We start from the raw sequence: 143,871 nt of genomic DNA, 5'->3' as shown, positions 1-143,871 counted from the left end.
AATATTCTACTTTAGGGAGGCACCACTGAACCTTATCCTTTGAGATCTTATGCCCTCTTTTGTGCAATTCCAAAAGGAAGTGTTTGTTATCTTCCTGACATGCTTCCACATCTGCTGAAGCCAAGAGTAGATCATCTACATATTTGATTAATTTGCTGTTTTTAAATTTTATATTATCTCTATCTTGGCTCAAAATTTGCCCAAATAAGCTCGGGCTGTCTACAAAACCTTGTGGCAGATGACTCCAGGAGTTCTTACAGCCCTGCTAGGTGAAAGCAAAGATATGCCTGGTGTTCTCATGTATGGGTACGGAAAAGAAGACTGAGCACAAGTCTACTACTGTAAACTGTGATTTTTAAAAGTCTCCATCTTGGTCTAGCACCCAAAAATTGTGCACACCCACACTACACGGGCATGTGCTAGTCAATGACAAATCAGAAATAACTAACTGCCCACCTGGGCTGTCCTAAGCCAAGGTTGAGCCACCATTGGCACTTGTGAGGCACAGGAAGTGACAGAGAAAGCAGCCTCTGGAATTCGCTCACTTCCTGTGGACAGGGCTAGAGGCCAGTTGGTGTTAGGAGCTTGAACAGGGAGGAGGCCCGCAGACAGCTTCCCTTCAAATCAGTCAGGTGAGCCAAGGACTGATTCCTTCCACCTTGGCCTTTGGGCCTAAACTCCCTCTGCCTTGGTCAGAGGTTGAGTAACCCCCTTTCCCTTTTCTCCTCTCTCCTTCTCTCCCTCTCCTTTTCCCTACTCCCATTGTGATTAAACCTCCATAAACTCCATTCTGACTTGAGTGTTTCATTTTAGGAATTTCATAAGTAAATTCCTTGGCAGCCATTGTTCAATATTATAACAATCTTAAAAGGTGAAATTTTCACCACAACAAAAGTATGTAGCTGTGATAGGAATAGAAGAAATAATAGTATTGATGTTGGAAACGATGAAATGTCTCTTTATAATGTGATTGTTCACAGCCCTCAAATCCTGTACGAATCTATAGAGGTGTTTGCCATTGGGCCCTCTTTTTGGTTTTTTAATGGGCAAGATGGGCATGTTGTATTCAGATTTACAAGGGATTATTATTCCCTATGCAATTAATGAGTTTATTACTGGGGTAATTCCCTCAATTGCCTCTTTTGAAAGGGGATACTGAGGAATGGAAGGAGGTGGGCTCGATTTAGTTTTTATCTGCATAGGAATAGCTGACTTAAATAAGCCTACATCAGTAGAAGATGCGGCCCAAAGAGACTCCGGTATATCTTCAGGTATTGCAAAGGTGGGATGCTCTTTTTCCTCCTCATTCTCTGAGAGAATTACAGGGAGTAAATTTAAAGATTCCTCAGGTACTTCCAATGATAAGGAACCATCTGGGGAGCAAGTTATTGTGGCTCTGAGTTTGCATAGAAGGTCCCTCCCCAGCAAATTTAGAGGAGAGTCAGGCATCAAAAGGAAGGAATGTTGTACCTCTAGGGGTCCTACAGTCAGCATTCTAAGGGAAAGTTTTTTAACCCTTTGGGATATTCCTGACACTCCCATTACATTCTCTGAGCCAACAGAACAACAATGTAAACCACGTGTTCTCTTTAATACAGACCTGTGTGACAAGGAAATCACTTTTAAAAGACTGATATATATTAATTTAAGGTCGCCAAGGAATTCAGCTATGTAATTCCTAAATGAAAACTCAAGTCAGCCATCAACCTTTTATGGAGTTTTAATTACAAACAGGAGGAAGAAAGGAATTAGAGATAGAGAGATAGAGGTAGAGAGAAAGGGGAGAGAAGGGAATAGGGCTTAAATACCCCTTCTGTTTAGGCTGGGCCAAAAGGCCCAAGCCCTTAGATAGCTGGGGCAAAGAAAGGAGATCAGTCCCTATTACTCACGTGACCAAAATGGAGAAACAGTCTCAGAGCCCCCACCTTCAGCTTCCTTCAGAGCAAGCTTCTCAGAGCACACTGCAACCACTCTGACAAACTCCTAAAACACCACCCTGAGTCTTCAGACCCCTCTCTCTTTAAGGAAACCATCCAAGTTGCCTCCCCTCAGTTCTCACATCTACCAATCACTGTCCATCAATTTCCCTGTGCCAATGGAGGCTCTAGCTTAACCCCGGACCGCCCAGAGGTCTCTGGCTTTGCACATGTCTGTTGAAGGTCATATTTTCAAATAATTAAATCTTTGATCCTTTGCTACAGCCATTCCTAAATCCTGTTAACCTGAGTAGGGTAGAGATTGGAATAATTAAATTTTGATCTATGCTGCAGCCCTTCCTCAATCCTGTTAGGACTGAGTAGGGTGGAGATTGATTCCAAGTATCTCCATTGTATCAATTCTAAAATCAATCATGACTCAAAGAAATTCCTGTTCTATGCTTAAGCATAGGTCAAAGTCCTTTCCATTGTTCAGCAAAAGGTTTCTGTCCTAAAGTAATCTTAAGAAGGGAGGAGGGGGAAACTCTCATGCCAAAGGGGTTCACATTCCAATAGCCAAGACCCACTATCAATAGGGAATTTTTCAAGTATGAAATTTCCCAATGGTGAAATTTCCAACATTTATAAGTCTAAGAAATTTTGAGGTTTACATCTGGTAGCTCTAGTGTCTAAAAGACAATTATAATAGGTGTTACCCACCTTTAAAGTAACATGGGGTTCGTTAGTTTGGGGGGGTAGTGGACAGGGACAATGGGAAGTAGGACATCAGGGTCTGGAAAATCAAAGGTTGTATCCTCTGATTTTTGTGCCCCAGCAACCCCCCAAACACCTTCATTGTGGTTGGGAAGTTCCTTGGGCACCCCCCTGAAAGGCACCCCCCTGAGGGGCATTAGCACCTCAACTATTTTTTGGACGAGCACCACTTAAGTTATATTGTTGTGGAGTCATTTGGTTTGAGTTATCATTTCCCCAATATCTATTTCTATAGTTATCTGTCCTAAAGTTGTGATTTCCATTATCATTATTAGAGGTATCTCTATAATTATCACTTCTGTAGTTGTTATTAAACTGAAGATTCCTTCTGAGTGCCTTGAGTAAAGTTCTACACTCTGCCATTCCATGGCCCTTCTCACGAAATTGGAAAGTAACAAATCAATAATTAGATTCCTGGAGAGGGGCAAGTGCCATTGGTTGAGTATCATGCCCTCTTTCCAGTTTTTCAATCTTATCTTTTAAAAATGTCAATTGTTTCTCTATTTGTTCTATGATATCATTCTCTTCCTCCTTTTCTTTGTTTCTCTTTGAAACATATAAAGTTGTTTTCTGCAATTCTTCAAGGTCCATCTCTGGCCATCTTGGGCAATGTGTTCTAAAATAATCTCTAATCACTTTGCAAGAGTTAGTGACAAAGTTATTTCTAATTGTTCTTAAGCTATTTTCTTTAGATAGGTCAAAATCCAGGTATCTACCCCTAAACTCGATTATTCTGTGCATGAATCTGGAGGGTGTCTCTTCATCACTTTACTAAATCTTTTCAAATTCTGTCCACTTATCTGTGCTGTCTGCATATTCCCTCATTGCTATTAGGATGGCCTCTTTACAATGGTATAGTTGTAAAAGATCCTCAGAGTCATTATAGTCCCATTCGGGATCCTGAGATGGCCAATGTGCTGCATTGCACCCCTGGGTTTTATTGACATGAGCAATTATTTTATTTTTCTCACATTCAGTTAAAAAATCCTGTAGCAAGTTTTCAACGTCTTTGTAAGACGAATTATATTGAAAAAATATGTCTCTCACCTTTTTCGTTACCAGAAAGGGATCTTGTTCATATGTGGGAACATTTCGTGTAAATTCATTTATTTCTTGGGGAGTAAATGGTATATTGTGCCTTAGAGTCACCACATCCCCATTCTGTCCTATTTCAGGTACTTCTCTTAGAGGAAATAGGCCTCTAGTTGAATTTTGTACCCGTGGGTCAGTTCGACTAGGATGAGTTTCTCTAGGGGGACAAGATCTCCTTTGGGCTGGAATTTGGTTTTCTGTAGGCAAAAGAACATGAGAAACTGGGATTGCAGGGGAAGGGTTTTGGGGATTAAATTCAGCCAAAATTTGCAGACCATGAGAGAAGCAATCTGTTAACTGACCTTTAGGGAAGGTGCTTTCCATCTCTATTTTGGGAAAGGAAATTTCCTCATTCAAAGGTTCAGAAACAGGTCTGTTTCTGGTAGGGTGGATGTTTGTTTGCCAACTGATCCTGTAAGAAACATTTTAAATTTTCTAATTGTGCTTGCATGTAATCTTGCATTTTATCCCCATTTTTTTTAGTGTTTTTCTGAATTTCAGCTTCAAATGATTTTTTATGTTAGCATCTCTAAACACAGTAATGAGGAGTACAAAAATGATATTACCTAATAATATAAAAAATCGGAGGTATGCTGTATTCCTCAATGTCCCTAATTCTTCAACTGCCCTATAAATGTCGAAGAATATAATAGTCATTTATATATACATTTTGTAATTATTTTTTTAGCTGGCTTCACAAAACATGTGGGGAGCAGGACAAAGCCAAAACTTTCTATAGGTTTCTCCCACTCTTAATCTAGACAGTTGTTCCCTAAGGGAAAGGAGATTTAGAAACAGCTCTCCCAGCTAGGACCTTAGGGCCCTGTTGCTACAATTTAAAACAGCTGGTTCTATCTAATTTAAGGAGAGAGGGAGAAAAGAGAAAAAAAAATCCAAATTTACTTACCTTTACAGCTGATCAAAATAAGCTATAAAAAGGGATAGTCACAGTAAAGGAAAAAAGTTTAGGAAAGTTAAGAAGATTGAGTGTATTTCGTCAAAACTAACGTGGTCAGCCAAATTATAAGGGTTAAAATTATGGCTGAGACTGAATGTAATAATATTTTTTTTGACCCGTGTGCTCTTTTGGCACTATCCAGGTTAAGTCCATACTTCTTTGGCACTGTGTAGGTGAAATCTGTGCTCCTTTTTGATCCCATTTCCTTGAATCAGACATACTTACGGAGCAAAGTCCCATAATAGTTAAAGAGTCAATGAAAGTTTCAATAGTCTAAGACTTTTGGGCAGGCAGTTACAGTCAGGACTATTAGATATTCTAAACCTATACCAGTGTAAAATCAAAAAATCCTCCTGCAATGTTGGTGACATGCTACAGAAAACTCAAATTGCACATGCAATTAAAATGTTCTAAAAATAAAAATTATATATCTTATAATTAGTGCCAATTAATATGTATATATATATTTATATTATAATCAGTGTCACTCAAGGAGAGGTAGAATATAAAGTTTTCTTACCCAAAAATTGAGATCCATTCCTTTTTAACTTAGCCATGATCTACAGTGTGAGTGCAAATGATTTTCACAAAATAAAATAACAGGCTCATAAAACAATAGGCAATAGATAAGACATGTTCAAAGAAAGTACCAAATTCTCAAAATACCCCAAATACAAGTACATCAAGTTATCAATACAAGTTTTCTGTCCAATTAGTGTATAGACTTTTACAAAGGTATATGTTCATGGCCAAATATAGGATGGTACAAATAAAAACAGTGGAACAGAATATATATCAATAGCAAAATTACAATAGTTATATAGCAATAATTCTTAAATCAAACAATTACTCCAATACAATAGAATCAATACAATTACTCATCATTGGTAGAAGGTGCTCTCTTGACATGGGAGCAATGGAGTGCATGTTTTTTTTTTTTAATTTTATTTCAGCAATTACTAATTACATAAATTCCTAAAGGCAAGTCTAACAGGTAACCAGGTTTCTCACAAACAAAGAATTCTTGGTGAGTCAGGTACAGGAATCCAGCTGATGTCCTCAGATGTCCCAGCAACATAGAGATCTCTTCCCCAGTCTGGCTGTCCACCAGGAAGACTGGAGATATTCTTTTACCACAGCAAGTAAATCCTCAAGGCCAATTGTTTGATGGATGGATTTCTAGGATGTCTAAGCCACACACCTTTCTCTTTCAACTTGCAGCTCCAGAATGAGAGTTGGTAGTCTGTTCCTAGGAGTTAGGACTCAACCAGGCTCAGGAAGATTCTGAGTCTCACGCCCTGTCAATCATTCTCTTGCACTCTGTAATTTCCATTATTACAGCAGATATATTAATTTTTAATTATAACATCTTGGCAACCACCTTGTTTTAATTTGAATTCTTAATTCTCTTCTGGGAAAAATTTTGAGTTAGTGCTTAGGTAAGCAGGAGAATAGAAGCAGCTTCAACTGCTTGTTTGTTTTGATCACCTTGGCCAGGACACAGAAGCAGCAGTTTTCTTTTTTGAGCCTGCCACCCCTGCCACCCTGTATCAGATCAGATTGGTGAAAGACCTTCCTTCCCATGTGATGTTTCCCCTTGTCGCTGTCCCCCCCATTTCTTTCAGCTTGGATAGGGGTGGAGGAGCCTTTCTGCACAAAACCAGGTGGTTTTTAGGACACAACAAGAACTCCTGGTCTTTCCCAGCCCAGTGTCTTCCTGACTTTCCCCTGCACACACAAATTCAGATTCCATGAATGCCCCTAACTTTCCCCAGTACAAAAAACCCGCTGGGTCTTTGGTGCTGAGACCTACCTACTCCTGCTGAGCTTGGCACAGTGTGGCCTGTGGGGACTGGGGGCACAACATGCAGGAGTAGTCTCCTAGGCGGATTTGGGGATTATAGTCCCATGCTTTTAAGATTCAGCACCCAGTGAGGGGCTGGAGCAGACTTCAATTTAGGAGTAGCACCCTAGCTCAGTAGCTTGAGACCTTCACCTGGGGATGAAGATCCTGGGTTAAAAAAAAATCTGGCACAGTTTCAGTGAATCGCTGGCTGGTGGATAGGAGCTCCTTTCCCAGCATCCACAACTTTAAAAACACATTTCTTCATTTCTGGGGGTGGGGAAAAGACTAAACCTTTACAAGGAAGTTCTCTTTTGAATTTTCTCTTCTCCCTTCCCCCTTGCACATTCCTTCTGGGGCTTATCTTTTTCTCCCCGCTTTTTTAGATAAGGCCTAACCTCATGTGTTCCACTCTACAGGCAGTTATATCGCCATCTACTGGTGAGAAGTAAAACTGCAGGACATTTAAAAGAAAATACCTTCCCTGCTACACTTAGTGATCCAAAATAATATTAAATTGAATAAATTTAAACAAAAGGATTATTAATAGTTAAATATTAATAATATTGATTTAAAAATTAAAACCAAATTTCTGAAATTTAACAAAGCCAAAATTAAATTGAATTAATTTAATGCAATATTGAGAAATACTTTTAGAACACAATAGTATTAATACTATCAATAACAATAATTATTCATTTTCAACAACTATTATTAGTCACTACCAACTATTAACAATTATTATTAATAATTATTATTGAAATTGATACTTTTTATGATTATTATGAATCTTAAAACTGCTCAGACTCTATTTCAGAAGATTTGATTAAGCTATTCCCCATTTTCTATAATGGAGTTACTTAGTCAGGAATGTATTGAGAACTTTAAAATTACTCAACCCCGCTCAGACAGTGCCTTAGGGGAAGATAAAGTTGTAAAATTCATGATTGAACAATGAAAAGTCTCCAACTCATACTTATAGTGAAGCAAAAACCCTAAGCTAGGTGGTCTATTTTAGATATAATACAAAAAGGTGATAAGTACCTATGAAGTTAAATTAATCACTAAAAGGTCAAACAACTTACAAAGGGCAAGCTTAGCAAAGAGATGTGAAATACTCAGAAGATATAATCTAATCAGAGAAGATGATAACAAAAGAATATGTGAACTAAGAATGGACAGTCCTGGGGAAAAGGGTCTACTGTGATTGGTAGATGTGAAATTTTAGGGGAGGTGACATAAGAGAAAATTCTCTTTAAAAGGAGGTCAGGAGTTCAGAGCTGGCTCTCTGAACTTAGTTGGAGTTTGTAGTTAGTTTGGAGGAGCTGGCTCTCTGATCTTAGTTGGAGTTTGGAGTTAGTTTGGAGGAGCTGGGTTTCTGAACTGAGTTCAGGAGTTGAGGATTTCAGTGAAGGACTGGAGTTTTGCTTTAGGACGATCTTGTGGTGAGTGATAAAAGACTGACTAGTCACTCTTAAGGCTCAGGCTTAGGCCATTTGGCCTAGGCCCTTCCTACTATTTTTCTTTCTTTCTTTCTCTCTCTCTCCCTTCCCTTAAATCCCCTCATTTGTATTAATTAAAATCTCCATAAAACCCAGCTGACTCGGGTATTTTTCATATTTTGGAATTTTCCCATGGCGACCACTTATTTTTAATATAAATCAAGACACTAAAAATTATCTTTACAGTTTGGCCAAAACCTTTACAGTTTTGGCAATTCACAGTCTTGGAAACCCACATTTTTGCAGTTACATTACTTACTATTATTAATTATTGTTAATTAAATATTAATAACTATGATTCTAATAAATACATATTCATTATTAGTACTATTGCTGTGCAACAATTATTTAGTTCCTTATATTGGATTATTTTTTTAAGCCTACTCTCATTGCCTTCCCCAATAACTTTGAAGAAATTTGTACCTCCATTTTTTTATGTTTTAGGAACTTTTCATTATTTAAACTGACCATTTAGCAATAGTCAGACTAGCTTAAATAGGCATATTAAGACAGACAGACTAGACACTATGGGAAATACTGAAATAAATCAAGGGAAATCAGGAAATATTCCTCCAGATTCACCCCTACATACACTTTTTAATTCTTGGGGTGATCCTAATCTTCCTAAGGAGAATTGGATGACAAATAAGGAATCTAGAAAAATTTGCAAAGCCTGGATGAACATATCTTAAACATGGCCAAAATATGGCTCTTTTGACTTCAAGATCTTAAAATATTTGAGGTTAACCATTAAAAATAAAGATTCCAAAGGTTATAAATACTAGCTCTAGTGGGCATATCATGTTGATAAATCAACCATTTCCTCCAGGGCAGAAACCATTCTTTCTTTGGAACCAGGCCATTTTGGCCTAACTCCTTCAGTTCCTCCTCCTGAACCCTTGATTAGATCTAGCAAGAAACACACTCACCCCACCTGGCCTGTGAGGAGGCTTCTTCTCATTCCAACCTAAACCAGGATTTGAACCCTTCAGCTCCTCTCCCTGTCAGACCTCGCTCATCCCCTACTCCTCCCATCCCCTTTCCTTCTGATCTATCTCTCTATCCTCCCTTACCATCCAACTACTCATACCTTGGAGAGTTTCCTTCTTCTCACTACCCAGTGCCCACCCATCTCCCCATTCCCACCTGTGCCACCCCAACCTGTCTTATCCTTTTCCCTACACTCCTTCCCCTGACTCATCCCACCCACCTTACTATGACTCCTCCTAGAGATCTCACCCATCCTACTCCTCTCCACCTCAACCCCAGTCCCACCCCCTCCTCTCCATCACTCCCCCAGCCCCACCCCAATCTTTTTGTCTTGCCTCCCCATCACCTGACCAGCCCCTCCCTCTCCATTTGCCCACTATTAGCCTCACTACAATCAACTGCATTGAACTCCAAAAAACAGGCCAAGTAGCAGTTACCACAGATGATTCTAATAAAGGCCTATTTCCTTTAAGAGATGTCCCTACTTATAATAGACAGGGAGATTTAGTACACATTAGACATCATGCACTGTGGAGCGTCATCATACCCTGACTGTCTGACAGAGTTGCAGTCTGGGGAAATGGAGGCTGCAGAGCAACCTTAAGAAAGATGAGGCAACCATTGAACCTCCCTCTGTGTGACTTCTCTCTCTAATGAAATTGTTATGATTATTGTTCTCTCCCCAATTCAGGAGAAATACTGAACATATATATCCCACTTTAATCCCCATAGATTATTACTCCAAAATATTACAATCACAGAATTAAAACCTAAAGACCAATATTCACTACCCCTCCCTTCTCTCTCAAGCAGAGGCACACTTAAATGCTCCACACCCATTACAGGCCAAGCATGACAGGTAAATTAATCATTCCTTTGAAACACAAGCTACAAACACACTTCACTATTTTGTTATGTTTATAACAACCAAGCAAACTTGCCAAGTGCCTGAATCAAGCACAAGAAATATACAACTTGGAAACTGAGGAAAATCCCAATTTTGATCTGTCTTAAATTACCCTCTAACCCTGTACCTAGCTATGAAATGTTTTGTTACCCATCTCCTAAGTAATTTTAATTGGTTGTGAAAGCTGACCAAAAGTAACAATGATTCTCCTAACTGGTCATCCCCTAGGTCAAGAGGGACCTACCTCCAGATCACCCTGTTTATGTCATTCATCTATTTCTATTATAGCAACAATATTTTGTTGATTATATCCTTAGGCTTTCTGTCTGTTGTTAGGTTCTATGTGTAAAAATGGAGATTTAAACCCCAGACTTCAATCCCCAGAAGTCCTTGGCAGTTCCCAGAATTCCCTATAATATCACCTGAATTCCCACCTGGGCCGAGAACAAAAATTGTATTTAAACTGACTGTACCACCTACTTGGTCTCTCTGCTTCCACTTCTAAGCACACGAGTCTCTCAAGATGTAGTAAGTGAAATTGAATGGGTTTATCATAAGCCCTAGAAACGCGGCTTATTGATTTGTGTCTTTGAATTCTAATCTTTAATAAACCTTTAAAAATATAAATCTTTTAGTAGAGAAACAAATTTAACTTTTACAGTTTGGTGACAAAAAGGGACAAAAACTCTCAATTAAAAAAAATATAGCCTAGATAATGATTTCTAAGCCACTTTTCTCCAAGCCCTTTAAGCAAGCCTTTTGACTCATCTCGCTCCTGCCTGCCTGATTCCCAGCTCCCAGCTCCCAGCTCCTGGTCTCTCGCTCACCTGGTCCCGGCTCGACCTGCCTGGCCCAGCACCTCTGGCCTCTGACCCAGATGGTTCATCGCCCCAGGCCCAGCCCCAGGACCCAGGCTGCTGGTAGCTGCTGTGTCTTCAGAATCACTTCCACCAGCTGGTAAAAACGGGGGTGTTTTATCTTTAGGCTACAATTAGCCTCCACGTGGACTGGGGGCAGGAGATCATGGGGGGAGGGGTGGAGAAAGAGGGAAAGAAGGAAGAGACTTTTCCAAACAGGAACTTACAAGCATGGGGTATTTAAAAGGATATCTTTTGACTGCATTGATCCTTTTATTTATTTCACCTGCAAGTCAGGGGGGAAATTCAGCTCCCTGCAATTCTTTGGCCAAATTTGAGATTCCAAAAACCCACCCTCACTATGGGGAGGAAGCTCAGTGGCTCAGAGAATTGAGAGCCAGGCCTAGAGATGGGAGATCCTGGGTTGTGTGAATCTTAAAATTTCTCAGACTCTATTTCAGAAGATTTGATTAGGTTATTCCCCATTTTAAACAATGAAGGTACTTGGTCAGGAATGTATTGAGAACTTAACCTTACTCAACCCATATTTAGGCATACCTTAAGGGTAAGATAAAGTTGTAAAACTCCTTACTGAACAATGAAAAAAAGTCCCCAACCCATACTTATAGTGAGGTCAAGCCCTTAAGCTAGGACTATTTTTAGATCTAATACAAAAGGGTGCTAAGTACCTATGAAGGTCAAATTAATCACTAAAAGATTAGGAAACTTGCAAGGGACAACCTTAGCAAAGAGGTATGAAATACTCAGAAGTTTTAGTCTACCCAGAGAAGGTGATAACAAGATGTGAATTAAGAATGGTCAGTCCTTTGGAAAATGTCTACTGTGATTGGTAGATGTGAAAACTTAGGGGAAGTGACATAGGAGAAAATTCTCTTTAAAAGGAGCTGTCTGAACCAGTTCAAGAGGGAGTTCAGAATAGTTGAGCTCAGGAGCTGAACTGGAGGGTCTCTCTGAACACTAGAGTTTTGCTTGGGACAATCTTGTGGTGAGTGATTAAAGACTGACTTAGTTTTCTCTCTTAAAGAGAAAGGCCTAGGCCATTGGCCTCTTATTATTTCCTATTATTTCCTCTTACTCTGTCTCTCTCCCTTTCCTTAATTCCTTCATTTATATTAATTAAAATCTCCATAAAACCCAGCTGACATGGGTATTTCATATTTGGGAATTTTTCCCATGGCAACCACTTATTTTTTATTTAAATCAAGACACTAAAAATTATCTTTATGCTTTTGGCAATTCAAAGTCTTGAACCCAGATTTTTGTGGTCACAGTTTATGGCAACCACTCTTTTGTCTGTAATACTTGAAATCTGGCCTCAGACATTTCCTGGTGGTGTGGCCCTGGGCAGGTCATTTAACCCCCATTGCCTACCCCTTACCAATCTTCTGCCTTCTGACAATAGACATCTAAGTGAATAAAAAAAAACAAGGAACTTTAAAGAGACTGGAGGTTATATTTTTAAGGCATTTCAGACTCCAATGTTTTATAAAAATATTTATTCTATTGCATTTTACTGATTGTTTTGTTTAATATTTAACTTTGTGATTTTAAGTTCATATATTACTGCATTCAATACTATTTGTACACTGAATCATTTTAATGTATCGGGTTTTAACTACTGCTAAATTCTGTTGCTTTCCCCCTATAACTATACTGAACAAACATTATTGATATATATATATCATATAAAAACAGCTTTTCTATTTTTGACTTTGTAAATTGTCACATAGAGGATAGATGGACTCCATCAGAAAATTGCTACAATTGTACAACAACCTTTGGAAAATTTAAAGAACTAAATATCTCAAATTGATCTTAAGGGTTCTTTAGACATGATTTTTAGAATTTTTTTTAACAATCTCTGGTCATTTTGCCTGCCCCTAACAGGAGGTAAGGTCCACTTTAGTAGCTGATGTGAATTACAATTATTTTGTAATTCAAAAACAAAAAAAATTTTAGAAAAATGTGAGTGGAAGCTGGGAAGTTAATCCCAGGGTACCACTAGATGGCTCCCCCAAAGAGGAACATCTCTCATTTATAACTCTTCAGCTCATTTTACTTCCACCAGAATGATATCTAGAATTCTTGATGATGTTCAAAACCCAAAATGAGTTTTACTTTTTAAAAATATGTTTACGAAGGTTGAAAGATTTGCTATGTTTGTAAAAATTGTGACAAATATCCATCAGTTCATAGGCTTTAAAAATGCCATACAGCAACTTGTGTGAAATATGATAGTGTGTTTGTTTGTTATTGTAATTAACTGGACTATTGAGAATTTGGGGGACATTGATACCTACATATTTGTACTACTGTTCTTTATAAAAAAATGTTACCTTGTGAAATTCATTTGCTTGTACTCACAGTGGATCATGGGCCAGATATGAAGAGGAAATGGATCTCATTTTTGGTGAGAAAGCCTTGTATTCTATATTTTCTTAGCCGTGTAATAATTAAAATAGTGGAAGAACTAAATTGTTGTAGATATAAGAGTGGGTGTGTAAATTTGTGACCACAGAAAAAATGTTTTCACTACAGTGTCTTGGTTTAAATCAAATAGAAGGTGGTCGCCAGGGAAATATTCCCAATTATGAATATACCCAAGTCAACTGGGTTTTATAGAGAATTTTAATTAATAATACAATGAGGAATTAAAGAAAGAGAGAAAAAGTGGGAATAATGAGAAAGGGATAAGCCGGCCCTGGCCAGTCCTGGCCAACCCAGGCCTAAGCCCTAAGAGAAAAGATCAGCCAGTCCTTAATCACTCACCACAAGATCTGTCCAAGCAAGGATTCTAGTGACACCAGGCCAGCTCCATCTCAGCTGACTTCACCAGCTCAATCCTGAATCTGAAATGTTCTCGAGAGAGTCTCGAGAGAGACCTTTCAAGGCAGCCTTTCCCAGCTGACTGTCTTCTACTCAGATTTCTCATCTCCTTATATAGGGCTTTTTCTCCTTTGTCACCTCCCCTAAATTCTTACATCCACCAATCACAGTAGATGTTTTTCAAAGGACAGACCATTCTTAATTCACATTTTGTTATCACCTTCTTAATTCACATCTTGCTCTCACCTTTTCTGGGTAGACTAAAACTTCTGAGTAATTCACATCAGGAAAGCTCTGAGTAAGTTTTCACCTCTTTGCTCCTTATATGTTTATAAGTTGCCTGACCTTTAATAGGTACTTAGCACCCCTTTCTAAAAATAGGCATGGCTTAAGTATGGGTTTAAGTACTTTTCATTGTTCTGCAAGGAGTTTTCTCCCCTAAAGCAGTCTTAAGTATGGGTGGAGTAGAGGTCTTCCCATTTCTGATCTATGTAGAGTTCCCACCTTTTAGATCTAAGAAGCTTCATTGTTTAAAATGGGGAATGGTCTTAACCAAATGTTCTAAGGTAGAGTCTGAGAATCTTTTAACATTCACAAGTCTTAAGAAATTTTAAGATTCACAGCTGACACAGTGTGTCAATGATTATAAGCTATGTTTTATTTTAAAAACTCTTTTATTATATTTTTCTTGCATGTGCAAAATACTATTTCAGTTTTTTCTCTCCTTTTTATATTTAAAACACATGTCACCAGTATATATAAGTTTAAAATACATTTGCTATAATGTCAATGCATGGCCCCAAAGCTTGAGACTATAAAAATGATGCCACTAATTGTTTAAAAAAATTTATGGGACTTTGCTTAATGATTCTGTCTGATTCCAGACAAGATATACATAATAGCCATTGCACAGGGCCAAAGAGAAACCAATCCAGGAAGGATTGATGTACTTCTAAGCCAATATAAAGGATTTGAACCTAGTGTGAAGACTCAACATACTTAACATACTTTAAGACTTAGGCCTTCCTTGTATCCACACTCACTCTGAAAATACTTACAGACGAGTAAGTAACTTGGCTCCTAACCTGGCTCCTATAATCTAGTCCCTTTTTCTGTCTTTCATAGTGTGGCAAACTTTCTGTAGTCCTGACTACTGACTGGGTAAATGCTTATATCATTTTAATTGGGTCCTGATTCAAGGACCTGTTATAGATTTACTTTTCCTTTTCTTGGAATTTTTATACATAAGACCTTGATAATCTATATTTTCATCCAGAAATTATCTTTTATATTTGGATTTTTCTGATGTCTTTTTTATTTCTCTTGCCAATTGATTCATATACCTCATAACTCAGCCATGCATCCTTAAATGATTCCTGTGTTTTTCAATCACCCTCTTCATGGGGGGAATGTAAAAATATTATTTTAAATTGCAAAGTTTAAATTCCTTTTGAGAAGAATTTTAGGTTAAGAAACATGATACCTCTCCGAATCCAGAAACTGAACTGTTTGGAGAAGACACCATGAAGATACCTCCAGACCACAAGCTGTACAAGAAGATCAAGAATGAACTTTGGGTGTGGTTGGTTGAACATTTATTTGTAAGTATTTTCATGCCAAAGGGGACTGCCCCCTAACTGGCTTTTTGTCAATGCATCTAGCAATTATTGATTTTGTTCTTTTTTCCTCTTATCCTCAAATTATTGTAATCTTTAAGTTGATTATGTTTTCATGATCCTTTTGGGGAAACTTTTCCCAGTAGGATCAAATGGTGGAATGTAAAAATGGAGATTTGAACCCCAGACTTCAATCCCCAGAAGTCCTTGGCAGTTCCCAGAATTCCCTATAATATCACCTGAATTCCCACCTGGGCCAGGAACAAAAATTGTATTTAAACTGACTATATCGCCTACTTGGCCTCTCTGCTTCCGCTTCTAAGCACACAAGTCTCTCAAGATGTAGTAAGTGAAATTGAATGGGCTTATCATAAGCCCTAGAAACGTGGTTTATTGATTTGTGTCTTTGATTTCTAATAATCTTTAATAAACTTCTAAAAATATAACTCTTTTAGTAGAGAAACAAATTTAAATGTTACATATGGAAACATGTATGTTGAGAAATGATTGTGTGCCAGAAATGTATGTACTAACTGAACCTATAAAATAAATGCAAACCCTATGCATGGCAGAACACTGGGTGACGCCTAAACATGGATTGAGCATTCACTGTCTCTGGTTCTTATTTGACTAGACTGTCACACCTAGACAGAAGGAACCTCCCCTCTGAGAGCCTGCTGGCTTGGCTCTCCACAGGACATTGAGAGATTCAAAGAAAAATTACCTTCCTTAACATCTGAGTCTGTGCTGCCCATAAATAAGGTTGAAAGTATTTTCTGCACATATAATCCCACATGGATTGATGTGGAATATTTGCTCTAGGCCTTACTCATGGAAAGGGAAAGAAATAAGATTCTTTATCTTGTTAATCAAGTCCAGGGAGAGGGAAAAACTCATTGGCTAACTGAAGATACCAAATGGAACCCAAATTCAGAACAAGATTACTTACAACTTTGACAAGCTAGAAATGTATTACTAAAAGCTATGAGAGCTTGTTCTGATAGGCCCGGTACATGGACTAAATTTGAGATCTGAAACAGATATGAAACAGGAAGACAATGCAAACCCCTCTCAGTTTATGGATAGGCTTATTGAGCTGGGAGGAAGATACAGAGAATTGGATCTTGATAGGGAAAGAGATATTAGACAAATCAGAATAAAATTTGTAAAAAAATAATGTTGTACAATAGTTAAGAATTATTTTATTACTAGCTGTCCAAATTGGCCTAATATGGACCTCGACGAATTGAAAAGTGTGTCAGTTTAGGCTTTTGAGGGACATAAGGAAAAGGAGGAGAACACTAATTTAATGAAACATTAAGGAAGGAAATAAAGGACTTACATGATAAACAGGAAGAGAAAGATAAAGAGAACACTACTTTAGTGGAGATATTGAGGAAGGAAATCAAAGAATCGACTGAAACAGTTGGAAAGGCAAAGCAGGGGTAGGTCATAGCTCCGTTACAAGAATCCACAAAACAACTACTAATGTTATTTTTGTGGAAAGGTGGGTAATGTATTTATGAATTATAAGAAGAGAAATTAGGAAAATAGAAATAGAAGTTTCTGGAATAATGATAATGATAGGAGGAATAGTTATTTGAATGAGGTAAATCAGAATTCACACCCAAACATCTAAACTGTAAACCTTAAAATTTCTTAGACTTATGAATGTTGGAAATTTCACCATTGGGAAATTTCATACTTGAAAAAATTTCCTACTGATAGTAAGAACTCTATTGGAATGTGAAAACCCTTGGCATGGGAGGGTCTTTCTCCTCCCTACTTAAGACTACTTTAGGACAGAAACCTTTTGCTAAACAATGGAAAGGGCTTTGACCTATGCTTAAGCATAGAACAGGAAGTTCTTTGAGTCATGATTGATTTTAGAATTAATACAATAGAGATACTTGGAATGACAGAACCAGGTCTTGGAACTTACAATCTCCACCCTTCTCAGTCTAACAGGATTTAGGAAGGGCTGCAGCAAGATCGAGATTTAATTATTTGAGAATATGACCTTCAACAGACATGTGCAAAGCCACAGACCTCTGGGCGGTCCTGGGTTAAACTAGAGCCACCATTGGCACAGGGGAGACATGGACAGTGATTGGTAGATGTGAGAACTGAGGGGAGGGAACTTAGATGGTGTCCTTAAAGATAGCGGGGTCTGAGGAGAGAGTGAGGAGAGTTCCAGAGGTTTTGCTCTGGGAGGTTTTGCTCTGAGCGAGGTGGCTCTGAAGGAGGACTGAGGAGGTTGCTCTGTGGGAGGACCAGGAGAGAAGGCTGGCTCTGAAGGAGGAGAATTCTCTGGAAACATTTCTTGAAAGGAGGCTCTCTTGAAGGTGGAGCCTGAGGTTGGCATGAGAAGCCTTACCTAGAGAGATCTTGGGTGAGTGATAAAACCAACTGACTGATTTATTCATTCTTATTCCTTTCTTACTTTCTCTCTTTTTCTATTGATTAATCAGTGTATTATAAATTAAATTTCTCTATAAAACCCAGTTGGCTTGGGCATATTCATAATTTGGGAATATATTCCCTGGCGACCATCTTATATTTATATAAACCCAAGACACAGTAGAAAACATATTTCAGTGGTCATAATTGTTATATATTTCCCTTGCTCCCAAAACATTTTAATTATCACAGTTTATGGCTCCCACTTTCTTATCTACAACTATTTAACACTCAAAACATTTTTAAATCTAACAAAATTCAGTGTGGGAACTCCCCTCAGTATGGGGGACCCCAGAGGTGCAGACAAAGGAATTTGGATGAATGATGGTACTTTGGAGGGGAAGGAACCTCAAAGAGTCTGGAGGTGAATTTTAAGCCTTTTCAGGCTTCATTTCCTTATTGATGTTAACTGTTTCAGTTTGTTCCCCTCCCCAGAATAAAGAAGTCTCTGTAACATAATTCTAAATACAAAGTGTATGTAATTTACTGCTAACCACTTCATAAGTTATCAAGATTGATATATTCTGTTATACTCTCTTTATTTGTACCTCCCCTATGATTGTACTGAAGAACACATCTTTGTAAAAGCCTTAACAACATTTTGTTCCTTTTTTGCCTTTGTTAATGGTCACACAGACAATATGGATGGACTCCATCAAAATAGTTTCAACCTGTATACAAGTTTTGGAGAATTTAATTATTTAATAACAATTTGATTTTAATGAGTTTTCTGAAGTGATTTTCAGATATCTGGGAGCATCCCTGTCTACGACTGATTATTTGCCTGCCTCTGAGTTATTTGTAACAAGAGGTCCATTTGTAGTTGAAGTTAAGTGCAATGACATTGTTGTATTTTCCCGTCTCTACACTTATTGAACATATAATGGATGAGACATCTGAAGTGATTTTCACTTTTTAGTCCTCGGCTCCATGTGAAAATTGTTGGGACATATTGGAAGCAGTTCTGTTACACCATTAAAATCTCATACCAAGAGTGAGGGAGGTGTCCAAGTGACTTAGTTACCATGTGATGTGTTATAATCTAATACGGGATGTGGGAATGATTTCCTTGTGAAGTCTAGTAGCTTTGAAATGAATGTATTATATTTTTAGCTTTTCATCAACAGTACAGAGGATTTTCTCGGTTTCTCTCCTACCAAGTTTTGGAATGATGATAATAATAGACTTTGTTTAAAAAAATCTCATCCAGGGTTGAAAGATTGGCTAAATCTGTAGAACCTGTGAATTATATCCATTAGCTACAAAAGTTTTTAACTGTCATACAGCAAGTGGCTAAATAAAAACTCATGTGAATCCTAATGTGAGTTGGTGTGTTTGCTATTGTCATAAATGGGCTTTTATATTTTGGTACTTCTTAGTAGTTGTACTGCAGTTTTTAAAAGGCTTTTACCTGGTAAAAAATTATGTACCCTCATACTGTGGATCCTGGCCAAGTTAAAAGGGAAATAAATCTTATTTTTGAATGAGCAACCTTTGTGTTGTTCCTCTGCTTGGCTAATGCATTGTCACATGGAAAGTGAACCATGAAATTATGATTTTAAATTATTTTTCTTTATATTTACAATAGGATATTTGACTTTTTCTTCTTTTTTTTCCCTATCCTTGATGTTTTTCACTTGAATGATAAGTTTACACTATCTATTAGCCCTGGTAACTATGCATACCCCAATGTTTTAGACTATGGAAACCAGCCATTTATTAATAAATATTACAGGACTTTGTTTAATGATTGTGTCTGATTCCAGGAGAAGGGAACAAAGAGCCATGATACAGTGCCAAGTAGCACGAGGTCAAAAAGGACCAAATCAATCCAGGGAGGATTGTTGAACTTCTATGCCAACACAAAAGGACTTGAACCTAGTGTGAGAATCAAGGTTGTGATGCGTGTTATATGTTAAGATGCAGGACTCCTTGTACCTTACTCCTTATGAAATATTCTCAGTCAAGTACTGAAGTTTGGCTATCATCCTGGCACCCCCTATCTCTTACAGTGAAGGTATAATCAGACCAGGGAATGATTTTTCCTATTTGCTGGTGAAACCTAGTCCCTTCTCTTTTATAGTTTGGCAATTTTCTGTAGTCCTGGCTGCAAATGGGTAAAGTGCTGTATTGCTGCTGATGTCTTACAGGCTTGTGGGACATAAGCCACTTTAATTGGGCATTGCTACTGATTCAAGAACCTGTTACAGGTTTATTTTTTTACTCTGACTTTTATACATGTTAGATATTTGTTTTTGTCATACCTGTACTTATTATTTTTATACAAAATTTAATTTTTTCTCTTTTATTTGGGATTTTTGAGTGGTTTGTTTTTGTTTTTTTCTTTTGACAATTGTTTCATATGCCTCATAACTCAGCCATGTAACCCGGGGATATTCTGCTGTTTGTCAACACCCTCCTCAGGGGGGATTGTGTAATTATTCTTAAATCCAAGATTTAAAATTTTTTTGAGAAATTTCAGGAAAAGAAATTTGCCAACATCCCAAATCAAGAAAGTGAATCCTTTTGGAGAAGGTGCTGTAAAGATGTCTGAAGAAGTCACACACTGCATCAAAAGATCCAGAATTAACTCTGGGATATAATGAACTGAACTGAAGGGGGTTGACTATACTTATTCTGAATGTAAACTCTTATGCAAAAGGGGACTGCCCCCTAATTGGCATTTTGTCAATGCATCTATCAATCATATTTTTGTATTTTTCTTCTCATATTTCCTTCTCATCTCTAACTATTGTAACTTCCTCTTAAAATGCAATATTTTATGTGCCTTTCACTAGAAGATATATAGAGGTTTAAAATAATTTTGTTTAAATAATCCATTGGGGAGACTGGTCTCCCAAAGTATCACAGGGGGATTGAGTCAAGGGATATTATCCCCTCCCGCTCCTGGAGGGCTGACTGGTTGATCAACATTCCTCACATATCACAGTTGGGCCCTGTATGTCAATAAAAGAAAGGGGCAGAGCTCACCTAGGGCTTTTTGTGTGGTTGGCTGGCTGGGAGAGAGGTAAAAGGGGAGAGGAAAATGTTTGGAGAATAGGCTTCATGTGGTCTGATAACTTAGAGAAAAGGATGAGATTCAAATCTATGCTTGCTTATCTACCTTTCTATCTCAAGTGATTATTAATAAATCTTATGAAAGATAATAAGTAGATATATTAATTTTAAATTCAACAATAATAAATAAATAATAATAATAATAAATAACTATAATTTAAATAATAGTCTTAGACCACTTTGGAGCAGTTGTTCATAAATTGTCTCCTTCTTTACTGTACATCCCTTTGTCTAGTGAAGTCAAGGTCTATATACCTTCCTCCTAGTTCAATTAGTCTGTCCATATATTGGGAGGGTGACTGATCCTCCAATTGTTTAAGGTTTTCAAATTTGGTCCATGTGCCTGGCCTGTCAGAGCAATCTTGCATTGCCTTTAGCAATGCCTCCCTGGAATGGCATAGCTACAAATATTTGTGATCATCATTTATATTACATTTTGGGTCCTGTTCTGATCAATGAACTAAATTTCTTCCTCTAGCTCTATTAACAGTGAAAATAAGTTTGCCTGTCTCCTTTTCAGTCAAAAAGGTCTGGAGCAAGTTTTTGTACATCTTGATAAGCAGGACCATATGTGTGAAATATGTTATGCAGGGTTTTTTATCATTAGGAGTGATTTTATTATTATTTTTAAATTTTGTTTGGAAAATTTTATTTAATTAATTAATTTAGAATACTTTTACATTGTTACAAGATTCATATTCTTCCTCCATCCCCACCCCTCCCCCCAGACAACACGCAATTAGGAGTGCTTTATATTATTTATTTATTTTTAAGTTTTTATTTATTTTTCCATTTGAATTAGTTTATTTAGTCAATTTAGAACATTATCCCTTGGTTACAATAATCACATTATTTCCCTCCCTCTCCTCCATCCACCCTTGCCACAGCTGATGCATAATTTCATTGGGTATTATTTGAGTCCTTGATCAGAACCGATTTCCATGTTTTTGTTTGCACTGGGATGTTCATTTAGAGTCTACATCCCCAACCATATTCCTTCAACCCATGTATTCAAGCAGTTGTTTTTCTTTGGTATCTTTACTCCCACAGTGTTTCCTCTGAATGTGGACAGTGGTTTTTCTCATAGGTTCCTCCAAGTTGTTCAGGATCACTGCATTTCCACTAATGGAGAACTCCATTACATTCGATTATACCACAGCATATCAGTCTCTGTGTACAATGTTTTTCTACTTCTGCTCCTCTCACTCTGCATCAATTCCTGGAGATTGTTCCAGTTCCCATGGAATTCCTCCACTTTATTATTCGTTTTCGCACAATAGTATTCCATCACCAACATATGCCACAATTTGTTCAGCCATTCCCCAATTAAAAGGCATCCCCTCATTTTCCAATTTTTGCCACCACAAAGAGCACAGCTATGAATATTCTTGTACATGTCTTTTCCCTTATTATCTCTTTGGGGTACAAACCCAGCAGTGATATGGCTGGATCAAAGGGCAGACAGGCTTTTAGCACCCTTTGGGCATAGTTCCAAATTGTCCTCCAGAATGGTTGGATCAATTCACAACTCCACCAACAATAAATTAATGTCCCAACTTTGCCACACACCCTCCAGCATACATTACATTCCTTTGCTGTCATGTTAGCTAATCTGCTAGGTGTGAGGTGATACCTCAGAGTTGTTTTGATTTGCATTTCTCTGATTATTAGAGATTTAGAGCACTTTTTCATGTGTTTATTAATAGTTTTGATTTCTTTGACTGAAAATTGCCAATTCATGTTCCTTGCCCATTTATCAATTGAAGAATGGCTTGATTTTTTGTACAATTGGTTTAGTTCTTTATAAATTTGAGTAATTAGACCTTTGTCTGAGGTTTTTGTAATGAAGATTGTTTCCCAGTTGGTTGCTTCCCTTCTAATTTTGAATGCATTAGTTTTGTTTGTACAAAACCTTTTTAATTTGATGTAATAAAAATTATTTATTTTACATTTTGTGATTTTTTTTCTAGCTCTTGCTTGGTTTTGAAGTCTTTCCTTTCCCCAAGATCTGACAAGTATACTATTCTGTGTTCGCCTAATCTGCTTATAGTTTCCTTCTTTATATTCAGATCATTCACCCATTCTGAGTTTATCTTGGTGTAGGGTTTGAGATCCTGATCCAAACCTAATCTCTCCCATACTGTCTTCCAATTTTTCAAGCAGTTTTTATCGAATAGTGGGTTTTGGTCCTCCAAACTGGGATCTTTGGGCTTATCATAGACTGTCTTGCTGAGGTCATTTACCCCAAGTCTATTTCACAGATCCTCCTTTCTGTCTCTTAGCCACTACCAAATTGTTTTGATGACCGCTGCTTTATAGTATAATTTGAGATCTGGGACTGCAAGTCCTCCTTCCTTTGCATTTTTTCATGATTTCCCTGGATATCCTTGATCTTTTGTTCTTCCAAATGAACTTTGTTATGGTTTTTTCTAATTCAGTAAAAAAAGTTTTTTGGTAGTTCATTGGGTATGGCACTAAATAAGTAAATTAATTTGGGCAGGATTGTCATTTTTATTATGTTAGCTCATCCTACCCATGAGCAATCGATGTTTTTCCAATTGTTTATACCTAGTTTTAATTTTGTGGAGAGTGTTTTGTAGTTGTGTTCATACAGTTCCTGTGTTTGTTTTGGCAGATAGATTCCCAAGTATTTTATATTGTCTAGGTTGATTTTAAATGGAATTTCTCTTTCTAATTCTTGCTGTTGAGATGGGTTTGAGATATATAGAAATGCTGATGACTTATGCAGGTTTATTTTGTATCCTGCAACTTTGCTAAAGATGTTGATTATTTCCACTAGCTTTTTGGTTGATTCTCTGGGGTTCTTTAAGTAGACCATCATATCATCTGCAAAGAGTGATAGCTTGGTCTCCTCGTTGCCAATTTTAATACCTTCAATTTCCTTTTCTTCTGTAATTGCTACTGCTAGTGTTTCTAGTACAATGTTAAAATATAGAGGTGATAATGGGCATCCTTGTTTCACTCCTGATCTTATTGGGAAGGCTCCTAGTTTATCCCCATTGCAGATGATATTAGCTGATGGTTTTAGATATATACTGTTTATTCTTTTTTAGGAAAGGCCCTTCTATTCCTATACTTTCTAGTGTTTTCAATAGGAATGAGTGCTGTATTTTTTTCAAAGGCTTTTTCTGTATCTATTGAGATAACCATGTGATTTTTGTTGGTTTTCTTGTCAATATGGTCAATTATGTGGATGACTTTTCTAATATTGAACCAGCCTTGCATTCCTGGTATGAATCCTACCTGGTCGTAGTGAATAACCCTTGTGATGACTTGCTGGAGTCTTTTTGCTAGTATCCTATTTAAGATTTTGCATCCATATTCATTAAAGAGATTGGTTTATAGTTTTCTTTCTCTGTTTCTTACCTGCCTGGCTTTGGGATCAGTACCATATTGGTGTCGAAAAATGAATTTGGTAGAACTCCTTCTTTGCTTATTCTGTCAAATAGTTTGTATAATATTGGTATTAGTTGTTCTTTGAATGTTTTATAGCATTCATTTGTGAGTCCATCTGGACATGAGGATTTTTTCTTTGGGAGTTCTTTGATGAATTGTTCAATTTCTTTTTCTGATATAGGGTTGTTAAATAATCTATTTCTTCCTCTGTTAGTCTAGGCAATTTATATTTTTGTATCTATTCATCCATATCACCTAGATTGCCATATTTGTTGCTATATAATTGGGCATAATAGTTTTTAATGATTGTCTTAATTTCCTCTTCATTAGAGGTGAGGTCTCCCTTTTCATCTTAGATATGGTCAATTTGTTTTTCTTCTTTTCTTTATTTAATTAGACTGACCAGTACTTTGTCTATTTTATTTGTTTTTTTTCAAAGTACTAGCTTCTAGTCTTATTTATTAAATCAATAGTTCTTTGACTTTCTATTTTATTAATTTCTCCTTTGATTTTTAGGATCTCTAATTTAATCTTCACCTGAGGATTTTTAATTTGTTCACTTTCTAGTTTTTAAATTTGCATGCCCAATTCATTGACCTTTGCTCTCCCTCATTTGTTAATATATGAACTCAAGGATATAAATTTCCCCCTGAGTACTGCTTTGGCTGCATCCCATAGGTTTTGAAAGGATGTCTCATCATTGTCATTTTCTTCAATGAAATTATTAATTGTTTCTATGATTTGTTCTTTAAGTAACCGGTTTTAGAGAATTATATTGTTTAATTTCAAATTAATTTTTTATTTACCTCTCCATGTACCCTTACTAATTATTATTTTCATTGTACTGTGATCTGAGAAGGTTGCATTTATTATTTCTGCTCTTTTGTACTTGTTTGCAATACTTTTACTCTCTAGTACATGGTCAATTTTTGTGAATGTACCATGTGCTGCTGAAAAGAAGGTATATTCCTTTTTTGTCCTATTTATTTTTCTCCACATATCTACTAACTGTAATTTTTCTAAGATTTCATTCACGTCTCTTACCTCTTTCATATTTATTTTTTGGTTTGATTTATCTAGTTCGGATAGAGAAAGGTTCAGGTCTCCCACTAGTATAGTTTTTCTATTTCATCTTGAGCTCCACTAGTTTCTCCTTTAGAAATTTGTATACTATGCCATTTGGTGCATACATATTGAGTACTGATATTTCCTCATCATCTATACTGCCTTTATCAGGATGTAATTACCTTCCCTATCTCTTTTAACTAGATTTATTTTTACTTTGGCTTTGTCAGATATCATGATCGTGACTCCTGCCTTCTTTTTATCAGTTGATGCCCAATAGATTTGGCTGTATCCTCTTACTTTCACCCTATGTGTATCTACCTTCCTTATGTGTGTTTCTTGTAGACAGCATATGGTAGGGTTTTGGATCTTAATCCACTCTGCTATTCGCTTGCATTTTATGGGTGAGTTCACTCTATTCACATTCAGAGTTATGATTACCAGCTGTGTATTTTGCAGCATTTTGATTTCTATTCCTAGTCCTGCCTTTTCTTCTTTCAATATTTCCTTCTACACCAATGGTTGTTTTTAATCAGTCCCCCTAGTTCCCACCCTTATTTTACTTCCCTTTCTATCCCCGCCCCTTCTTATTCCCCCCTTATTTTCTTTGCAGTCTTTTTAAAACTACCTCCCCTACCCTCTTCCTCCCTTGTAATGCTTCCTTCCCCACCAGTCCATTTGTTACCCTTCTACTCCCTTATAGGGTGCAAATCTATTCTCTGCCTCAATGGATTGGATTGTTCTTCCCTCTTTGGGTCAATTTCAATGCACGTAAGAGTTGAGTATTTCCTTAGCAACTTTTAAGAGTTACCAATGACCTCTTTTCTTATAGAGATACATATCATTTTAACTTATTGAGTCTTTTTTTAAAAATGGTTTTTTGGTTTTGTTTTTCTTTTCCCCCTTCTTTTTTATTTACCTTTTTATGATTCTCTTGAGTTCTATGCTTGGGCATCAAATTTTCTGTTCAGGCCTTGTCTTTTCTTTACAAATTCTTGGAATTCCTCTATTTTGTTGAATGACCATACTTTCCCCTGTAAGAATATAGTCAGTTTTGCTGGGTAGTTGTTTCTTGGTTGTAGACCTAGTTCCCTTGCTTTCCAGAATATCATATTCCATGCCTTTCAGTTCTTCAGTGTGGATGCAGCCAGATCCTGCATTATCCTCACTGTGGTTCCATGGTATTTGAATGACTTCTTCTTGGCAGCTTGTAATATCTTTTCTTTGGTCTGATAGTTCTTGAATTTGGCTATAACATTCCTGGGTGTTGTCAGTTGGGGATTAAGTACAGGAGATGATCTGTGGATTCTTTCAATCTCCACTTTTCCCTCTTGTTCTAGAATATTGGGGCAGTTTTCTTGGATAATTTCCTGTAGTATTATGTCCAGGCTTTTTCTTTTGTCATGGTCTTCTGGTAGACCAATGATTCTTATATTGTCTCTCCTTGAATGATTTTCTAAATCCTCTGTTTTGTGAATGAGATGCTTCATATTTTCCTCCTTTTCATTCTTTTGGTTTTGTTTTATAGTGTCCTGCTGCCTTGTGAGGTCACTTAATTCTAGTTATTGTATTCTGGTTCTTAAAGATGGGATTTCATCCCTGGCTTTTTGGTCATCCTTCTCCTTCTGGTCTGATTTTCTTTGGAGGTCATCTGTCATTCTCTTTACTTCATCTCTCATTTCCTTTGCCTCATCTTTCATCTCCTTTGCCTCATTTTCAAGCTGGTTGATTTTGGCTTTCAAGACACTATTTTCTGTTTCCAGATGACTTATCTTAGTTTTTAAGTTCTTTTCCCAATTGTCTTCAGCCTCTCTTAATTGTGTTTTGAATTGCATTTTGAGTTCTTCCAAAGCCTGTATCCAATTCACTGGGATTTCTGTTTTATTGTTTGGTGATCCCTCCTTCTCTGTTCCATTTGCTCTTTGTTCATTGCCTGTATAGAAGCTATTGATTGTAATTTCTTTTTTCTTTTTTTGTTGTTTGCTCATATTTACCCCTTCTTTACTCCCTGTGTTTGTCTGTACTTTTGATCCTCTCATTTTTTTGGTTTTGGGGCTTTCTGACACTCTCACCTCTTGGATCTTTGTCAGGAGATTCCTTGGTGAAGTCTGTGGGGCAGGGGCATTGGAGTTTGAGCTTCCCTGTCCTCTGGAGGCTTTTGATTGTATTAAGTTCAGCTGGTTTGGGCTGGATGTGTTCCAAGGCCAAAACCTCCTGGAAGGCTGGAGCAATATGAAGGGTCTCCGCCAATATGGCCAGGTTTCCCACTCTGCATTCCCTCTCCAGCTCCTTTACCACCACCTGTGTTCAACCCTCTGAGCCTGGCACAGTCCTGCCTGCAAGGTACACCCCCCCCAGACCAGCACCTTTGCCCGTCCAGAGGTTCCTATTGCCCCTTGAGACTTAGAGCTTTAGGTGGTGGGCAGGGAGGGTTTCTGGGACTTTTCTTCTCCCTTCCCCTTAAACCCGAGTGTTCTTGAATTCCAGCTTTTGAGGGTCATACCTTTTGAATTAAGTTCAGTAGGAGAGTTTCTTGGCTCTTTCTTGTTGTTAGGTTTGATTTTCAGCCCTCTAGGAGCATTTAGTTTGTAATTGGTAAAGAAGGGTATTCAGAGGTCTGAACTTTTGCTGCTTCTACACTGCCATCTTGACTCTGCCCTCTCTATCCAGGGTTTTGATGTCAACAATTGGCTCTTCCTCGAATGAGGGAGGTTTTGTTTGATTTTTTATATATATCTTGAGGAGTAAAAGGCATGTGGTGCCTTAAGGTCACCATGTTTCCATTTGTTCGTAATGTGGTCACTTCCTTTAAGGGGAAGGCCTTCATATGATTCATTTGCAGTCCTAGTCTTCTTTGTGAATGTTTGCCTCAATACTGAGAAAGTATGGGTAGGGGTGGAGGAAGGGGAGGGGGAAGAACTGGGTCTAGGGATGGGCAGGGATGTGGGCTGGGAGAAGGGGCAGGAGATGGTGGTGCACTGGGAGAAGGGGAAGAGGAGGATAAGGTGGCTAGGATCTATACAAGCCATGAGAGGAGAAATTCCACCTAAGGTACAGTTGGGAAGGATCTTCCCTCTGAGGTATAGGTGGAGATGTATCTTCCACTTGAGATACAGGTATAGAGGTATATTTCACCTGAGGTAGAGGTGGAGAGGGATTTTCTTGTTGAATCTGGAGACCAAGCATGGATCTCTTTATAATCTCCAGTTGGGCCTGCATTTGAATCTGCATGTTAAGCAGGCAGGCCTTTTGTTGTTTAAGGATGAAGTTTAGAAAAACTGAACCTCTCAAGATTAGTAAAAGATTTATAAAAAGGAAACCTCCTAAGATTAGCAAAGGATACCAGTCTGAACTTCTAAAGTTATCAAAGATCCCAGGGGACAAAAGGCTGTCCATCGAGGTGTGCAACATTGTGTTGTATTTTAAAACTAGAACAGAACAATCAAAACAAAAGAAAATAGCAGGTGCAGGTGCAAACCACCCCCTGGCAGGAAATTAGAGGTTTCATGGGGGTGGGGGAGAGTTTGAAAAAAATCCATGTGAGTGGCGGGTGGGGAGAACAGGGGGCCTCTGTGCTAGAGGGGTGGGGTAAAGGATGTATACCTTACCTGCTTTTGAAGAACTACTAAATTAACTAGGGGATTTTCTATGAGTGATCACAAGAGGTGTAAGATAACAGTCACTTTAGTGGACAAGATGATCAGGATGTATCCCCATCACTGACTAAATGGATGAAGGAGCTGTAGCTAGAACATTTTTGTGGGTTAAGAAAGTACACTCATGACTTATAGGATACAGCCTTAAATTTACATCTTATAGCCTAAAAAGTCTGACATAAGAAAGATTATTTAACCTACTAGAATTAATTTTAATTATATTATGTATTAGAATTAGTTGATTATCCTTAACTAATTAAAGGCATATTACGATCTGTTAATAAAAAATAAATAATCACTACCTATATGGAATCATATTAAACTGGATAATACTGATAGGGAATCAGCATAGGAATAAAACCATTGATTTAGGATGGGCAGGAGTCTACTCAAATAGAGTAGGGGCTAAATTATTTCTCACAATAGTGTAGAGGAAGAAGAAAAGAGGGCCAAAGAGAGAACTCTGAAGGACTCCAATGGAGAGTGAGCATAATTGGGAAGTGGATCCAGCAAAAGAGACAAAGACGAAGCAGACAGATAGGTAGGAGGAGAATCAAGAGAATGTTGTGTCCCCAGAACTCTAGGGTTTTTTCCTAGGAGAAGAGAGTATTTAACAGTTCACAGGCTGCAGGAAGGTCAAGGGGATTGAAGATTGAAAAAAGATTTAGTAACTAGGAGAGCATTAGTAATTTTGGAGATATCAGTTTCAGTGGAAGTATAAGATCAGAAACTAGATTGTAAGGGATTAAGAAGAAAGTAAGAGAAGAAAAAGTGGAGGCATCTATTATAGATAGCCTTTCCAAGGAGTTTAGTTTTAAAGGGCAGAAGAGGTATAGGAGGATAAAGAACTGAGGTATAGGAGATGAGAAAGAGGTGAGATGTAGTAGTTCATGACCAATTGTCTCAATTTTTCCTGTAAAGTATGAGATAAGGCTCCCATTTAAGGGAGTTGGCCTCAGGAGCCATGGGAGGTCTGTGAAGAGATGAATAGGTTCTGAAGAAATACTATGGAGAATGGGATAGTGGGTTGATAAGTAGTAGCACTGCCTAGTACAGTGATGGCGATCTTTTAGAGACCAAGTGCCATATTTCAAGTTTCGTTAAATAGGTAAGAGCTAATATAGGTAATAAGTACCTTGGCCTACATGGAGAAACAGGCATATGAAGAATATTGGTGCTCCTTTGGTGTGGTGGTTTTGAATAAGTCATTCATAGTTACATCTCGGCAAATGTGAATTACCAATGAAAAGACAGTTAATGTATCTGATGTATAATACATAGCAAGGAAAAGTCCTGTTGGAATTTGAATAATTAAGCAAATTCCTAGGAGGGATCCAAAATTTCACCAGGCTGAAATATTAGATGGAGTTAGTATATCAATGAAGGAGTGATTAATAATTTTTATGAGTGGGTGGGTTTTTCATTGGTTGGTCATTAGATTTTTGTAATTGAAATGCAACAATGGTTTTTCATGCCACAGGTTAGAGTCCATAATAAAATAATAAAAATAATAATTATTTTCTTTTTTCTTTGCTCCTAATTTTTGAGTTTGTGAATTTTGCTTCTAAACCTTCTCCTGTGTATGGGGGATTAAATTTGATTGCTAGTGGTGGATTCGGTTGTCCTATGGTTATAAGTTTGGAAGATGTATTTTTAGGATTAGTAGTTTTTTTAGTTTATTTAGGGCCCTGCCCTCCCACATAGAATGCCATGCCCTATCCCCCCTTGCCCCAGACAGGGGAGGGAGAAAGTGTTCCCATTGGGCTACTCTACAGAAGGGTAGAGGAAGTGAGGAATGTACTCAGGCATATGGAGAGGGGGAAGTGGAACAGCTCTGCCCTGAGTCTCTCTGGCTTTCTAGTAATGAATTCTGGGTGTACCCACAGAGAGGGCTCTGCATGCCCTTTTTGGCACACGTGCTATAGGTTCATCATCATGGGCCTAGTATCAGTGAAGGCCTAGTTGTGATTGTGTAATAGAAATTTGTAGTGGATCTAGTCAGAATAGCTACATGATTTTCTCTAATTTCCTTCAATAGCCTGTGTGCTGTTGAGTGAAGGTAACAATGATTAGTGGGAGTAATCCAATGTTGAGGCTCTGTTAGGCATAATTGACAACATGAGTTTTACTTTTCTCTTAAAAAATGGGCTCTATTTTCAGGGTATCGAATGCACTCTCTTATACCTCAGTTTTTCCCTCTAGATCTAGTTTTCTGCATGTTTCAGTTCTTCCAAAGTGGTATGATGGCCTCTGGGATAAAAACTCTGGAAGCCACCTCCTGATTCAAATTCAGTCTCTTCTAGGGATTGTTGATGGCTTTCAGGGCTCAAAACAGTGAGCTACCTTGCCCTGGGGTTAGGAATTTCACTATAGGTTTGTGCTAGGGCTTGAGATTTCAAGGAGTGAGCATGGGGTGCTCTGCTATTGGCTTAGACAGTGTCCTGGGGTTTTGAAGTTGGCTTGTGCCCAGGTTTGGAATTTGGAGCTGTAGATGGGGGGGGGTGTGGCCTACACTCCTCTGTGCAGTTTTACTTCCAGTTTCCCCCTCATTTCAGCAAAATAGACCTTCTTTGACTACCTTTCAACTTGTTTTTATGCAGGAGAGTTACTTCACTTCATTTCCTTGTTGGTTCTGTGACTCCAGTATTTGTTTTGAGGCATTATTTTAAGGCTGATTTGAGAGAATTCTCAGAGAAGTTCCGGCTTTCCATGTTGCTACTCCACCATCTTGACTCTGCTCCCTCCCCATAATTGGCAATAAGGGGCTAGGAAAACAGTGTAGAGTTGAATTGATCCACCAAGGGAATAATCTGGGAAGAGAGAAGAGAGAATGGCAAGTACAGAGGAGGTGACCTGAAAGAGAGCTGAAAGGTCAAATGACTGAAGGTCATGGGAGGTGAATAGTTGAAAAAATGAGTGGTTAGGGTATTTGAGTACAGTGAGCCTACTAGCAGCCACTGCATAAAAGAAAATATCTACAGGATTATGATTTTGAGGAGGAGAAAGAAGCCAGAGATAGGGTTTGGGGAAACTGAGGCAGACACACACAGATCAGATTCTGTTAAGGAAGGATGCTTCTTCCTTTTATCTTCCTTTGTATGGCACACAATGAAGGAAGATAAAAATTAACCAAGAATGAGTGGAAAGTAGAATTCTTAGATAGGATTAAGAATCAGGTGTGAGGTGAGAAGGAAGAAAAGAATAAAGAAAGAAGACTTTAGCCAGCAGGCAGGTTAGAGAGAGAAAGAGAAGAAAGGAAGAAGAGAGGGAATTGTGCCCTTCCTGACTTTTTATTGAGATAATGATGTAAGAGGTACGTAATGCATATGCAACAGCACACAGTGGATTGTCATTGGTTCAAATGTAAATTACAACAAGTTCAAGGCGTGGATTACTCTAACCAGGTGAAGACAAAGAAGCCTGGATTCGCACCAGAATGTTAGGAATGCTGAGATCAAAGGTTGAGACCTTTACTGCCATGCTCAGGTCTGACCATGTGTTTCTTAATACAATTCAATAGATCAAACATCTACCTTATACATATACATGTGTGGACTGTTACATTGAAGGGTAATATGAATGTATATTGAAGAGATAAAAATGGTGAGTCAGATAGACTCAGAGGAAAGAATGGAAGTGACCTGGGATTTGTTACAAGGGAATCACTTTAAAAGATATATATTAATTTAAGGTCACCAAGGAATCAGCTATGTAATTCCTAAATGAAAACTCAAGTCAGCAGTAAATCTTTTATGGAGTTTAATTACAATAGGAGTAAGAAAGGAATTAGAGATAGAGAGAGAGAAAAAGAGAGAGAAGGGAATAGGGCTTAAATACCCCTTCTGTTTAGGCTGGGCCAAAAGGCCCAAGCCCTTAGATAGCTGGGGCAAAGAAAAGAGATCAGTCCCTATTACTCACGTGACCAAAATGGAAAAACAGTCTCAGAGGCCCCCACCTTCAGCTTCCTTCAGAGCAAGCTTCTCAGAGCACACTGCAACCACTCCGGCCAACTCCTCAACAACCACCCCACCTCCAGTCTTCAGACCCCCCTGATCTTTAAGGAAACCATCCAAGTTGCCTCCCCTCAGTTCTCACATCTACCAATCACTGTCCATCAATCTCCCTGTGCCAATGGAGGCTCTAGCTTAACCCAGGACCGCCCAGAGGCTTTGCACATGTCTGTTGAAGGTCATATATTTCAAATAATTAAATCTTTGATCCTTTGCTACAGCCCTTTCTAAATCCTGTTAACCTGAGTAGGGTAGAGATTGGAATAATAAATTTTGATCTAGGCTGCAGCCCTTACTTAATCCTGTTAGGACTGAATAGGGTGGAGATTGATTCCAAGTATCTCCATTGTATCAATTCTAAAATCAATCATGACTCAAAGAAATTCCTGTTCTATGCTTAAGCATAGGTCAAAGTCCTTTCCATTGTTCAGCAAAAGGTTTCTGTCCTAAAGTAATCTTAAGAAGGTAGGAGAAGGAACCTCCCATGCCAATGGGGTTCACATTCCAATAGTCAAGACCCACTATCAATAGGAAATTTTTCAAGTATGAAATTTCCCAATGGTGAAATTTCCAACATTTATAAGTCTAAGAAATTTTGAGATTTACAGATTTTGTAGACAACAGCTACTTGAACCAGGTCTTCTTGGCTTTTTAATTAGCTCTCTGTCCATCATACCATGCTACTCTTCATTTTACAAGTCGCATTCCAAAAAACTTTTTTTTCTGTTTAAAAAATAGGAATAATATAGGAATAACAAAGTGCTATAAATACATGCTATTAGTATGTTGGTTGTTCATAACTGTAACAGTTAAAATTTAGGGGAGATTGAGGCATCTGAAATTAGTTTCTCTCTGCAGAGAGTATTATATTTTTAGAGGTTTATTAAGGATTAAGGATTAAAGAATATACAAGTAAGAAACATGTGCCTAGGCCAGAGGCCTAGACAAAATAACCTCACATCATGGAAGAGACGCCTCTGCTCCAAAACGGAAGTCCAAAAAAGAGACCCAAAAACCTTTGCCACCAGCTTAAATCCTTCCTCAATCTCGGCCCACCTCAGAATTCCCGTGAGATTACAAAGCATTTTGGGGAAGTGGAGCAAAGGCTTGTGGGGATTGTAGTCCTGTATTCGAGTCTATTTTTTACATTCCCCTGTTTGATCCTCTGGGAAGAAGTCCTTCCCCAAAGGATCATAAAAACATAATCAATTTAAAGATTACAATAATTTGAGGATAAGAGAAAAACAAAACAAAACAAAACCAATAATTACTGGACGCATTGACAGAAAGCCAATTAGGGGGCAGTCCCCTTTGGCATAAAAGTATACATACAAATAAATATTCAATCAACCATACCCAAAGTTCAATTTTGTGCAACTTGTGGTCTGGAGGTTTCTTCATGGTGGCTTCTCCAACAGTTCAGTTCTGGATTCAGATTTAGCATCTTCTTTACCTAAAATTCTTCTCAAAAGGAATTTAAACCTTGCAATTTAAATAATGATATTTTTTACATTCCCCCCATTAAGAGGGTGATTGAAAAATACAGGATCACTTAGGGATGCATGGCTGAGGTATATGAATCAATTGGTAAGAGAAATTAACAAAAACATCAGAAAAATCCAAAAGAAAAGAAAAAATTTCTGGATGAAAATATAGACTATCAAAGTCTTAGGTGAAAAAATTCTAAGTAAAAGAAAAACAAATCTATAACAGGTCCTTCAATCAGGGCCCAATGATCTAAGCAATGATGCATTTACCCCATCAGTAGCCAGGACTACAGAAAGGTACCACACTATGAGAGGCAGAAAAGGAAGGGAACAGATTATAGAAGCCAAGTAGGAGCCAAGTTTGGGGATACTCGTCTGTGAGTATTTTCAGAGTGAGTGTGGACACAAGGAAAGCCTATGTCTTAACACATGTTAAACATAGTAACCTCGAGTCTTCACACTAGGTTCAAGACTTTTGTATTGGCCTAGAAGTGCATCAATCCATCATGGATTGGCTTTTCTTTGGCTCTGTGCAATGGCTCTGTTGTGTATATCTTGTCCTGGAATCAGACAGAATCATTAAGCAAAGTCCCATAATTTATTTAAATAATTAGTGGCATCATTTTTATAGTCACAAGCTTTTTGAGCATGCTCTGACAAATGTATTTCAAACTTGTAGTACTGAAAAATCAAAACCTTAATGCTGGTGACATGTGCTTTAAAAATAAAAAGGAGAGAAAAAATAATAAAAATAACAAATAGTATATTGCACATGCAAGAAAAATATAATAATAAAAGAGCTTTAAAAAATTCAAAAATATAGCTTGTAATCATTGACACTCTGTGTCAGCTAAGAAAATATAAAATGCAAGGCTTTCTCACCAAAAATGAGATCCATTTCCTCTTAATATCTGGCCATGCTCCACTGTCAGTAGAAGGCAAATGAATTGAACAAGGTTAACAATTTTTTCATTTTTAAAAATACAGTAGCACAAATATGTAGTTATAAAAATCCCCAAAATTCTCAATAGCCCAATTAACTACAATAGCAAACAAACACACTTTCATATTTCACATAAGTTGCTGTATGGCATTTTTAAAACTTATGAATTGATGGACATTTGTCACAATTTTTACAAACATAGCAATCTTTCAACCTTGGTATTTAAACATATTTTTTTAACAAAGTAAAACTTATCTTGGGTTAAGAACATAATCAAGAAATCTATATATCATTCTGGTGCAAGTAAAATAGTGAGCTGAAGAGTAAAAATAAAAGGATGCTCCTTTTTTGGAGGCTTTTTTAGGGGTACAAATGCCCTGAGATTAACTGCCCAACTTCCATTCACATATTTAGAAATTCGGGAAGGTTGGGGGTTATAAAATGTATTTTACTTCAGCCACTCTTGGCCTTACCTTGTGGAGGGGCAGGCAAAAATAACCAGAGATTTAAAAAAAAATCCAAAAATCATATTTTAAAAAAACCCTTAAAATCATTTGAGATATTTAGCACATTAATTTTTCCAAAGGTTTTTACACAATTATAACCAGTCCTGAAGTCCATCTATGTGATAATTTACAAAGTCAAAAAAGAAAAGCTGTTTTTTTTTTTTCATATGGGCTTAATTACAATAATATTTGTTCAGCACAGTTATAGGGGGAAAAACAGAATTTTAAAAACCCAGTACATTCAAAAATAAATTCAATCAACCTTCAGTGTAACATAATAATATTCAATCCAGTAATATATGAATTTAAAATCACAAAGTTAAACCTTAAACAAAACAATCAGGAAAAATGCAATAAAGTACAGAGATTTTTATAAATCATTGGAGTTTGAAATGTCTTAAAATTTCCAGTCTTTAAGTTCCTTGGGTTCTTATCCATTTAAATGTCTATTGTCCGAAGGCAGAGTAGTAAGGGCTAAGCAATGGGGTTTAAGGGATCTGCTCAGGGCCCCATAGCTGGGAAGTATCTGAGGCCAGATTTTAACCCAGGACCGCATGTCTGTAGGCCTGGCTATCAGTTCGCTGAGCCACCCATTTGCCTCCCCAAAGTTGAATCTTTGGGCTGAATCTTTCTTCTGACAGGCAGGTGAAGTCAATGCTATTACCAGAAGAGTCAAAAGGTATCCTTTTAAACAGCCCATTGCTATTAAGTTTCTGTTTGAAAAATCTGTTTCTTCTCCTCTCCCCTTTCTCTCTCTCCCCTGCTTTGATCCCTCCTCCTGCCCCAGTCCACGTGGAGCCCAGGCCACCCACATGGAGCCAATACACCCCTCCACTCAGAGGCTTAGCCTAAGGGAAAATTACCCATTTCTCCTTTTTCTCTCATCTCTCCCCTCCGCCCACGTGGCCAATACTGTTACCAGCTGGTCGAAATGAGTCCTGAGTGATCTGCTCCAAGGATCTGGGTGATGAGCCAGCTGGGGTCAAGCTCGTGGGGCTGGGGCTGGGGTGATGAGCTGTCTGGGTTGGAGGCCAGATGGGTGAGAGACAGACCGCTGGGGTGGGTAGGGCCAGGAGCCGGAGGGCAGACAGGTAGGGCCAAGAGCATAAGCAGGAGCCAGAGAGGGCCGCAGGCAGGAGCTGATCAAGATGGTTTTCTAAAGAGCATCTTGGAGAAACGTGGCTTAAAAAAAATAATTATCTAGGCTAAAAAATTTGAGAAGTTCTCATCCAATCTAGTGGTCGCCAAAAACTGTAACAGTTAAAATTTAGGGGAGATTGAGGCATCTGAAATTAGTTTCTCTCTGCAAGGAGTATTATATTTTTAGAGGTTTATTAAGGATTAAGGATTAAAGAATATACAAGTAAGAAACATGTGCCTAGGCCAGAGGCCTAGACAAAATAACCTCACATCATGGAAGAGACGCCTCTGCTCCAAAACGGAAGTCCAAAAAAGAGACCCAAAAACCTTTGCCACCAGCTTAAATCCTTCCTCAATCTCGGCCCACCTCAGAATTCCTGTGAGATTACAAAGCATTTTGGGGAAGTGGAGCAAAGGCTTGTGGGGATTGTAGTCCTGTATTCAAGTCTATTTTTTACATAACTCAGGATATTTTCTTCCATAAGATCAATGATATACAAGGTGGTATTCTAGAATAGCCCATAAAAACTTGTTTCACCAACCATGGAGCTAAACCATTGTTATGGGAGAAGTATTTCATCTCTAAGTTCCTATGGCGAGTTATTGCTATTGTAAAGGTGAAAAATAATGGTTGGACAATAATTTTATGAAATTATGTTACAGCAGCCCTCCAGCAACCACTGCACAAAAGAAATTCCTAGTGGATATAACTTGAGGAGGAGAAAGAATCCGGGAGAAAGGGTTGATAAATCAAGAGACACAGACAGATTAATTGTTAAAAGGGAAGGTGCTTGCCCCTTTGACACATTCCTTTATAGGGTATTCAGTGAAGGAAGATATAAATAACAAGGAATGCGTGGAATGGGAGATTCCTAGATAGGAATAGAGATCAAGGGTGAGGATAGAAATCAGAGTTACAGGGGAGAAACTTCCAAGCAGGAGGAAACAAAGGGTAAGGTCTTTAGAGATCATAGTGGGGCTAAAAGGAGCTATCCAGATGGCAGAAAGCCAGAGTCAGAGATAGAGGGAGGGGCAGTACCTTTCTTGTCTTTTATTATGGCAATGACTGTGAGGTACGTAATACATATGTAACAATGCATAGTGGATTTACATTGGCTTGACACGTCAATGATGTACAAGCTAGAGGTGTGGGTAAATTCAGCCTGCACTTTCCAAACTCCCAGAACAAAGACCGCATGGCCCACTCATTAATCATGCATTGGAATGCTGTTTGACCAGGTCAGAGCTAAGCCCTCTGTGGCTCAGGCCCAGAGATTCTTCTGGTCTCTGAACTGTCTCATTAACTGCTCTGACCAAGTATAATATAATATTAATTCATCAACCACATTTTCCAGATGTATATGCCTGGAATCCTACATATGTGGTCACCAATATTTGTTATATCTTAAGTCAGAAATTTATTTAGTAGTAGTCTCTTGGTAACCGAGGATGACGATTGTCTTTGTGCGCTTTCATCTGTGATGTAGATGAGTGTGCACAAAAACACTTGTGCATAAAGGAGATTTAAGTGGAAAAGTTGATGTACAGAGACAGTCCCACTCTCTTGGCGGTGGAAGCCTGGGTCCAATGGCACGAAACGTTGTTACACCTGGAGACTTCCTCAGCTGCATTGGATGGCTGTGTTGTCTTTTGTGCTCCAACACGCCCTAAGCACTCCACAGTGCTTTGCTGCATCGCCATCTCAGCCTTTGAAACTTCTTATTGGTTTCTTCCATCTGTTCAGCCAAAGCAGTCTTCACATGCTGGGTGAGCAAAGCCCTGGTTCACCAGGGGTCTATGACCCGATGGTTACCCTCACAAGGTTTAGCCGGCCTGTCAAAGCCATTGCCCAGGGTGTGGTCGCTGCTGCATGCTAGCAGCTACTGGGAGCCACAAGTGAGAGGTGGGTGTCAGGTGGGGGTCAGAGGCTAGAGAGCTGCCCTAGGAGGGCAGGACAAGCCCTCCATACCAGAGATAGTACCCCTTCCTGAGCACCCCATACACCCCGGACGAATATATACAAAAATACAAACTACCTAGACTAACAGAAGAAGAAATAGAATTCTTAAATAATCCCCATATCAGAAAATTAAATTCAACAGGCCATCAAAGAACTCCCTAAGAAAAAATCCCTAGGGCCAGATGTATTCACAAGTGAATTCTATCAAAGATTCAAAGAACAGTTAATCCCAATATTATACAAACTATTTGACATAATAAGCAAAGAGGGAGTTCTACCAAACTCCTTTTATGACACAAACATGGTACTGATTTCAAAACCAGGCAGGTCAAAAACAGAGAAAGAAAATTATAGGCCAATCTCCTTAATGAATATAGATGCAAAAATCTTAAATAGGATACTAGCAAAAAGACTCCAGCAAGTCATCACAAGGGTCATCCACCATGATCAAGTAGGATTTATACCAGGGATGCAAGGCTGGTTCAATATTAGGAAAACCATCCACATAATTGACCACATCAACAAACAAACCAACAAAAATCACATGATTATTTCAATAGATGCAGAAAAAGCCTTTGATAAAATACAACACCCATTCCTATTAAAAACACTAGAAAGCATAGGAATAGAAGGGTCTTTCCTAAAAATAATAAACAGTATATATCTAAAACCATCAGCTAATATCATCTGCAATGGGGATAAACTAGATGCATTCCCAATAAGATTAGGAGTGAAACAAGGATGCCCATTATCACCTCTACTATTTGACATTGTACTAGAAACACTAGCAGTAGCAATTAGAGAAGAAAAAGAAATTGAAGGCATCAAAATAGGCAAGGAGGAGACCAAGTTATGGCTCTTTGTGGATGACATGATGTTCTACTTAAAGAATCCTAGAGATTCAACCAAAAACAATTGGAAAAACATTAACTGCTCATGGGTAGGACGAGCCAATATAATAAAAATGAACATCCTACCTAAACTTATTTATCTATTTAGTGCCATATCCATTGAACTTCCAAAAAATTTCTTTACTGATTTAGAAAAAACCATAACAAAGTTTATTTGGAAGAACAAAGGATCAAGGATATCCAGGGAAATAATGAAAAAAAAATACAAAGGAAGGGGGCCTTGCAGTCCCAGATCTCAAACTATATTACAAAGCAGCAGTCATCAAAACAATTTGGTACTGGCTAAGAGATAGAAAGGAGGATCAGTGGAATAGACTTGGGGCAAGTGACCTCAGCAAGACAGTATATGATGAACCCAAAGATCCCAGCTTTTGGGACAAAAACCCACTATTTGATAAAAACTGTTGGGAAAATTGGAAGACAGTGTGGGAGAGATTAGGTTTGGATCAACACCTCACACCCTACACCAAGATAAATTCAAAATGGGTGAATGACTTGAACATAAAGAAGGAAACTATAAGTAAATTAGGCAAACACAGAATAGTATGCATGTCAGACCTTTGGGAAGGGAAAGACTTTAAAACCAAGCAAGACATAGAAAGAGTCACAAAATGTAAAATAAATAATTTTGACTACATCGAATTAAAAAGTTTTTGTACAAACAAAACCAATTTACTAAAATCAGAAGGGAAGCAACAAATTGGGAAACAATCTTCATAAAAACCTCTGACAAAGGTTTAATTACTCAAATCTACAAAGAGCTAAATCAATTGTACAAAAAATCAAGCTATTCTCCAATTGATAAATGGACAAGGGACATGAATAGGCAGTTCTCAGATAAAGAAATCAAAACTATTAATAAGCACATGAAAAAGTGTTCTAAATCTCTTATAATCAGAGAGATGCAAATCAAAACAACTCTGAGGTATCACCTTACACCTAGAAGATTGGGTAACATGACAGCAGAGGAAAGCAGTGAATGCTGGAGGGGATGTGGCAAAGTAGGAACATTAATTCATTGTTGGTGGAGTTGTGAATTGATCCAACCATTCTGGAGGGCAATTTGGAACTATACCAAAAGGGCGATAAAAGAATGTCTGCCCTTTGATCCAGCCATAGCACTGCTGGGTTTGTACCCCAAAGAGATAATAAGGAAAAAGACTTGTACAAGAATATTCATAGCTGCACTCTTTGTGGTGGCCAAAAATTGGAAAATGAGGGGATATTCTTCAATTGGGGAATGGCTGAACAAATTGTGGTATATGTTGGTGATGGAATACTATTGTGCTAAAAGGAATAATAAAGTGGAGGAATTCCATGGAGAATGGAACAACCTCCAGGAAGTGATACAGAGCGAGAGGAGCAGAACCAGGAAAACATTGTACACAGAGACTGATACACTGTGGTACAATTGAACGTAATGGACTTCCCCATTAGTGGCAATGCAATGTCCCTGAACAATCTGCAGGGATCTAGGAGAAAAACACTATCCACAAGGAGAGGACAAACTGTGGGAGTAAAAACACCGAGGAAAAGCAACTGCTTGACTACAGGGGTGGAGGGGACATGTCTGAGGAGAGACTCTAAATGAACACTCTAATGCAAATACCAACAACATGGAAATGGGTTCGAATCAAGAACACATGTGATACCCAGTGGAATCGCGTGTCAGCTATGGGAGAGATGGGGGGGAGGGGAGGAAAAGAAAATGATCTTTGTCTCCAGTGAATAATGTTTGGAAATGCTCAAATAAAAAAAAATAATAAAAAATAAAAAAAAGATCTTGATCAATGAATTGGAGGCTCAAAAGAGTTCTGTCCAGAGGTATCAAAGCATTTATTGAAATAAGAAGTTTGGGGGTGATGGAATGGCTGAGGCTATAGAATAGCCCAAACTGTGGATCAGGGTTTCCATATTTATTGAGGGTCAAGGGTCTTTTCACTTCCCATTCTAGGGAATTCACAATCTTTTTCCAGAATAGCCTGCTTTTAGGATGGTCCAAACAGAAAGCTCCAGAAAATGGGTGTAGAGGAGGACTGTAGAAATCCAGGTAGAGGTGTGTTTTGGGGTCTGACATATCATAGATGAACTTAAGGACACCAAAAAGGGAATAACGGGCATGCGCAAGTTTGGGGGATTTCCTTGGACTGTGAGAGTCTTCAGTGTGCATGTTTTATGATCCCTCATTTGTCTGTATAGAAGAGGTTTTGATACCCTCCTGGAACACTTTATCTTGGTGGGTGATATAGGGAAGGTATAGGACAGTTCAAGAATAATACAAAATAGGACAAGACCAGTATAGATAATTAATAATACAGAATAGTATAGGATTAATGTAAATGATTAATAATACAGATTTTTGTATTGTGTGCTAACCAGTGCTAACTGGTGAAAAATACAAGACTGTTTCTATCACTGTTCACCTCCATCAGCCCTGAGGCCTAGATCATAAAAATAAAATTTATATTTCCACAACACCATAGAACTAATACTATTGGGGCAGCTAGGTAGAGCAGTGGTTAGTGGCCATGACTGGAGTTGGGAAGACTCAGTCTTGCTTTAATCTGGTCTCAGACACTTATTAACTATGTGATCCTGGGTAAGATACTTTTTTGTTCGTCTCAGTTTCCTCATCTGTAAAATGATCTAAAGAAAGAAATGGCAAACCAATACAACGTCTCTGCCAAGAAAACTCCAAATGGGGTGGCGAAGAGTCAGATACAACTTTAAAACAACCAAACAACAACTAATACTATTAGAGAATTTTAGAGTTTTAGTGACCATGTGGTTCAATCCATCCTTTAAGAGAAACCTATAAGATAGAATTATCATCGAATCAGAGATTAGAGCTAAAAGAGACTTCAGAGATCACTACAAAACCTTACTGAGATCATGTCCACCTCCTGATTTTATAGATGGGGCAAAGGACTCAAATGACTTTTTCAAGTTCACGCAATTATTGTCAGAATTCTCTTCCCAACAATTTTTGACTCTTATACTTTGTTATTATGCACCTATGTAAATATCAAGTCACCTCCCCCTAGTCCCTTTCAAATTTAAACTCTTTAAGGGAAGACTTTTGTATTATGTATGTATTTCAGTTGTGTCACTTATTGATTCCATTTGGGGTTTTCTTGGTAATGATCCTAGAGTGGTTTGATATTTCCTTCTCCAGTTTATTTTACAGATAAGGAAACTGAGGCTAAGAGGGTTCTGTGACTAGCTAGTGACTGAAGTAGCTTTTGAACTGGTTTCTCCAGCCTGCAGCACCAGAGCTCTGGCTACACTAAATGGCCCTTTGGTATCTGTCTTTAAAAAAATTTTTTTTTCCTTTTAAATCCTTTCCTTCCATCTTAGAATAGATACTAAGTATTGGTTCCACGGCAGAAGAGCAGTGAAGGCTAGGTATTTGGGGTTAAGTGACCTATCCAGGGTCCCCCAGCTAGGAAGTGTCTGAGGTTATAATTTGAACTCAGGACTTCTCATATCCAGGCCTGGCTATCTATTTCCTGAGCCACCCAGTTGAACCTTGTACATTTTATTTCCGTAGTCTTCTGCCAAATACCAGGCAAATAGTAAGCACTTCATGTTTGTTGGATTGAATTGAATGATGGTAATCCTTTCTGGAGTACGTATTTAGCAGTAAAGTACAAATGTAGTCTGACATAAATACAGGACATAAGGACTTTTTAACCCTATAGCCTGAGTTAGAGACTCCGGGTCAAACCCCGTACTCAGTTAAATCTGCCGAAATATAGTTCTGCACCGTATTCTGACTACGCCTCTCATCTCCATAGAAACAAACCAAGCCTCAAGGGTCCCACCCAGCTCTTTACAGGCTCCTCCTACAACTTCGTCTAATATCCAATCATCGTCCCCGATTGACTCCTAGCACTACCCCTATTTGGGAGGGGCCAGACGCTCTCTTCCATGTCCCTCGCCCAGGTGTTGGAGCTCTTTTCCCTTTTTAGTTCTGACTTTCCCGCCTCAACGACTCTTAGCCAATCAGAAGCGTGATCTTCCTTGCCTAGCCAGCCTATTCTGGACCGGATGAGAAGCCTCAGCGCTGATTGGTCTAGCTGCCATAAGTGGTTCCCAATAGCCACAGGGATCCTTGCTAGGTCTTCGCCGGCAAGTATCACCTCGTGTGATTGGTCAGGGTAAGGCGACTGAGCCAGGAAGATGGCTGCTCTGGTCTCCGTTGCCGCGGCATCTATGCCTTCTGTGGTGGCTTCGGGGACTTGTAGCGATTTCTCAGATCTTCGGGAAATCAAGAAGCAGCTCCTCCGGATCGCGGGGCTGAGCCGGGAGCGGGGTCTGCAGCACAGCGGGAAATGGTAAGGCTCTGGAGTCAGAAGAAGTGGGAAGCCGAGCCTGGGCCCTCTTCCTCAAATGCCCCTCTCTCACCTGGCTCGGCCTTTCTCTGTTTCAGGGCCTCGGAACTGGCCTTCTCCCTGGCCCCTTTGCCCCTGGCTGAGCTGCCGCCGCCTCCACCCATCACTGAGGTAATAACCCTTCCTTCCTTCTACTTCCTACACCTCTCACCTCCGTTACAGGAATTGTATACTGACAGCTCCCTCATTTCCCGGCCCAGGAATCCACAAAACAGTTTATATACATACCCCTTTACAGTATGCCTTATTTCATTGGCTTCTCATGACGTTCTTGTTTTAAAAAAAGTCAACAGTCCAGGTATTGCATCCCCATTTTATAAATGAGGAAACGGAGTCTCAAAGAAATAAACAGAACTAGCAGCATAGGGTGTATAAACGGAAAAGGTCTTAGAGATCATTTAGCTCAGCTCTTTTATTTGGTGCATGAAACCAAGGCCCTAAGAAGTGAAGTGACTTGCCTAAAGTCATCCAGCTAGTAAGTGGCAGAGACCTAACCCAAAACCGGAAAGGATTTAATAGTTCATTCAGTTCAGATACCAGGAATATCTTTTTCTATAATTTCTAGGATAGAACAAGTAGTTATTTAATCTCCATTTGGAGATCCTGATTGATGAGGACCCCTGCCCATTACAGTTGTGTGATGAACACATTTTACTTTGTGGTACTTAAAAGTTTTTAGGAAGCTTTCCCTTATACTGAACTGGTATTTGCCTTTCTGTTTTATATACTCAGTGCTCCTAATTCTTTCCTTTGTGGCTCAGCAAAGCAAATCTAATTCCTCATCCTTCATATACTTCAATCAATAAGCACTTTAACTTAAATACTTAGTATATGGCCTGTACTCTGTTAGGTGATGTGGAAAGAAATAGGAAAATTTTTTTTCCTACTCTTAGTGTGTATATATATATATAAATTAAAGGTACGAAGATTAGTAGTTTAGAGGAATCATGAGAAGCTTCATGTAGAAGCTTGAAGAGTAGGATTCTCTAAGAAGGTAGGAGTGTATTCCAAGCATGGGGAATGGCTAGTACAAAGGCCTAATAGCTGTGAAGTTCCTTTTTTGTGACTCCTGGAAAATATTACTATCTCTTGAAAAAGTTTTAGAGAGATGAGGCATGAGGGTAGGGTCAGGGGTAATGGAATGATAGGTTATGGTTAGAAGAATGTCAAAGGTTTGGATCAAGGAAGGGGATAGGAGGACTTGGATGAGTGGAAGAAGCAGCTCATGGGATTTGAGATTGATGAACTAGGAGGTAAGGATGTTTGAGGGATCATCAAAAATGTCAGTCTCTTAGTATAAGAAAGTAGTTAGGAAGGGGAGGAAGACAGTGAGCAAGATGCTGAATTCCTTGAGGGAATAGGGTAGAAAAATAACTGAGTGAACTTAAAAGGAGAGGTTTAGGAGTGTTGGCTACAAAGTCAGTGGCAGTGAGGAGCAAGAATTCTAATTTTTCATTCAGAAATAGTGTGGGATGGATGAATGATGTACGAACCACTGCTAGAGGAGATGGTAAGGGAGGTGGTGTTTGTTTTTGTTTTTTTTTTCTCCTAAAACCATTACCTTCTCAGTATCATTTCTAAGACAGAAGAACTGCGAGGGCTAGGCAGTTGGAGTTAAGTGACTTCCCCAGGGTCAAATTGTTAGAAGTATCTGAGGTCAGGTTTGAATACAGTCTTCAGGATTCCAGGCTTGGTTCCCTATCCACTTTGTTACCTTATCCCTGTAGTGTTCTTTAGAGGAATACAGGTCTTAATGAGAGCAAGAAGATGGAAGAAATTTGAGAGGATGAGGTCCACTATAAAAAGTGAAATCCAGAGGACACAATATAAATGGGCAGGCTTGGAGGGAGAGGTGAGGTAAGGTTGAATAGGGTGGAATTGACAAGCGTTGGAAGTAGAAGTTGGGGGTAGTATACTGCTAGATAGCTTGTGGTTAAGTGAACTTTGGATTGGGAGAATAGTTTGTAACACTTGAAGACAGCTAACATGTCCCCACTAAATTTTTTCTTCTTTAGGTTCTATTAGTCAACTTCAAGGCAAATGTTCTTGCCATTATTCCACAGCTGCTTCCAACTGGTTTTCTCATTATAACATGGATTGAGGAGTAAATGTATTTTGTAATACTGCTCCCATTTTGCCAAGCATGTCTCTAGTCACTTCTTATCCTTTTCTGTAAAGCTTAGAGACTTGGATTTGATCTCTAAAGCTTCCTCTCACTTTGCCATTCCTTATTCAACTTTGTGAGGGAAAACAGGGCAGGGATTATTGTTCTCATAACAGGTGAAGAAATTCAGGCCCTGGGTGGCTAATCAATTTAACCATCAGGATGGTGCCAAAGTAAGTGCTATGTTGTGACTGTATCCCAGGATCTTGATTCCCATCAGGTGCTTTTATTATACCATACCACTTCTTCATAGGAGAGATGGAATCCCTTTCTTCCTAGTAATTTATCTTCATTTCTTTTCTGTGTATTTCCAGAACAGTTCTTATTCATAGATCTGTCATTTCAAAAATATTTCTGCTCAAAAATATTTAGAGGTTCCTCCAAGTAAAGTTCAAATTCCTTTGCCTGGCATTCAAGATCCCCATAATTTGGTGCAACTATATCTTTCTTACCTTATCCATGTGGCTTTATTGAGTTAAAATAGACTACACAAGGTCCTTGAACATATCCATATACCCTTTCTGTCAGAGTACCCTGTGCCTGGAATGTGTCTCCTCTCTTCCTATTTGCATGTAGAATTTTTGTGCATCATTTAAAGCTTCCCCAAATGTTCTCTAGAACACAACATAGTGGAGAGAATATTCAATTTGGAGTAGTAACAGAGATTCTTTATATTTAATTAGCTGTGTCTTGGCAAGGTGTTCAACCTCCCTTTGCTTCAGAGCCCTCATCTTTAAAATGAGGATTTGGACAAGATAATTTTAAGGCAGTTTTCTGCCTGAAATCTAATCCTAATTCTTCCCAAAATCTTTTCTGATTTCTTCCACTTACATCAATTAGCAAATCAGTCAAAGGCTTACTGCACGGTTCTGGGAATTCAGAGACAAAAATTAAAAAGTTCTTGCTTGGAAAGGAGAAATGGGTAAAAACAAGATGCAAAATTAGTACAAGATAACTTTCTGTGGGAGGCTATAGTTGCCCAATGATTAAGAAAGGTCCAATATGGTATGCTTTAGCTGAGCTTTGAAGAAACCAAGAGATTCTGAAGGGCAGAGGTTTAGAAGGACTACTGGGCAGGAAGTGGAAAGGCCCATGCAAAGGCACAGATGTAAGAGGACAGGAGAGAATGCTGTGTATTAGCAGCAGTAAGGAAGCCAGTGTGGTGGGAACAAGAGTTTGTTTTTGATTCCAGAGGCAATAAGGGGCCATTAACTTTTTGAGAAATATTCTTATGCTAGATATGTGGAGAGTAAACTGGGGAAGGGAGAGACTTGATTTAGAGTGATCACTTAAAAGACTGTAGCAGTAGGGGCAGCGAGGTGGCTCAGTGGATAAGAGTACCAGGCTTGGAGTCAGGAGGACCTGGATTTAAATGTGGCCTCAGACACTTCCTTAGCTGTGTGACTCTGGGCAACCCACTTAACCGAGTTTGCCTATCTCTTGCTCTTCTATTTTACTAAGATAGAAAGTAAGGATCAGAGAGACAGTGAGGGGGGATAGAAGTGAGGGAGGGGGAAAGACAGACTATAGCTGTAGTTTATCCTAGAGATTATAAGAATCTGAAGATTATGTAGATGATGGAGGGAAGGGAATGGATGAGAGTGATTATGGAGGTAGAATTGCTAAGACTTAGTAGCTGATTGGATATGGGGGTAAGAGGGAAAAGGGGATGAGAGAGGGTGAAAAGTTGAGAAGAGATTTGATGTTATTGTCTACCTGGATCCCTCTAAAGATGATGTTGCCATTCATAGTAGATAAGATATGTTGAGTTTAAATGTTTATGGAACATTCAATTGGAATGTTCATTAGGATCTATCTACTTAGCTAGCATACTAGTGCATTGAAGAGTTATGCTACAAAGTTTTATCTTTATTAGTGTACATTGTAGTTATCAGCATTGGATTCTAGGGCTCCTACTAGATTATATGTTTCTCAAGATAAGGAATAATAACTAATCTAAATTTTATATTTTAGGTCTTATGTTGCATGATTCTGTTTTTTTAATTGAATTTGATTTTTTTCAATTACACATAGAAACAATTTTTGACAATTTTTTTCCAAAATTTTATGATTCATATTCTCTCCTTAACCTGAGGAGGAAAAATAATCTGGTAATAGGTTATAAGAGTGCTTTCAGTGCATAGGTTTCTGTACAACACATAGTTCTTAATAAATGTTTGTTGATTAATCCCAATAGCATCCCAGAAGGAGAGAAGTGATTAATTACATTCTAAGGAAATTAAAGCGATCATTTGGGTTAGATTCCAATTTTGTATTTAGATTAAAGGCCTGAAAAGGTTGTTGAATTAGGTGCTGACCTAGGTACCCTATATTTAATTCTATGTACTCTATAGTTAAATCTGAAAGGAGAACATCCAAACACTAAAATTAGGGCAGCCTACATCCTGAAATCTTAATGCCAGAATTGGAGAAATTAGAGGGTTTTTGTTTATAATGGAACTACTTCTAAATTTATTCTTCCTGAAATTAAGTTTTAATTTTAATTTTAAGTGATGTTTTTCTCTATTTTTTTGGACACCTGACCACCAAGTGAATGATACCAGTTTGCTAAATTTGTTGGCCATTGAGCCAGTGTTATATATTAATAACCTTCAATCTCCCATGAGGGATATTAATCTAGTGTGTTCTTTGATATGTCATGTATCTGTTTCCAGTATGGCTCCATGTTTGCTTTTTGAAAACTCTTCATGATAATAATAGTAATTCATATGTTGATTTATGATTTATAAATGTTACTTATGACTGAGGTAGACTGGAAATATTTATATTCTCATGTAACAGAGAAGGAAACTGAGGCCCTGGGAGTGACTTTCCGGTGTTGATAGCCAGTGTTTAGCCTGGATTGGGGTCACAAAGTCTTCTGCACCATGTGACAGAATATTTCCTTAATTTCTTGTTAAGATTGACAACTAATCTGTCTTTGATCTTGTGAATTTAAACAGAATAACTCTTAAAGCTTTTTCATTATTTCTCTAGCTCTTAAGAGCTTCACTTAGGTTTTACAGATGCATTGTTGGGAATAAAGACAAAGAAAACCTTATGGGAAGTTTGATTAAAAAAACAAAACAAAACCATAAACCTAATTGCCAGTGTATTCAAATAGAAAAAAGTGATTGTATATGAAACCAAAAACTTCCATTCATTTTTTTTCAGATATCTATTAGCTTGACTAAGGTAAAAATAAAATCTTCCTCAATGTGTCTATGCTTCTTTCTGAACTTTTTTTCTGTTGTGTATTTTTGGTCAGTTGTGCTGTCTAAATGACTCCTTATTGCCCCTGGAATCAAACACAAGCTCTTTTCCTTGGCATTTAACCCTTTCCCATTCTCAGTGCAGTCCTTACTGCTGCTGACATAAAACATTTTCTCCCCTTTCCTCTAATCTTTTTGCCTTTGCACAGGCCTTTCCTCTACCTGCACTGAACTTCTGCTATATCTCTAACTCTTAGAATCTCATTTCCTTCAAAACTGAGCTAAAGGTCCTGGGTTCAAATTTGGCCTCAGGTACATCTCAGCTGTGTGACCCTGGGCAAGTCACTTAACCCCCATTGCCTAGCCCTTACCACTCTTCTGCCTTGGAACCAATACAGAATATTGATTCCCAGACAGAAGGTAAGAGTTTATTTAAAAAAAAAAAACCAAAAAACCAAAGCTGAGCTAAAGGATCCTATCCTACATTAGATCCTTCTTGATCTAACATAGTTGTAGCCAGTGCCTATATATTTTTACTTGTGCCCTCATTATATCCTTCTTTCCTCTCTCCCTCCATTTCTTCTCTCTCTCTCTCTCTCTCTCTCTCTCTCTCTCTCTCTCTCTCTCTCTCTCTCTCACAATAATAATTCTCAGTGTTCATATATCAGAATTTGTCTCACATGGATTTGATTCCTCCAATTTTGTGTTATTTTTGTAGGTGTGGGCTTTTTTTTTTTACCCTTAATTGTGTCCTTAATGATAGAATCACTTTACTTATACTTAAATTTATTTTTTTTCTTACCTTATTATTACAGTTAACATTTCTAAAACTTTTTTTAGTACTGTTTAAGAATGGACAACATTACCTTTATTGGAAAGTTTGTTCTTTGCATATAGTGCTAGCTCTTAGTTTCAAAATTTAAAAATCATATTAAGGAACATTTCATTCCTGTACTTTTTTTTTAACAGAAGTGGGTGATGATTTTTATTAATAGTATTACTTTTTTTAAAAAGTAGCTCTTTTGTTGTAATCTTTTAAATTTAATCTTTTTTTGGTTTCGCTAACTTGGAACATTAAAACCTTGTGCTTTTGTTGTGAAACTAAATAATGGGTCTGCCAGAGGTTGACAGCTGGAAGGGACCCTTAGAGGTCATAGGATCTTATTTTAGAGTTAAAAAGCCATCTTAAAAGCCTTAAAAGCCATCCTTTCCAGTTTCCTCATTTTACAGATGAGATCCAGAAAAGTTAAGTAACTTGTCCAAAGTTACAAGTTTATTGACTTAGGCTAACATAAATGACTCAGAATTTGAACCCAAGTCCTTAGACTGCAAATTCAGCATATTTTCTACTGTAAGTTTACTATTCCATACCACTGGTGTTTGTTTTTCTGTTTTGTGTTGTTGGGAGGTGGGGCAGAGAATGAGAACTTTCCATACTTATATTTTCTAATTTTTAAAACTTATAAGTAACTCATTAATTTTCTTTTTATTTTTTTCCCTGTAAACAAAAGCATTTAGGCCATAAATTTGCCTTTAGGTATGGTTTTGGTTGAATTCCTGACATTTGAATAGGCTTAGTCAATTCATAAGAATTAGTATATTCCTATTATGTGCTAGGTACTAGAAATACAAATACAAAATCAAAATAGATCCTGCCCCTCAAATAGCTTGTATTCTATTGGGGAGGATATAACATATTGAGAAATAAGTAAATGAAGAGTGGGTACAGATCAATACAGTCATTTGGGGGGAATCAGATAATGCCTCTTGAAGAAAGGCTTAAGGTTCAAAGAAGCCAGGGTGGGGAGGGAAAGTCAGCATGGATGATAAGTGGTGCAAAGGAATGGAGATGGAAGGAAGGGCTGATGTCGTGTATTATAAATAGTACAATTGTTTTTGTCTGACCATTTAAAAATATATATATTTATCATCTTTGTAATTTGATCTTTAACTTGGGCATTAGTCAACAAGTATTTTTTTTCCCCAATTTCCATTTACATAGACCATCTTTTTGTTATCTTCTGTGTTTGGTACTGAACTCTTGGATGAGGAAACTTCTCCGTCATTGAAGGTCATCCTTCTCTGCAACTTACAGTCTTAGCTGTCTGGAGCACTGAGAGATAAAATAACTAGCTCAGGGGCACACATCTAGTTTGTGTCTTATTGTAATAATTGTAAATTTAGTGTTTATAATTTATAATGCTTTCTTGGGTCCTGGAACATTCTGTTTTTGTTCATGTTGCATTCATTTGCAAAAAGGACTATATTCCCTACTTATTTCTTATTTATCCATTTGATATTTTCCATATTTGTTAAATTAAGTTTTCTTGGTATGCTACAAATGTTATTATTTCTTTTTCATTTTGCTATTTGTAATATTCCATTTGTGGGGCACTTTTAAATTTCTAGTTACTGTTTTTCTGTCTTTGGAGACTTTGGTAACAGCTGTTTCCCAAATTTTCCTATACCTCATGTAGAGGTTTAATATTGATATTTTCTGATTGCTAATATGTTCTAGGCATAATTTTATTTATTTCTCAAAGTTTCTAATATGATTCCAACTTTTTCCAATAGCAACCAATTTCAGATTTTTAGGGTAATTTCAAGCATAGTAAATTTTAGTCCATTATTTTGTCTTAATTTTTTATGTTTTGGGGCTGTTTCCTATAGGTATGTATTGTTAAATGATATTCCATTCAGTAACTTAAAAAAAAATTTCTGTACTGGAATTCAGTGAAGATTAAAATGTTAAAATATAATTTATCCTCAGTGATACTTTATTCATTTTTTTCTGAAAAGAATGTTATGCTTTTTGTTTACTTGTTTTACTCTTGGAACTTTAATACACTTGTGTACAATACTAAATACAATTACTATATCTTCTACTACCTCTATTATATTTTTATAAATTCAGCTTCTGTATCCCCTCTAGTTGTAATGGAGATTTTGCTCTAGGATTGCTTTCCTTCTCCCCTCTGTTGTTTTTGCCTTTTTTTTCTTTATTAGTGAATATGATGTCCATAATCATCTTATTCTCTTCTTTTTTTCTCCTTTATTGTCAATAATATAGTTTTTTTATTATCACTCCATAATTTCTCATTGTTTACACTGAGATTGCATCTAGTTATTCAGGTTGTAACTGTCTACTTTTCATACCTTGATGATGCCCTGCTTTCTTGTTGGTTTTGCATGTCAAAAAGTATTCTCCTACCCTGCCCCCTCCTCATCCCCACAAGTTTCTGAAACTCATATGGTTTCCTAAATTGCCATCTTTTGTCTTGAAAGTAATGCTTATTTTACTTTAAGGACTGATTTGAAGGATGAAATTCTGTATTTTTTTAGTTTTCAGAATCCTCTCTAACTCTGTCTCTCTCAAAAACATCTTGGATAGTTAAAATTGATTTTTGGAAAGTAAGCAGTATTTTTATTGCTACTTGTAAAGCTATTATTTTGATTTTAATTTTATAGCTTGACATTTATCATAAGACTCTCTTCTGAGGAAGAAGAGACCTCAGAAGCCAAATGTTTGAATCCATACGTGAACAAGAATCCTCTGTATGATGTATCCAATAAGTAGTCATTCAGCCTTTGTCTGATAATATTCAATGAAATAGTTTTTTTTAATTATTGATATTTTTCATTTTTACATACCTGCCTAATTATTCTTTCCTCTTTGCAGAATACTGTTCCTCATAATAAAGTATTCAAAAGAAGGGAAAAAAGCAGTTCAAAATTAACCAAAATTTTAAAAAAGTTTAACATTTTATGCAGTGTTAGACATTCATAGTCCACTTGGGGAGTAGTTTTAATGGTACACAAGGATTTCCTTATGTCAAGGTTAATTTTGCCTCCATACAGCTTTTTATTTATTGTTCCAGGGTTCCCCCCCACCCCCAGGCCTATGAGAATATTTTGATCCTATTTCCATGTAATGTCCCTTCGAATACTTGAACATATCTATCATGAGCCCTGGTTCTATTTTCTAAGTGAAATATCTCTTCAGGTAATTTGGAAGAATTGTGAATATATTTATGAAAGACTTATTGACTTGAAGTCAGGGGACCACAATTTGAATATCAGTTACAATCCTAGGTATGTCAATACTTGTGCCACTTACATTAAGATGCTTTAGAAAAGTGAAATATTAATATTTATAGATTTTCTTATATTTGCATACCCGTTGAAGTCTACTATAATGTCCATGTTAATGTGTTATTTCCATTCTTAAGAGTTGTGCTTTCTTCAGTTTAAAAAAAAAAGGCATCAATTAGATCCTGCACATTAAAAATTATACAGTTGCTATTTGAGGAGAGAAACTAAGAATCATGAGAAGAGAGATGTGGGAGCAGAAATCATACCTCAGTTAACACTTAATGGACAAAACATTGAAGTTTATATGAATGAGTTGGGTGGCAGAGATTTTTTTCTCCTTCTGCCTATCTCCTGGGAATTTTCTTTAGGCATATAAACTTTTAGTTTACATACTTCAGTTTCTTTAATGAAAAATGGCAATATCATGCTTGTACTCTGGTCTTTTAGCAGCACCACTGTATTTTAAAAGTATCCTGAGATAAAGTAAATAAAAATAATTATATTTATTTTGTATTTATATAGAACCTTAATTTCAAATATTTTATAAAGACATATAATATCCTTTTTTAAAAACCCTTTCTGTCTTAGATACTAAGTATTGGTTCTAAGGCAGAAGAGCAATAAGGACTAGGCACTTGGGGTTAAGTGACTTGCCCAGGGTCATACAGCTATGAAGGGTATCAGGTCAAATGTGAACCCAGATCCTCCTGATCCAGGCCTGGCCCTCTACCCACTATGCCACCTAGCTGTCCCTTATAATATCTTTTTAAATATATAATATTCTTCATAAAGTAGTACAATTTCTTTTTTTTTTCCAAAGTGTTATTCATTAAAATGTTGGGAGACTTTCTGTTTTTGAAAGTGGTTCTGAGAATTTTTAACATATTGGGTGAACTATAATATTATAGTTTCTGATTTCTGCTAGCAGCCCTTTGAACTCTCTAGTTGCCTTTTATTTTTCACAATTATTCTTTCCCTACAATCTTTTAAGAGGCAAGCTTAGGGAATCAGGTTACATAATATTAAATGAACTTTAGAAGTGTCTTATTTGAAATGTGGCTGCCATTTTAAAAGCAAATCTTTCTTTGTATTTTAATTTTCTCATTTGGAAATACTGAAATAAATTAATAAGTACTCCTTTAGCAATTAATTCTTACTTGATCTGTTTATCAATAGCCAAATGAAAAAATTTCAGTCATTGAGATATTACAAAATATCTATGTGTTTATGACTGGATAAATATAACATTACATTTTAACCTTTTATTATATTGTTACTACTGAATCAATATAGTTTTAAAGCGCCTTTTAATTGTTTTAACACCCTCCCTCCCATTCTTATTAAACAATCAAGGACAATTAAGTAGTTTTTTTAGACCTCCATATCAGTCAGCAGCAGAATCATTCTGAAAGTTCAATGAGATATTGCCTCAATTCAAATTTTCAGCTTTTTCTAGGTGCATATTTCTGGATTTATATCACTATAATTGATGACTATTACTTTAAAATATATGAGATTTTCTTTTAAGGAGTTTTATTGCTCTTATAAATTTTTAACATGAATAAAGAAGTGTGGTAGGTAAAAGATTCATGATCAGTTTTGGTAATAGGAAATAAAAAGTCATCAAGGAGAAGGGAAAGAGCTATTTCTTTGTTCAGTTCTGAAATTCACAAACGTGTTTCCTGGAATCTCATTGCTTGCCTTTTATCATCTATGTTATTTTCCTCCCTTCTTTTTCTCTCCCTCAAAAAACAAAACCAAAAAATAAAACCTCTTTAAATTTTCTTTTCCAGGAGGATGCACAAGATTTGGATGCTTACACTCTGGCCAAGGCCTACTTTGATGTAAAAGAATATGATCGAGCAGCTCATTTCCTTCGTGGCTGCAAGAGCCAGAAAGCCTATTTTCTGTATATGTATTCCAGATACCTGGTGAGAACCATTTCTAGATATGACTGAAATAAATGGTTACTATGCACTAAGTACTGGGGATATGAACAAGAAAAGCAAGATAACATCTGCTTTTAAGGAACTTATCTTCTAATTGGGGAAATAACATACAGGAAAGATTTCAGTCAGGTGGAAAAATCCTATGAATCTTAGGGTGGAGTGTTAAAGCAGATATTAATGCCTCTTTTTTAATGACATGTCCACCACAAAAAAAATTATCAGTTTCTGATGCTGAACCTCTTGTCAGTACCCAGGATTTTGGTGGTAAGAACTTCTCTGGGTCTTTGGTAGCTGTACCACCCTTAGGAACAGATATAATTTTGAAACCTTAATTCAGGTTTCTTATTGTCTGGCCTCAGACACTTCCTAGCTGTATGATCCTAGGAAAGTCACTTAACCCTCATCCTCTAACCCTTAGCACTCTTCTGCCTTAGAACCAATACATAGTATTGCTTTTTGAGACAGAAGGTTGTATGGTTTTTTAAAAAATTATTTTCATAACCTAAAACCATCTGCAATTATTATTTGTAATGGGGATAAGCTAGAAGCTTTCCTTATAAGATCTGGAATGAAACAAGGATGCTCATTATTGCTAATATTATTTAACATAGTATTGGAAATGCTAGCAATGTTAATAAGAGAAGAAAAAGAAATTGAAGGAATCAGAATAAACAAAGAGGTAATAACACTCTTTTTTGCAGACAATATGATAGTATATGTGGAAAATCCTGGAGATTCAACGAAAACGTCAGTTGAAACTATCAATTATTTTAGCAAAATAGCAGAATATAAAATAAACCACATAAATCATCAACATTTTTAATATATCATCAAAAAAGTCTTGTAAGAAGAGATAGAAATATTTAAAATAACCACAGTCAGAATGAAATACTTGGGAAGATACCTGCTAAAACAAGCTTAGGAACTACATGAACATAATTATAAAACACTTTTTACACAAATAAAGTCATATGTAAATAATTGGAGAAATATTAATTCTTTATGGGTGGACAGAGCCAACATAATTAAAATGACAGTCCCAACCTAAATTAATCATTTTATTCAATGCCATCCCAATTAAATTACCAAGAAATTATTTTATTGAGCTAGAAAAAAGAATTAACAAAATCCATTTGGAAGAACAAAAGATCAAGAATATCAGATAAATTGATTTTTTTTAATATTAAGGAAGGGAGGTCTAGCTGCTGCTAGTTTTTAAACTAGCATTTAGTTTAGTCTTTAAACTGCATTATAAATCGGTAATGATTAAATCTATATGCTACTGTCTAAATAGTAAAGTAGATCAGTGGAACAGAGTGGATGTACAACAGACAGTCATAAAAGATTATAGTAATCTTGTATTTGACAAAAATATTAAGATTTTTGGGGAAAGAACTCACTCTTTGGCAAAAATTGCTGGGACATTTGGCAGAGTAGTTTGGGTAGATTGGCAGAGAGTAAATATAGACCAGTACCTTATACCATTCACTAAGAAAAAATCGAAATGGATACATGACCTATGGGAGGCCCTGACTTGGGTTCAAGGGTGGCTTTAAATATTTCCTAGCAGTATGACCCCCTAAGAAAGTCACTTACCTCCCTTTGCTAGTCATTACTTCTCTTCAGCCTTGGAACCAATACACACAGAAGGCAAGGGTTAAAAGAAGAAGAACACCTATCAGATTTGTGGATAGGAGAGGAATTTATGAGTAAATAAGATGAAGAGCATTGTGAGATATAAAATGGATAATTTTTTTTACATTTACATTTTTAAATTTCTGTACAAATATAATAAATGTAGCCAAGACTAGAAGGAATATGGAAATTTGGGGGAAATTTTTTTATGGACAGTTTCTCAGAAAGAGGTCTCATATCTAAAATATATAGAAAATATCAGATTTCTAAGAATGTCTCTCAACTGGTAATGGTTAGAAGATATGAACAGATAGTTTTTGGATAAAGAAATCAAAGCCATATATAGCTATATGAAAAAATGCTCTGTCACTACTGATTAAAAAAATGCAAATCAAAACAATTCCGAGATATCTCATACTTACCATATTGGCTAAAAGATAATAAGGCAAAATGACAAATTTTGGAAGGGATGTGTAAAAATGGGGACACTAATACATCATAGATGGAACTTTAAATTGATCCAGCCATTTTGGAGAGCAATTTGGAATTATGCCCTAAGAGTTATAAAACTGTGTATACCCTTATACCTAGCAATACTATTGTTCAGTCTGTTTCCCAAGGAGATCAGAATAATAGGGAAAGAACCTGTGTACTTCAAGATACTTATAGTAGCTTTCTTTGCGGTGGCAAAGAACTGGAAATTGAGGGGATGTTTGCCAGTTGGGAAATGGCTGGACTAGTTTTTTGTTATAAACAGATTCAGGATGAATAATAAAAGATCTTTTTGATTTTCCTTTACAGTCTGGTGAAAAGAAGAAGGATGATGAAACCGTAGATAGTTTGGGTATGAAGTTTTTTCTCTTACCTTTTGGAAAAAAATAACTAGCAAACTGGTGTGTGTTTGTTAGGTATGATTGTTGGTGTCTGTAAGATTTTAATCGCCAAAGGCTTCTCTTTTCAAGCAGATTAAGACAGCTTAATGGCTCTTTGTAGCCATTGTTTCTTAGTACTAATTAAGTGTGAACTCTTCTTCACTTTGTGCTACTGGAAATAGCTAAACATAAGAGAATAAAACAAAACTAGTTTTACCCTCAGAGATTTTATTTTGTTCCTAGGCCCATTGGAGAAAGGACAGGTGAAGAACGAAGCCCTTAGAGAGCTAAGAGTTGAACTCAGCAAAAAGCACCAGGCACGAGAGCTTGATGGCTTTGGCCTTTATCTGTAAGTCTGGATAATCATTTGAGGTTTTTATTTTTTCCTTAGTTGAAGAGGCACAGTGCAGCAAGACACTAGGACATGACAGAAAGAGCACTGGGCTAGAAGCTCAAAGAAGACTTGGGGTTGAGTTCATGTTCAGTCTTTCATTGGCTATGTGATATTTAGCAAGTTACATAATTTCTAGATGCCTCAGTTTTGACATCTGTAAAATGGAACCAATTATACTCATACTGGTGACCATATAGCTGTTTTGTGATTAAAGATCTTTTTGAAACAAAGCACTGTATGGTAATCACTAGCACTTAAATAGTACTTTAAGATTTGCAGAGCACTTTACAAATATCTCATTTTATCCTCACAACTCTAGGAGGTAGATGCTATTATTTCCATTTTATAGATGAGGAAACTGAGACAAATTGCCCAGAGTATCCCAGAGTCTGCTACAAGTCTAAGGCCAGATTTAAATTTGCACCTTCCTGGCCAGTGTTCTCCAGTGGACCACCTGAGAAATAATTTTGTAAAGTTTTGATTTCTGCTTTGAGCTCCCTAATGACTTTCTCTTTTCCTAGGTATGGGGTGGTGCTTCGAAAGCTAGACTTGGTAAAAGAGGCCATTGATGTTTTTGTGGAAGCCACCCACATTTTACCTTTACATTGGGGAGCCTGGTTGGAGTTATGTAACCTGATCACAGACAAAGAGATGGTAGGTTGAGGAAGGAGCTATGAAAACTCTTATGTGCAGTTTTCATCCTATGGGCTATTTAACTCTAAAATATTCAATTAGTCCTTTCAGTTATTACTAGAATTTTACTGACTAAAACAGCTGGCTCTTACATATTTCTTTGAGTTTTTACCCTTATGGAAATTTGATCTTGATGTTAAAGAAGTTAAAAGTTAGTTAATAATTGATCCTTTGTGGCTATTCTTATTTCATAGTTAATATCGGTTTGGCATCAGATTTGATTGGAAAATTCTTTCTTCACATGGAATTTTACTGTATCTAAACTTTGTTTAGCACTGTTTAGCTTTCAAAATAATCTAATCCAGTTCCATCACTGTCATTATTTAGGGATTTTTTTTTCTGACTGTAAGAATTTTTTTTTCCAATTTAAACATTATTTTATTTGGTCATTTTCAAACAATATTCCTTGTAAACAAAGATCCTTTTCTTTTCCTCCCCACCTTCCACCGTCCCTCCCTTAGCCAACACACGATTCCACTGGGTATCACATGTGTCCTTGATTGGTATTTGTATTAGGGTGTTCATTTAGAGTCTCTCTATATTCTTGTCCCTTCCCCCCCTGTAGTCAAGCAGTTCCTTATCTTCGGTGTTTTTACTCCCACCGTTTGTCCTTTGCTTGTGGATAGTGTTTTTTTCTCCTGGATCCCTGCAGAATGTTCAGGGATGTTGTATTGACACTAATGGAGAAGTCCATTACATTCTATTGTACCACAGTGTATCAGTCTCTGTGTACAATGTTGTCCTGGTTCTGCTCCTTTCACTCTGCATCACTTCCTGGAGGTTGTTCCAGTCTCCAGAAATTCCTCCACTTTATTATTCCTTTGAATACAATAGTATTCCATCACCAACATATACCACAATTTGTTCAGCCATTCCCCAATTGAAGGGCATCCCCTCATTTTCCAATTTTTGGCCACCACAAAGAGCGCGGCTATGAATATTGTAAGAATTGAATTAAATGAGTTTAGTTTCTTCAGGGTTTCTTTTATAAGCTCTGTGAAAATTTGATAATTTCTTTGATGTTGATGTCTTTAGCACTTTTGAGGTGGACTATTTTTAGTTTGTTTCCATTTTTTCAGGTATTATTATTATCTACCAAAGGAAACTAACAACAAATGTCTCCCTTTCAGCATATTTAAAGAGCTAAGAGTTTTATTACATCCTCCTCTGATCTCTCCTTCTCCTCTCCCCCAATGAACATGCTTCTTTGATGACTTCCAAATCGGCATCTTGACTTTTGTCCTTTCACCCAAGATTCAGTGACCTGGCTCTGCTGCACATTTCCATGTAGATATTTTGTGTTCACTTCAAGTTTAACATTTCCAAAACTAAACTCTTCCTCTTTTCTTGCAAACAAGTTTTACCTGCCAATTTCCCTATCTCTGGCAGTGGTACCACCATTTTCCTACTTATATTTTGACTCCTCTTCCCCCTCCCACGCCCTTTATTTTATCAGATCCAAATTCTTTTGCAGAGCTTCTGAAGAAGCTTCCTATTATCTGGCACACTTTCCCTAGCATGAACCCTCCAGGCCAGCTTCATTTCCTCACTGTCTTCTTCAAAGTCTGTGCTCATTTCCTCCCATTGCTGTTTCTTCACTTCTGGAATCCTTTTCTTCTCTCTTCTCTTGTCTTCAGGCTAGCTGTTCTTCAGAGCCTTTCTTCAAGTTCCTCCTCCTTTGTAAAGCCTTTCCTAACTACTCTAAATTTCTTACTATAACATTTATAGTCTAAATGTTATAATTTAGTACTTGATTTTGCTGTCTTATATTGATCGTTATTGTTCTCTATGTATTGGTTTTGTTTCTTTAATTAGAGTTTAAAATTATGGAAGTCAGAGATCATTTCTTTTATCTTGCTTAATACAATTCTGAACCTTCAGTAGATATCTAGTCAATAGTTGTTTGTGGCTGGTTGGTGTTTGGGAAAGGATTGGGGATATGATGGCCAATTTGTAAATGTATCCTTTCTTTGGATTTTCATTGCTGCCAGCTGAAGTTCCTGTCCTTGCCAGATACCTGGATGAAGGAATTTTTTTTGGCTCATATATATACAGAGTTGCAGCTGATAGAGGAGGCCTTACAGAAGTATCAGTCTCTCATTGATGTGGGCTTTTCTAAGAGCACATACATCATTTCCCAAATTGCAGTTGCCTATCACAATATCAGAGGTGAGTTAAACAGGATACTGAAATCCAGCCAGCCACCAAAGTTTTTCATCTTTATACTTACTGAACTCTCTTTATTGTGCAGATATTGACAAAGCCCTCTCTATTTTCAATGAATTAAGGAAGCAAGACCCCTACAGGATTGAAAATATGGACACATTCTCCAATTTGCTCTATGTTAGGGTGAGCTGTTTTTCATTTTGCCTTGACTTTATTAAGTAACACTGATCCCATAATCTTATTAGATCTGAGTATCATACAGCTGATTTAGTCATTTTTCCTCTAGTTAACTTTTTTTTTAAACAAGAGTTCTGGGGATTTCATTTTTCATGCTCTAATTTATTTTTTCTCTTCCCCCAGAGCATGAAACCTGAACTGAGCTATCTGGCTCATAATCTGTGTGAAATCGACAAATATCGAGTAGAGACATGCTGTGTAATAGGTAAGAGCCATTTTTCTAATGAGTTTTGAGAGTTGGGGGGGGGGGGAGGTTAAAGAAGTCAGTTCTTGGGGCAGAGGCATTAAAGTAGAAATAGGATAAATAGTGCATAGGATGGGTCAGGTTGATCTTTTTTTTTCCCTTGCCTGGCAACATCATTAACATTCATATGAATGGATGTTCCTATTAAAGTGGTAACCACCCAAAGCCTAGATTTCAAAATGGTAAGAGAATATCCTTTTCCCTTGAGACCATTCTTAAAAATAGCATCAGGACAGAATAAACCACTGAGGAGAGTACAAAATGTAGGAGTGCTAGTAATGAAGGTAGGACTTTTAAAATAAAATGGTGAGGGGCAGGGAAGGGGACCTTGACAGATTCTCAAGAAAAATGATTGAATGCAAACTCTAGGACAAGAGAATGGATCTGAGATATCTTTATTCCATTTTCTGACCCTTTGGAAAAATCAGTTGTGAAGCTTATACTAAATTATAGTTTTTTTCCCTTAAGAGATAAATATTTAAAATATTCATAGGGGAGCATGATGAAGTGGAGAGAGGTGACTGCAGAGTCAGGAAGACTTGGATTCAAATTCCATGACACCTAACAGCTATGTGACCGAGGGACCGACTCATTTCTTAGTGTCCCAGACAACTAAGCTACTGACCTGCACTGATTAAGGATGTTTTCTCACAAGAAGTTCCTTATACCAGTGAAATCAAATATGGTCTTCAACTTAACCACTCAAACAATTCAGCATGAACAGAACAAAACTTTCAATAAGTAGAATAGATAAGAAAAAACATTTTATTTCTCTGGTATAGCCAGATAAGGGAAAGGATATGATAAGGAGAGGGCAAAAGAGAGAATCTGAAGAAAGAAGGATTGAAGAGACCTACAGAGAGAAACTGACATCCGTTTGCCTGATCCCACTTCCTTCCCTGTTGGCATCTATCTCCAAGGCATTGGAACAAATTGTCTTCTTTGTAACAGTCTTATTTTTGTTTCCCTCCACCACTGATCAACAACTCTGGTCCACACATTCCCTGATGCACCTGGTCTTCAGTCATTGTATTTCCTTCCCATTCTTCTATTGCCACTCTGTGCTATCAAGCCAGGCCTCCCTGAATTTGACATTTCCACCATCAGTTTTCTGCCTTGATTCTGGACAGTTAGGACTCTGCCACTAGTTTTCTATTTTTTCTACCTCACCACCACAATTTTCTAGGCAGTCTGTCTAAAGTCATCTTCTCTATCTCTAAACACTATCTCAAGATGTTTTTTCAAAGGACACCAGACTCTGTCTTGTAAATATATGCATGGAATTGTTTTTGTTCATCTTAACTGTAAAGAGATAGGGGTAGCAGCTTTTCAGATGCTTAATTTTAGAAAACTTAACCTGAGGCAGATGAAATAGATGAGACTGGTCTCATCTCCATGTAAGATTCTTTTTATGCACAGGATTTCTATTTGTGGCTATCTAGTTTTTCTTACTTTCTTATTCTTTCTTTCAGGTAATTATTACAGCTTACGTTCCCAGCATGAAAAAGCAGCCCTTTATTTCCAGAGAGCCCTTAAATTGAATCCCCGATACCTTGGGGCCTGGACTCTCATGGGACATGAGTACATGGAAATGAAGAACACGTCTGCAGCTATCCAGGCTTACAGGTGTGTGTGTGCGTGTGTGCGTGTGCGTGCATGCATGTGTGCATGCTGGGGTGAAGCCAAGTTGCATTAGATATATTTTGTGATATCAGCATTGTTCTGACCTACCCTCAAATGGATAACAATTAACATTTCCCTTCCTAAGACATGCTATTGAGGTAAACAAGAGAGATTACAGAGCCTGGTATGGTCTTGGACAAACCTATGAAATTCTCAAGATGCCATTTTACTGCCTTTATTACTACCGACGGGCCCACCAGCTCCGGTAAGTCTGACCACTTTGGTGTGGGACAACCTGGTGCTAATCAGGGCTAATTAGTGTCCACTGATAGTAACAGAGGAATCAGAGTGAATAGTTGTAACTTATGGAAAATAATCTTTGAAACTTCTTTAGAGTCATTTAAAGTTTTTCCTTTGGGAACTTCCATTAAGAAGGTTAGTGTGATTGTGTAGGTTTCTGAAGAGCAGTGGGTTAATCTGTGCATTGATTTGGGGTGGTGAAAGAGGTTGGATGGAAAAGGTTTCAGATGGCAGCTGACAGTGACCTCCTTATCTTGTAGGCCCAATGATTCCCGTATGCTGGTGGCTCTAGGAGAATGTTATGAGAAACTCAATCAGCTCGTGGAAGCCAAAAAGGTGCCTGGGTTTGGGTACTGGGGGTGTTGTATGACATTTTTGTCATTTGATGAAGGTTGGTCCATCTGTTTCTGACTTAATTTGGTGTGATCTGATGTATGTACCCATCTCAAGCAGGGTATATGCTGGGCTATCTTATTTGCTCATGTACAGTTCTCTGTACAGTGTCTGTCAGACAAGGCAGGGCTAGAAGCCACACTCTGGAACGCTGACTGTGGCTAGGTACCTGCCACCTGTTCAGCATGAAAAAGTGAGTGTTCTTCTGTACTCTCAGCACCAGCCTGTGATCCTGCAGGTTTTGCTGAAGCCCGAGTCTCGAGGTAATTGTCTGGTTGTGGTAGATGTGGGGTGGCTCCAGTAACCACTTTGTCCCTTTGGCAGTGTTACTGGAGAGCTTACGCTGTGGGAGATGTGGAGAAAATGGCTCTCGTGAAACTAGCCAAGTGAGTAAAAAAGACCAAACATTCTTAAGTGTTTCAGCCCCATATGTTCTGGAAGTGTCTGGGAATAACCCTAAAAGAGAACTAAAGATATAAGACTTGTGAGGAGTCGAGAAACTGATTTTCTCTTAAGTCAATTAGGGTAAATTGGTATATTATGAAGTTCTCAACTAGGTGTGGTGCTAAGGATGAACTAAAGGAACTTTACAAGCCTTGAATTAGTGTGGTGGAAGGAGAGAAGTCATAATTATATATTATACCCAGCAAGGCAAAGAATTAGGAAAGGATTTTTTGTCCTACCCCAAGTCACTTGGCCTGACTATGACTAAGTCAACTTAAAAACTCACATAAACATAAATTGTGACTCGTAGTAGGTGGTTTTTGTTTTAAAGGAATGATCTGATTCCTTCTCCTTCTTGAGTTCCTAAAAAAATATAAGTTGTTTGATTTCCTTCATGACTGACTCCTCCCCCTACCCTGCCTTGCCCCCCAGCTCTTCCCATATTTTCATTAGCAAAATAATCATACTTTTAATTGTGACTATTAAAAACAAGAGGGCACTACTAATGCTATGAGTTTTTTATAGTTAAATTTTTATTTTGATGTAGTCCAGTTTACCTTAGGCTCTAAGCCTATGTTAATTGTGTATTTGCTGAAGCCTTGGTTCAGAGGTCTGTTTATGCTTATAGTCCTTCTCTTTTAGACTCCACGAACAGTTGACTGAATCAGAACAAGCAGCTCAGTGCTACATCAAATACATCCAGGATATCTATTCATGTGGGGTATGTGTCAGGGACAAGGGAGTTAAGTCAATATATCGGTCACTGTCACTTCAGTCACTTCAATTCTTTGCCTTTTTAGGAAATAGTGGAGCACTTAGAGGTGAGCACTGCTTTCCGGTATCTGGCTCAGTACTACTTTAAATGCAAACTCTGGGATGAAGCCTCAGCCTGTGCACAGAAATGTTGTTCCTTCAATGATGTGAGTGCTAGTATTCTATCAAGATTTCTAGTTGGAACATGGGGTATCTTTCAAGTGTGTGGGTTGTTGGGCAGAGGGGTATCCTTTGTTAAAGTATATAGTTTTTGGTGTGTTTTTTTAAAGTATTGACTTTTTTTTTTTTTGGTAATTTGGGATATGTTGTTTGTTTCAGACTCGGGAAGAAGGCAAAGCCCTACTCAGACAGATCTTACAGCTGCGAAATCAAGGAGAAACTTCCACCACAGAGATATCTGCTCCCTTTTTCCTACCTGCATCACTGTCTGCTAACAACACTCCTACACGCAGGGTGTCTCCACTCAACCTGTCTTCTGTCACACCATAGACTACTATTCTCTAGGCTGTATCGTGTCAGTCCCTGATTAAGTCCTGCCTCATAGACAGAAGCTGGATGTGTTCATGGACCTCATTTCTTTCAGTTTCTGCATTTGGTGACAATTGCTGGAGGATCATATAGGATCAGTGCTCCAGCTCTGCAGGCTGATTGAATCCTGTCTGAAGACATTCTCTATTTGCTACAGTTAGAGCAGCTGGACTCTTTCAGAAGCACTTTCCTCTCCCTCCTGATTCAGAGACTAGCTGCAGTTTTTAGTCCTCTTTCCCAACCAAAATCTTTTTAAGAACAACCCCTTTATGGCACTTTAGCAGAGGTGATGCAGTAAGAGCTTGGTTTCTTCGCTGCTTGGTGGGATCGTCCTTCTGAAGCTGAGGAAGGCAGGCAGCTCTCCTGCTTTCAGCAGCACCTCTGGCTTGCTATTGGAATGAGTCAGGATGTCACGGTGAAATATTCGGAAGCAGGATCCCTGGTAGGTTGCTGAAACCTTGTTTCAGGCCAGGAAAACAAAGCAGACTCTGTTGATGCTGTGTAGAGGGAGATGAAGCCTGGACAGGCCCTTGGTTTTAGCTCTGAGCTGTGGGGAAGATCAAGCTGTCTTACTCAACGAACAGAATTCATTATGTACCCGTCAAGAACAGTATTTCACAAGTGGCTCTCCAACTTGTCATGGAGGAGAGGGAGAGCCTGGGCAGAAAAAGACTCGTATCTGAAGAGCCAGTCTGTTTTAATAAAAATATTTTTTTAACCCAACTTCCTGAATTTTTTTTCCCCGGTTAGGGTCATGGGGTACTGTCCCTGTCAAGGATTTTAGTACTTCTATGCAGTATTTATAATAATGACAGCTTTGAAAAACTACAACCCTCATAGAAGCCTCTTGACCGAATGGTACTTGGAAATAGGTGTGTGTTCATGCACAGCCAACTTTATACAGTCTGTCCCTCAGAGGCACTTAGTCTTAACAAAGACGAAGTATATTTATTATAATATACATACATACATATTGAGTGCATAGGAACCATTTAAAATGAAAACAGGTGATATACAGAATTATATTACATATGGGAAAAAAAAGCAGCCATTGCAGTATAACATCTTAGCCCTTGGTGTACATTAAAGCTTATAAAGAATGTCATAGCTTCATGCATAGAGCAACTTGCCTTGCTTCAAATCAAGTGCTAGCCTTACAACTTGCTCCATTAGAATTTCTTTCCAAAAGGCCCAGACTTGAGTAAAGGGGACCGACGGGAACGAAGGCATCTGCCATAGGGACTGTTCTCTCCTGGGCCTTGGCAGATAGGGGTTCGAGGAAGCAAATTTCGAAGGAAAGGTTTCTTTCCTGGGGGTTGCTGGAGGGGTTGTTGGTTCTCCTGGTTGGGACCTAGCCGCTTTTTTAAGGAAATAGAGGAAGAGCCCTGTAGCTTCAATACTGTATGATACTGCTCAGCAATGCAGGCAGCTTTCTTCCGAAGGTCCAGTTTTACTAGCATCATGTTATTTTGCAGCTCAGCTAGGGTTTGGTCCTAAATAGAAAAGAAAAATGTTTAAACTAATGGAAGACCTAAATATCAGAACCAATCTTTTTTACTTTAAAGTCTCATTCCATCCACCCCACTCCCCAGCAGGGTCCTCAAGACCAAAAAGAAAAGGAGGGAGGCCATGTATGTGGTGTTAAGTACAATGGTTGAGGAATTATGGAACTCAAACCAGTGGGATAAGTCTTGGATTATTTCTGGTTGTTCCCCTAAATTACAAAGGGGTTCTATAAACTCAAATCTTTGCTAAATTCACCTGATCCTGTTGGTTTGTCTTTGTGGACAAATGTTTCTCAAAGCCAAAGCTCAGTTGATTGCAGGGGTTTACCCTAGGAATTCAGTCATTAGGTAGCAGCTTGTTTAACTCCTCACTTCCTACCACATGCCATCCTCATGACTACTTTTGTTTTATTCAATTCTGGGTTCTGCCTATCAAGCCAGAATAGCACTAATTATTCATAACTACTTCAGTGTTATGAAGAAAAGTACTTTTAGAAAGCACCATATGAAATGTCAGTTATTTAGCAGTTTTTCATTATAAAGATCAACCATTAATCTGAAAAACAAAAAAACAAAAACTGTGAAAACAGAAAGTTTCACCCTTGGACTCTTCCTTACTATATATACTATCCTCTGCTTTCTACAGTAGGGGTAGTTTGGGGCAAGCCCAGGCTAGGTAGTCTGATCTACCTGTTTGATAAGGATGTCATCACAAACGTTCAGGGCCTGGCGTAGTTTTCCTGCTCCAGTGCTATGACAACAGGCCCTCTCAGCTGCCTGGAGGGACTCCCCAAGTTTCTGCAGCTCAGACCTCAGCAGCCTGATGTTCTGAAAGAAGGAATTGTCAGTTACTGTGGCCATGACCAGCTAAAAGATAAATGGGAATGGTTCACCAACCCCAGAAATACACATTGCAGTGTCCCTGAGTCTGGGACAGTGTAGGATCATTACTAATTTAAAGAGCCATGCTAGAGAAGCTTCCCCCTTTTATTCATATTACCTTCTGCCCTTCCTCTAACTTCTTGTCCACATCTGTGGTGAATGGTTTGGCTGAAGGAGGTGGATCTAACATTCTCTGATACTTCCGAAGTTCTGAGAAAAGAGGAGTCGATTTCTGTTTGGGTCTCCTCTCCAGGGCAGTATGGGAAAGGTCAGAATCAGATAGACTAGGATTGACACATCTTGAGAATGAGACCTCCCCTCTTTCCCTCCAGTTTAGAACCTTCATTCATTTCAAGGTCATTACTTTGATTCTTGGCCTCATCCCTACCCTCTTACCTTCTGTGGTAGAAGCCAGTTCTGCCTTACACTGTTCCAGGCTGGCTTTAGTTTCTTGAAGCTGCTTGCTAGAAATAGAGGAAGCCACTCTCTGAGACCTGCGTAAGGACTGCTCAGGATCTAGTTGCAGCCCTGTCTCAAGGGATGCTGACTGCTTTGTAGCCGTAGCCTCTTGTAGGGCTGCCTCCAACTCCTTAATCTTTTCATCTCGCTCCTGAAGGAAGAAGCAGATGCTTTGAACAACACAGCTTTCCATAACTGTATGATAACCTGCTTTTCCTAATGCCTAGTTAGTAAGAGCCCATTGAAATTAAAGCCATGATGAATCCCATTCCATTTCCTAGAGGCCTGAGTTGCAAGGTGGCTTGGTGATAGGCATTCAAGCATCTAACTGGGGAGGAAAGTCAGCAGGGTCCCTCTGATGTTCTCTATTTACCTGGACCTCTTCCTGGTAATAACTCTGCAGGGACTCCTTCAGGAGCTTTAGTTTATCCTCATACATTTCCTCCAACAACTCCTTTTGGGTATCCAAATGTTCACTGTAATGCATAATGAAAGGAAGAAAAATGAGCAACAGTTTTTGTTGTGATGAAGTGAAGAATGTAGAAGAAACTGAGGAGGAATTCCATTCCAGGCCCAAATCCCTGATTTTCTAAGAGATCCAGAAGATCAGCCATTGTCTACCTGCACCACTGCTCCCGTTGTTGCATCTGCTCTATCATCTCAGTACAAATTTCATCCCGGAGCTGCATCTCCAATTTCAACTTCTCCTGACGCTCTTGAAGTAGAAGGTTTTTCATGGCTTCCACCACCACTAGTAGCTCCTAGGAGTCAGGGAAGCCAGATAATAAATCCTGTGTCCTACATTGCAGTTTTTGTCTTAGTAACCAATTTTACCTATGGAATGTGAGTCCCAGTAGCTATTATGCAGAAATGACAGTCCACTAGTTTCCTCACCTCTTTGTCGTACATGGAGATGTCAGCTTCATCACCACTGTTTTCATTAGGCTCCTGCTTAGCTTCTGTCTCCAAAGTGGGGGAGGCTCGTAGACCTTGCTCTTTAATGAATGAATGTAGGGATGGAAGCCCTAGCTTCACAGGTGGGGCATGTACAAGCTAGAAAGAAGGAGAAATCTTTTTTGTTTGTACCCAGATGGCTGTCTAAAAATGGTATGGGGGCAGCGAGGTGGCTCAGAGAATAGAGAACCAGGCCCAGAGAGGGGAGGTTGTGGTCTCAGATACTTCCTAGCTATGTGACTTGGGCCAAGTCACTTAACCCCCACTATCTAACCCTTCTACTCTTCTACCTTAGAACTAATACATAGTATTGATTCTAAGGTGAAAGGTAAGAGTTTATATATATTTTATATATATATTATATTATATATTTATATATATTATATATATTATTTATATTTTATATATATAAAAACACCAGGAGCACCCAACCATTTTAAGTTCCAAGAACTCACCTGACTGGCAATGGCTGAGAATTTGGCCACATGAAGGGTCTCGTCATAGGTAGAGGCACAAGGATTCACATTAACAATCATGCAGGAGCGGCCACGACCCGTGAAGAAGCCCTGAAATACCCGGGTCAGCTTGCTATCACGGAAAGGGACAAGGTTCTGCTTGAGTCTGGGAGGAGAAAAAACAACTAAGTTCTGGGAAAGATTTTGATTATCCAAGATCTCAAACCACCACTCTAAAGTGATCAGTTTGGCAACAGGCCTTTCCATCTGGGCACAAGCACAATTCAAAGCCCCAGCTGTCTTTCCTCCGTAGGGTAGGCACTTACCGTTGTTGGTTCTGACGTAAGGCGGTAATACAGCGCCCCAAGGTGTGGAGTGAAGTGTTGATGTTCCCTGCCTCTTTCATCCGCTCACTCACCTTCTGTTCCTTACAGCGTTCAGAGCCAGCCAGATCACATAGGGACAATCTGGAAGGAGGGTGTGAGGAGAAAGTGATTGAACCTTTGTCCTCTCCTACCCTTCAGACCCTCACATAGGTCCTAGGAGAGGTACTTGTTCTCATATTTCAATTCCCTGGGACAAGAACTTTGTAAATCTTAGGCCATTCCACCACCCAAAGAGAATTGCAAGGGAAAAGGTAGATTCCTGCAACATAAGACTCACTCGCTGATCTTAGAGACCATGTTGCCTTCTCCATGGAGGTGCAGGATCCGGATAGAGAAAATGCTGTGGCTAAAGGTCACAAGGAAGAGGTATGAATGAGCAAGGTGGGCAGTTTTCCTTGACATGATCCAAAGTTAACTTTTCTAGCAATGGCTAGAACTCTTTCTCACCTTCGACTGGAGTTCTGGTTCAGGTGAGTGCTGGCGAAGCTCTGATTTTTACGACCTAGTTTCAGGAGCTTCCAGGCCTCATCAGCATCCTGGATATTAATCCAATTCAGATCTGAGGAAGACAGGGAGAAGGCAGCAAGTTAAGAACATCTAGTTCCTATCCCCCCCCCCCCCCTTTTTTTCCTAGTTACTCTCTTTGACCTTCAACCTTTACTACCTTTCACATAGGGATTGCCATTCTGGTCTTCACAGAGCCGGAGTGTCTGCCTCTTTCGCTGCTGGCTGGGGAGCTCCAATAAGTCAAAGATCATCTCATTGTAGATCTCAAAGAAGGAGATCCAAATGGAGAACTGGACATCAGCTGGGACACGGAATGGGGCAGTATCTGGCTCAGCCCATCTAAGACATGTGTCTAGAAAGTACAATGAAATTGTCAGTCACAAGCCCAGCTCCAATCATTTTTGCTATTTCAGTAGCTTTCACTTCTACTTCTAGCAGTAGTAAGGGTTCTCCAGATTTCTAGCAGGAGGAACTATAGTTGCAGAGAAGTGTTAAAAACTTGGCCTTCACATGGCAATTTGGGAATTTGTTTTGCCTGATTATGCATACTTCTTACAAAGATTTGATTTTACTTTTTCAGTCGGGGGTGTGGATAGGGTGAAGCAGTAAAAATAGATTTTGCTAATTGAAATTACATCAACTTTTTTACAGTTAAAAAAAAATACCTTCCATTTGGCTGAGGCTGACACTGCTTTGGATACTAGAAGAAAGTCCAGCAATACCACTGTCAAAACTGGCACTAGTCCCCAGCCTCAGTGACTCAGTGTTATGGCTTTTCTTCAGAGAGTTTATAGATTCCTCCTAGAGATATCACAAGAGAAAATCAATACAAAGCTTTTCTGGAAATATTCTTGCCCTTAATTAATATGATTCTGGGAGTTGGGCACTAACCTCCCGAGAACTTCCATTCAGCAGGGCAAATTTCTTCAATTCTTCTTGCCGAACCTGCTTGCTATCCAGCCAGATCACCTCATTGGCAAATGAAGGCTTCAGATCAGAGGCTGGGTAAAGCTGGTTCTGAATACTATTGAAGATCACAGCCAGAGAACGAGGTAGGATCCCCCCATCCTTGTTGCTACCTAGAAATATAAACAAATCCAATATGGATAGCTGAGTACTAGCCTTTGAAATGCTAAGAAATCCTTCTGAAAACCTTACCAGAATTCCATAATGCTAAGAGTTTCACTCACCCTGAACAGTATGGGTCTTTCCAGAATTAGTTACTCCATATGTATAAATGAGCCAGTTGTAGCCTTTAAGCACGTCTTTAACCATTTCTTTCACTGTCAGATTGAAGAAAGATGCCTGTCCTACTTCTGGCCCAAAGATCTAGAAAGAACACAGTTTCTTGAAGTCTCTTTTGTTTTAAGCTTAGGTTCATTTTCAACTAATTCATCTTTTCCAGCCTAATTTCTCCCCCTGATAGACAGTTTCTCCTATAAATCTCCATTATTCCTCAGATCATTATTAACTCAACAACTTTCTGGATCTTTCTCTCAGTAAATGTGCAGGAAAAAAAATATTCTCCTACTGGTCATATATCTCACTGGCAGCTTTGCTGAAAAGGTTTGGCTTCTGGCTTGATACCTGGGAAAAGGTGAATCTATGAGTGGCTTGGCCCACACCTCTCTCATTGCTTCTCATGGCAAAAGAGTCTTTGGGTGCCTGCAGAACAAGGGTCTCTGGGTTCTCTATTCGAACACAACCCTAGGAAACAGAACATAAACATGTTATGAGAAGAAAGCAGTGCTGTTACTTTTATATCCTATTATACCCCATCATGTACCTTTCTAGGCACTCACCTGTTCTTCTTGTCTCTCTACCTCTGAAGGCAGCAGGGGCCGGACTCTCAAGTAAACTTTTACCTTCCCCATACCATCCTCTGGTACAACCTAGGGCAGAAACCCAGCCCCAAACACCACTGATTAGATTAAACTACCACAGAGCCAGAGACCATAGGTAAATGATAGATTACACCTGAGCCACACACAAGAGTGGTCTAGACCTCCTACTGCTAAATGCTCCGACTAAGGGACTTAAGAAAAGCCATTTTGTAGCTTGTTCTTTTACTCCTCTCAAGATTTCTTTGAAGACCTAATCTGTCCACAAATGTCCTGTCACAATGAGATTAGGGAGGTGTGCTTGTGTGTATGGGTGTGTGAACTTTTGTCCTCTCCTCTGGAGGATACTCTAGACCCTCACATATATCCTGGGAGAGATGTAGAAGTAAGGAGCGAATGGATGTGTGTCATTTCCTTGGTCTTTACCTGCTCTACTGGGGGAGAAGAGATGGCAGAGAATTCAGACAATAAGTCTTTTTGGATCCCAGCTCCCAAATCGGCAGCAGTAGATTCGAAAATTGGCGACACAACGACTTCCTCATCCGAAAGGAGACCCACAGGCGGGGTCAGGATACCCTGATTCATGACAGCGGTGGCAGGTTCCTCCTGGGAGAGGAAAGGCAGCTTTAGGTAGAAGGTATAGGGGGGTGGGAGATGGGTTCTGAACACCGTCCACATCTAGAGGTAACTCATTTTCCCCTGAATTTTTCACTTCCTTAGACTACCCAGGAGCGGCATTACTCCAGCCCCCGTACCCCAGGTGGTGAGCACTTAGTGCTACCCACACAGATCTTAAGTTTCTGCTCCAGCAGCCGGGGGAGACCGAAGCTCCCCAGATTTACGAAGACTGAGAGGGATGCCCCGGAGATGAGGATAGCAGCCTTGGCCCTCACCCCAGGCAGTCCACTAGGAGAGTCGAGGGCTGCGGGGTCAAGTTGGCTCAGGTGAGCAGCGTCCCCAAAGGACGGAGCCCCGAGGCAAAGATTTACCGGTTGGCGCGATGACTCTTCCCAGGTCGATCTCCGGTGCAGTGGCGGGGAGCTTGTTCTGGGTCCCGTCGGTGCTCTAGGTTTGTTTTTCCTGGGGGGAGAAGACGCCGCCTGCCGCTACGGTCCTCGGACCCCAGGTGGTGCGGCAGCTCCAGCTCCAGCTCCGACTCCCGCAGTTTGGTGCCTAGCTCCGCTCCACCCACGAGGGGCAGCTTTGTTTCTGATACAAGGTTTCAAACTACGCGCTCTGCTCGCTCAGCCAATCCGGCGGCGAGCTCACATCCGCCAATCATGGCGCTCAGAAGGCGGGTCGGATTACTAACCGTCGCGGCGTGGGCCTTCGGGCTTCGGGCTCTGGCCCAGGGCTCCTGCCCACCCCTAGGAATCCTCGACTGCCTGTCCCCTCTTGAAACGTGAAGGGAAGTCTAGAGCTGAGGCCACCATCCCCCGCTCGACCATTTTCTCATCCAGAATCTTGTCTGAGAATTAGAAGCTCCTCCCTAACTCTACACTACCCATCCCAAATAAACTCCATTTCCCAGAAGCCATCTGGTTGTGTGTCGACTCAGGGAACTACACTCCATTTCCCAGAGTCCCTCGGGGCGCAGCCCGATAAGGACCTGCCCCTTCCAGGGTCGGGGAAGAGTCGGGGCCAAGATGGCGACAGGGACTGGGAGTGAGTGTCTACGCTGCCTGGGGATGGGCCGCTGCGGCGGTTAAGGCAGAACCCTCCCGACCACCCCCACTTCCCGCTTCTAGCTCGAGGGTTGGAGTTCGCGGAGCCCTCGGCCTTGGGGCCCTGTGAGATCCGTGCTAGGCTAGACTCGAGCTTTCCGAGGAGGCCGCGGAGGAGGGGTTATGATGGAGGGGCCCGGGCCCAGTGTCGAGACGTGGGGGGGGGGGGGGGGGGGGAGAGGGCGGGACTGGGCGGGGCGGGGAGGCCTCGAGACAACGGAGAGAACCGAGGATGGAGGCCCCGACCCGCCCGCGCCCCTCCCTCCTTTACTCCCTCCTTCTAAGGGCCGCGTTCCCTGCGGCTGAGGAGTGAGGAATCCTTCTTCCTGGCCTGTGGGGAGCGGCTCAGATTTCCTTGCAAAAAGTATAGATCGTGAACTAGGAATGCAGCCTGCGTGTCTTCAGGGGGCCAAGCATAGCTTTTCCCTCTCGACAGGCATAGGGGTTTTAGAGCTGGGAAGGACCTTCGATTTTATGCAGGCCTCCTCACTGCCCTCTCCCCCTTTTTTCCCTTAAAAATAACCACTCAAACAAACAAACAAAAAAAACCCTGTTCGCTCTAGTGGAAAGAGCGTGGGACTAGGAGTCAGGATACCTACGTTCTATCCCGAACTTCATTTCTCAGTCATTTTTTTAGCCAATCACTTGGCATCTTTAGGTCCCATTTTCCCAATCTATAAACTGATAGGGTAAAGAGGTGTTGGACTAGATGTATTGTGGTACCCCTGAAAGAGCAGTGGTTATGAAGTTAAAAGGATTGGGTTCGAACTCTACCACTTAGATCAGGGGCAAGTAGTTGGGTCTCTTTTCTTCATCTGTAAAATAAGGGAATTGGGTCTAGGTGCTCTTAACTTGGGGTTCATGGGTAGGTCCTTAAATAGATTTCAGGAAGTCTTTGATTTTGGATGGGAAAACAATTTGGTCTTTTTTAATATAATTGTTTTGTGTTTTATGCATTTAAAAACATTCTGAGAAGGGGAACCAGAGGAGTCTGTGACACCAAAAAAGTTAGATGATTTCTAAAGTCTTTTCTGACTTCTTTGGTCTTACTCAATTGTCTCCTCTTTTACCTTGTTCTCAAGGTAGGTTGTTGAGATTTGATGGCATAATGAAGAAGGCACTGATTCAAAGTGGGTTGCTGCCCAGTCTGTTGAGGTCTAAAATGGAAAGAGTTGTAGGGAGACCAGTGTGGTTTATTTCAGTTCGTTGGTACACAATTAAACCTTTGCTTGGGAGTGATGTCTTCTTATTGGACTCTCACCGAGTTTCCTCTTTCTGCAGAACACAAGCTACTGAGTACTGGCCCCACAGAGCCTTGGTCTATTCGAGAGAAGTTGTGTCTGGCCTCCTCCGTCATGAGAAGTGGAGATCAAAACTGGTAAGATACTTAGGGTATGTAATGTAGAATATCAGTATCTTGAGGCATCAAAATTGCTGAGTAACATCCTACACTGAAGGGTTTGTTGGCCCTTAACCATTATCTCAAAACTATTGTGAGGTTCCATGGTATGGAAGAGAAGGGTCTTGAATCTTAAGTTTAGGATGAGTACTTTTTTTGACTAATCTTTTGCTCTTTCTATTAACTGTTATAACTCACATTTTAGTACTTTTTTTCCCCCTTAATCTTACCTTAGTTTTGGAGGGAGTTACCTCATTAGTTTAAATGAGAACCCAATCTCTCATTAAATAGAAGATATTCTCTATAGAAAACTTTACACATTTGCTTTCTTGTGTTTTACCTGTGCCCTTAGATGGTGTGGGGTTTTCCTTAATGGACTTCCTGACTAGCAGGGTCCCACAAGGGAAGGGGCTCACCTTGGTGATGGGACCCGAGGAGAGGTAGGAACTGAGAACCAGGGTGGAAATGAAAGACACGGACAAGTCAGTGTTTGAATAGGGCAGGCAATCCCTATGATACTCCCTTTGATAGGAGAGTATGAGTACAAAGGAACACAAGGTGGATGAGGAGATTAAGATAGGAAATGCAGGCCAGATGGTTACAGCCTCGGGGAAGGAGAAGGTCAAGAGGAGAGAGACATAGTCATTGAGGAGCCCAGTGGAGCTCCTTGGAAGGGAAAGGCCAAGAGGCAAAAGGAAGTTCATGGGATTGCCTCTGGATTTTATTCCCTGTCCTGCTTGGGCGGTACTCCCAAGTGTAAACCTCAAAATTTCTTAGACTTATAAATGTTGGAAATTTCACCATTGGGAAATTTCATACTTGAAAAATTTCCTATTGATAGTGGGAACTCTATTGGAATGTGAACCCCATTGGCATGGGAGGTTCCTTCTCCTACCTTCTTAAGATTACTTTAGGACAGAAACCTTTTGCTGAACAATGGAAAGGACTTTGACCTATGCTTAAGCATAGAACAGGAATTTCTTTGAGTCATGATTGATTTTAGAATTGATACAATGGAGATACTTGGAATCAATCTCCACCCTATTCAGTCCTAACAGGATTGAGTAAGGGCTGCAGCCTAGATCAAAATTTAATTATTCCAATCTCTACCCTACTCAGGTTAGCAGGATTTAGAAAGGGCTGTAGCAAAGGAGCAAAGATTTAATTATTTGAAAATATGACCTTCAACAGACATGTGCAAAAGCCAGAGACCTCTGGGCGGTCCTGGGTTTAAGCTAGAGCCTCCATTGGCACAGGGAAATTGATGGACAGGTGATTGGTAGATGTGAGGACTGAGGGGAGGCAACTTGGATGGTTTCCTTAAAGATAGGGGAGTCTGAAGACTCGGGGTGGTGGTTGAGAAGTTGGTCGGTGTGGTTGGTGTGTGCTCTGAGAAGCTTGCTCTGGAGGAAGCTGAAAGTGGGGGCCTATGAGACTGTTTCTCCATTTTGGTCACATGAGTAATAGGGACTGATCTCCTTTCTTTGCCCCAGCTATCTAAGGGCTTGGGCCTTTTGGCCCAGCCTAAACAGAAGGGGTATTTAAGCCCTATTTCCTTCTCTCCCTTTTCTCTCTCTCTCTCTCTAATTACTTCCTCCTATTGTAATTAAACTCCATAAAAGATTGACGGCTGACTTAAGTTTTCATTTAGGAATTACATAGCTGATTCCTTGGCGACCTTAAATTAATATATATCAGTCTTTTAAAGTGATTTCCTTGTCACACAAGGACGTAGTAACCACATCACAAAGTATAGCCAATTAAGATTGGGTGGCAAGGTAGAGGGAACACCTTTGGGCGTGTACATTGCAAACCGCGCTTTCCCGGGGAATTGAGTCTGAGCATGTTAATGAGTTTGTCTTAGCCAAGGGCCGCATGGCCAGTTCAAGGTTACATTCACAAACCTCATTGGTATAACCTTATGCTTGGAGACACAGTCGCCATACAGTCATTTATATTTCATAGATGTGAATATGCTTGGGATGCTACAGATGGAATCTTGTAATAAAAAAAAGTTTGAGAACTATCTTTTAACAGTTACCAAATGGTTGCCAAAATTTATAGCTTAGTAGCTCCAATTCCCATGCATTGGGAGTAGTGTGTCCAATGGTAGGAGAGAATAATATTAGTTACTCTACCTTATTATTAACAGCAATTCAGGAGCCATCCCTTACCTTTATAACAGTGGAAAAACTATTGGCCTTGAAGTCAGAATACTTGGTTGGGCCTGATTCTCTGCCTGAATGAATATTGATTAACTTTCTAACCACTGGCTAAATGCTGCTGTGATCTGTTTCCTAATCCAGTGTTGCCCAAGTAGTGTGAAGTTATTACAAGGTGTCTTTAAATCTGTACGTATAAAAAGCATTGTCATTTTAACCTTTAGTTCCAACAGCTCCTATGTAATAGTTGTAAATAAGGGGTGTTTCAAATATATCCAAATGCTTTGGAGATTTAAGAAAGTGCATGCTTTTAAAAATGTTATTGAATTCTTGGTATCTTTTTAGTCAGGTAATTTCTCAATCACTGGATACTAATGTTAAGGTTAGTGACACAAGAGGTGGATTTACTTTACAATAAAAAGGAGTCTGCATATCCAAAGTTTGGTAATGACTGCCTAAAATGGGATAAAAGCACTTTTAACTCCCTGTGTTACAAGAATATTGTAAGGCAATTGCATTGTAAACCTAAAAGCACTATGTAAATGTAAGTTATTACATATAAGAAAAGTGACAATGATATTGTTAGTCTGCATAATTTTGAGAGTATGATGTGATGGAAAGAATATTTTTTTGATAGATTAGAAGCTGAATCCTAGTTCTGACACTGTTTTATAATCCTGGGCAAGTTACTCACTTCTTGAGCTTTAGTTTTTTCATCTTTAAAATTAGCATGATATACTTGTATTATTTGCCTCACAGGGTTTTCATAGGAAATAAATTTCTTTGTAAACCCCTATATAACCAAAGACCAGAATAAACAATCAATTATGACAATTTGTTAAACTTAACAAACTCAGATATTATTTTGCTGAGTAATACATTTTCACAAAACATCTAATGAATTTGTTAAACTGGCACTATACTTATTTTTAAGGAATTTGAATCATAGCAAAATGAAAATATAGTGTCAAACTGATACTGAATTAGATTCTTATTCTTGCTCTTTCTGACCTAGAAGTTCGACTTATGGATATTCTTTTCATTCTCAATGACTTTAATGTTGTTTAATCACTTCCATATTCAAAGTATGTACCTTAAGTGTTACTAACTATAATCCTTTTGATTTTAAAAGTGTGGCTCCTAACCTGTGAAATTCCCAACCTAACATTTTTCCTCTCATTGATGGAGCTTTATAGTGTGTTGTGGTCTGAGACTAATACTTAAAGATCTTTTTTTTTTTTCCCTGTAGGGTGTCAGTTAGCAGAGCAATCAAGCCCTTTGCTGAACCTGGCCGACCTCCTGACTGGTTCTCTCAGAAAGTAAGCTCTAGGGAAAGTGTCCTTCTTTCCCATTTAATCTTATTGATTTAACCAGAAGATCTTTGCCATGTTGAGAAAAGATAAAGATTAAGCACTTTCACCATGAGAAGTAATTGAAAATTGCCTTTTATTTCCTTGTTACCTCTTCTTCAGATTTACCTAGTTGTATTGAGGACACCACTATTCTTCCAGTTATCCAGGTTTACAGTCTTGGGATCATATTCTTTTTTAAAGCTTAAGTTTATTTTTTAAATTAACCGAAGTCTAACATCTCTCCTTCCTACCAGCATCCATTCCCCACTGAAAAAGAAAGAAAAACAATCCTTTTGACACATACATTAGAGCAAAACAAATTCTCACATTGTCCTTCTCAAAAAGATAGGACTCATTTTGTACTCTTGAGTCCATCACCTCAGTCATGAACACTCTTAATTGTCATTTTGAAGTTGTCTTTCTTTACAATGCTATTTATTGTATTAATTGTTCTTGAATGACTTTTTAAAAAGTCATACCTTCTGCCTTACTGTCAGTTCTAAGACAGAAGAGCTGCAAAAGGATAGGCAATTAGGGCTAAGTGATTTGTCCAAGGTCATACATCTAGAAAGTATTGGAGATCAGATCTGAACCCAATCCTCCTGGGTCTAGGGATGGTATTCTATCCACCATGTTACTTAGCTGCCCTTTGAATCATTCTTGACCATTCCTTTCTGTCACCCAGGTCTTGTTGATTCTGCTTATACAATATCTCTAAAATCCATCCTCTTCTCTTACATCATAACTTCTAGGTCAGGCCTTTATCACTTTTTATTTGAACCAGAGCAGTAACTAGTTAGTTTAGCTTTCAGTCTCTTTCTTGAAAATCTATCCTGTCCACAGTTGCCAATAATTTGTTATTTGCCTTCTTAAGAACCTTCAATGTCTCTCTATTGACTCTAGGAGAAATTACTCTAGAAGTAATAATTTTAGCTAACATGTATATACCAGACATTGTGCTAAAGTGTTTTACGCTTATCTCATTTGTTCCTTACAACAACCCAGGGGGGTAGGTGCTATAATTATCCTTATTTTACAGTGGGGAAACAGGCAAACAAAGATTAAGTGACTTACCCAGGGTCACAGAATTAGTGTTTGAGGCCAGATAACTTGAGGTTATCTGATCCTAGGCCCAGTACTCTATCCACTTTTATGTCTAGTTGCTTTACAAACTTAATTTGGTAATTTAAAGGAATTTACAGATTGGATCCCACTTCCTTTTTCCACATTTACTGTATATTACTACTCTTAGGCATTCTACATTCAAGCCATTTCCTTTTTTGACAGATATGTCTATTAGAATTCCCTAACTTCCTTCAAGTCTGAGTTCATGGTCTATCTTCTATGGCTTTGGTCTTCAAACTTTTGACATTTCTGTCAGTAAAGCTTTTTGCCCTCAGTTATATGTATGTTATATATGTATAGTATTGTACTAGTGACTATAAAACTTACATTAAAAAATTAGATATTAAAAAGGATGTGATAAAGGTTAAATAATATTTGATTCTGATATTCATAGGGAGCTACTGAAGTTTGAGTATAGAATTGCTATGGTTAAACTCACTTTAGGAAAATAACTTGCGGCTATATGGAAAGTCAGGCTTGAGCCAGGCAGATACATTAGGCTATTATAGTAGTTGATGAGGCCTGAACTACAGTGGTACCTGTAGGTGTAGAGAAAGGGGACAGCTTTGAGAGTTATTGTGAAGGTAGAAAGAACCTGCTGAGGGAGGGTGAAGAGTAGAGGATGACATAATGATTTTGAACATGGTTGACTAGAAGGGTGGTGGTTCCCTTAATAAGAAATAGTGACTTTCAGAAGAGAAATGATTTTGATACTGTGATTTGCTGGTATATATTTAACAACAAGCCCTCTTTGGGAGGTGGAGGATGTACATATGATACATTTTAAAGTTTTAATCTGCATTATTAACATTTCTCCACTTAAGTCTAGATGACCGAACAATAAATTAAGTCATGATTTGTAAAGTGTGATTTCAAATGTATTAATGCTCATGCTCAAAGTTTTAACAATTTTCTTTAGAGAGCCAGTCTGAGCTGATGCCAGCCCATCCTTGGTTTGATGGGAAAGATTATTATTAAATCTGTCAGGCAGATTATAACCTATCCCTGTTTGCTCATTTTGTAATGCTGACACTGCCCCACAGAAGGCAAAAAAAGGGAAAGACACAGAGAACTTTAGAGAGGAGGGGTTATCTAAGTATGTAGAATACTGGGGGTAAATTAGTCAAGAAATCATGTCTATGCATTTGCTGCAGATTCTTGGATCAGTTTTATGGTTCTCTCTCTCTCTTTGCCCAAGAAGTGACATAGAGGAGTACTGATCAATAATCAGTTGGGGGATTGGGAGGGGAGGTATAATAGTTGGATTGGAATAAGCTATACTTGACTTTTATTAGGATCTTGGGATACAACCCATCTTCCTGTACTCCAGGTGTTGTTGATATGCCCTTGGTATCATGCCATAACCCTTGTGGGGATGGATAACCTCTATTTGGGAGTCTAGTTTTATAGTCATGAGAATGCTCTGAGAAACCTTTCCTGACTCATTCAAGAGTACTCTCTCCCACCTAGAGTTATTGTGTATATACTTATCCATCTGTAAGTTTTCTCTCCCTAGTAGATTGTAAGCTCCTTAAGGTACTTTGTTGTATTCTCAACTTAGTACACAATGTGGGTGTTTAATTGGATCGAATTCTCCTTTTGATTTCTATTCTACCTCCTCTCCCCATCCTCCATTTTAAACTCTTTTCTTCAGTTATCTTTCCAAAAACACACATGCATAGCTCAGGAGAGCTTCTTCAAAGTCTCTTAGAATTGGTAGTAATAGACTGACTTAGTTAAAAAGAAGTTTGCCTTTTAGAGGCTATTTCCTTTCCCCTCTTAGAAGTTGATACCAATTCATTTGGGTCACTGAAAATAAGATCTTTTCCTTGAGCTGTTGAAATTTTGCTAATAATAATAGCTGACATTTACATAGTGCTTATTGTGGTCAGACATTATGCTAAAACTTTAAAATTATTATCTCATTTGATTTCATTAGATTCTTGATTTTTTTGTTTCCATAGCATTGTGCTTCCCAGTACTCGGAACTTCTAGAGACCACTGAGACCCCAAAGTGAGTGACAAGCCAAGAGATTTGCCAAATGTTTTTAGGCATATTTATGAGGTAGTGGGAAGTTATTAGGAGAGTTTGATTTTATATTGATGGGAGGTGTTATTAAATCAGAAAGTACTTATGATTAAGAGGTGGGGAAACTGAGGGATATTCATTGAGTATGGGAGGGATATTCTTTTGCTATTATGTGGATTGCCCTTCCACAGGCGGAAACGTGGTGAAAAGGGGGAAGTGGTAGAAACAGTAGAAGATGTTATTGTTCGGAAACTGACTGCTGAAAGAGTTGAGGAGCTGAAAAAAGTAATTAAGGAGACACAGGAAAAATACAGGTATTTATCATAAGGGATGCTGAGAGTCAAGGAATAGTGACTTTTAGTACTGGGTCAGAGTAGAAGGTAGGTGTTGAAAAGTGAATAAAAGACAAAAGATCTTTTCTCTCCCTGAAGACAACTGAAGAAAGATGCAGAACTTATCCAAGCTGGACACATGGACAACCGACTTGATGAACTGTTCAATGACATTGCAATGTGGGTAATATTGGTCTCATCTCTGCATCTTTTCTCCCTTCCCTCGTAAGAAACTCTGGTATATTCTACTTGCTATCCCTTTAGACTTTAGAGACAATCTTAAAGGGGAAAGCTGCCAGATAGTTCATATAACCATAATGGCCTTTGTGGAACTGGGCCTAGAAGGTAATTTTCAAAAACATTGCCTCATCATCACAGTAACCTGGCTTTTAGCCTTGGTGCCTAGTTTTAATATTAAGAAAGTTCTTAACAGAGGGCAATGAGGTGGCTCAGTGGATTGAGAACCAGGGCCAGAGACAGGAGGTCCTGGGTTCAAATATGACCTCAAACACTTCTTAACTATGTGACTCTGGATAAGTCACTTAATCCCCATTGTCTAACCCTTAGTGCTCTTCTGCCTTGGAACTGACATGTATCAATTTTTTTTTTAAACCCTTACCTTTCATCGTGGAGTCAATACTGTGTATTGGCTCCAAGGCAGAAGAGTGGTAAGGGCTAGGCAATGGGGGTCAAGTGACTTGCCCAGGGTCACACAGCTGGGAAGTGTCTGAGGTCATATTTGAACCTAGGACTTCCCATCTCTATGCCTGGCTCTCAATCCACTGAGCCACTGAGCTACCCAGCTGCCCTCACATGTATCAATTTTAAGATGAAAGGTAAGAGTTTTAAGAGAGAAAAAAAGATGGTGTAACTTAATAAATATTGGTATAATTGAGTTGGTTTTCTTTGGAAAATGATAGTGTCTGCTCTGACTTGAGTCTATAACGGGGAGATGAACTTGGTCTGATTCCTTTCTGGCTTCATTGATGAGAATTTCTCTTATCTAAAAGAGAGCCAGCTCATTCTAATACAGTATTCCTGGGATACTTTAGAATTGGAGGAGTAGAGCCAACTGGCAGCTAACACTTAATATCCTTTGCCTAGGAAAAAGAAATTGGAGGAAGAAGAGGCTGAAGTGAAGAGGAAAGCTACAGATGCTGCATATCAGGGTGAGCTAAGACACAAGGTATTCTTTTTAGTTAGAAAATATGGTACTGTAAATTACATCACAGAAGAATAACTGGTTTATTTACTTGACAATTTTTCTTCTTTCTCTTTTCATGTTTATTGATCTAAGCCCACAAATACATCTAGAAGACCAAATAATCTTTTAGAATAGAAAGTCAGGATTTTTTAGCTCTGCTACTTCCTCATTTGACCCTAGATAGGTGTAATTGGAAGACAATAACAGGATTGTCAGGACATTAAACTTTAGAAATTAACTACTTAGCTGGTTAAGATTCATTCAGGGTGAATATGAACAAACAATTTTTGAAAGAGGAAAAGGATTGTGAATAATTACTTGAAAAAATGTTAAGTTCATTAATCAAAAATATAGAAATTAAAACTTTGCAATACTATTCTCATATCAAGTTGGCAAGAATAATCATAAGCAATAGAACTCAAGGCGCTGATGTGTTGTGGATAAACACACACACACACACACACACACACACACACACACACACACACATGCTCATTGCTGATGGAATTGTAGCCTTGAATCTTTTTTGGAGCATAATACGGTAGTATGCATAAAAAATGATTTTTAAAAGGGCAGCTAGGTGGCTTAATGGATTGAGAGCCTAAGAGGTCCTAGGTTTAAATTTAACCCCAGACACACCTGGCTGTGTCACTTAATCCCAACTGCCTAACCTTTACTGCTTTTTTATCTTGGAATATACACAGTATTTACTCTGATAGAAAGTAAGGTTTAAAAATTTTTATTTAAAAAATATGATGCTCTTTGCCCAGATAATTCTGTTATTGGAACCATACCCTAAAAAAAAGTTGGAATCAAAAACATCCCAAGAACTCTTATTTGTTCAAAGATTTTCATAGCAGCAATCTAAATGTCCCAACAAAAGGGAAATCGTAAATGAATGGTTAAATTTAAGTATATTAATGTAATGGAATGCCATGATATAATTAAGATCAAACATGAATAATATAAAGCTATCTAGATAAATGTTTTTGTGAAATAACATAGGACTAGGAACTGGGCCTGTGATTTCGTTAGCAAATACCCTTTATCAATGCAAGTTGGTACTTTCTTGGCAATTTATAATCTTAGAGAGTTGCCTAGAATGATTTGTCCAGGGTCACACAGCCAGTAGGTTTTAGAGGCTGGACTTGAACTCTAGTCTTTTTACTTCTAGACTTCTCACTTTACTATATCATTATAGCCTTTATATAAAGTGAGTAACGCCAGCAAGAAAAACTAAGCAGAAAAAGAGAATACCTAATGACCAAATAAGAGTCAATATGAGAGTGGACAAATGGAGACTTATTTAGGACTAACAAAAATATTTTTTATGCTTTGTAGCTAACTTAGATATAAGTGGCTACTGAACAGTTTTATTAATGTTCATTGTTAAGTTTGCAGTAACTCTTTTTAAAAATAACTTTATTCAGGAGCAGCTAGGTGGCTCAGTAGATAGAGATCCAAACCTAGAATTGGGGGGACCTGGGTTCAGAACTGACCTCAGACACTTCATAGCTGTGTAACTCTGGGCAAGTCACTTAATCCCAGTTGCCTAGCCCTTACCGCTCTTCTGTCTTGGAACCGATACTTGGTATTGATTCAAAGACAGAGGTTAAGTGTTTTTTAAAAAAAAAAGAACTTCACGTGGCTGCTAGGGAGGTTAGTCAGTAACTCTGTGTGACCATTAAACCATAGAGCTCTTTTCTTCTCAGAAACAGTAAGTAATAGCTGCATGTGAAGAAAGGTGATGTGATATTGACCCCCGTCTGCCTCTATGGACCATGAAATGAGTTTGCTAGGTAGGTGATAAGGAAATGAACTTAAGGAAGAAATTAGACTGAAAGAAGATGCTTTTCCAGAATTGGTAAAAGAAAGCAAAAGACACTGGTTCTCTTGCTTTAAGTTTTTATTAATGCTACATTATGACTTTTTTAGTATATGCAGACTAGCGTCTTTATTCTATCTTGAGGGTTTGGTTGGTGGTCTTCTGTTTGTTCTAGCCCGACAGGCAGTGAAAACGCCTCCTCGGAGGTTACCAAGTGTGATGGTTCGATCCCCTGCGGGCTCTACTTCTCCAGGAGGTGACTATCCACTGGGTGACTTGGCTTCATCAGCTATAGAAGAGGCCAGTCCTGGAGTGAGTATGTCCTTATCTTTGGTGAAATCACTGCTGCTAGCCAGCAGAGGGCTGGGAGATAAGGAAATCATTTTAAAGCCTAGAAGTAGTACCCAAGTTCTTCCAAATTTCTCTCCTGGTATGAAAATTGTAGTCCTAATTTTCTGTCCCATGCACTGAGATGAAGGAGGGACTTGTGGAATGTGGGAAAACACTGTAAAAGAAAATGCTAATTGTTAGGGATTTGCTAAGGTTTCTAGGTTTATGAGGGTTGAAGCTAGAGATTTTGCTCTCTAGGTTGAAAAGTGAAACTGACAGGAAATTGAAACCTCTCATCTAAATTCATTGTTAGCAAAGCGGGAGTGAGAAGTTTTGTACTGAGAGAACTGGAGGAAAAGTATTTAGTTTAGGTACATGAAACAGTTCTGAGATGGTATGGGGTTTGTCTTGTGGGAGGCATTTAGGAGGTGTATTCTACTTGGGACTTAGATTGGAACTCTGCGTGGGGAGGTTGCAGACTACCATATAAATAAAAGAAACTAACTTCTAGATTAATAGAGATCTTCTCAAGTTTGAGAAGTCAGATACAGGTTCTCTGTTGTCTCTTAGGTAACCCCTGGGACACTGCCGAGTACCTCAGTTACTTCATTTCCTGGAATTCCTGATACCCCTCCTCCAGGCTCTGCACCTTTAGAAGCCCCCATGACCCCAGTCACAGATGATTCACCCCAGAAAAAGATGCTTGGACAGAAAGCAACTCCACCCCCCTCCCCTCTGCTGTCAGAGCTCTTGAAGAAGGGCAGCCTTCTGCCTACCAGCCCCAGACTGGTATGGAGACTTCCATGTGTTTGAGAGCTTTGATGATTCAAAATTTAGAAAGGTGTTATCTGGGGCTTAAAATGTTTTGTTTTGTTTCTTTGGAAAGGTCCAAAAGTAGGAGTGGTCTTCTAGTTTTTTAATAGGGTGCTTTGAGTCCTGGGGCAACTAAATCCACGACTAGTTGAGGTCTCTTCCCTGGAGAACCTATCTCTAATAGATGGGAACCTGTGTGTCCAATGGGTCTGGAATATTTTTTCTTGTCAGAAAGCATATAGGTTTAGTTTTTATAAAGTTTGATCCATTGCAGGAGTTTTCTTGGGTAGTTTGGGGGAATCTTGAATGTAGCCTTCACCTCTCTTCTTTCCTGATAGGTCAGTGAGAGTGAGATGACTGTGGCTTCTGGCCACCTGAACAGTGCTGGTGTTCTCCTAGAGGTAGGCGGGGTCCTTCCTATGTTGCCTGGAGGGGAAATGCAGTCAACACCTAGCACTGTTGCAGCTTCTCCTGCTGCCTCAGGTAAGTCTATGCTACTCTTTCCTCCTTTTTTTCCTTTCAGAGCTTTTAAGCTTGGTACCATCATTGGCGCCCTTTTAGTTGTTGTTGATACATAGCTAATATCACTCACAGATGAGTTTTTGTTGTTTTTTACATTTCAGCCTTACCTCAAGCTATTTTATTCATAGACCCTGGAAAGTTTCAGAATTTGGCCCTCCCCTTCAAGAAATGAATAGCATAGATTAGATGTAAAGAGAGGAAAGGGGAGGGAGTAGAGTGACCTAGACAGTCACTGAAGGGTTTGCCATATCAGTAGAGCTAATGGTAGATAAGTTGTGTTTGGGCTGTTATGACCTATCACTAAAGCTGGAAAAGAGGAATCAATTTAGTGACTTTTACCAGAATTGGTGGCTTTAAACTGTGTAAACTTTCTTAGTTCATTTTCCTATCAGACACATGTGATGAGCCTCTTGGGAGCTCAATTCTAGCATAGATAATGACTGAAGGTTTCTGAGTGATGTATGTATAGGGCTTATTCAATATAGAAGTTGCTTTCATCCTCGGATTTCTAGGGCACCATTGTTGATTGCATCTTAGAGAAAGTATCTATTGCTTTCTATTCATGTGCTTTTCTGCCAATTCCGTTTTGTGTACCTCTTTGTCTGGTAGGTGCTCCTACTCTTTCCCGGCTTCTAGAAGCTGGGCCTACACAGTTCACCACAACTCTCACTTCCTTCTCTGCTGTTGCCAGTGAGTCTCCAGCTAAACTTCTACCACCCCCTGTAGAGTCTGTACCCCAGGCTACCATTGTCATGATGCCTGCCCTGCCAGCACCATCCTCTGCTACAGCTGCCGCCACATCAGAAAGTGTAGTTCCAGGTGCGTCCCTGACCCAGGCAATTGAGAGGCCACTTGTTCCAAAATGGCATAGTTCCCATATGGGCTTCAGAACAGAAAAGTATGACTGAAAATATCAGCCCCAGTTCAGACCTTTATCTTGTTTACCCACAGGCTGATGGTTTTAGAAAAACTGGTGTGAGAGGGAGGGTGGGAGGAATTTGTGTTGTAGAAAAGCAGGAGGGTGACTATTAAGGGACAAGTTCTTGCTTTGCCTCCTAGATGAAACTGGGGAAAGAAAAACAATCATGAAAATTCTTATTCTTGGTCAAAATGGATAAAGTACTTAACACTTGTCTCTCCCAGGTATGGTATCTTTGGTGTTCAGTTTCTAATAAGTTCCTGAGGTGTTTTATTCTTCTCATTCAGTAAGTCAGCCTGACACTCGTGTACCTATGGAGACTGTGGGTGATCAGCACACTGTGACTGTTTCCATGGACAGCAGTGAAATTTCCATGATCATCAATTCTATCAAAGAAGAATGTTTCCGATCTGGGGCAGCTGAGGCCTCTGGAGGATCAAAAGCCCCTAGCATTGATGGGAAAGAAGATTTGGACCTGGCAGAAAAGATGGACATTGCTGTATCTTACACAGGGGAAGAGCTGGACTTTGAGACTGTGGGAGATATCATTGCCATCATTGAGGATAAGGTAAGTGCCTAGCTAAGGCTAAGAGAGTTTTCCCCTAAACCTTGTCCAAGATTACTCTCCCCAGCCTTTCCCCACTCCAAGAGGGAGAATTGTTAGACATTTTGTCATTATCTTCCTTTCATGGCCTAAAGGAAAGATGCTAACCCATTATTTGCTACTGTCAGAGGAAGTAGAGAGAAACTTTGATGCTATTGAAATTGAGGGACTGAGGCTTCCCTTGGTGGCCTCATCAGTCTGCGTGTCTGACAGGTGGATGACCATCCAGAAGTCCTGGATGTGGCAGCTGTGGAAGCCGCTCTGTCTTTCTGTGAAGAAAATGATGATCCCCAGTCCTTGCCTGGCCCTTGGGAACATCCTCTCCAGCCGGAGCAGGAGAAGCCAATTCCTCCTCCCTCAGCAGACATGACAGTCAAGCAAGAGAGGCTTGACTTTGAGGAATCGGAGACCAAGGGAATCCATGATCTGGTGGATATTGTGGAACCAAGTGCTGAGATCAAGATTGAACCATCAGAACCAGAACCCAGTCATCCAGGCCCTGAGGCACCTCTGGGAGTTGTTGTAACAGCAAATGCAGAGCCACCTGAGCTTAGAAGTCAAGATGTAGAAGAGGAACCCAGAGGTGCTACTGTTGCTGTTGTTGCTGCAGCCGCCGCCGCCGCCGCCGCCGCCGCTGCCGCTGCTGCCGCTGCTGCAGAGATTCCTGAAGTAGAGACCTTGATTGGAAAAGTTGATGAGACAGCACATCCCATAGTAAAGAGAGAGGTATTATTGGGATGGAGGGTGGGATGTCAGACTACTCTCTTTTCCCAGTGGTTTGATGCCTTAGCACTGATTTGAGCTTTTCTTAGTAGTGCTATGTTGAGTACTATCTGAACACCCCCTACATGATAAGGACACTTCTGTCCAATCCCAAGTTAAACTATACACTAGATCTGTGGCTGAGTATGTAAATAAGACTTGAGGTTTCTCTTTTTTTAGTCTCGTTGCCAGTCAGATTTTTGGATACTGAGTGTTATGTGTTTTTTTCTTTAGGCTTCTCCTGAAAGCATGATATCTCTTCCACATGGTCAAAATCCCAGTGAAGATCTTTCAGAGACAGATAACCAGCACAAGTTTGAGATGTCAGGTAAACTAAACTAAGAAAGTTACGCCCTTCAACCAGTCAACTCAGTGGAATCAATTTTTATTATTTAAATTTTAAAACCCTTACCTTCTGTGTTATTGATTCTAAGGCAGAAGAGTGGTAAGGGCTAGGCAGTGGGGGTCAAGTGACTTGCCCTGGGTCACATAGCTAGGAAGTGTCTTAAGGCCATATTTGAACCCAGGACCTCTGGGCCTAGACTCTCAATCCACTGAGCCACCCAGCCCCCTCAATTTTTATTCTTAATAGATTTTGAGGCAGTAGGAGAGCGCAGATCAGCAGGAAAGGGGTCAGCAGAAAAGGAAGAAATTTGTAAGAAACACTTGAATATATCTCTTTTCTCTGCAGATTCTATGAAAGAAGAATCAGGACCTATTTTTGGAAGCCAGATGAAGGTAATTTAGTTTCTTTTTAGGTGACTGGATTTTGCATAGCAATGCCTATAAATGTCAGTATTTTCCCCCAAAGTATTTTCTGAGACTAGGATGCCTGGGAGGAAATGGAACAATTGATTCTAGGGATTTAGGAAGATTTATAATCTCTAGTATTACCATGTTTATTTCTTATCTCAGGGAAAGCAACATAAAGTTAATTTCAGTGCTTTTTGCAGATGGCACTGCATTTGATAAGCCATGGAATGATCCAACAAGTAATACCAGTAAAGATCAGTATAGAAAAAAAAAATTTTTTTTCATTTAAAAAAGGAAAATTGTCTATCCAGAGAGAAAAATTTTAAATCTTTCCCTGCCTTTCACTGCAACTTTCCAGATTTCAGAACATAATTAAAGGTATTTGTAAAATGACACTGCATTAAACCCGTTTCAGTTTTGTGCTTGAGAAAGCCATGGATAAAGTGAGAGCTTCATAATTTAGACTTCATTGGAAGCTTATGTTTTAAGTTTCCAAGTTTGTTAGACTTTTCTAAAGCCAGAATTCCTTGACATCAGTACAAATGAGGTATAAACATACATGTAGTCCTGGCAATAAATATTAGACCATTTTTATAGCTAATCTAACTTGATTTCTCAGACTAGAAGTTTGCTGATTGTAACTCATTTATGTCATAGGATACACCTGGTGAGGATGAAGATGACGATGGGGCCAGTGAAGCAGCCAGCCTAGAGGAACCCAAGGAGGAAGACCAGGGAGAGGGTTATCTGTCTGAAATGGATAATGAACCTCCAGTGAGCGAGAGTGATGATGGATTTAGTATTCACAATGCTACTCTCCAGTCCCACACTTTAGCAGACTCCATCCCCAGTAGTCCTGCATCTTCACAATTGTGAGTATCTCCAATGCTCTTAGAGTTCCCAGGGTAGGGAGGATAGGAAATAGTTCAGTTTTTTTCTTTACTTTCATCCCATCGTCTTTTGCCCAGATTGAAGAGAAAGCTCAGCGCTGGCCGAGAGTCCTGAAAGTTCATTCTTTTGGACCTGAGGGGCTTCTTAATTTCACACATTCTTTTTATTCTTTTTATTTCAGTTCTGTTTGCAGTGAGGATCAGGAAGCAATTCAGGCTCAGAAGATATGGAAGAAAGCCATCATGCTGGTATGGAGAGCTGCAGCCAATCACAGGCAAGTAAAATTTTTTTTTCCAAGTCAGAGGCAGGGTTCATTCCTGTTCATTCAAGAATGTTCAGATAATATTAGGCCATGTGATAGCAAATGTCCGTAACGTGTACCAGAAAGGTAAATTTATGACTTCTATTTTGGACAGGTATGCCAATGTCTTCTTGCAACCTGTCACAGATGACATAGCACCTGGCTACCATAGCATTGTACAGAGGTAAGCAATGGTCTTGGCACTTGAACAGACTTGACTTGGAAGAAAATCTAGCAAATTTTACATTTACTTCAACTAACGTTTATTAAATCCCCACTTCTGAAGAATGTGTTAAAAATATGTTCCCTGCTTTTGTACATGTTATAAATAATTGTAAAATAATTTATGGTGAATGCATTAAAAAGGTGGAAACTAAGTGAGCTCCAAGGGGCAAGAGTTGGAAACCATCTTGGGTGGGGGAAGGGATAGGGAATAGTTATAAGCATTTAAGTGCCTATACTGTGTCAGGCACTGGAATTATAAAAATATTCTATAGAAATGTTACATGTGGTGCTTTAAATAATAGGAATTAAAAAAAAACTTATCTTCCATCTTAGAATTAATACTGTGTATTGGTTCCAAGGCAGAAGAGTGGTAGGGGCTAGGCAATGGGGGTTAAGTGACTTGCCTAGGGTCACACAGCTAGGACATATCTTGAGGCTAGATTTGAACCTAGGATTTCCCATATGTAGGCTTGGCCCTCAATTCACTGAGCTGCAATTCACCCAGCTGCCCCCTAAATAATAGGAATTTTAACAGGTAAAGAGGATATTCCAAATAAGAGAACAGTGTGAGTAAGGACATTGAAGCAGGAAAGCACAGGCTATATTAGAGGAAAGAAAAGTCCTTTTGGATGGAAAACAAAGCATGGAGTAGAGGATAGTGTTAGATGAAGCTAGAAAGGTAGAATGGAACCAGATTGTGGAGGACTTTGAATGCCAGGTGAAGGAAGTTTTGTTCTGTTCACTAGTAGGCAACAGGGAACTACTGAGGATATTTAAGAATGATTAAAACTTGAGAAAAATTATTCTACCTGTGATGAGAAGTGGAGAGGAGATGATTTATTAGGAGGCTATTTATTTCTAGAGTTGTGATTGAGAATGTGACTAAAACTAAATGGAATGGATAGTTCAACAGTAGCAGCAGCAAAAGTAACCGCTGGTATGCAGTATGTATGAATGACACTGTTGCTGGTTTTTCAGAGTCTAGCATCACATCTCTTTCAGCTTCTCCAGAGCTCTTTGTCTAATACTTATTAGCTTCTTGGTGGTGATTAATATGATTGTTTTGGAATTGGGGGCTGGAATCATGACAGTATTCTCCTGAGTCTAGCCTAGAAACTGGAGTTGTCTTCAGAAGAGAAAGCACATCACTTTCTTCATTGTTATCCTTTCTAGGCCTATGGATTTGTCAACCATTAAAAAGAACATTGAGAATGGACTAATAAGGACAACAGCTGAATTCCAGAGAGATATCATGCTGATGTTTCAGAATGCTGTAATGTACAATAGCTCTGACCATGATGTCTACCATATGGCTGTGGAGATGCAGAGGGATGTTCTGGAACAAATCCAGGTAATGGCAGAATCCTTGTTGCTTGGGCTCTGAGTGAAAGAAACCATGTTACTAATGGGGCATAGCTATGGTATAGTCCAGAGGTGTCAAACTCAAAACAGAAAGGGATCCTTGCTAGCTGCATATTGACTTAAAAACTCCCATAAATGAACATTATCTGTGTTGTATTTTTATTTATTGTTAGGTGTATCTCAGCTTTTAATCTGGCTCTGTATTTGACAAGTCTAGTCTAGTGACTAGTTTTAGAGTCAGTGTATAATTTGTTTCCTATCACAGCTCTGGAATATCTCAATTTGGTGATACTTAACAAGTCAGTCCATCTCTTGACACTCCAAACAACTCTGTGATTATAAGATAATGAGCAACAGCAGGGGGTAATGTGATTTCATAGGTCCTCTAGATCCCATTTAGAAACACAAAGTTGTTCTAGCTACTTTTAAATGTTTGTTCCATCTTTAGTTTTGAGAGCAGAAAAGCTATACTCACATCTTGTTTCATTTTCAGGAACCCATGTAATTGTAAAAGTATAATTTGAATCATACAATTTTTCAGCTGTTGTCTCTCTTTCCTAGAGCTCTTATTATTAATTTTAACTGCCAGTTTACCAACTGTACTAAGTGATACAGGATATGAAACCATCCATACTTAACAATCCCTTGCTTTGCCCACTGAAATTCTTGTTCCTGCTACCCTGCCAGTCTTTTAGTGGCCTTTACTAAATCTCTGTCTTCTCCCTATAGCAATTCTTGGCCACACAGCTGATCATGCAGACATCTGAGTCTGGAATCAGTGCCAAAAGCCTTCGAGGGAGGGATTCTACTCGCAAACAGGATGCTTCAGAAAAGGTGAGGGAACCAAGCTATATCCATGTCTAGAGTAAATTTGTATTACAAGGATCTGGTGGTAGAAACCCTAAACACCTAAGAAAGCTGCTGTCCCCAAGATTAGGTTTTTCAACCTCTAAGTACACAGAGACCTTTAGGACTTTAGTAACATTTATAGTCAGATGGATGCTTGATAATATGAAAACTACACCTTTTATCAATAGTCAGATCTTTGGGTGTTGCATAAGCTGCTCCCAGAAGTCCTGACATTCTCCCTGTAGCACAGTGGATGTTTTCTCCCAAACCAAACATTGAAGAGGCCAGGAGTGACTGAGACAGATCCAGTCACTTGGGAGAAAATATAAGTTTTGAGTGAATGATCTTGCTGGGGACAGCATTTTTAAAGTGAGGGAAGCTATTCAGTTTGCAAGGGTTTGGGTGCCATTGAATCCCCCTACTAGAAGCTTAATGGCCAGGTTGCTTTTAGATGTTTCACAATGTCTTTTTCTCTTGTTCTTTAGTTTTAAAAATGTGTCCATGTCTGTATCTGTGTGTGCTTGCATGCATGTGTGTATGTGTATGCATGTGGTGCTTGAGTCCTTGTCCTAAAGTTTGGTTTGCTTGTGGCTGAGAGTTTCTGTGGAACCTGATCGGTGTTTGTTTGTCCTCTAACAGGACAGTGTCCCCATGGGCTCTCCTGCCTTCCTTCTCTCTCTCTTTGTAAGTATTGAATGGCTGCAAGGGGTGTTGATACCACAAAATGTTCTCAGCTCCTGGTAGGGGGTGGGGTGGAGGGAAAACTCACATGCAGACTCTAGTGTTGTCTTGAACTTATATTTATCAGATCATTGAATAAGAAGTATTTTTCTTTACTATATTCCTGTCTTCTATTCATGCATATGTGTGTGTGTGTGTGTGTGTGTGTGTGTGTATGTATGTATGCTGGGTGCGTACTGCTTATATTGATAAGGAGTCACTGGACTAGGGTTATGTATCCTTTGGGTGGTGTTATGAAGGATCTAGAATGCACATTCCCTTCTTTCCTTCTCTCCATCTTTTTATAGGGTCAAACTATGTAAGTTATTCCCTTGCAAATGAAAGATTATCAAAACAGTTGTTGGCTGGCTTTCTAATAGCTTCTTATCCTTGCAGATATTCAGAGCCTGTCCTCATTTCCTCCTCTAAAATAAGTTAAAATAAGACCAAGCATACCAATGGGTCTTGCACAGTGATATACAAGGAGGTGGGACAGGGATAAGGGATCTATCTGCTGGAATGGCCAGCCCAAGTTTGCTAATGCTTTTACTTTATAGAATCAAGAAGTCATTTTGACTTTTCTTTCTCCACTTTGTTCATTGTGGGTCAGAGAAGTAGCATGGTGTGATAGAAAAGAACACCAGACTAAGAAATAGGAAAACTGATCTCTATTCCTAGCTCTGTCCACTAATTTTCTTTGTGACCTTGGGCAAGTCAGTTTATCTGTGCCTCATTTATACATTTCTTCTGCATAATAGAACTATAATAATACCTGTGTTACCTACCTCACAGGGATGTTGTGAGGACAGAATTAAATTGTAGTTGTGAAAATGGTTTGAAAAGAGTTAAGTGCTATACGAATGCAAGGTGGTGGTATTTTTATTATTCTTCCTGTTGCTTCACAGGCAACCTGTGTCCTTGAGTTGGGAACAGAAAAGTTTTTAAAGACTTGGCAAATTAGTAACAAAAATTTACTGGCCCACCAAAGATGTTTACTAGCTCATCTTCTCCCACAGGCTTCCCAGCCTGTACTACAGAAAGAACAAATTAAATACAATCACCATTCTTTCCTACTGGCCTGCTGCCCATCATCAGTGACTCTGGATCACCCAGACAGGTGTCTGGCTGCTGCAAGGCTGGTTTATAGGATTGGTCTTCTAACCTTTATCTATTGAAGACAGCAAAATATTGCACAAGAGGAAGGAGCTGGGCTGCAGGGAGAGAGCAGCAGATGGAAAGAAGCCTTCTGATTGTCCTGCCCTCATGGAAAGCAGCTGTCAGGAGGTGCTAGGGAGCTAGTGCCAGGGTCAGTCGGCAGGAAAGGCCTTTCTTGTAGGGACCCCAACAGCTGGACAGGTACGTTAGCCAAGAATCTCACTGTTCACTGCCCTTTCTGACTTTCTATCTTTGTTTTGACTCTTCCTGTCCCTTTGCACAGGGATCTGGGAACTGTGGGTGGGGTTACTAATATTCATTCTCTGGGGACCCCAAGGTGAATGCTAAAGGCCTCTCTCTTTTGGGTTTGAGCAGGATTCCCTATCCTGTATCTCCCCGTGCATCTCCTCTCACATACTACCAGGTGCTCTTCAGCCACTTTGTGGGAAGACAGAAATGCACCACATTTCCTTGGATTCCTCTGCTGATTTGTCTCCTGAGAAACTTGACTCCCAAGCGTTCCGGGTCCCACCTTCTCCTAACATTTGATCCTTCTCTGACGCTCCCTTTCTTTGTTTGCCTGTCATTTAGGATGGGGGCACGAGGGGGCGCCGCTGCGCCATTGAAGCTGACTTGAAGATGAAGAAGTGAGGCTTCAGACCACCTTCTGTGTGGAAGCCAAGAGAAGAGAGAAGACGACTGAGCTTGGGCTTGTTGGCCTTGTTCCCAGGATGGAACAAGAGGCATCTGGGTGACCTCACACAGGCCAAGGAAACCTCTCTCAGAGAGGCAGAGCCTCTGCCACCAGACTGCCCGTTTTAGGGCAGAAGTGATGGCCTATGTTTGTGTCTCCGTGTGTAGCTAGCGATTGTGGCTAGTTTGTACTGTCATGTGAAGTGTACAGACTTTTTTAACCCTGTGAAGTGTCTATGTATACAATAAACTCTAGAAGAAAAGAAAACCCTAGCCATGTTTGTGTGCTCATTTTCAGGCTCGATGGTATTCTTTATACAAGATCAGCCAGCCAGTACGTATTTAGTTGTCTCACCATTTGTTGGTTTTTGAGACTATGAGTGGGCAAAATTGACCCTGTAACATCAAATATGTTCCCATAGTGAGTGATTAGAGAAGGTAAGTAACTACCCACAATTTAAATCCATATGGTAGAAAGCCTCATTGTGGGACAGAGGCCAACATTTAGCCTTTTGATGGACATTTAGAAAAGGCTTTTCAATTATCAGAGCAGAATTTAGTCAATGCATAGATATAGGCAGGATTGTCCTTCATTTCATTGATGCCAACCACCTTGGCGGATGGCATTTCTAGAAGAAAAGACTGCCTGCCATTCCTTTCCCTATTGTGCATTGGAACCTCAAATTACACTGATTTTTTGGGTTTATTTTGGAAATGAATTTCCAAAATTTTTATACAAAGGATGAATAATGCCTTTTAAAATTATTCCTTTGATTTAGCCAACTTTACTCTAGATACTGTCATTGATTCCTAGTTTACAGATGGAAAAAGGATCATTTTAGTGATAATCTTGTACTCGTCACAGAGAAATGATGGGAAATTAAAAGAATGCTCTCTATAAAGTACTTTGAGGTCTTTGGAGATAAGTGTGTTAAAGTATGTTACTATGATTAAAAACCATAAAGGCTGTAACCTTAAATAGCACTTAATAACTTTGCGCCATTACTGGGTATTGTTGAAGATATTAAAGTCCTTGTGGGATGAAAGATTTTTAGTCAAATTGGAAATGGAAGTCATTTTAAAATTATTTGCAAACAAAATGCTGTGATAGAGTGCCAAAGTTTTTGAGAAGTAAAGGAAAGAATTTTGTGGAGGAAGTGGGCATTGAAGGTCACATAGAATGTAGATTAATGGAGAAATGGGATGGTATTTTATTGAACATTGAAGTAGTATGAGAAGCACAGAGGCAGGAGTAAGTAGTTTTTATGGTGTGATGACATGTTGGAACAGATGGATGGGGTTTGGTTGATGAAGGGATTTGAACATTAGTTTGGATTTGATCTAATGGATGGTAGGAAATCTTAGTGGGTTCTTGATCAGGAAAGTAATTTAGTTTTTTTTAGAACAGTGTTGGGTGATGCAAGAAAGACCTAAAGGCAAGGAGCATATTGTCTCATTCTAGGAATGAATCAGAAAGAGGGAATGTAAAAAATTATGGGGTGAGACTTAGGACCTTAAAGATTCTAGTTGTAGAGCTGGACAGGACCTTTGAGGTTATCAGTCCAATCCTCTTTTTAACGGTAAGGAAGGACACCTGAGGTTCAGAGAAGTTTAAAGTGACTTGTCCAAAATGACATAGGGAGCAAGTGGCAGAGCTGGGATTTGTACTCATCTTTTCGGATTTCAAATCCAGCAGATGAAGAGGGGAAAGGATATTCAAAGATTGTAAGCCCAGGAACCTAGAAGAACACTACTGATACTGATAGGGAGTGTTGGAAGGGAAAAGAAACACCTTTTAAAACCAATATGTTGAATTTTGGATATGCTGAGTTTGATGTCAGGGTATCCAAGGAGCAATATACTTTTTAGGCAGTAAAAGCTAGAAAATTGAAAGAGTTAAGTGGTTAGGGCTGGAGACATACATTTTAAGAATCATTACAATAGATACAAAAATTGAAGCCTAACTATTTAGCAGGTGAACTGAGGGCCACAAACTGAGTCGTGGTTCATGCTCAGGAAGCAAGACTGACTACTCTGACATGGGAACATTGTGAATGAGGGGTAGGAAAATTGGAGAGTATGACTTGGAAACTCCTAGTAGAGGTTTATTATTTTGCAAGATTTGGCTAGGAGAACATTGGCAAACTGGGCAATGGGAAGGGAATGACTGAAAAGAAGCTATTAAGGTTTATCTTGTTGCACCTGGTAACAGGAGCCCTTTCTCTAGGAGAAAGGGTTTTTTCAGGAATATGATTGTATTATTAGGTCTCTTATCTTTGCCTTGAACTGAACACATGGGAAATTGAAACAGTTTGGGAGTAATAGCCGTTTTAATTTGCTGATTGCAGTGCTTTCTCTTCACTCTTTATCTCTCTTTAGCTGCAATTAGGAGACTAAAATCAACTCGACTTAGATAACTTTGCCCTTCTTAAAGATTTAATAGTGACATTTCTGGCCATTTGACTACTCTGAACTGTGGAGGAGAGGTGGATGTTGGGGCTGGTTCTGGAATGTTAAATGAATCTAATCCTTTTTTCTGTGTATTTGCAGATGGGGCATGACTGGGTTTGGTTGGATTCTGAACAAGATTATCCTAATGATTCTGAGCTGAGCAACGACTACAGGTCCCTCTTCAGCTCATGGGACTCCAGTCTGGATCTTGAAGTGGGCAGCTGGAGGGAAACGGAAGAGCCAGGAGCAGAGGAGCTAGAGGAGAGCAACTTAGGCAGAGAGTCCAGTGACCCCCTTATGGGGGATGGAGGCAGTGAGGAGTCCCAGGAAGAGACAGAACAATTCAACCACCAGAATCTCCTTCATTTCCTCTCTGAGGTAATCGTGTTTGCTCAGAGTGGCCAGGTCCAGAATGAGGGCAAGTCTTTACCCTCTTAGAGAACTTTGCCATTATACTTCCCCCACATTTTTCTGAGACACCAATTTGAGGCCACTGAGATGATCTGTTGCTCATGGAGCACTATCAAAGAGTTGCAGTGTGGTAGAGTGCAGAGGACTGGTTATAAAGTCAAGAAGGAAGACCTTGGTTCAAGTCTTGCCTCTTCCACAGTAAACTGCATTAGCTTTGTGACTGGGCAAATCCCTTAACTTCTCAGTGTCCAAGGCAACTCTTTTAAAGATTCGATTATATAGAGTTGCTATTCTGTATCAGTAGAGAGAATTTCTATGCTGGGAGTTTTCTACACCTAGGAAATTACATGAATAGAATTTTTTTTTAAAGGCAGCACAGACCCATCTATAGTATTGCTGCAGTTCATTCTTTCAGTATCACCAGGGAGTTCAACAGTTTCCTAATAAGAATGAGGATAATGAGATTATAATATTCTGTGACTAAAACAATTCTGGGCGGGAGCTAAGTACTTGAAATGGGCAGGGTTTGGAAGGGTGTAGTTGATAGAGATTTTCTATACTGTAGTCAGAAAGTTAGATGAAGGGATAAAACAGTCTCAGGAATAACCTGGCACATACCTTGTCCCTAGCTCAATTGTGGGTCTAGGAGATGATTCCCATTGGTATCCTTATGCATATGGAAATAAACTGTGATTGCAGGTAGCCTACTTGATGGAGCCACTGTGCATCAGCAGCAAGGGAACAAGTGAGGGCTGCAGGTCTCAGCCTGGCTCTAGGAAGCAAGAAGGAAGGGAAACTCCAGATGTTGAGGGAGAGGCAGGGGAGCCATGCAGGGAGATCGAGAAGTTTCCAGCCAAGGGAAACGGCTCAGTAGCACAGAAGGAGCTGGAGGGAAAAAATGAGAGGCCAGAGATGGCCCCAATTTCCCCAGATATATGTGAAGTTCAGGGGCCACCCCCAGAGAGCGAAGAGGTAAGTGAAGAGCTGAATCAGCTGCCTAATCAGGACATGTTTCTCCTTGCCCAAACAACTTGATTGTCTGTTCCAGTCTAATCTAGGGAGACTGACTGTACAGCATCCCAACCAACCTTGAGAGCTTTTCATAGCAGGGTTTGCTGATGGCAAGGGTGTAGTGTTTCCTTATTTGCTCTGGAGAAAGAAAGAGGGAAAGCTCTATTGTAGAGTTATTAAGTATTCTCATTGATTCATCTAGCTCAAAAATTGCTTTTTATTCAATGCTTTATGTAATAAATTAGCTTCCGAAGAATAATAGATTCTTAAGTCACCTTAGTCAGAAAGAGAAGTTGTCACTCTGAAACTGAAGCTTTATCTAAAGCATGCTTTGTCTCCTGGCCTTCCCAGGGGGGTACAAAGGAGGAACCCAAAGAAGAAAAAGGTGAAGGATATGTCTCTGAGGAGGAGAGCAGACCGCCTTTGGGTGAGTGTGATGATGGCCCCAACATTAAGGAGACTCCATTGGTGGATTTAATTTTCAGCAATGCCTCTTCCTCCAAGATGTGAGTAACAGTTTTAAACACGGTTGTCAGATGTGTCATAGAATGATCTAGTTTTGCTTTTTTTTTTTTTAACTTTATTGCTTTATGTATGTGAACAAAAATGGTGCAAAGATGGTATATGATAAATGTCAAACAAGAAATGCACTGTAGAATGTTTTTTTTCTTTTGGTGATTTTTTCAGCCTATTTACATGGCAACTTTCCATCTCTAAACTGAAAGGTAGGTTAAAACTTCCTTTTTTATTGGAAATGCAGTAAGTGAGTAACTGAGTCTGTCAAACAGAGATTTAAAAAGTAGGGGTTAGAACGTTATTTTTAGCTTAAAACACCTCTGAAGATGTTAACATTTTTTAGAAATGAACATATTACTTCCCAAAACATCTTTCCTTATTAGATTGTAAGCTCCTTGAGGGCAGGGGACTGTCTTATTTGTATCCCCAGCAATTAACACAGTGCCTTGCCTATAGCAGGCACTTAACAAACTTTATTAACTATTATTGACTACATCTCAGTTTTGGCCCCTTGGTCTGTTTTATTACCCAGTAGTAGAAAGCCAGTGTTCTGAGATTTCTACTAATTTAATAATATCTTTCTTTTATACTAGCATAGTTTCTATTTCTCCACCTAAAATAAGTAGAAGCACAAAGGTTTATATTTAAGAAAAATCATGGAGTATCAGGAATCTGAATTATCATTGTGCAGTCCTTGGTAGGCTACCTTTATGTTTTCCTAGATTGTTATTGTAAGTAGCTGGCAAAAATGATCAGTTGGTTACCAATATTCTATTGATTCTTTTTGAACTTAGGTCCAGTTGGACTTTAGTAGAGATCCTAATAGGAAAAGCCATAAAAGTTAAGATATTTTATCTTTGAGGAGAAAAAGCTATACAGAGACATAAGAACTATACTGAGAAACATGTGTGATGTGATTATTATTCATAGGATGTAATGCCTCATAATAAAGAAGTGACTCTCAGTTTTCAAAGGCTTTGTAGCAGGAGCACACGCTCCCAGCAGGTCCTTCCAAGCTGGAAGGGTTTCAATTATGGACTCAGTAATGGATTCTTTTATTAAAGGACCCTTTAAGACCATTAAAGGACTATTTGAAGAGGTTCAGCACCAGGTTGATCCCCCTTGTGATAAATTTGGATGTAGACAAAACTTGGCCAAGACTGTCTACTAAAGTATGGAAGGGTTGTCATCTTCATTAGAGGAGGAAATATTTCTACCAATCTTTAGTGATGAGGGGAAATAAATACTCTTAACCTGGCAGACTTGTTGCCATTCATTGATCTTGTCAGCCATTGTTTTATGAAGTCAGTGGTTTTTAAAATTGTTTTTACCTGATATTCCAGAAGAACAATAAACATATAAAACTATAAATAAAGAAAGTCATACCCAAGGGGGAAAAGAAGGGTATAAGAATTTATATGGATCTACTATGTGCCAGATACCATGCTAAGCACTTTTTACTATTAGTACCTCATTTGAAGATATAGTTCTGTATCAGAACAGTCATATTGCCCCTTGTGGCCACTTTGTATTGGAAAAGTGGAACAGAGCCAAATAATTACCTTTTTAATTGTGTTACCTAGAACCCTGGGCATAGGACAGTATTATATTATACTTCAAAGACCATAATAATAATAGCTGACATATAGCACTTTAAATTTGATAAAACATTTTAATATGTGATTTCTTTAATCTTTACAATAACCATGTAAGGTAGATGCTATTATCTCCATTTACAGATGAGGTAAGTAAGACTTAGGGAAGTTGTAACTTGCCCAGGTTCGCATGGCTAGCAAGTGTCCAATGTGGAAGAGAGAAATTGGGAAGCAGGCAAAAGGCAGAAACAATGTCTGAGTGGTGACCTGTCAGTCAAATTGCACCAAGGCAGGATTTAAAACCTTGGAGTCGGCCTGAGCCCAAGTCCAACTCACTCTTACTTCTTGTAAAGTATCCTGTAAAATATCATAAAGCTTATGATATGATAGTGATTATGCTTTACCAGAATTCTTTTTAATGACCTTGTTTTAGATAGAATTCTGTTTGGAAAAGCTGCATCACTAATAGAATGCTGGATCGTTGGGGTTTTTGCTTTTTGCTAAAGCTTCTTGTAAGCATTATTTCTGTTGGAAACAAGATAAGATAAAAGCCTTTTAATTTTGTTTAGATGATCAAAGAAACCAAAAGGCTTTTACCACTGTTGATAATGCCTAGCAAATTGTATATATGTTTTGAAATTTTGGAAACTGTACCCATGATACCAACTTTAGAAGAAATGTATTCCACTTGCACAATATGAGATATTAGTATACAGAAATTTATAGCCATATAGATCTAGAAATAGTTAACTCCATTTTTTCCATTTTCACGGGCTTAATAATGCTCTGTTAAATATATAAGATTTCATTTACATGGTTTTAAATACAAAACTAGAAACAATCTCTAAATGTGTGTGGATGCAGAAGAACATACAATTAAACTATAAACTGTGGTGTTCTATTTTGGCATGAAGGGGTATTTCCTGAAGGCGAAAATTTTTAGACAATTGGATTAGTGACAAAATATCCTCTCTCTCTAAGCTACAGAAGGGAATCTCAACATTTGAGTGCTATTCTGACTGAGGTCAGGGGATGTACTTTATCAGATAATTATGTAATGTCAGGAGCAACTAGGCAGAACAGTGTTATAGAGAGCCAGGCCTGGAATTGGGAAGACCTGGGTTCAAATGTGACCTCAAACTCTTTCTAGCTGTGTGATCCTGGGCAAGTTATGTAACTCCAATTGTCTAACCCTTACAGCTCTTCCTGCCTTAGAATTAAAACTTAGTATCAATTCCAAGGCAGAAGGTATGGGTTTAAAAAAAAAAAGAATTTACTAAGGAGTGAAAAAGACAAAGACAATTGATGTGCTGTCAGGACCACAGAAAAGCAAAAAGAAGGAAACTCATTACTGAGTTATCATGAAAACTGAGCTTAATTACAGTTTTGAGTTTCATTTATGAAAGCTTTGGGAATACATACTCTCTTATTCTGGAGCATTTCAGTTTTTTAATGTTGAATAGACCCAAGGGAATAAAATGTCTTTGGTGAGACCTAGTAAAAAAAAGGTTAAGACCCAAGCATAGGTGCTAGCTACCTTGATTATCTGCCATGGGGAAATAGAACAGCATTTGGGAAATGACCATGTACCTTCCCATAGGACTGATCCAAACCAAGGTGATCCTGTCAAAGAACAGCTGCTCTTCAAGAAAACCCTCCTTCCAGTCTGGAAAATGATTGCCAGTCACAGGTAAGTGTCTCAAGTTTGACAGGAAGCTGGTAGGATGGCTGTTCACAGCTGAAGCATATTACCCTTGTTGTGTTGTCAGAAGATAGGTATGTCAGGCTTAGTAGAAGATATGAATGTATATTGGAGGTGGGCCACATAAGACAAAAGTTCATTTTCTATTCAGTACTTTCCATCTATCAGCAACAGCAGTTACTATTATAAACCTGCTTTTGCAAATCTCTGGAAGAAATGGTTGCTGTCATTTGAATTTAATTCCTAGTTTTCCTTCAGAATTGGGACTTTTAAGAGATCAAATTATAATTCTTGTTTCTAGAATTTGTTATTTCATTGGTCTAAGGAAATTCTGAAAGGAAACTCCCTCCACCAATGCAGAACAATTGCCTAAGGAACTAAGAAGTTCTCCTTCATGCTTGATTATATAGCCTCTATGTGTTGGAAGGGTCTTTGAACCCAGAGCTTCCAACCCCATGGTTGGCCTTCTATTCACTATATTATGCTAACTCTAAGATAAAATTAGTATTTAAAATAGAAGCCTCTTTCTACTAGGGCCTTAGTAGACAGGGTCTCAAAACAAGTAGCTGAGGTCTAAATTAACATGGCATGTAGCATTAGCATAAAGTGTTCTATATGTATATATGTATACATATATATATATATATATATATATATATCTCAAGAGGGAATTTACAGATTTTTCCACTCCCAGCTGATGTTTCCTTGGAGGAGGCTGGCATAGAACAGCACAGGACTTTGTAGTTAACTTGTTCCATCTTCTTCCTGTTTTGATTCAAAGTGACCTGCTGGGGCTCCCCTTATCCTTTCTGGGTTTGTCCCTTACCAGGTTCAGCAGTCCATTTCTGAAACCTGTGTCAGATAGGCAAGCTCCGGGGTACAAGGATGTGGTGAAAAGGTCAGTGAAGAAGGGGGAAGGAAAGGTTGGTTGCTTCATATCCTCGTGCCTGTTTTCATTCTGTTTCCATGTATTTTAAATGACCTTCTGCCTTATTTGCTGCACTTAGAAATAAGAAAAATAATGTTTGTCAGCAGAAGATGTTAATAAAGCTATGAAGAAGTCAACATCTTTCTCTTTGGGAGGATAAGGAGGGTGAGAAAAGACAAAAAGATCATTTACAGCAGTGTGTACTCTTGAGTCTAAACGACTTTGGTTAGTACTTTTTTGTAATTTCTGAAAATTTCCTTTTGAATTGAAACTTTCAAAAGGAGAATCTGCATGGTCGTTGTGAGAGCAGTCAGTGTTGGTCACTTCCCACTTATGTTTTTCAGGCTCACTTGGTTTAGTCGATGTTGTCTGTAAGCCCAAGAGAAACTTAGGAAGTTAATGTGGGTGTATTGAGGCAAGAAAACCCAAATGAACACCACATATGAACGAAAGCAGAGTCTTGTACTAACAGCATTTTTCATCAAAAATAGTGTCTGTATGAAATAGCCATTTGGGTTATCTTTCCTACTTGAGGCCTTTCTAAGTCCTTTGGTCTTCTTCACCTGAGGGGGAAAAAATCGTTCTTCATAGCCTTTGAATTATCTAGGAAAAGTGGGAGTAAATAAATCAGAAATGTTCACAGTGCTCTGCACACTGAGCACTCAATAAATACTTTTTTTTAACCAACCCCTTGAGATTTGTAATGTAGAGGAGCAGAAGCTCCTATTGAAGGGGGTGGACCATTATCTAGAAGAATTCATTAGACCAGCTCATATTCCACATGGCCGTGTAATTCCTCCTGGTCTCTCTTGGCCACTTGCAGACCCATGGACTTAACCAGTCTGAAGAGGAGCCTCTCTAAGGGACGCATCCGAAGCATGGCCCAGTTCCAGCGTGACTTGATGTTGATGTTCCAGAATGCTGTAATGTACAATGACTCTGACCACCATATTTACCACATGGCTATAGAGATGCAAAAAGAGGTCCTAGAGCAGATCCAGGTATTATATTTTAGGGACTTGTAGGAAAAGGAGGCCACTTTTCAGAGTTCACATAAGTGGTGGTCTAGGAATAGTGCTGTGTCCCCCAGAGATTAGGGGACGTGACCAGGTGTGGCCCTGAGCCCCTCATAGGTTCATGGTGAAGTTTAGATCCCTGCAAATCATAAGCCCCAGCTAGTGTTTCCTTGGAGGAGGCTGGCATATAGAATAGCACAGGATTTTGTAGTTAACCTGTTTCCATCTTCTTCATGTTTTGATTTAAAGTGACCTGCTGGGGCTCCCCTTAGCCTTCCTGGGTTTGTCTTCTTCAGGTTCAGCAATCCATTTCTGGAACCTGTGTGAGGCAAGCTCTGAGGTACAAGGATATGTTGCAGTTTTGTGTAGAGAAGTGGAATGTCATAGGATCATATATTTAGGGTTGGGAAGATACCTTGGAGATCATCTCCAGGGGTTCTTAACCTTTTTTGGGTCATGGACCCCTTTGGCAGTCTGGGGAAGCCTATGGACCCCTTTTCAGAATAATGTTTTTAAATGCATAAAATATGTAGAATTACAAAGGAAATGACATTGAAATACAGTTATCAAAATAATAAAACAAATTGACGGACGCTAGGTTAAGAACCCTTGATCTAATCCATCACCCTCATTTTACAGATGAGGAAACTGAGGCCCAGGGAGGTTGTGACTTGCCCAAGGTAACATAGCTGGGATTTTAACCCAGGTTCTCTGACTCCAAATCCAGGGCTCTTTCCACTATACCACAAGTAGTCAGGGGAAAGCAACAGAGATGGGTTCTCACAAGAGCTGGGGGAAGAGGAAAGGAATCCTGAAAGGATGAATTTCTGTGGTGAGATCTTGCAGGTTGCCTGGAGCAATTTCCCAAGCCACAAGTCAACAGCCACTGGGAGGAGAAACTGCAGCAAAACTTCTAAACAAGAAGCTATAGCCATTGAATATTTTCAGGCAGCTGCTTTTGCTCATATAAATTTGACATCATTCCATCTTTGCCCATTCCCAAGGTGTGTAGCAGTCAGAAAAAGGCCTGCATGCGAAGACTATATGCCTTAGTAGCATTGAATTTTTTTAAATTAATAAAAAGTTGTTAGTTGGAGAAGGGGAAAGGATATGTAGCTAGCTGCTTTCAGGATTGTGCAGAAGTCCAGGTGCTGTTGAGATTTACAGCCTTTTTTCCTCTTTGCCTTGTACAGGTGCTAAGTATTTGGTTAGACAGAAGAAGAGATTTGAGTGATGTGGACTGATTCCCCAGGGGAAGACGGAGAGCCCCTTGGGCTTCCCAGCCCAGGCAGACAGCCTGACCTTGACCTCTGACCTCACCTCTGACCGGGCCGAGGCTGTTCTGGGGTCAAGGCTCTCCGCTTGGCCCTGCTATGGACCCTATCACAGAGGTTGTTCGAGTTGCCGAGTTATCCTTTGTTAGTAAGAGAGGCCTTAAATCACCCAAGAGAAGAAGCCCGGGCTGCTTTAGTCACGGAACCGAAGCAGGCGGGTCTGCGGCTTGTGCCTCCGCCCAGAGGCCGCCTGCTTCCACCGGGCTCCCTGTAAGACAGACCTTAGAATAAACATTGTTTTACCAAACTTCGAGCTGCTTTTTAATGGGGGGGGCGGGGAGGGGGAAGGGCGGGGTGCGGAGGGAGCGGGCTGGGCCTAGCACCTCATCCTATGCTCTGTTACCAAACAGGCGGGGCCTCATTTAGCCTGTGGGGACGGCCCACCCAGGGACAGACTGGGGGAGGGGAGGCCAGTGGGCGGGCAGGAGACTGGGGCTGGCCTTGAGCTGGGCTAGGCCCAACGCTCGGCGCTCTAGCGTCTCTTAGCAACCGGAGAGGCAGCACCAGGGCCCGGGGTAAAGGAGGATCGGCGGTGAGGTGGCTGTGGCAACCTGTGCCCCGGGATTACGAGGGTCCGGCCCACTGGAGGCGAGACACCAGCAGGATCGAGGAAAGCCCAGCCTCCTTGTAGCTTCCCAACCTTGCCTGCAAGCCGCTCCAATACTGTCACCAGCCACCTTGACCTCCCTCTCTGGGCTTCTGTGACCTCATCTGCAAAAACTGGGCAACCTTCCCACCCCATCCCTCTTCCCGAGGAGATAAATGAAGGGATTGTGATCGTGGGGAAGTGCCCGGAGAGTCATTAAGCACCCGACTGGCTAACGAGGTGTTCTGATTACGACCTTCTGGAGGCTGTTCTTAAGTAGGTGGGAAAATTCCTGGCAGTTGTTACAAAATTTCTACCAAAAAATTTGCTGAAGAGTGCTAAGAAGTCTCGGTTTCCTCATAATCGCCTATCTTGTATTTTGTAGGGGAGGAGGGGTGGGTTCTCGTTGAAGTTCATACCTGTCAAGTTTATCTAAAAAAACAAAACGATGGAGATATTAATGCCCCCACCTCAGATTTATGTAGAAAGAACCCTGGCTATTATCAAACCAGATATCGTGGACAAAGAAGAGGAGATAGAAGATATCATCCTCAATTCTGGATTCACCATTGTTCAGGTAATTCTCTTCTGGAGGACAAACTTTTCCTTAAAAATACTTTATTTCATTGCTTTTCGGAATGGCTGCTATTGTTAATGAAAAGTTCATTAATACCGATTCCTGTTGTAGGTTTAATGCTTGGGCTTTTAATGATTTGCCAAAAGTTTAACTCGTTTAGGAACAGATCTTTGCTGAAAATGATTATCAAATAGAATATAATTGAGTTTTCTAGATCCCTTATTTTTCAAGAGCTAATTTTTCCATGATTCTTTAAAAATAAAGCTTCTCTGCCATATTTCCTCATTAGAAATTTTTTGTTTGTTTTTTTTTTAATCTCTTCTCAGACTTTTGACTAAGATCAAGTGAAAATGTTATTTTTTTTAAGGGAATGAATATTTGCTCTTAAAAGGAAAGCAGTTTTTGATATCTTAAATCTTTTATATTACCTTCATTTCTAAAGAAATCCTCTCCCATCCCATACCCAGCGACCCAACTATCCTTTATTACAAAAATGTTTTAAAAGAAGAAAAAAAGGGAATTGAGCAAAACTAACCCAAACACATCCACTGGGCTTGACATATACCCATAGTCTCTTGCTTTTTCAAAAAAGGGAGAAAAGTGTGTTTTTTTTCTCTCTTCTTTGGGGACCAGCTTGGGCATTATAATTATATAGCATTAAATTTCTTTCCCAGTTGCATTGTGGTCCTGTATGCTTTTCAGGTTCTGCTTCATTTTGCATCAGCTCATTTAAATTTTTCTATGCATCTTTGAATTCTTCATATTCATAATTTCTTATGAACTAGTAATATTCCATTATGACAATTTGTTAAGCCATTCCCCAAATGATGGGCAACTGATTTGTTTCCAGTTTTTTGTTACTGCACCTATGATTATTTTCTTATAGGAACTTACTTTCTGTCTTTAAGGTATGTGACTGACAATGGGATCTCTGGGTCAAAAGGTATGGAAGTTTTTATCACTTTTCTTCCTTAATTCCAAATTGCTTTCCAAAAATTTGGACCAATTCATACAACTTTCAGCAGTGTGCCAGCATTTCTGCAGCCCTCCAACACTGATCTTTGCTAACTTTTGTCATTTTGACAATTTGAGTGTTTGGAGAATTGGGTTACATCCAATGATATAATTCAGACTACTTTGCAGTTTTATTTTTTAATAGTTTATTAGTGATTTTTTTCAGCAAATGTTCACACAAGCATATAGTTTTAGTCTTGAGGAGTGTTCGTGTTTTTTGACCAACTTATTTTTTGGAAAATGGCACTTGATCTTGCATATTTGTCTCAGTTCCCTTTTAACTTTGGACAACTGGCTCTTTGAGAGGGTAAGGCAAAACTCTGATGATTTCATTGGTATAATTCTCAGAGAGGAGATTTACCTTTACCAATCAATAAATTAATCAGCAGGCATTTATTAAGCTCTTTTAATCATCATCATCTGGTCATCAACTGGTAGGCTTAGAGAGTTGCATGAGGACTCTTATCAAACTGGTAATTTGTTCATTCAGGAAGTTAGGATGGATCTGAGACAGGATGTGAATCCAGATCTTCTGCCTCCAAGCCCTTCCATCTGTTTGCCATTCCATGCTGCCTTTTATTAGACATTTATTATAGATATTTGATGCAAAGATTTTTCCCCCCTAATCTGTAGCTCCTCTAGTTGATTTTGTTAGTACAAAAGCTTTTCAGTAAGAATAAACTTTAGATGAGGCAGCTAGATAGTTTAGTGGATAGAGAACCAGACCTGAAGATGGGAGATCTTGGGTTCAAATTTAGTCTCAGACACTTCCTAGCTGTGTGACCTGAGGTCAAGTCACTTAACCCCAATTGCTTGGTCCTTACCATTCTTTTGTCTTGGAACTGATATTTAGTAGCAGACACTAAGACAGAAGGTAAGGGTTATTATTATTTTTTAAAAGAATAAACATTAGGAGGCAGCAAGGGTGTCTCTATGATTTGAGGAGCCAGGCCCAGAGATAGGAGGTCCTGGGTTCAAATGTAGCCTCAGACACTTCCTGGCTGTGTAATCCTGGGCAAATCCCTTAACCCCCGTTGCCTAGCCCTAAAACAGAAGGTAAGGGTTTAAAAAAATAATAAACATTAGAAAAAGGATTCATAACAATCTAATCAATTAAGGCTAAGTTCAAGAACCTGAATTGCCTGGAATAAATTCACATGTGAAAATGGTCAGAGAATATTATGTGATCTTTATGGGTTTTTTAAAAATAGCATTTATTTTAGTACTTTATCCAATGATCTGTGATTTCTTTAAGAGAAGATTTAAACTTCTGAGAGAAAGAAAGGAAAAAATACTCATTATTGTGAAGAATAATACACATTTTTTCAATACGTATACTCTGTAATTAATGGTAGCTACTCTTTGATTGTTGATTCATATTTCCTTTATGAAAATATTCAAAATAATTCTGGGGAAATTGCTAAATGTAACTTTTTAAGCATAGAAGCTAAATTTACCATTATCATTTCAAAGTACTTTGCAAACTTTAAAGCAGTAGTTATAACTGTTGGCTATTTTGCAAAATATGTAAATTCTAAACTTAAGCATTTGAAATATACTAATATAATCTTAATTTTTAATAGTAGTCGTTAGGTTTGGATTAAAGGAGAAACTGCTGTGGTTTCTTGAATTTCTTGTACTACTGAACAAAAAAAAAAAGGTTTCACCACAGAATAAGTATGAATAATTTTTATGATATGGCCAAACCTCCTTGAGGGGTAGAGTATTGTATATTGCAATACCATTGCCATGGGGTTACCAATCCCTTGGAAAAGGACTTTAAGAGATACTTAATAAGGCCACCCTTCTTCTCCCAGGCAGAACATAATGAAAGATATTTGAGATTTTAGGCAGTGGTCAAAAACTCATTTTTGTACAGATGAGGTGAATTTAATTATACAATTAATTACATTCATCTTCAAGTATAATTACCAATTGATATGAGAAAGTCATAGATAGCAAGAACCTTGATGGGAAGAAATGAATGGTTAGACCCAACTAATTGCATTTGTTTCTTTGCTAAATATATCTTTGTCCTAAAAATATGTTTATTAAACCATATTTTGGAGCTGGGGACCAAACCTGTTGCTGAAAGCTAGCTCTGATTCAATTATAAAAATTTTCAAAGAAATTTAAGTTTCCTTTGGTAAAGAGTTTCAGTGTTTTGTCATTCTAGGACAAGAATAGCCAAACACTGAAATATACCTAATTTGAATAAATTCCGATGCAGCTTTTTTAAGCCTTTTCTTTCTTGTGTTATCTTCAATGTGACTAGAAAACATTTACATAATTTGCACCAAAATTCATAATCTTTTATTTCATATTTGGCTATTTTATCCTTATGACTCTATCCTTGATTTCTTTTCCAAATAACTAACCCTCACATTAACTATATTCTCTTCCCTTCTTTTTTGGACCCCCTTTGTCCCTTTGCTCTGTCACCAGTCATGATTGGCCAAACTAAAACCCTGGAATATCTCAACTTTTATGGCTTTCACTTCTATTCACATACTACTGAATGAATTTGGAGAAAAACTGACAAAGCTGTGCTAAGTAGGTCTAATATGGATTTATGTTATCTAATCTCAATTGGCCTCTTCACAGCAACAAGGCTGTACTTTTTTGTACCTCCCTAATCAGTTTACTATCCCCTTTACCACAGTTAACTATTTCTAACCTTTTCAACTCAGTATCTCTTACCTCATGGTTCCCTAAAAGCTAAGAACCTCATCTCCATTTGACATCATTTGCAGGGAATTCCTACTTCTCCCCTCCTCCTCAGTTCACCAGCCATCACTTGGATGCCTTCCTTCACCATCTCCTTCATTCCTGTTGCTGGTAATAGTAGATCTTTCTCCTGAGGGAAGGCAAATTCTTCTATAAGTATCCTTGATCTCAGCACTGTTCATCTTCTACAGCATATTTCCCCTACCCTCATCCCAACTTTCTCTAATCTTTAGTCTCTCCCTATTTACTGACTTCTTCCCTACTACTTAAAAATATGACCAATCCTTAAAAAATTCTGCTTAATCCAGTTCTCCCTGCCAAGTAGCATCCTCTCCCATTCCTCCCTGTCTCAAATAAACTCATTGAGAAAGCTCTTGATACCACTAACATCAAATTCAAATAAAAATGGGGATCACTAAAGCATGCCCAAGGAATCCTACAAGCCACACATTGACTTAGAAAATGCATATTAATATTCTCTGATTTATTGTATTTTTCTTTATTTTGTTAATTGTCTCCCAGTTACATTTTAATTTGGTTCAGGCCTCACTCAGAAATGTTGTGGGCTACTTGCTGTGCTACACTATGTGCCTCCATTTCCTCTTTCCCCCTCTTAATTCTAAAACCTCTACAAGTCTGTCTTCTGATCTCATCATTGAATTGAAACTGCCATCATCAAAGCTACCAGTGACCTCTTAATTGCCAAATTTAATAATCCTTTCTTAATCCCCATTATGTTTAACCTCTCTGCATCTTTTGATACTGTGAATTACATACTGATACTTTCTTCTCTAGGTTTCTGTGACACTACTCTCTTCTTTCCCCTCAAAATTATTTTCTCAGAGCTATGAATCAGCAAGCCAGGAAACAGAACTAGAAGAATCTGAACCTTCAGAGCCCATTTTCAGAACCAATTTAGAAATCATTTATGTCTAAACTCAATAGAGATAACCTTCTGAAATATTGGGGAAAGGTCAATGTAAATTTATGAAATGTTTGAAATATGAATTTAAGAGAAATTTGGTTTATTACTTTTTTTTGTTATTTTGAGTTCTATGTTGTTTCCCTCCTTCCCAACCCTACATTAGAGAAAACCAACATTTGACACAGATACATTTATCAGTTCTTTCACTGGAGGTAGATAGCATCTTCCTTCATACATCCTTTGTAGGTGATTTGAATATTCATATAACCCAGAATAGCTTAGACTTTCACAGTAACTCTTTGAACATTATTGTTATTTGTAAGGAATTAAATTTTATGGTTGGACTAAATATGTGAGAATTTTAAGATAATACTATGGTTGCTGATTTTAAACTTAATATAGCCCAAGTCAAAATGACTTTCAGTAGCTTTATTTACAAAGAGATAGAACGAGTGAAAGTAGAGAAATGTGAAAGAGGATAAAGGAAGAGGAAAGGATAAAAGGATAAATGGAAAAAAAGGATAAAGGAAGCTTATCACCCTAAATGTTACTCCGGTCTCTGGCTCCAGCTATGCAGGCATTGTTCACTCCTCAGCCAGAGAATTTAGTGGTGAATTAAGCAAGGATTCAACCTATGTGGGTTTCTCCAAGAAAGGGAGGCCTCTCCGGAACTAATCTCTCCAGAAACCAGGAAAGGAAGGTCAGCTTTTCACTCACCAGAAGAAGCTCCAACGGGAGAAGCAGGCCAAGAGCCACAGTTCCAGTCCAAGCTCCTCCATGACCAAGATTCAGGATGAAGACCTCTTGGACAGGAAGTTCATCATCTTTTATAATCCTTTTTTATGTCACTTCCTGTCCCTCCCTCCACTTTATGGGGACCAATTGCAGTCTTTTAATTTGCTTAGTGCTGCCCAGAGGGGCAGTGTTTGTAGGTTCCATCTCTCGTCCTATGAGGGTATAAACTCTTATCAAAGGATTCACAAGTTTCTGACTGATTGAGTTGAAAGGGTGGAGCTCTAAGTGGTTTGCAAACTCCCCCACTTAGTGCCAAGTAGGAGTGTTCAAGCTTTGGTTGATTAATTCAAAAACAGGTGAGGGGAGAGTCAATCGCATCTTCACATATTCATATAATCTCTTGGTTCTAGTTGTTTCACTCTTCATTATTTCATGAAAATCTTTCCATATTTCTTTAAAATCAACCTGCTCATCATTTCTTACAGCAGAGTAGTTTTTCACCATAATCATATACCACAACTTTTTCAACCTTCCCCCAATTGATGGACATCCTCTCAATTTCCAGTTTTTTGCTGCCACAAAGAGAGTTGCTATAGATATTTTAGAACATTTTTTCCTTTCCTGATCACCCTGGGAAACATATCTAATAGTGGTATTGCTGAGTCAAAGGGTATATAGAAGGGGCCCCAAAACTTTTTACACAGGGGGCCAGTTCACTGTCCCTCAGACTGCTGGAGGACTGGACTATAAAAAAACCTATGAACAAATCTGTATACCGCTCTCTGGGATAGCGAAAGCTACAGCATTGGCTGTGATGGGCCTGTCACACCTTGCACAGGCCCATCACCACCACCACTATACCGGGCAGCAGTATACACAGTGTGGAATCCCCTCCCCCAGATCACTGCTCACCATGCTGATGTCTTCCACTGTGCAGCCACATAATCCTTTGCGTGGTGCCTTGTTCTCAGAACAAGGCACCACGCAAAGGATTATGTCACCGAAAGTAGTACTGTATGTGAGAGACACCATGCTTTGTGGCGCCACCACATACAGTGCTCTTCTCACTGACCACCAATGAAAGAGGTGCCCCTTCTGGAAGTTCAGTGTAGGCCAGATAAATGGCATGTGGCACATGTGCTGTAGTTTGGGCCCCCCTAGTATATAGTTTTATAACTCTTTGGGCAGAATTCTAGATTGCTCTCCAAAATGATTAGACCAATTTGCAGTTCCACCAATGATGTGTTAGTGTTCTTCCAAATGAATTTTGTTATTTTTTTCTGGTTCAATACAATTTTTTTTTGGTAATTTAATTGGGATGGCATGAATAAGTAGAAAATTTAGGTAGAATTGTTATTTTTATTAAGCCTATCTATGAACAATGAATATGTCTTCAATTATTTAAATTTGACTTTATTTGTATGAAAAGTATTTTATAATTATGTTCATATAGTTTCTGGGTTTGTCTTTGCAGGGATATTGCCAGGTATTTTATATTATTTTGGGTTACTTTAAATGAAATATCTTTTTTGCAAAGCCTTGTTGGCAATATATAGAAATTCTGATGCTTTATATAGATTTATTTTTTATCCTACTTTGCTAAAATTATTAATATCAACCAGCTTTTAAGTTTAATTTCTAAGATTTTCTAAGTACACATAATATTATGTACAAAAAGTTTTATTACCTCATTGCCCATTCTGATTCCTTCAATTTTTTCTTCTGTTATTCCTATTGCATTTTATTACTTTTTAATTATATGCTGTTAAATAAACTGTTTAATAATTACAAATTGTTACCTAACTTAGAAACTGTTCAGATCCAATATGGTCAATACTTTAGGTCTATTTTGCAGATGGATCTTACTACTGATATGTCTATTTCATAAGATTGTTACTAAGTCACTTTAGATGATTGTGTAAAAGAACTTTGAAAACTGTAATGCTATGTGAATTGCATAAATAACAGTGACTTAAACATATTAGACACTTAAATGTTACTCGAACTAAATATGAGGTGGCATTTAATTTATGATTGCACATTGTGACATCAATTTGTATGCAAATTACTTATCAGGATAGCATTTCAGAGCAGAAAGAAACCCTGGAAATCATCCAGTCCAGCCCAGACTATCAAGATAATTTTAGGGTTGTGACTTAACATCTAGATTTAATTGGTCGCCGGGGAAAATCCCAAATAAAATACCCAAGTCGGTCTGGAAATTTATAGTAATTTAATTAATATAGAGGGAAGGAATTTAAGGAGAAGGAGGGAAGAGGATATAGGATTCCTCCTGCCTGGCCAAGGGGATAAAATTGGAAAAGTGAAGGAGGAAACTCAGCCAGAAACTCATCACTGAACCAGACAAATAGCTTGTAGCCATGCTAAGATGCTGGAAAGCTCAGCACGCTGCTCTCGGCTAACACTCCACCACCAATAAGGTGCCAGAGAGAGCAAAAGTCCCAAATATATAGACCTTTCACCCTTGGGTCTCCTCCTCTAAATTTTCATGTCTACCAATCATATCAAAGGCTTTTCTCCAGGACTGCCCATACTTTTAGTTCTCATCTTCTTTGATTTGATTATGTCTTTAGAGTTACTTAACACTTCTTTATTAAGTTCACCTTTTGTGAGTTACTTGGCCTTTTTGTGATTAATTTAGCCTTTATAGTTACTTAACACCTTTTTTGTATTAAGATCTAAAAATAGACTTGGCTTAAAGTTCTAGCTTCACTATAATGTGAGAACTAAGTACCTTCATTGTTCCTTCTGGAGATTACAACTTTATCTTCCTGTAAAGTAGGGTGGAGTAATTTAGAGTTCCCAAGACATTCCTGATTTTGTTAAACTAAGTATCGTTAGAGATGGGAAACTGAAGGCCCAAAATTGGTAAAGGCCATCTCTTGGCCATATAAATAAGGGTCAGGTTTCCTGACTTAAAGGTTTTGTTTCCTTAAAGTCCAACATTCCCTCTCATAATCTTGTCTTTGAGAAGCAAGAATTAGGAGTATTGGTCCATATCTGTTGTTATTATCCACTCTGGAAACTCCACTGATAGAGTTGTAGGTTTCTCACCTGCATCTGAACTTTAGAGTGTCTTTGAGCACTGAGATGAAATGACTTGTCCACAGTCACACAGCTAGTAGTTGCCAGAATGTGAAACTTGAACCCAGATCTTCCTAAATTAAAGCTAACCCTCCTAATCTTGTATAAACTTAATTTTCCTGGCTAACTTTCTTCATAGATCCAAGCTGATCAGATAATCTACATTTAATGTCTGAATTGAGTTTTAGTATATTATCATTTAAAGACATTTTTCTTGAATATCTGTTTCCTTTATAGAGAAGAAAGCTACGTTTTAGCCCTGAACAGTGTAGCAACTTTTATGTGGAACAATATGGGAAAATGTTTTTCCCTAATCTAACAGCATACATGAGTTCTGGTCCACTTGTTGCCATGATATTAGCAAGACATAACGCAATTCCTTACTGGCTGGATCTTATGGGGCCATCTAATAGCTTCAAAGCTAAGGAGACGCACCCAGATAGGTAATATACCTGGAAGAAAATTCAATTTGCCTTCTTACCTAGAGGCTGATTCCTGTAATGTAGAGCGTATTCTTTTCCTTGGAAATGTCCTTATTTTCTTTTGCATTTTAATTTTGTGTGTGTGTGTGCCCATGCATGTGTGAATGATGCATGCCTGCATGCATAAATAACACAAAAAGTTCTGAACTGTCCCCAGGAAGGGGCTGATTTTCTTCTTATACCAATATAACATTGTCAGTGAAGTAAGAATATTAATTGACTGAATTAGTACCTTAATATTTAAAACTTTTGTTAATGCTTTTTTCTTGATCCTCTTAAAGTTGAAACAAAAAACTGTGAATTTAAATTCCTATACATTTAAATGTGTTTTTTGCCCCTCCTTTAGACAGTTTTGAAGCCAAGTTCAAATGAATTAAAGCCTCCTTAAATGAGAAATGAATATGTCTTTGTAAATTAGTTCTCATTTGTAAGATAAATGCATATGTGTATATATATATATATAAATGATTTGGAAAGGATGTTAGATTGAATTGACTTCAATTTTACCTTCATTTAGTCTAAGAGCAATCTATGGGACAGATGAGCTAAGGAATGCACTTCATGGAAGTAAAAATTTTACTGCAGCAGAAAGAGAAATTCGATTCATGTTTCCTGAAGGTGAGTTACTACATGAGTTGTAAATTTAAGTGCATCTTCTTACGATATAATAAACTTTTATATAGCAAACAGAGGTGAAACATGACTTGCTCCCAGGTCACACTACTAATAAGTGTCTGAGCCAAATCTGAACTTGGGCCTTCTTGACTCCAGACTCAGTGCTCTATCCACTGCTTAAAGTAAATAATTTTTTTGTTCATCTATTTCGGTTTTGTTCAACTCATGTGATACACTTTTGAGGTTTCTTGGCATAGATACTGGAATGTTTTGCCTTTTACATCTCTACTTCATTTTACAAATGAGAAAACTGAGGCAAATAGGATTAAGTGACTTGCCCAGAGTCACACAACTAGTAAGTCTTCCTGACTCCAGCCCTAGCACTCTATTTACTGTGTCATCTAGCTGCCCAAGTGGAGAATACAGTGGGACTAATCACCTTTCTTGTTCTGAAGACTATAATTCATATAACCTGAGACTGTTATCTGAGAGTACTTGTCGCTTCCAACATTACAGTGCTGCTATTGCCATCTTGCTATTCTGTGCTGTTCTGTGAGGAGGGAAGGTGTGCTGTGATTAATTATCTAGTGATTGAAGTCCTTGGTCCCAGATAGCTTTCTTTTGAGAGCTAAAAATTCAGTGTAACTCCTATTCAACCTCTATGGGACTTCTATGTTACTGAAAGCCAAAATCAATGACACTTGCCCACCCCTCCTCCTAGCTATGTGTCACTTAAATGCCTCTCAAAATGAAGCTTATTTTCTAGTTAAGAGATGAAGGCATTAACAGAGATCATTACGCTATAGAGAAAAGAACATTAGAAAATGATAAAACAAGGTGCTATAGGAGAGCAGAGTGGAGACATTTATTGGCTCTAATCTCAAGACAGTCAATGGTACATTACAAAGGAAATGGATACTCAAAGCATCTCTGAATAACTTTAGTATTGACTTTCAGACATAGTCGATGCTGGTACTGGGCTTCTCAGTATGGCATGCCTCCATCAGAGAAGGTCAGCACTCTATGGTCTGAATATATGAACAGAGTTTTCAGATGAAGAAATCAAAGCTATCTATAACCATATGAAAAAAATGTTCTGAATTTACTATCGACTAGAGAAAAGCAAATTAAAACATCACTGAGGTACCACCTCACACTTAGCAGATTGACTAATATGACAGAAAAGGAAAACAATTGTTGGAGGATATATTGGGAAATTGGGGCATTAATTCACCATTGGTGGAGTTGTGAACCAATCCAATTCTTCAGGAGAGCAATTTGGAACTATGCTCAAAGGGCTCTATAACTGCATACCCTTTGACCCAGCAATACCACCCCTAGGTCTGTATCCCAAAGAGACTTCAAAAAAAGGCAAAAGGACCTATTTATACAAAAATATTTATTTATGGCAGTTCTCTTTGTGCTGGCAAAGAATTGGAAATTGAGGAGATAGCCATCAATTGGGAAATGGCTAGCATGTTGTGATATATAATTGTGATGGAATACTATTTTGTTATAAGAAATTCTGAGCAGGAAGATTTCAGAAAAACCTGGACACATGAACTCATGAAGAGTGAAGTGAGCTGAACCAGAAGAACACTGTACACATTGTACAGTGAACAACTATGAAGGACTCAGCTATTCTCAGCAATCACATGATCCAAGACAATACCAAAAGGACCCTTGATGAAAAATACTATCCACCTCTAGAGAAAGTACTGACAGTCTGACTGCAGATTGAAGCAAACCATTTTTTGCTTTATTTTCATTAAAAAAAAAAATCCTTACCTTCTGGCTTTGGAATCAGTACTGTTAGTTCAAAGGCAGAAGAGTAGTAAGGACTGGGCAACGGGGGTTTAGTGACTTACCTACGGTGTAAGGGCAATTTGGTAGGAGTTTGACAAAAGTGAGAACAGTTTGATAAAACACTTAGTTTAATTTGAGAAGTACAGATAGAAAATAGAAAGGGGGAAAGAGAGATTAATATTCTAATATCTTATGACTATACCTATATTCCTCATTCTAACTAAAATTTCTAAAAAACCCTACTCAACTGTCTTTGAGGACAGGTTCTTCTGCATGGGCAGATCAGGCCTAAACTATAACTAAACATTCATCACCTACAAACTCCTTAAATCCATTTCTTTATCCCAGCTGTCAGTAGTAAAAACTGCCAGTGGTGGCTTTTGACTGAGAGACCCAGATGGATCTTCTGCTCCCTCCATGTCCAGAGGTAAAAGCCCCTCAACTGCCTATTGAATCCTTCCTTATATATCTCATCTCCTAGGTAACAGAATCTTCCACTCAGGCTAACTCTCACAGAAGCCTGTCAGTTCTCTTCTACTTAGAAATCCTTCTGCTTGCTTTCCTGCCTCTTAAAGAGACAGAGGGAGAGATTAAGAAAATCCCTTTAACAACAGTCATACAGCTAGAAAGTTTATGAGGTCTTATTTGAACCCAGGACCTTCCCTTTCTGGGCACAGTTCTCAATTCACTGAGTCTCCTAGCTACCCTCTTTTCATTTTTTTTTCATGTCTTTTTCCACAACATGATGAATAGGGAAATGTTTTGTATGATAGCATCTGTATAACATATCAAATTGCTTACTTTCTCAGGGAAAGGGGTAGGGGAGGGAGAGATGTTGGAACTCAAAATGTTAGAAAACAAATGCCAGAAATTGTTTTTATATGTAATTGGAAAAAATAAAACATTACTAAATTATTAAAAAAATTCTAAAACAAACAAAGAAGATAGTGTACTCCAGGAACAAAGTCGAATTGTAAAAGCACAAAGGACATGAGCTGGGCAAATCGAGAGCCACCGGCACCCTAAAAATTCACATGAACCACTTGTACCCAGTCTGTGGTAGTGCCTTCAGAACTAGTATTGGTCTGATCAGCCACAGATGGAACACACTATATCCCGACCTCAGCATCGATGATGTCATCAATCTTCTTCCATGAAGGACAAACAACAAAAGAAATAGAAGTAGAGAGCCATGTGTGTAGTCAAATCAGAGGAGAGCTGTGTATCTCTGAGCAAGTCACTTCAACTCTGCTTGCCTCAGTTGTAAAATATATCTAATAATCACATCTACCTCAGAGTTGTTGTGGCACTTAGTGCCACGTTAGCTCATAGTAGGTACTTAATAAACGTTTGCTTCCTTACCCTGCATGAGGAGCATAGATTTTGAGGTGGAATGGACCTCAGAAGTCCTCTAGTCTAAGCCCCTCGTTTTAAAGGTGAGGAAACTAGGGCTGAGAGAGGATTGAATAGTGATCCCATAGGCATTAAGTAGAAGAATTGAGATTCAAAATAAATTTTTGTGACTCCAAATTCTGAATTTCTATTGCACCCCTCTCCTATACCGGGGCTTCCCCCCCACCTCCGTTCACTTCTCCCTACAGATTATTGAGTTAAGTTTGTTTTTTTGATCCTGAGAGCTCAATCTGTAACTTTTTCAGAGGTAGAACAATTTATTCATTCAACATTCAGCCTACATTTTTTGAGTACCTACTGTGTGCAAAGCACTATGCTTCTACTGGAGTGATGAGATAGTAGTAGGTTCCTTGATTTAAATTTATAGTCTATAGATCTTTCTCTCCCAAAAGACCTATCTAGTAAGCCTAAAAAAAATAGGCACAGTTGGGCTTTGCTGAAGAGGTAATTTATCCCAAGTTGTGAGTATTTTGTTAAAAATAAGGAAGTAAAAGAACATTGTAAATGATACTTTGTTGTTATTCAGTCATGTCTGACTCTATGATCCTGTTTGGGATTTTCTTGGCAAAAATATGAGTGATGGGTTCACTAAATTGCACAATGGATAGAGCCAGGCCTGGAGATGGGAAGACCTGGGTTTGAATCTAGACGCTTAATCCTATTCCCTTAGCCCTTGCTATTCTTTTGTCTTAGGATCCATACTAAAGCAGACATTAAGGGTTTTAAAAATAAAAGATCCTGGAGTGGTTTGCCATTTCCTTCTTTAGTGGATTAAGGCAAACAAAGGTGAAGTGACTTGCCCAGAATCACACAACTAGTGAGAGTCGTGAGGTTGGATTTGAACTCAGACCTTTCTAATTCGAGGCCCAGCATTCTATCCACCAAACCACCTAGCTACCTCTAGTTTATGATAGTATAAATGAAAAATCACTAAAAGGTAACAAACACTGAGCAATTGAAAAACCAGTTATGGAGAACACATAGTTGAATAACACCCACCAATTCTCTCAGGAAAGGCAGAGGAACTGAACTGTAGATCAGAGTGTAACATATGTTAACTCTGTATTGAGTATTTTTTGCTTAACTTTTTTTCCTTTTTTTTTAAACCCTTACCATTTGTCTTAGAATCAATACTACGGGTTGGTTCCAAGGCAGAGTAAGGGCTAGGCAATGGGGGTTAAGTGACTTGCCCAGGGTCGCCCAAGCTGGGAAGTGTCTGAGGTCAAATTTGAACCCAGGACCTCCCATCTCTGGGCCTGGCTCTCAATCCACTGAGCTACCCAGCTGCCTCTTTAACTTTCTCTTTTCAAGGGAACTCTTTTTTAGTTCTTAATGGGAGAGTTTTTCCAATATGCTATAAAGCCAAAAAGGATCAAGAAAGCCTTTTTAAAATTTAAAAAGTAATAAAACCAAGCAGAAATGTGAATGTTTCCTCTTTTTGTTTCACTCTCACACTAATTCTAAATGCCTTTGTTGTTTTGTAGTGGTTATTGAGCCCATCCCATCTGGAGAAGGTGCTAGAGATTACCTGGAGTTGTATGTAAATCCTACTCTATTGGCAGGACTCACAGAGCTTTGTAAGCAGAAACCAGCAGATCCCTTTGTAAGAAATATTCCTTTCATATTAAAATAATGTTGTTCAGTAGCCTTTTTAAAAAACATCCTTCGAACTAAAAAGGAACAGGTCTGAGGTTTTTTGGCAAATGAAGTTTCTATAACCTTCCTGTCTGACTTCTCCAGCTGCATTTTCAACTCATTTAAAAGATTCTCTCTTATTGAATGGCATTTCTGTGTATAATGGCTCATGTTTATAAAGTGTTTTTTTTTTATTAGTTGGTTTAGAAAAATTTTCTATGATTACAAGATTTATATAAAACTTTTTTCTCACAACAACCCTGTGAAGTACTAATATTCCCCTTTTTTTAAAAATATATTTTATGTGATCATTTCCAAGCATTATTCATTAAAGACATAGATCATTTTCTTTTCCTCCCCCCCACCCCCCATAGCCGACGCGTAAGTCCACTGGGCATTAGATGTTTTCTTGATTTGAACCCATTGCTTTGTTGATAGTATTTGCACTAGAGTGTTCATTTAGAGTCTCTCCTCTGTCATGTCCCCTCAACCTCTGTATTCAGGCAGTTGCTTTTCCTCGGTGTTTCCACTCCCATAGTTTATCCTTTGCTTATGAATAGTGTTTTTTTCTCCTAGATCCCTGTAAATTGAATATTCCCCTTTTTTAAGAAATGAAAAAAATGAGGTTTACCAAAGTTTGTTGTTGCTTGGTCTCGGGACTCTGGGGTTTTCTGGGCAAAGATACTGAAGTAGTTTACCATTTCCATCTCCAGCTCAATTTACAGATGAGAAAACTGAGGCAAATAGGATTAAGGGACTTGTCTAGGATCACACAGCTAGGAAGTGTCTGAGGCCAAATTTGAACTCAGGAAGAGCCCTCCAGACTCCAGGCCTGGCACTCTGTATACTTACTACATTGTCCCATTACCCTTAGCAATGTCACATCGTTTGTGATAAGGACTAATGCTAGGTTAATATGTGGCAGAATAGGGAATTCACCCCGATCCTTTCATTTCAGGTTCAATGTTTTTTTCCACTATACCATCTATAAATTTGCATAATTATTCTAAAAGGAAAGAGCAAGAGAATCCTTAGTTCTGTGTAGAGCTCCTGGTTCCTGAGTAAATCCAATTATTTTTTTAAATATAAAAACTCATCCCAAAGTCATCTGTGTCCTTCAGATAGGTGCAGAGGGAAGAGAGACGGGGAAGAGGGAATTATAGAACAAAATAGATATTTATTCATCGGGGCTAAAAAACATCCATTAAGATAGACCAGATAGTCTGAACACTTTTTAGCCATTTTCAACTCTTCTGAAGATAGATTCAGGGGAAATTATTCTCATACCAGTCCCACTTCATTAACATCCCTGACTATCTTTCTCCCTTTGCCATTTTTCATGGACATTTCTTAAACCACTATTTCATAACTAGCAATTCCAAGTCTCAATTCCCTACTCCTTTTTGGACAGCTAGGTGGTGCAATGGATAGAGCATCAGGCCTGGAGTCAGGAAAATCTGAGTTCAAATGTGACACCCGCAGATACTTAGTAGCTGTGTGACTCTGGGCAAATCATTTAACCCTGTTTGTCTCAGTTCCTCATCTGTAAAATGAGAAGGTGAAGGAAATGGCCAAGAAAACTCCAAATGGGGTCATAAAGCTGGTCACAACTGAACAACAGCACCCCTTTTCAGGTTTCCAGCTTCTTATCTATTGAGCTAGACCTCAGGTCTGTGCCAGCATCAACCCTTCCTGCATAGTAACAACTCGCAAACTTCTCAGGTGATCTAAAAGAGATTTATTATGAAATATATACAATGGACTAGAAAAGGCAAGGGAGGTTATAGGACAGTGATGGTGAACTTATGACACGGGTGCCAAAGATGGCACACAGAGTGCTCTCTGTGGCTATTCAGCCACCCCTTCCCCCCAGTTGGTTACTAGAAAGGCAGAGAGACTTGAGGAACTGCTCTCCTCCTCTCCACCCCATCTAGTGACATTTTTTTTTCACATCCCCCACCTCTCTGCTGAGCAGCCAATGGGAGCACACAGTGGGTAAAGTGGGAGACTCATAGGTGGCAGAGCCAGAGGGGAGCAGACTGCTCAGGCCACTTCCCTCCCCCTTTTCACCTCCACTGAGGACATTTCTCACATGACCTGCCCCTCCAGCCAGCAATCCAATGGGAGGGCTTTCTCCCTCCCCTGTGTGGGATAACGGGGATGGGCATGGCACTTGGTCTGGGGATGGGATCAGGGCAGGGCCTGGTACTCCATCTCTAAAAGGGTTGCCATCACTTTTATAGGATGAGATTAAAATATTCAGTTTAGAAATGTTCTTATTTTTCTAGGCCTCAGCATTAATTATTCCCTCATTGCCCTCCCTCCTAACTTTTGCCCTGGTCTTGGTCTTGATTTCAATGCTATTAAATTTATACAGACCTCACAGAGTTAAGAGGATAAAATGAACTAACATGTGTAAAACATTTTGCAAACCTTAAAACACTATATTAAAAAATGACTACATAAATGCTAGCTGCTTGACTGGACAGAATTACCATTCTCATCAATAAAGTCTTTCTCCAGTCCTCAACTTGGCTTGGGAGTAGAGTTCAGGACTTAGGCAGAGGCACTTCCTCTAATCCCCTAGTTGGTATACTTCAGTTGGTTCCCATCAGTCCCCTGGCTGATAGCTGAGCCTCTGTGACCGCTCCTCAAACCTCTAATAAGAAAAGATATCCTTCTCTGGGTACCAGAGCTATCTTCCCCTGTCCTTATCATCTCCTTCACCCTTATCCAGAGGTCTCCAACTCTTTCACCTCTAGGAGCTACTCTCTCTTGAGCCTCAACTTATCTTTCTAATCTGGCTAGTTTGCTAATGTATACACTACTAGTTAGATATTTCTACTGATTCACCCTTGATGGAAAAATCACCTCTGCCACCTATATTGTGCAAGACCTGGGCTTCAAGGCCCCAAGAGGTAGGCCAGCCTCTCCTTGACCTGGGTGCTCAAATTCCTTACAGTGTGTGCTTGACAGAGTGACTGGTCCCCTAGATCTGCAGGGAAGTTCATCAGGACCATCATCTTGGGCTGTCCAGGGCTTTCAGACATACCCCAGAGCCAATATCAGATTCTTTGTTTCTTCAGCGAAGCATCTAACTTCTCTATCCACCACAGAGTGATTATATCATTCATTTAGCATCCCAAAGAGGGGTCAGTTGGTTAGCTCAGTGGATTGGGAGCCAGGCCTAGAGATGGGAGGTCCTGGGTTTAAATCTGGCCTCAGATACTTCCTAGCTGTGTGACCCTGGACAAGTCACTTAACCCCCTTTGCTTAGCCCTTACCACTCTTCTGCCTTGGAACCAATACACAGTAATGATTCTAAGCTGAAGGTAATGGTTTAATTAAAAAAAGAACCCCAAAGATTCATGTAGATGTCATAATATCAAGTTGTATTTATACCACCACCATCTCCCATTTCAGGGGCATTCACAATTACCTTTGGGAAGTAAAGAGTGGCCAGGCAGGTAAATTTTAATCTTGGATTCAAGGTTTCTGTTTTGACAGTCATCCATGTAAGAGATACTTGGTATTTTTTAATTTAGAATTTTTACTTTCCCAATTCTCATATTGTTGACAAGCTTTTCCATTTGTAGAGTGTGCATTTAAGGAATATTTTTTTCTTTTTCCCTTTAGATTTGGCTAGCTGATTGGTTGCTTACAAATAATCCCAACAAACCTCGACTCTTTCAACGAGAACTTATGGAAGAGTCTAATGAAGCCAAAACATACTGAAGAATGGATCGAGCCCTATCCTATTATTATAAAAGACTTTTATTCTACACACCTTTTTGTTAACATGATTCTTAAGCAGAATATGGGGAATAAGGAACTGTGCGAGAAGTATATCTTGTTTTAAGAGTATTCTCAGCAGAAGATAACCTTTACAAAAGAACCATAGAACTAGTGTTTGATTTTAACCATAGGGAATAACTTAATGGAAATCTTAGTTGTTTAATGAAGAGGATTTGGGAAGGAATATAATTTTTTCAGGCTAGTATCCTCTGTACACACACATTCTAGATATAGGCAGTATAATCATAAATGTGATAGAGTATAAGCAACTGAGCTAAATCTAAGAAAGGTGTGGTTCTTGTCATTTATGCATCATTAAGGCCCAAACTAACCCTGGTTGTACAACTTCTTAACCTGAAATCCATAAAGTATAACAAAAACAAAAGTTGCAATCTCATGACTTTTAATTTGCTTTAGTTGTTAAAAATATATGCCACATGAAGTGTTTTGTGAGGCCCTGAGAACCAGACAGGATCATCAAGGATATCACCACTCTCATTCCGGAAGACTAATGATGACAGAGGTGAATGGACTCAATGCATACTGAGACATTTAAAGTTTGGGGACATGTCTAGGCTGCAAATTTGTCCTGCCCAAGTATACTATTTGTTACAAGGACTTTTTATTTTTCATTTAGGTGGGAAGAGGAAGTGATGGGGAAAGAAGGATTCTGGTTAATTGAAAAAATGGTTATTTTAAAAAAAATTGACACTTGAAAGATTTTGAACTCCAAACATTGAATATATCAATAAGAAAATAATATACTAAGAGTTTACCTTGAACATAGCCTTGAGGATACAAATCCTAAAGTTCAAAGTTCTACTACATTCAAAGAGCTTATTTTTGAACATAATGGGTATGTGATTGATCTTTGCCATGGGACAAGTAGGCCATGTTTTTGGGAAATGCCATGCCTCGAATCACAGGTTTTAAGCTGAAAGATCTTGGATGTCATTTTGTCTAATGCTTTGATTTACAGATGATGAAACCCACTCGGAGACATCAAGTGACAGCTGGGGATCAAAACCTGTTACATTTGGGACTTTTCACTGCTTAAATTTGTGAGACCCTACCAGCCAAGTTAATACATAGATTGCTATCCTTTGAGTAATGTCCACAAGAAAACAGAAAAGCAGGCTGTGTGCCTGCAGCAGAATTCTATGGCAGCATAGTAGGAGCCCCTTTGTTTCTAGGACTTGATGCTTCTCATGTGGAAAGAGATTCTTTCATTTTACTTAGCAATGAGAAAGGTCAGAGCTGAAGAGAATGCTGGTAGGAACTACAGAAAGCAACACTTGAGAAGCAGGACCTGGGGAGGAAGGCCTGCCTTTTTCTGGCCCCTCAGATCACAGACCAGGGAAGGAAAACATTTGCCTTCTCAGTGGAACAAAGAATAAATGGATTTGGGGGGAATAACCTTAAGTACCTACAATGGGCTGGGTTGAGAAGAGCCTAACTTAGGATATTAATTCCCTATGTGACATCTAGTCCCTTCTGCCACGTTCTTGTTGGGGGGCAGTGAAGGATGGTGATGAGAACAAAATCCTCATACGCTAAAGTCTTGTATTCTTCACTGGTTGGTGCTGGTTAAACAACAGCGAAACCTGTAGTTTTAACATTAGCCAAGCATGCATTGCAGATTTATCAGTTACCCATCTGTAATATTTTATACTGGGCACCAGCTTTGTGCCTGATCTGTTTATTACTCATATTGTTCTCTATCTAGTTTAGAGAACTGTAAGCTATCATTACCTATAGTGATCCTCCAAAGTACCGCATCTCCCCTCAGCCCCATATTCTCATTCTAGAAGGGCAGCAAGTTCTCTCCCACATTGGCAAATGATGACAAAGTGGATAATGGGGAAACATGGGACCTGCACACTGGGGACTGGCATTCCAGAAGTCGCCAAACTCACCTTCTTTGGTGATGCTCCTTGGAATTCTCCTTATTCCCTATGGCATCAAACCTCCAAATACCTCCCCCCGAATTTGGTCATAACCTATTTTCCAGGGTTCTTGGGAGAGGTGAAGATTTCTCTGGAATGGGAGATAACAAACTCCCAGACCCTAATAAATATGCAAACCCTGATCCACAGAGCTCAGAAGCTGCTGCTCTACGACAGAAGGTGCTACTCCACACCTGGAGAGAGACTACTAGCCCTTTTCAAATAAAATTATTTTCTTTCTTCTGGATTGAATGGAGTTCAAGTCTCCCGTTCTTTGGGCAAGACACTGTTACAAACTTGGGTGTGTTTCTCCCACAACATTCTGAGCTCAGGAAAATGAAGATGGCTAAAGAAGAAAAGGAAGACAAGGTTTCCTGAAGGTGATGACAGTTTTATTGATAGGCTGCTCTCCTATGTTCAGAGTCCCCTCAGGTCACAGGTGACCTTTATGTGTCTCTATGAGGAAGGAGGAGCATTTGCATGTCCCCAAGTTTGTTGCCTCTATCCCATGTCAGCTAATACACTCAACCAAAAGACTTCTTCAGTCCTTGTCTTCTAGCTCTTGTTTAGAAAACACTGAAACAGTTTGGAAAATGAGGGGAACTGGGAGGCCTACAAAGCGTGGAACCCTGAGGGAATGCCTTGCCCACTCTCAAGTATACTTTGTGTGGATGAGTTAAATTAATGATAAAAATGCTAGCCTATACTTACATAGTAGTATGCCAGGCTCACTATGTGCCAGGCACTGTGCTGAGCACTTTTCAGGGACTCCCTTTGAAGCTGGAAAAAACACATGGAGCACTTTAGACAGAAGTACATTCTAACCCATTGATATGTGCTGATATATCAGAACAGAGTATTCAGACTGAAATTTCATTTTTGCATGTAACTACTTACATTTGAAAACTCAGATTCTGGGTTCAAATCCTGACCCTGCTACTTAGACTGTGTAACCATTTGGAGTCATCATTTAACCTTTCTGAGCCCTGGTTTTCTCATCTGTAAAATGAGATTGGACTAGGTGATTTCTTAAGCTCCAGATATATGATTTTTCTCTGATTTGCCCCTTTTAAATGCTGATGATCCAGTGATGTGGTTAGTTTTCTGGTTTCTTATTTTTGTTCCCCTAAAAAACTTCCAATTTTCAACTTATATCCCAAACTGTCTTCCAGATGTTAAAGAAGCTTCAGTTGCTCTCTGCATCAATAGAGCCCTTGTTAAGGGTACCTTTGTTAAAGGTACTAACAGTAGAGTTTGGGGTTAGAGTGATTTGCCTATAATTATTTAGTTTCCAGAAGATAGTGCAAATGGTAGAACTTCCCTTGTCAAAGGAGCTTATCTCACTAAATGTTGAGATCCTGATACCAATACCCTTTGATGTATTATAGAAAGATTTTAAAATATAATTTCTATTTTATTATTTTAAAATATTTTTCCATGGTTACATGATTCATGTTGTCTCCTGCCCCTCTTCTCTCCTCCCTCCTGAGGCTGACAAAACAATTCCCCTGGTTTATATAGGTATTATCACTTGATACTTATTTTAATATTATTCATATTTGTAATAATAACCTTTTAAAACCAAAACCCCATATCCTAAACCCATATAAACAAGTGATAAATCATATGTTTTCTTCTGCGTTTCTGCTCCCACAGTTCTTTCTCTGCATGTGGATAGCATTCTTTCTCATAAGTTCCACAGAATTGTCCTGGATTGGTTTTGGTAGCAAAGTCTATTACATTTGATCATCCCACAATGTTTCAGTTACTGTGTACAATGTTCTCCTAGTTCTGCTCATTCACTCTGCAGAAAGATTTTTTTTTTAATGAACATCTTTTTCATTCCTAGATTGACTCAACTCTCCACTCCAGGTTTCAGTTCCATCAAATGTTGATGAATCCGTTGTGATGATGGATTCCTTTTGTTTTTTGACCAAATTGGTTTTTTACAGCCCATCCCTTCTAGCCCCCTGCTAGCATTTGGGATAGCTCCACTGACATCTGCTCAGGAGGGAGTCCTTTCTCGACCAGCAAAGGCATTGTGATGACTGGAAGCAAGAAATAGGAGGGGAAAGCAACTTGCAGACAAATGGGCAGATAATAAGACCAACAGCCTCAAACACTAGGACCATAAACAAAATTCCAATATTCTTCTCCGCCCTCCCTCCCCCCAGCCCCATTTATGACTCATTTCTTGCCTAGGAGAGGAGAAAAGTGAAGACCTTCTAAACTCCATTAAGAGCAGTCTCAGGAATACATAAAAACACAGAAGTGTGTTCTCCCAACCCAAATCTTTTTTATCCCAGATTCTTGGCCCTCCTTGATTTCATTTGGGTCACATTGCAAATTGGCTTCCATGTTCAATTCTTAGGCACTGATCTGAAAGGAACATGGCATGGGGTCCCTCAATTGAGTTTCTATTTACCTCCTCAGACTCTAGTTATTTGGGGTTTGGGGAATGGGGACCATATTTTTTATAGAAACTGCCTATTTGGGGGAGATGGGAGGCAGCCTATATCTCAGGAGTTATCCTGCCTTATCTCATTTGTGGTTGTAAAATCCTTATCCTTCTGGGTGGCATTTATCCTGGGGACAGAATGACAGTTCTAATGGCTTTATCTAGTGTTTCTGGTTTTTGGCAATGTGTGAACATTTCAAGGAACCTTTAGCATATACATGTGGCTACGTTGTCATGCTGCCATAAAACGGTCAGCCAAGGACCACTAGAATAAAGCAGTCTGTCTACAATAAAGTCAAAGCTATTGAAATGAATACATTGTTTTCAATGGTCTGTCTTTCTTTTATTATGTATCATTTAGAAAAAACGAGCTGTGAAAAATCAGCCATGACAAGCTCCCTAAAAACACTGTGGCTACACACAGAGTAAATGCCACAGATCTGATTTTTTAAACTTTAAGCCTTTAATCTTACTCCTCCAGGAAACATCAATTCCTCTGGGCCTGAGTGCCCCTCACTTGCTCTGGTCAGGAGACCTCGATCTAGACATCTAAATGGAGATAATATCATCACTCTTCATCCTTCAGTGGGATGTAGCAGAATCAGCAGCTTAATCCCTCTGAATGCATTCTTTTCTCCTTGGAAAAAATATACAATATAAATATAAGTTATAAGGGCAAAAATATTTGACAGTGATAATGCACTGCCCGGCGTAAGTGGCAATCTTTCCAACTCTACCTAATGCATTATTTCCCATCTAGTGTAATGGAATATGCCCTTGCTCTGAAGCTTTCATTCGTAGTGTGACAAGAAGGTATCTGTAGAACCTCCATTTGGGGGTTACTTTTCTATGTAGTTTATTCACCAACTTACTCATGGATCAGCTTCCTCCCATATACCAAAGTATTACTTCATGTATGATTTAGAATTTTGCCAGACCAGCCTTTGCTGCTTAATTTGAGCTGCCACTATTGTTGAGTCTTGTACTGTTGAAATTTCTTTTTACCCTTAATCAAAATAGTCAACATCATTCTTTTCAAAAATTTTCTCATTGAGGGGGCAGTGGATAGAGCCAGGAGGTCCTGGGTTCCTAGTTGTGTGACCCTGGGCAAGTCACTTAACCCCAATTGTCTAGTCCTCATCACTCTTCTGCTTTAGAACTGATACTTAGTATCAATCCTAAGAAAGAAGGTAAGGGAAAAAAATCTTCCCATTGATCCCATTGAAATATAAATATTCATAGGAAGAATCAAGCCAATGTATTAAAGATAGTAATACTTCCTAGGTTAATTTACTTATTCAGTGCCATGCCAAACTACCAAAAGATTATTTTAGGGATCTAGAAAAAATGAAATTCATCTAGAACTACAAAAGCTCAAGAATATCAAAGACAACAAATTTTAAAATGGGAAGGAAGGGAACTTAGCAGTGCCATATCTTAAATTATAGTACAAAGCAGTAATCAGCAGTAAATCAGATCTGGTACCGATTTTTAAAAAAAGTTTGTTTAGCTATGCAACATACAAAAGTGCTTAGTATTTGATAAACCCAATGACCCTAGTAAAGACTCTATCCACCAAAATCTGTTGGAAACACCAGAAAACCCTCTGATAGAAATCAAATTTAGACCAATACCTCATGCCATATGTCAAGATAATTTATACATGACTTAGATGTAAACAAACTAGAAAATCAAGGAATGCAGAAGAAAAGCATATGATTTATCACTTGTTTATATAGGCATATGATTTGGGGTTTTGATTTTAAAAGATTGCTCTATTACAAAAATGGAAATAGATATCAAGTGATAACACATGTATTACCCAGTGGAATTGCTTGTCAGCTCCAGGAAGGGGGAGGAAAAGAACATGAATGATGGAACCATGGAAAAATATTTAAAAATAAATAAACTTAGTTTTAAAAAGTTTAAATAAAAAAAGAAAATCAATGAAGAAGTTATCTTTTGGTTCTGTGAATGAGTAAGAGTACATGACCAAAAGAGAGGATTCCAGAAAGTAAAATGTATAATTTTTATTATATAAAAGTATATAAATAAAATCAATAAAGTTATATACATAAATAATTAAAAGTTTTTGCACAAATGCCATCTACTAGGGGAAAAGTCTTGGTAGTCAGTTTCTTTGATAAAGGTCTCATTTCTAAGCTATAACGAATTGATTCAAATTTATAGTAATAGAAATCTTTCTTTAATTTAGAAATGGCCAGAGGATGTGTTCAGGCTGTTTTCAAGAAAAAAAAAAATCCAAGCTAAAGCCCTATGAGAAAGATCTCTAAGTCATTAATAATTAAGAAAAATGTGAAATCTGGCCTCAACCACTTCCTAGCTGTGTGACCCTGGGCAAGTCACTTGACCCCCATTGCCTAGCCCTTACCACTCTTCTGCCTTGGAGCAAATACACAGTATTGATTCTAAGATGGGAGGTAAGGGTTTAAAAAAAAAAAAGAAAAGAAAAATGTGAATTGAAGGAACTCTAATGACCTAGTTCAGAACCATCAGATTGGCAAAATGGACAAAAAAAGGAAAATAATATTTTTGGAGGGACTTTTGTAAAATAGGTCCATTAATGCCATTCTGGAAAGCAATTACTTTACAGAAAAAAATTGGTGAACTGTGTCATATGTTTTGACCCAGAGATGTCACTACCATACCTCAAGGAAATGTCACTAGTATCTCCCATCAAAGAACAAGAACCTGAACATACAAAAATACATTTAACAGATTTTTTTTTTTAGGGGCAAAGAACTTGAAACTAAAAAGGTGACCATCAACTGGGAAACGGCTGAACAAATCATGGCCCTGATATAGTCAAATATTATTGTAATGTAAGAAGTGATGAGAGAAACAATTTTCAGGAAGACTTGTATGAACTGTAAAGTGAGAACCAAGAGAACAATTTGTAAAATAACATTTTTAAGATGAATAGTTTTGAAAGATTTCAGAACTCCGATCAATACAATGACAACTACAATTTCTTTTTCTTTTCTTTTCTTTTTTCTTTTACAGTTTTTGAATTAATTTATGTAGTCAATTTAGAACATTATTCCTTGGTTACAAGAATCATAATATTTCCCTCCTTCCCCTTCCCAATGCAAAATTGCATGTGTCCTTGATCAGAACCTATTTCCATGATGGACAGCTGTCTCTTGTCAGGAGATGGATTCATTATGACTAATTTAGACATACATTTTTTTTAAACCCTTACCTTCCAATACTCTGTATTGGTAAGGGCTAGGCAATGGGGGTTAAGTGACTTGCCCAGGGTCACACAGCTAGGAAGTGTCTGAGGTCAGATTTGAACCCAAGACCTCCCATCTTTAGGCCTGGCTTTCAATCCACTGAGCCACCCAGCTGCCCCCAGACATACATTTTTGAACATGACCAATATGAGAATTTGCAAAGTTTGATTTTTTCAAAGTTCTTTCTCAAATAGGTGTGGAAATAGGAGAGAAAAAAAGACTTGTTAATTGGGGGGGAAAAAAGAGCTTGGTCTCCCTATTCCTCCCTCAAAAAAGTCTCCTTTAGCCTTCATTCATTTGTTCCAATTAATACAGGATATTCTTCCCTACCTGTTCCAATATTCATTTCATAATAAATTTAGAAAATCACTAAAATTTAAGGGAGTGCAAGATCTGTCATGTCCAATGAAGCTAAAAGACATCAAGCACAGCTGTTAACAAAGTCTGATTCTGGCTTTTTTTGGGAAGACTCATCACCTGGTTTACCATCGAGTGATGGACTGGGTTTTTTTAAGGTGTGAGTTGTGATCTCTGTTGGTGTACACAGTAAATATATTGATGAAAATCATGGCATTTCAAGTTGTTAACATCATGAAGTGAAGGAGGCTGGGAAATGATCATCTAACCTAACTCAGGTTGTCAAAAGTTTCCTTGTGGTACAAATAATACCTATACTAAAAATACTTGTTTCCATTTGATTGGTAGTTTCTAAATGATTTTAAATATCTTTTGAGAATTAATTGGCAAACATTTTATGTGCACCTAAGGTATTCCTAGCATGAAAGAAAAATATTTTATACTACCCTGCCTTATGACTTGCATGACTTCACATGGATAATTGAAATCATTGTTTGCCTTCGCAAGGGGTAAGGGAGGGGCAGGAGTAAGGGAAAGAATTTGGAGCTCAAATTAAAAAAAAAGTAATGTTAAGGGGCAGCTAAGTGATGCAGGGGTTAGAGCATCAGGCCTGGAGGCTGGGAGATCTGAATTCAAATCTGTCCTCAGACACTTACTAGCCATGTGATCCTGGGCAAGTCATTTAACTCCTATTTGCCATGTTTTAAAAAAAAAGGTTATATGTAATTTGGAAATATTAAGATAAATAAAAATATGTTAAACTATCCTGCCCTCCATTCAAAGGCCTCCATGCTTTGATCTACATCTAACTCACTTATAATAATTCCCCTCCCCTAAACACCAGCCATATTGGTTTATTTGCTGTCCCCAGCACATGCCTTCCTATTCCTTATTTTTTTTTTTAACCCTTACCTTCAATCTTGGAGTCAATACTGTGTATTGGCTCCAAGGCAGAAGAGTGGTAAGGGCTAGGCAATGGGGGTCAAGTGACTTGCCCAGGGTCACACAGCTAGGAAGTGTCTGAGGTCAGATTTGAACCCAGGACTTCCCATCTCTAGGACTGACTCTCAATCCACTGAGCTACCCAGCTGCCCCCACCTATTCCTTATTCTTCACTGGTCCCATTTGCAAAGTTCTTGCAGCTCTTTTCTCATCATGCAGTCCTTACTCTAACTGGTCCTTCAGTCCCAAAGACAATGGTGTCCTCTTCATGGCTCCTACTTGATCATTCTAGAGGATAGTTGAGCTTCTTTTTGTGAACTAACATTATTTATTCTCATTTGTCAATAATATAGATGTTCCAAAAGTCAAGGCGATTTTAAGCTACTAGAGTTTTTAAGGCTACTTAAGCTGGTAGAGCTTAAAATTGCCCCAAGACATTTGGAAGACTATTTTAGCCTCGCACTCTAACTTTCCTCAGGCAGACCTCTGGTTTCTTCCTGGGGCGTTCCTCTCAGTTTCCTCTCTTCTTACTTTGTATCCCCCAGGACACATAGCAAGGTGAAAGGGGCATAACTGGTGCTCAGGAGATATTGGTTAAATGATGGAGTGTCCAATAAACATTTCATAAGTGCCCGGCACTGTGCCATAAGGCACCTTTGTTATTCAGTTGTGTCTGACTCTTTGTGATCCTATTTGGGATTTTCTTGGCAAATTTCCTGGGCTGGTTTGTCATTTCTTTCTCCAGCTATTTTACATAAGAGGAAACTGAGGCAGAGTTAAGCAATTTGCCCAGGGTCACACAGCTAGTAAGTATCTAAAGCTAGATTTGAACTCAGGGAGATGAGTTTTCCTGATTCCAGGCTTGGCATTTTATCCCCTGAGCCACCTAGCTGCTAAACCCTGAGAATACAATTAATAAAAATAAAGACAGTCCCTATTTCAAGGAGTTTATAATCTAGTGGAGAGGAGAGGGAGATAGCACCCAAAAGGAGGCAGGAGGAACAGCTATGTGGCTCAATGTATTCAGTGCCAAGCCTAGAGTCTGGAGGTCCTGAGTTCAAATTTGGCCTCAGACACTTCCTATGTGTGTGACCCTGGGCAAGTCATTTAACCCCCATGGCCTAGCCCTTACTCCCCCTTCTGCCTTGGAACTATGCCTGTATTGATTCTAAAACAGAAGGTAAAGATTGGAAGAAAAAAAAAAGAGTTAGGAAAGTGGGGAAAGGACCAGAGAGTATCTTGTTCTGTGGAGTTAAAATCCTCAGAGCTGCAGATGTAGAGTGGAGTGAGCCTCAAAGTCCGGCTTCTGCCCTCTCCTTCTATTGGAGAAAGCATCGGGAGGCATTTGGTACTCCACCTTTCAGCCCTTTAATCCGAGGGAAGAAGAGCCTGAGGAAGGTGGTGGTGTCAGTCAAAGCTTCGGTTATCGGTGGGATGATGGGAATAGAAACGATTCACTTAACCTGGTCTGGTATCTTGTTCCTTGGACTTGCAGCCCGACAGAGCAGCAGATGAAGAGCGCAGTGACCCAGAACGTAGTTTCTGCCCTCGTACTGGGGATCTGGGCGGGCTGTACATTTATTTAGAGTTGCTGTTTTTTTTTCTCGTAAAACCCTTATTTCCTATTTTAGTATCAGTACTGGGTATTGGTTCCAAGACAGAAGAGTAGTAAGGGCCAAGCCAGGGTCACACAGCTAGGAAGAGTCTGAGGCCAGATTTGTCCCAAGGCGCTCTTGACTCTAAGCCTGGCTTTCTGTCCAGAGTCACCTAGCTGCTCCTAGCTTCTCCTTCCTATCATTCCAAGAACTTAAAGGAGAAAGTCCCCCAATTCACTTTTTATTTGCACCATTTCAAATACTAGTTTTCTTATCTGTACACTAAGCCAAGTATATCTATGGTCTCTGGGCAATCAGAGAGATATTGAAGCCAAAGGCAACACTGATTTGGAATAAAAATTAATTTATCAAATCTTACAGAGGAAGATGGTAGAAAATGATGAACAACATCACAAAGCATAAACTTGCAAGATGCAGTAGAGAGAAATTTAATTTATAGGAAGCTTAATATGAGACAATCAACAAATCTTTTAAAAATAGTCTTTAATTCCCCCATTACATGTAAAAATAATTTTTAAATAATATATATTTTTTTAGTTTTGGGGTCCAAATTCTCTTCCTTGATTCTCCCTCTTTCTTTCACTTCCTTCCCCATCCCTCAGATGGTAAGCAGTCTGATAAAGATTTTATGTGTCTTCATGTAAAACATTTTTCTATATTAGTCATTCGTGGAAGAGATCTGAAATATAAAAAGAAGGAAAATTAAATGTAATATATTTCAGCCTGCATTCTGACTCCATCAAGTCTTTCCCAAAGGGCAAATAGCATTTTTTCATCATGAGTGTCTGGGATTGTCTTGAATCATAGCATTACTGAGAATAACTAGGTTGTTCACAGTTGTTCATCAAGAAATACTGCCATCATTGTATACAATATTCTTCTGGTTCTACTCACTTCACGTTGCATCAGTTCATGTAAGCCTTTCCAGATTTTTCTGAAATCATCCTGCTTTTTTCTTTTTCTAACGTTTTATCTTTATTTTATTATAACAAATTTCCACCCAAGTTTTCCAAAGTTATGTGATTCATGCTGTCTCCCTCTCTTCCTCCCTCCCCTCTCCTGAAGTTGACAAGCAATTCAATCTGGGCTATACATATATTATCACACAAAACTTTTTTTCAATATCATTAATTTTTGAGTGAATAATCTTATAAAACCCAAACTCCAAATCATATACCCAAATAAACAAGTGATAAATCATATGTTTTCATCTGCATTTCTGCTCCCACAGTTCTTTCTCTGCAGGTGGATAGCATTCTTTTTCATAAATCTCTCAGAACTGTCCTGGATCATTGTATTGCTGTTAGTAGCCAAGTCTATCTCATTTGATCATTTCACAATATTGTAGTTCCTGTGTACAATGCTCTCCTGGTTATGCTTATTTCTCTCTGCATCCGTTCACACAGATCTTTCTAACTCTTTTTGAAATCATCCTGTTCATCATTCTTTATAGCACAATATTATTCCATTGCCAGCATACACAACTTGTTCAGCCATTCCTCAATTGATGGACACTCTTAATTTCCAGTTCTTTGCTACCACAAAAAGAGCTTTGTATTTTTTTATTTTTGTATTTTGTAAATTTGTAAATTTTTTTTTATCTCTGTAGGATACAAAACTTGTAATGGTATTGATAGGTCAAAAGGTATGTGCAATTTTAAAGGCTTTTGAGAATTGTTCCAAATTGCTCTCCAGAATCAGACCAGATCACAACTCTACCAACTATGTGTTAGTGTCCCAGTTTTCCCATATCCTCTCCAACATTTATAATGTTCTTTTTTCTGTTATAGTAGCCAATCCAGTGGGTGTGGGGTGGTACCTCAGAGTTGTTTTAATTTGCATTTCTCTAATCAAGAATGATTTAGAGCATTTTTTCATATGGCTATAAATGGCTTTGATTTCTTCATCTGAAAACTGTTTTTTCATATCTTTTGACCATTTCTCCGTTGACTATTTTGATATCATTTATCATTTGGAGAATTACTTTTATTTTTATAAATTTGACTTAGTTCTCTATATATTTGATAAATTAGTCCTTTATCAGAGATACTGCAAAATTTCCCCCAGCTTTCTGCTTTCCTTCTAATCTTGTTGCATGTTTTTTGTACAAAACTCTTTAAATTTATTATGATCAAAATTATTCATTTTACATTTTATAATGTTCTCTATTTCTTGTTTGGTTCTAAATTCTTCCCTTATCCATAGATCTGACAGACTGACTGTTCTATGCTCCTTTAATTTATTTATACTATCATTCTTTGTATTTAGATCATATATCAAAATTGATCTTATCTTGGTATATGGTGTGAGACAGTGGTCTGTTCTCAGTCTTTGTCATTCCTTTCCAAACAGTTTTTGTCAAATAGTGAATTCTTGGTTGCATATTTTGATTTATCAAAACCTAAATTACTTTGGTCACTTATTACTAGGTTTTGTGTACCTAATCTATTCCACTCATCTATCACTCTATTTCTTAGTCAGTACCAGATTGTTTTGATGATTACCACTTCAAGAAACATTTTTTCAGTGTTTACTAGGTGCTAGGACACAAGGACAAAAAATGGAAGTCTGAATTCTCAAAAAGTACCTAGCTTAATGCCTGGGACATGCTAGGTGTTTAATAAATGGTTATTGTTGTTGTTTGTCCTTTGTTTTCAAAGAGGACCAATGTCTTCCATTCCTATCAAACCACAGATTCCAACCATTTGTCCTATTCCTTTATTGTTCTCACTTTTAGCTCTTTTTGTTGTCCTAAACATTTTTTCAGCCTTGTTTCAATATTTTTTATTGTTTCATGGAGTCATTGACTTCTTTTTAGTGTATTTTAATTTTTAGGGAGTTAGCTGCTTGGACTTGTTTTGTAGTTTTTTTTTTTTTGCCAAGCTATTAATCTTGTTTCCAATTCTTTCCTCCTTAGCTTTCACTTCTTTTCCATCTTTTCCTCAACAGGCCTCATTTTTAATTTATAAAAATATTTTAAATTCTTTTTAAAAAACCCTTGCTTCATTTCTTTCAAAAATTTAAGTTGATCTATTAAAAAGTGAACAAAATGGAAATAGGTTTTGAGTGATAATACATGTATAACCCAGTTGAATTACTTATCAGCTTCTGGAGAAGAGAGAGAAAAGGGGAGGGAGAGAACGTGAAGTATTGTAACTATGGAAAAATATTTTTTTAAATTAAATTTAAATTTAAAAAATTAAGTTGAATTTGTTCATAAACTATGTTTTTCTTTGAGGCTTTTGCTTATTGATTTTTTTAACCCTTACCTTCCATCTTAGGATCAATTCTGTGTATTGGCTCCAAGACAGAAGAGTGGTAAGGGCTAGGCAATGGGGGTCAAGTGATTTGCCCAGGGTCACACAGCTGGGAACTGTGCTTATTGATATTTTGAAGCCATTCTCCTATTCTGGGTTTTTTTCTTGAGCATCCTTGTCACTGTAATAGCTTTTTATGGTGTAATTTTAAAAATGTATTTGTTTACTCATGTTTCAGCCTGCTTTATGTTTGAGATTTAAGTTAGAGCTAACCTGCACATTTCTGGTGGGAAGGTCCAGGGATGGCAACCTTTTAGAGACAGAGTGTTGGGCTCTGCCCCCCACCCCATGCTGGGCATACCCTGCTGCCCCTTACCTCACATATGGGAAGGAGGAAGAACTCCCATTGGCTGCTGGGCAGAGAGGTGGGAGATGTGAAAAAATGTCATCTGGTATGGTGGAGAGGGGGAGGGGAGCAGCTCTGCTGGAGTCCCTCTGCCTTTCTAGTAAGGAACTCAGTGGGGGTGGAGGGGTGGGGAGGGTGGCTGAGTGCCCACAGAGTGTCCTCTTTGCATGCCATCTTTGGCATCTGTGCCATTGGTTTGCCATCACTGGTCCAGGCTGGTCTTGTTATTACTTTCTTGGGGTATTGAGTGGTATATTATCCCATCATCTCAGGAATAGCTTAAACTAGAGCAATTTCCAAGCTTTCAATGCTGACAAAGTGGTCTAATCCAGGGCACTTTCCATCTAGGTCAGAACTCTTCAAATTTCTGATCTGGTTTTAGGTCTGAGAGACTAGCCCATGGGTTTGCCTCCTTTGGACTTTCAGCAGATTAATGTTGGACTCAATCACTATCAGTCAGCTAGAACACTGCTCCATTTGGTCAAGGATTCTTTCTTGGTTTTTCTTCTACTGACTTCAGACTAAGCTAGAAGTTGGAACTGAAATCCCATGGTATGGGCCCTCATTTCCTTACACCTGGACTACAGCAACAGTCTGGTTGCTGGTTGGCCCACCTTCCACATCTCTCCTTATTCCAATCCATTCACCACCATTCAGTCAACAAAGTAATTTTCCAAAAGTTCAGGTCTGACAATGTCACTTCTAGCCCCACATGCTCACTCAGTATACTTCAATGGCTCCCTGCTATCTCCAGGATCAAACATAAAAAATCTTCTGTTTGGTGATCAAAGCTCCATGCCTCCTGCCCCACTACCTTTCCAGTCTTCTTTTACTTCTCATGCCCCACCTTTCCTAAAAGAACATTTCATCTTCCAACTACAGGCATTTCTCTAAGCTGTCCCCAGTACCTTCATACTCTCTCTCCTTATATATACCTCTGCCTTCCCAGGCTTCCTTTCCCAATCTCTCTTCATTTTAGTGACTTTCCTCTATTGATTAGTTCCTTTTTATTCTGTGTCTAGCTTGTTTGAAGGAGGAGTTGGAAAGACTTTCCCCCTTCCTGCGTTCAAATCTAGCCTTAGACACTTAGTAGCTGTGGGACCCCGGGCAAGTCACTTAACTGTTTGCCTCAGTTTCCTCATCTATAAAATGAGCTGGACTGGGAACATAGTAGGTCTTTGATATGTGTTTGTTGACTGACTAGATCTGCTCCTGTATTCCCAGTTACACAGCTGCTGCTCACTCTGAATTTGTTCTTCAATCAGTACACAACCTACAGCCTGCAACCACTCCTTTCCTTATAACACCACTCCTGGGCATAACTGTCTAGTCTCCCCCCAGTCTTCTCTGGATTTGTGACTGGGAAATAGATGGTAAGTGACAAAGCCTCTAGTTGGTATCTCTTCCCACAACCTACATCCTGGACCCGCCTGGGTCTGAAATCTAATCTTTCTCTTATGTACAATCTCATTGCTCTTTTGGTCCCTAAACATTAGAATGGACCCAGTGTCCACAGACCTCCCTGTTGGTCTCCCTGGATCAGTGGTGGTGGAACCTATGGCATGGGTGCCAAAGACGGCATGCAGAACGCTCTCTGTGGGCATGTGGTTGTCCCCCCCCCCAAGTTCTTTACTAGAAAGACAGAGGACCTCAGACAGAGCTGTTCTCCTCCCCCTCTCCACCAAGACTGGTGACATTTTTTCACATCCTCTTCCCCTCTGCCCAGCAGCCCAGTGAGAGTGCACAGGGAATAAGGTGGGAGGCTCATAGGCAGCAGAACTGGAGGGGAACAGAGTACTTGAGCCACTCTCTCCCCCTCTCTATACTCACTGATGACACTCCTTATTTCACCTGCCCCTCCACCCAACAACATAAAAGGAACCTTCCTCCCTCCTCTGTGTGTGGTAAGGGGGGGAAGGGCATACCGAACATATGGGGGGAGGGGATGGCACATGTCCTGGGGGTAGGGCCCGGCATTCTATCTCGAAAAGGTTCACCATCACTCTCCTAGGCTGACCTAGGCTAGAACAATGTCTCACTCTAACTTTTTCTTAGATTTCCTCGTTAGGATTGGTCTGGTACATTTTCTAGGTCTGTTTGGAAGAGTTTTGTAGAGGGGCTTGCTTCTCTACCAACTTGGCTGTGCATCCCTTTATACAATTCT

General features: G+C 38.9%; 4 protein-coding genes and 1 pseudogene across 29 annotated transcripts; 4 read left to right on the top strand and 1 right to left on the bottom strand.

Moving 5' to 3' along the window:
• Positions 1 to 44,077: 44,077 nt before the first annotated feature.
• CDC23 (cell division cycle 23) lies at positions 44,078 to 66,772 on the top strand. Its single transcript, XM_001376007.5, has 16 exons — positions 44,078 to 44,272; positions 44,368 to 44,440; positions 55,591 to 55,728; positions 58,183 to 58,225; positions 58,497 to 58,602; positions 59,169 to 59,301; positions 61,332 to 61,509; positions 61,592 to 61,689; positions 61,867 to 61,948; positions 63,460 to 63,613; positions 63,756 to 63,875; positions 64,171 to 64,246; positions 64,628 to 64,689; positions 65,390 to 65,468; positions 65,548 to 65,667; positions 65,840 to 66,772. The coding sequence occupies exons 1-16, from the start codon at positions 44,118 to 44,120 to the stop codon at positions 66,008 to 66,010; spliced, it is 1,788 nt and encodes a 595-aa protein (XP_001376044.1). The 5' UTR covers positions 44,078 to 44,117; the 3' UTR covers positions 66,011 to 66,772.
• Positions 66,773 to 66,975: 203 nt separating this feature from the next.
• KIF20A (kinesin family member 20A) lies at positions 66,976 to 74,238 on the bottom strand. The gene is made up of 19 exons (XM_001368035.4): positions 74,028 to 74,238; positions 73,465 to 73,644; positions 73,000 to 73,089; positions 72,785 to 72,904; positions 72,388 to 72,526; positions 72,089 to 72,276; positions 71,863 to 71,998; positions 71,355 to 71,549; positions 71,138 to 71,249; positions 70,968 to 71,036; positions 70,631 to 70,771; positions 70,305 to 70,470; positions 69,790 to 69,948; positions 69,517 to 69,656; positions 69,269 to 69,371; positions 68,833 to 69,046; positions 68,555 to 68,646; positions 68,245 to 68,382; positions 66,976 to 67,542 (listed from the first exon to the last, which is right to left on the bottom strand). Exons 2-19 carry the CDS (start codon positions 73,621 to 73,623, stop codon positions 67,219 to 67,221), a joined length of 2,685 nt encoding a protein of 894 aa, XP_001368072.1. The 5' UTR covers positions 73,624 to 73,644; positions 74,028 to 74,238; the 3' UTR covers positions 66,976 to 67,218.
• A 331-nt stretch (positions 74,239 to 74,569) lies between these two features.
• On the top strand, positions 74,570 to 108,300 carry BRD8 (bromodomain containing 8). Of its 24 annotated transcripts, none has more exons than XM_007473659.3 (29): positions 74,570 to 74,703; positions 76,044 to 76,140; positions 79,573 to 79,642; positions 82,765 to 82,814; positions 83,021 to 83,143; positions 83,261 to 83,341; positions 84,266 to 84,330; positions 86,366 to 86,502; positions 87,091 to 87,309; positions 87,672 to 87,816; positions 88,582 to 88,674; positions 89,062 to 89,342; positions 89,592 to 90,104; positions 90,375 to 90,468; positions 90,832 to 90,878; positions 91,551 to 91,765; positions 91,966 to 92,058; positions 92,201 to 92,269; positions 93,484 to 93,661; positions 94,402 to 94,506; positions 95,161 to 95,205; positions 99,640 to 99,918; positions 100,651 to 100,923; positions 101,314 to 101,468; positions 104,674 to 104,763; positions 105,605 to 105,673; positions 106,527 to 106,704; positions 107,557 to 107,723; positions 107,913 to 108,300. In XM_007473659.3, exons 1-29 carry the CDS (start codon positions 74,685 to 74,687, stop codon positions 107,917 to 107,919), a joined length of 3,957 nt encoding a protein of 1,318 aa, XP_007473721.1. In that variant the 5' UTR covers positions 74,570 to 74,684; the 3' UTR covers positions 107,920 to 108,300. The 24 variants fall into 24 exon arrangements, 23 of the variants coding, with proteins under 23 accessions (XP_007473721.1, XP_007473718.1, XP_007473724.1 ...); XM_007473656.3 differs by having other exon boundaries at positions 88,465 to 88,674; XM_007473662.3 differs by lacking the exon at positions 107,557 to 107,723 and adding an exon at positions 107,359 to 107,399 and having other exon boundaries at positions 88,465 to 88,674.
• Positions 108,301 to 108,457: 157 nt separating this feature from the next.
• On the top strand, positions 108,458 to 127,853 carry NME5 (NME/NM23 family member 5). Of its 3 annotated transcripts, none has more exons than XM_056811351.1 (6): positions 108,458 to 108,919; positions 109,025 to 109,216; positions 117,960 to 118,165; positions 118,722 to 118,822; positions 123,523 to 123,641; positions 127,310 to 127,853. In XM_056811351.1, the coding sequence occupies exons 2-6, from the start codon at positions 109,088 to 109,090 to the stop codon at positions 127,406 to 127,408; spliced, it is 654 nt and encodes a 217-aa protein (XP_056667329.1). In that variant the 5' UTR covers positions 108,458 to 108,919; positions 109,025 to 109,087; the 3' UTR covers positions 127,409 to 127,853. The 3 variants fall into 3 exon arrangements, with proteins under 3 accessions (XP_056667329.1, XP_007473734.1, XP_007473736.1); XM_007473672.3 differs by having other exon boundaries at positions 108,459 to 108,915; XM_007473674.3 differs by lacking the exon at positions 108,458 to 108,919 and adding an exon at positions 110,125 to 110,159 and having other exon boundaries at positions 109,081 to 109,216.
• Positions 127,854 to 129,325: 1,472 nt separating this feature from the next.
• LOC100024856 (retinitis pigmentosa 9 protein homolog) overlaps positions 129,326 to 143,871 on the top strand; it is a 17,584-nt pseudogene continuing 3,038 nt past the window's right edge.

This window comes from Monodelphis domestica, chromosome 1, assembly GCF_027887165.1.
Source record: "Monodelphis domestica isolate mMonDom1 chromosome 1, mMonDom1.pri, whole genome shotgun sequence".
Classification (NCBI taxonomy): domain Eukaryota; kingdom Metazoa; phylum Chordata; class Mammalia; order Didelphimorphia; family Didelphidae; genus Monodelphis; species Monodelphis domestica.
Note: the sequence above shows the minus strand (reverse complement) of the source record. Positions and strands in the feature narration are given on the sequence as shown.

Bases quoted from the DNA above. Each gene is read 5' to 3' on its own strand.
- CDC23 (XM_001376007.5), top strand. From the start codon at position 44,118: ATGGCTGCTCTGGTCTCCGTTGCCGCGGCATCTATGCCTTCTGTGGTG. The intron at 55,729-58,182 runs GTGAGAACCATT...TTTCCTTTACAG, and splicing joins ATATGTATTCCAGATACCTG to TCTGGTGAAAAGAAGAAGGA. The intron at 61,949-63,459 runs GTAAGAGCCATT...TCTTTCTTTCAG, and splicing joins AGAGACATGCTGTGTAATAG to GTAATTATTACAGCTTACGT.
- KIF20A (XM_001368035.4), bottom strand. From the start codon at position 73,623: ATGAATCAGGGTATCCTGACCCCGCCTGTGGGTCTCCTTTCGGATGAG. The intron at 72,527-72,784 runs GTATCAAGCCAG...TGTTCTTTCTAG, and splicing joins ATAGATTCACCTTTTCCCAG to ATCTTTGGGCCAGAAGTAGG. The intron at 69,949-70,304 runs GTGAGTTCTTGG...CCTTCTTTCTAG, and splicing joins TCTCAGCCATTGCCAGTCAG to CTTGTACATGCCCCACCTGT.
- BRD8 (XM_007473656.3), top strand. The intron at 92,270-93,483 runs GTAAGCAATGGT...TATCCTTTCTAG, and splicing joins TACCATAGCATTGTACAGAG to GCCTATGGATTTGTCAACCA. The intron at 99,919-100,650 runs GTAATCGTGTTT...CTGTGATTGCAG, and splicing joins TCCTTCATTTCCTCTCTGAG to GTAGCCTACTTGATGGAGCC.
- NME5 (XM_056811351.1), top strand. From the start codon at position 109,088: ATGGAGATATTAATGCCCCCACCTCAGATTTATGTAGAAAGAACCCTG. The intron at 109,217-117,959 runs GTAATTCTCTTC...TTTCCTTTATAG, and splicing joins CTGGATTCACCATTGTTCAG to AGAAGAAAGCTACGTTTTAG. The intron at 118,823-123,522 runs GTGAGTTACTAC...GTTGTTTTGTAG, and splicing joins TCGATTCATGTTTCCTGAAG to TGGTTATTGAGCCCATCCCA.